The sequence below is a fragment of the Pituophis catenifer genome, unplaced genomic scaffold (genome assembly GCF_029215685.1).
Source record: "Pituophis catenifer annectens isolate HBS135680 unplaced genomic scaffold, rPitCat1.0.hap2 SCAF_1, whole genome shotgun sequence".
Taxonomy (NCBI): Eukaryota; Metazoa; Chordata; class Lepidosauria; order Squamata; family Colubridae; genus Pituophis; species Pituophis catenifer.
In genome coordinates, this window is record NW_027256881.1 from 123,653,911 (window position 1) to 123,798,089 (window position 144,179).

The window sequence follows — 144,179 nt, forward strand, 5'->3', positions numbered from 1 at the left end:
GTGGGTGTTTTAGGCTGACAAGAGAGTTTTAGGAGGCCAAGGAGGGTGAAAACAAGATGCGGGGGGCTGCACAAAGCCCATTTTAGCCGTCAGAGGCACCATGGGCTGCTCCTTTGATATTTCCAGGCCGACTCTGATTTAAGCACCCCGCGGGCTGGATTCGGCCTGCAGGCCTTGAGTTTGACACCCTTGCTCTAGAAGAAGATACAGATATAATACTTACATACAGTTGCCAGGATAAATTCATGAACTGAGTTCAACTCCTGTGAAGCCACCAAGAGTTGAACTCAGCCCTATGTTAAGAGATTATATATGATAGCAGGGGTGAAATCCAGCAGGTTCTGGAGAACCGGTAGCGGAAATTTTGAGTTCAGAGAACCGGCAAATACCGCCTCTGGCTGGCCCCAGAGTTGGTGGGAATGGAGATTTTGCAGTATCCTTCCCCTGGAGTGGGGTGGGAATGGAGATTTTGCAGTATCCTTCCCATGCCACGCCCGCCATGCCACGCCCACCAAGCCACACCCACAGAACCGGTAATAAGAAAAATTGAATTTCACCACTGTATGATAGTGACTTTACTCTGCCTGTTTGAGTGAGAATTAAAATTAAATTTTAGTACAGATGGTTCTTCACTTATCACAATTGAGCCCAAAATTTCCATTGTTAAGCAAGACTGGCATAAATACATGCCAGTTGCTAAGTATCCGAATTTTGATCAAGTATGAAAAAAACTGGTCTAAAGTCATTATGATCCCTAAAAGAATTGTCGTAAATCAGACTACCTGTGCTTTTTAATTCTATTATTTTCAGTTTCTAAAATATCTCTGCTATAAATCCCAACAGGGTTCTCCTTATCAGATAGAAGGAATAGCTACATGAGTGGTAACACTAAAATTAGTGGAACACGTGCAAGGAAAGCTACTTCAGGTCCCATTGCAAAAAGAATATTTTTTTCCCGATTTAACCGTTCGATCTAATTGCTTTATCCCTTTACATTTCAGGTTGTTCTTTTACAGCATGGTTGTTTTTCTACGTTGTCTGTAAGATTTAACTTTTTTTTTCCCCAAAAAAATTGTTTTTACATGAAAGGTAGTTGGACAGGCACTTGCTTAAAGGGCAGGAACGACATTTCTGTAATGGATCGATCGATTCTTGTTTTGAAATGATTGGCATTTTCAAAATGTTGAATCAATGAAAATAGCAAACACGACTATTAATGTCCTGACCGTCTTATTTTTTTTAATTTTATCTGGTGTCATAGCAGCTAGGAATTTATTCCAGACAGTATTTTACCTTGGGCCGGAGTGGGGCACACAAGCATTATTTCTTTGTTCCAAATTTGTCCCGAAACAGCCTAGCATTACTCACCAACCGCTCCATATTTGTTGTAAGAAAGATGTGTCAAACTTGTCTGCTCTTGAGAGCAATAGATCCTGGGCTGTCCTGTTCTAGGATGTCACCTTCAGGTAACAGTGCACAGGCATGAAATATTAAGAGCCCCAATAAAAGGTTACACCAATTCCATTTGCAGCAGCTTTCCTATTGAGATGCTTATGAGAGGCACAGCCAATGCCAAAAGGTTTTTCTAAACTGAGGCAATTTGCCAACAGCAAAGCTGAAAATATGACAGCTTTTATCATTCCACCTCTTTCCATTTCACGTTCAGTAATTCAAGCAACAAGCCTTTCTAAGAAATGGTCAGCCATCAGGAACCTTTAAAAAAAAATTATTTAAAAGGAAGGCTTTTTGTTTCACTCGGGAAGGAATAGGTGGAGAGAACCAGAAATAATAAGTGATGTTTTGGAGAACTGGACTTTAATGGGGCACTGAGGTTTAGCAGGAACAAATGCAACATGAATTTTGTGCTGCAAGAAAAGGGTTTCTGTGAAAAACTGAAATGGTAGAATTATGCTATAATCTAGACAAATGAAACAAAATTAATGCAGACATCAGGTGTTGCTGTGCATATAATACAATCAGAGTTCATGCAAGAATAGAATAGAATAGAATAGAATAGAATAGAATAGAATAGAATAGAATAGAATAGAATAGAATAGAATAGAATAGAATAGAATAGAATAGGACTTTATTGACCAATTGTGATCGGACACACAAGGAATTGGATACTAAAGAATCATGTTCTTTTACAGCACTGTTGTTTTTCTACATTAAATCTACAAGATTTAATTTAATGGTTCAACTGCCAAGTACAGCTGCATTTGGTTCCATCTGTAACCACCCAATAATCTTCAAGGACATCCCTATGTATAATAAATTTTCCTAGTCTAAATATGTGAGGTGAAAGTCAGGAGTTACTGATGCTAGAGCCCATTGCTCCAGTAAAGACTGCAGTTGTCCAGATTTTCCTGGTCAAGGCACACAATTTAGAATTTTATTTATTTATTTATATTCCGCCTTTATTATTTGTATTTATAAATAACTCAAAAAGTGATGAAGCACTGGTGGAACTAAATTGTACAGATTTAACAGCATTCAAACCCAGAGAATCAATCTGGAGCCAGTTGCCCTCAGAACAAGCACTTTCTGGGAGTCTATGCCTAGAGGCTCCAAGGAATTCAGTTCCTCATACCCTTTAGGTACTGCATCAAGACTTCTGCTGCTTGATCTGAGGAGGAGATTTACAACTGTGCAGTATCTGAATACTAACATATTCCAAACCAACTGATAACTCCTCCTAGCTCTTTCTTAAAGAGAATAAGGAAGAATGCAAGCCTTATGATAGATTCCAGGATTCGCTGTTCTTTTGCAAGGGCTCAGCCTCTTCTCTTAGACAAGCAACTGGAATAGACAAACTCAGGAAAATCTGGACATATAGTGCAAAACGGGGCCAGGACTCTAATCTTTATAGGTAGTCCAGATTACCTTACTCAAAGAAAATGAATGCTGCTGATTCAGCAGTCCTAGAAGGACCAGAATCCCTCCCATGCATCACAAGACATCCACAAGAGAATTCTGTTTCATGCCCAGGCCCGAATGCAAACCAAAAGGGATCTGAGTAATCTACTTAATTTATGGTACGTAAAGGTTGCTATCCTATACCATCTCTACAGCACACCTCCCAGAAAAGGGTTGGAAATGGGTAGAGATTTTTTAAAAATGGCTAAACTGAGGAAGTCTTAAGGCACATTATCCCATCATTCAAAAAAGCATTAATACTTCATGAGCCCTGCATCTTATCCCCTTCCAGGAAGCACAAATCAACCAGAAGTAAGAATCCTGCCATGTGTGTTGAAGCCTACCACGACTTCCACTCTGTCTTCTTCCTTGGAATCCACATTTCACATAAGTCCAAAGTGATTTTACAGGTCATCACCTCCTTTAGTTCTTATATCTGCCCAGATGGCATCTAGTTCGAAGGAGGCAAGAGCAATTTTGTCCATGGATGCCTAGCACAAAAGGTCCGAATGGCCCAAAGGTAGCTCAAATCATTATTCTGCAAGAGGAGTACTGCTGCTGGATGATAATTCCATCAACACAATAAGGGCAGATAAAACACAGCGATAGAGTGTGAACCAAGGCTGTATTTGCTCCCTTTTTTTGCCAGAATTGCTCTGGTTGTTCTTCTATTATTTAATCTCCTGGAATTATGAAGTCATGGAGAAATTGTGAATTAACAATAGATGAGGCCACTCAGAAGCAACTTCATCCAAAACGCTTTTTCCTCTTACATAATTCTATTGAGCAGTTGAAAGAATCAGAAATGCAACTGAACAGAAAGAGGGACCTCATTGAGCACCATGGCAGTTGCCTTTTGGGTGAACAACCCCAGTATCTCCTCCCCCTGAGAAATTACTTCCTATCATGTGTATTTAAGATGAAAATGTTGATAAGAGAGAAATTTGCAACCTATTTAACCAGCACTATTCCTCCCATTATAATGGACATTTCATGCTTTTATTAGACCTAGAAAACTCAGTGCTGTGGTTTTCGCTGCAATTTTTCAAAAGCGCTGCTCTATTATCTGAATTTTGGAAGCCACTCCAGTTTCCAAAAAGGTTTATGGTCCCTGCTTGGAAAAGGTTCCATACAATGAAGGTTTCAGTGCTGCAAAGGAACATTTTATATTACTATATATTGGTTTAAATCTCTCCCAATTTATTCTGCATCTGGATATAGCTGCTCAATTATGAAGTAAGTTTCAGAGTGTAGTCATTTTAAATTTTATGAATGATATTAATGAGAGGGAGGGAGGGAGGGCGAGAGGGCGAGAGAGAGAGAGAGAGGGAGGGAGGGAGTGTTACTGTAGTGATTAAGGCGCCAGGCTAGAAAGTGGGAGATGTTGAGTCCTTGTCCCGGTTTAGGCATGAAAGCCTCTGGATGCCAGGTATGCCAGATAGAAGGAATGTTGGATATGTTCACCGCTTACACCATTGTTTGTAAAAATAATAAAGGTGGGATATAAATAAATAAATAAAAATAATACCAGAAGGTATAAAATCCAGTTTAATTTAATCTAAGTTTTCCTTTTTAAATAATATTACGTTTTGAGAAGCTGTAAGAAGCTCAACACATCACCAAGCAAGATTCCCTAGGTTAAGCTTAGATCTCTAAACCAAACCTTGTAGGGATGGGATACACAGAAAGCCCGGCCCAAAAGAGACAGCATGCATTCGTCATGGAGGGTCACACCATGTCCAGAGAAATCTATTGATGGGGTTGGTAAAACCCACTGACTACAGATTATTTTGGTCTGTCTGGTTCACAGATGGCTGCTTAGAAACCTAAAGAATATTTGTAGTGATGGTGGTATCATTTTATTTTATACTCCTGTTGAGTGTTGATGCTCGGTTAAATAATTGGAACCATTAAACTCCATAAACCAAAAAAAAAAAAAAAAGTCAGTTCTTTAGATAAGCTAAAAATGATAGAAGCCCACAATTATGAAAGACATACCTGTGAAGCAGCCAGTGATTTGGAAGACAAAACTTTATAGGTTCATATTCAATTGAGAATTCACCGCTTTCAAATTCTTAAAATGCCATGAATTGTGAAGAATAGCAAATATATTGCTTTCTACAGCTTCTGAATACGTAACAAGGGCATAACCGTTTCAGCATATAGGAGCCTGCACTAATGGCAATTCATTGAAGCATTACCTGAAAAGTAATAGGATTACAATTTATACAGCAATTGAGATAATATAATTACTGTAAATGCTAGAGCATCTCATTAATGACTACAAGTCTACTGCATATATATAGCAGTAGCAAAGATTTTTAAGTTCCTGCACACACACAAAAAAAGCCCACCACCTAAGAAAGTTGTATACCTGAGAGCTTACATGTATCACAGACGCAGCTAATAAAAAAATTAATTCGATCAAGTTAATGGTGTTTCCTCCAATATAAGTGGTTACAAGATTGAACCTTAGGCGGCATTTACTACTTTCCTTCAAGGTAATTTTAATGAGATTTCATTCATTCATTCATTCACTCTTGATATGTAAAACTAATTTCATTTATTTGATTTGGTACTCTAATGTAAAGTGCCAAAACTGATCAATCTTGAAATGGGAACTTGCATCGTAAATATGTAGTCTTTTTCAGAGATGCAAAATACATTTTTAAAATGTCTGATTTTCATAATTATACCAGGTTTCCCAAATACCCTTATCCATATTAGTGGATAGCTCTATTTCTAATGTGTACCCAGTTCATTGCTGTTTCTGTTTTTTGTCTTCATGTTTCACATAGACAACTTTCTTACAAAGTTTGATAAAGCTACATAAAGCTACTCCTTTTTAATTGTACAAGCTTTATTACGTAAGTTTAACAACATGCCTTTAAAATCTTGTTTCCTTTTGTAACAGGCTTTGCCGCTTGAAATCACAGCAAGATTTTGCATTTAGGAGGAATTCATAAAGTAATCATGAATTGTTTATGATGCAATAGATCTTGCAGGAATGACCTAAACTGCATTATAAATATCTGCATTTCTCTATATTTCAAAATCAGTTCTATCAAGGAATAAGACTTGGAGTGAAAAGAGAATGAAATAGGGCAGTGCTGGCGAACCTTTTTGGCATCAAGTGCCGAAATGGGAGTGTGCACACATGTGCACATATGCCAGAAACCGGAACAGCAGCCGCCTGGTACACATACATGCACTGGGAAGATGATCTTCTGGTTTCCGGTGAGCGCATGTGCACTGGCCACCTGGTCTTCCGGTTTCTGGCGTGCATGTGCATGTGAAGACCAGCTGGCTGATGCACGTGTGCGCGCTGGAAACTGAAAGAGCAGCTGCCCGGCACACATGCATGCACCGGGAAGATGATCTTCCGGTCTCCAGCACGTGCATGCGCACCGGCCTTCTGGTCCAGAAACCAAAATTCTGGCATGCATGCGCATGCGCACAGACCACCTGGCAGGGCGCATGTGCATGCTGGAAACCAGAAGATCATCTTCCCAGCATGCACAAGCATCGGGCGGCTGCTCTTCTGGTTTCCAGCGCTCCCACGCGCATGAAGACGAGCTAGCCAGTACACTGGAACCCGGAAGAGCAACGGGCAATGGCCTGCATGCCAGGAGAGATGGCTCTGCATGCCACTTCCGGCATGTGTGCCATAGGTTCGCCATCATGGAAATCGGGCAACACTGTATGGTGGAAAGCCTACAACTCTAGCATTTGCCCATGGAAACAGAGATGCGACTTGAACTATTTTATTGCTCAATCTTCCAACTGATTTTTGTGCTTACAAGACAATGTCTGTTTTTCAAAACTTTTTATATCACAGTACTGTTCCACACTTTCTATGTAGAACACAACTCCACACATTTATAATGTCTTTATACATCATTTACACAGTACCGCTTTGCAATATAGGAAGATAACAGGAAGTAAACGGAAAAGTGATGGAATTGTTTAATCTTCAGCAAAGTAATCCTCAAGCCCCTCCAATTCCATTTCTTCTGTTGTACTTAAAGAGGAACTCGTAGGTATATCTGCCCTTGTTTGGCTGCTGGGTTTCAGTTGGGAGCTTTCAAGCTGTCTTTCATCTTTTTTTATTTCTTTGGTGCTGCCAAGTAGCTGCTGACTTTCTATAAAGTACTGATTGGGATGGCTCAGAGAAAAACCAATTTCTTTGACCTGTACAGAAAAAAAAAGGGGGGGAGGGAGGAGCATGTTCAATTATTATATTCTGGAAAGTCTTAGGATAAAATTAAATTAGCTTGAATGAAAGAATGCAATTTTCAGCATCTTCTTTTCACTGTGTCCTCCCCACATTCTTTTTTTAAAAAAAGATAGCTAGAATCTAAAAACCCACTTATATACAGGTGCTATGAAAATCTAGGTGAAATTATTTCTTCTATTATTTTTAATGGTAATTTTTGCCAAATATTGGCAAAAATTACCCGTGTTTTACTGAAAATCAGAGCAAAACTAAAGATTAAAATGGCAGACAGACATGGACTGCACTGCAAAGGCAATTCATTTCTTGCTTTTCTGTTTTTACAGATTATTTGATCAGGTATGCAAGCAGCAGCAGCAACAAAGCTAAACCACATTCCCTGGTTGTATATTCAGTTTCTTGTGACTATTATTAAGAGACTTGTTTGCTGGTTCTTAATTTACAGTCCTGTATGATTTTTTGGGGGGGGGAGGGGGGAATGCCTCCTTTCTCCCTAGATCCATTGACTACTAAACAAATTGAAGATTTTGTCAGTTCTTTTCCTGGTGTTGCTCTTGGCAACTTTGTAAATTGTTGTGTATCGACTTTTTCCCCACTTTGGGACAAACCAAATCCTTTGGATTTATAATTTCCAGCAGATTCTGAATCCAACATAACAGGCAACCCATCACATGGATGCACAATTAAATCCAAGATGCTCTCTCCGCTGCCTTAATGTCCAACTGCCAATCTTTTACTTCCAGAGAGAAACAAGCAACTAGACAGGTCTTAGTTTAGAGCCTTCAAAGTCAGAGTCTGTTACTACCAAATCCTTACTGTATTGTTCATCATAAAGAAAACCTTAGATGTTTTAATTCAAGGACATGATTTTCAAAAATAAATGTAGCTATTACATGCTTGTAAATGAGAAGTAATTTTTAAATTGAAGAGAATGAAAAAGAATTAAAAATTAGCTCTATAGGATCAGCCAAGACCCATCTTAGTTCAGAATTATGTTTTTCATAGTAGCTGACCAGATGCCTCTTGGTTATTTCTTCAGTTTTTACCTGCCTTTATTTTTGATCAATTTAAGGCAGCATATCGGTACATACCTAGTGCTCCTGCCTCTCCTTTCCCTTCTCCACTTGCTCCTTCAAGTTGAAAAAAAACTTGATGGCACATAATCAATCACTCAAACATGATTTTATATATCTTGATCATGTCTCCTCTCAATTTCTCATTTTTTAAGCGAAGAGCCCCAAAGTTCTAGCCTTTCTTTTACGAAAAGGGGTTCAGGTCTTCTGATCATTTAGATAACCTTTTCTGCATTTTTTCCAATTCTTTTTTCAAACTTGGCAACCAAAATTACAAAGGTATAGATGTACAAAAGCTTTGTATAATGGCATTGCACTTGGTTTCCTAAACCTTTTCTAATAATCCCTAGCATAGACTCTGCCTTTTTTGTGGCACCGTGGAGAGAGGTTTTTCCGCGGACTGAAGGGGGCATGGTTTCATGTGCTGCCTGCATCCCGCGGATGGGGCTTTGTTTGTTTATGCGACCCAGTTTCTGGCATGCTGCGGATCAGTGCCGGTCCATGGACCGGGGGTTGGGAACCCCTGATTTATGTGATAGGCATATGTATATGAGTTTTTAAAAATTGCATTCTAAAAATCTACATTTATAGTACATATGTCTGTGTGTGGGGGGGAATGTTGTAAAAAAATCTAACTATAATTCTTCTTTTTGGTTGAAATGGTAATTTGTGCCAAAGAAATGCCTAAAGAGTCACTTAAATAGAAATTAATCTTCTACTTCGGCCACAAAGTTCTGCTGCACAAGGAAACTAAAACCAAACTCATTTATTGTCTACACTTAAAAAACAGAAAAAGCAAAGTAACCTCTCTTCCTCAAACCTTCTAATACAGACTGACACAGCAATAAAAGGACATTAGATTAAAAGCAGCTTCCTTTATCTCGCACACTTTTTCATCTTCTAAAGCTAAATATTTTTACAGATTCTGTTCAATCTGAACTGTACCCTTCATGTAAAACTTGGCATTCTTTTGGTGTTATACCACGGGGCTTTAAAAAAAAGCTGAACCCATGATGTTGAACCTGTGTGATCTTACGGCTTTAATCAAGAAGCTGCAGAATGGCAGGTGATAATGAGGCAAGCTGTTATTACACAAAGGCCATATGGAATGATTTCTTATTTATACACTTTCTCAAGCATATTATTTGATCCACCAAGAAGTTGAGGTTTGACCACCAGAAAAACTGAAAAGCAAATCAGTCCTTCTTTATAAATCATTAGAAAGGCAACAGTTAGCACAATATCAAATGCATTATGCTTGTGAAAGCTACATTAAAACTGACAGTTTCCTTATAATCATGGATATGTGTGTTGCCAGGTTTAATGGCAACTGCTCTAATTATTACTGTTTATAACCTAATGGCTCTGACAGCTTACTAACATATTTCGACACACATTATATTTACTAAGAATATTGGCTCAGCCAAATTATTCATGATAGCGAAGTATTTAAGAGGCATTCAAGCACAAGAATCCATTAGTATGGGTGTAAATGCACAAGTTTATCAGTTAAGGCAAACAAATAATTGAGACAAGAAAGAAGTGGAAATGTATCCATATCATACATTGAGGAAAACAATTGTTTGTCTTAACTGGAACACAGTCATCAGGCATTCATTCTTCACCTTATGTTCTAGCAGTAGTCTAGAACATAAGTCTAGGGTTCCCTTCCTTGTAAAATACAACAGATGATATAAAATTCTCAAATGACTAGGAAATTCTGGAGGTTGAAATCCACACCTCCTAAAATTGCTGAAGTAAAGAAACACTGGTCTAAGAGACTGTAGAGCACAATCAGAGATCGGAGCGGAGGAACCTGTAGAAGCTGCAGAGATTAGATCTCTTTCAGATTCCAGTCTCTGAGCTTCACACATCCACAGGATCCATACACCCTTTCTCTAGAAGGAGAAAAGCAGAGAAGCTGTAATAGTTTATAATTAATATGTGTTAATTGTTACACGGAATCAAAGATATCTGCTATTTAATTATTAGCTCAGCATAACTAATAATGGGTGGCACTGGCAATGACTGTGAACAGAATAGTTTTCTGGTTTTTCTAGAGCAGTGTTTCTCAACCTTGGCCACCTGAACATGCGTGGATTTCAACACCCAGAATTCCCCAGCCAGCTCTGCTGGCTGGGGGATTCTGGGAGTTGAAGTCCACACATCTTCAGGTGGCCAAGGTTGAGAAACATTGTTCTAGAGGCTTTGGTGTGGTTCCCAAACACAACAATGAAATAAGTACTTACATCATGAGTCAGTTCGAAGTATTTTTGGCAGGCCAGCTGATAATGCATACCTTTCACCAAGTCCAAAATCTAAAAAAGAAAGTGAACTGATTAACACACACGCACACACACACACACACACTTACTCCAATTCCAGTCCGTAAAGAGAACACATCTTTAGAAAGCATGACAGAATTGACATATGTGCTTCAGTGCTCCTAAAAAAAGTTTCAAACTCAAACTCAAATCAAAATGTAGAAAAATTGTGGCTATTATATTTGGAATAATTATTTCCAGGATATCTATTTCAAAAATATTTCTATGGTTGCAAATAAATGTTTGCATTTGAGAAACGGAAACACAAATTACTCAACATGTGTCGTCACTCCTTATACATAGCTTTTTCATGCAAGGGTAGCAAAATGGGACTGTGATGCCAACTAAGAAACTGTAGTAATTTAGAAAAGAAGTAGCGGAAAGCCATGTGTTTCGCCCCTTGAAAACATCAGCCCTCAAAGTAAGTTGTTTCTAAGCAGCAGTTCCCCGAACAAGAAAAGAAATTGTCAGTTTTGAACTCCTACTAGAGTTGGTGTCGGAGGGAAGCGGAGGCCAAGGCATCCGGCGGCGGGCGGCGTTCGTGCGGCGGCGGCTTGGAAGTGCCCCCCCCTCGCTCCCTATAGCCCTCTGGATCCCTGGGGTGCCCTTTTCCGGCGTTTTCGGGGGCCCCGGTGCGCCTTGGGAGCTTGGGGTGCTTGGTTGCGAGCTGGCGACGACGGCGGCGACGGCGGCGGTGGCAGTGGCTGACATGGACCGGCCGGCCAGAGAAACAGCCTGGCAGCAGGTTGATGGAGGAGAAGCTAACAGCCTCACCCCTAAGACTACCATCTGTGATTACTGTGATGACTGTGATTACTGTGATGGGGTGTTTTTAGAACTAAGCTGTGACTGGGGGGTTGTGGAAATTGGGTTGGAGAGACAGGAGGCTGACCATGGTTTGGTTGCTTGGTCGCCTCGGGTGGCCTCTCCTCCCCCCCCCTTTCCCCCCAGGTAAGGGTGGGTGTTGACCTTAATGGCCAACCACCCCTGGATTGGGCTTTCCTGTCTCGCTACTCCTACTCTCACCTTAAGGAAGATCTTGTGCCCGTGGGTCTATTATCATCTTATTAATATCTTTATTATTACCATCGTTATTAACATCTATACTTTGGACACTTTGGACCTTTATTATGCTCCACTCACACCCTCGCTGGTTGGAGAGACTGTGCACCATTTGAGAGAGCTGAGGGATTTTCCACATCCCAACGGAGAGGATAGAACACTGCTCCCGTCAACTTTGTAACGGGACCGGCCATCGTGAGAGGATGGTTGGCCATTAACCTCTGTTGGAGAAAAAGAACATTGGACCCTCTCCCTGTCGTGAGAGGACAGTGGAGTCCAGCCCTATAAATGGACATTTTGTGACCTTTATGCTCAGTTATCCCTTGGACTATGATAGATTCCCGGACTGGCTTTTCTTCTCCCATCTTTGGCTCGGTTGATGCTCCAAAAAACCGACCTTCTTGCGCTGCGAGACTCCCCCCTCTCACAGGCCTGGCCCTCCACGTTATCGAGGGCCTATCTTGATGACGGGCTTTGGGACCCCGAGAGATGGCATGCAGCAAAGAGGGGGCTGAGGGGTTTTTTAGCTAAATTTTTAAGGAAAATTTTAAGGGGACCCGGGAGGATGGGTGGGAGTTGTAAAAGTGGACCTGGGGGGGTCCAGATAGCGACTGTGCGGGATGAGGGGTTGATTAGCTGCAGCAGAGGGGTCGTGACAGGAAATTTAACTGGGGGGCAGGGGGACGATAGAAAGGGCTGTGTAATTGAAATCATGAGTGGGAGGGGCAGGTACGACGGGCGCAGGGGGTCATATCAAGTGTCGGGGGTGCGCACGCGCTGTCTCCGAGCGATTGCGCACTCTGGCCCCCAATGCGTGACTCGTGTCCTGGGTTGTGTAGAGCCTCAGGCCCAGGGTCCGCGGCTGATGTTATGTAATGCCAGGTCGGTGGTTAATAAGGCCCCCCTCATCTGTGATCTTATTTCGGAGGGGGGTGCAGACCTGGCAGGTATTACGGAGACCTGGTTGGGCCAAGAGGGGGGGGTCCCCCTCGTAGAGATGTGCCCGCCAGGTTTCCGTGCATTTCATCAGCCAAGGGCCCAGGGGAGGGGTGGGGGAGTGGCGGTGATCATTAGGGAGAGTCTTTGTCCGAGGGAGACCACTGTTCCTCAGATAGCCGGATGTGAGTCCCTTTGTGTGAAGTGGGGCCGTGCGGTGCAGATGGGTTTGCTGACTACGTACCTGGCTCCCTGCCACGTGGCAGCGACCCTGCCCGAGCTACTCGATGTCATTGCCGGGGTGGCGGTCGATACCCCCAGACTTATTGTCATGGGGGATTTCAACCTCCCATCCGCAGGTGAGGCGTCAGAGGTGGCTCGGGAGTTCATGGCTTCCATGACGGCCTTGGACCTGACCCAGTTAGTTCAAGGCCCCACTCACATAGGGGGACACACTCTGGACCTGATTTTTATCTCTGGTCAGTGGTTGAATGATCTTGGTAGAGGGGAACTAGATATTAAACCCTTGTCATGGACAGATCATTCACTCCTTCAACTAGACTTTCCTACCGCCTGCCCCCACCGCAGGGAGACGGAACCGACCAGATGGTTCCGTCCCAGGCGCCTGATGGATCCCGAAAGGTTCCTGACGGAGCTTGGGCCGTTTCCTGAGACTCTAACACACGACTCGACTGAAGAGCTGGTGGCCGCCTGGGAAAGGGCGGCCGCCGGAGCTTTGGATCGCGTCGTGCCTTTGCGGCCTCTGACCCGATGCCGATCTCAATTAGCTCCTTGGTTCTCTGAGGAGCTGAGAGAGATGAAGCGTCGGAAAAGACGCCTAGAGAGCATTTGGAGGACTAGTCAATCCGATTCCGACCGGACACAGGTGAGGTCCTATATCAAGACCTACCTAGTGGCGATAAAAGCGGCAAAATCTAACCATTTTTCCGCTCTTATCGCATCTGCAGAGAACCGCCCAGCCGCCCTGTTTAGGGTGACCCACTCCCTTCTTCGGGGGGGAGTGCGGGAAGATCCCTTGCAGGGTCGTGCTGAGGATTTTGTGCAATTCCTGCACGGTAAAGTCGCTCGGATTCGGGATGGCTTGGACTCCGATTGGATGAGTCCACGGGAGGAGACCGGGGCAGGCCTTGAGAATGTTATCTGGGAGGAGTTTGATCCTGTGACTCCCGAGGATGTGGACAGGGTTCTGGGTAAGATTAGTGCCGCCACGTGTTTATTGGACCCGTGTCCCTCCTGGTTGGTACTGGCCTCCCGGGAGGTTACACGAGGCTGGCTCCAGGGGATTATAGGTGCTTCTTTGGGTGAGGGTGCCTTTCCTGCTGCCTTGAAAGAGGCGGTAGTGAGGCCCCTCCTCAAGAAGCCTTCCCTGGACCCGGCTGAATTAGCCAACTATCGTCCAGTCTCCAACCTTCGTTTTGTGGCGAAGGTTGTTGAGAGCGTGGTGGCACGACAACTTCCCCGGCACCTGGATGAAGCTATCTATCTAGACCCGTACCAGTCGGGCTTCAGGCAGGGGTACAGCACAGAAACGGCATTGGTCGCGTTGGTGGATGATCTCTGGAGGGCTCGGGACAGGGGTTGTTCCTCTGTCCTAGTCCTATTAGATCTCTCAGCGGCTTTTGATACCATCGACCATGGTATCATGCTGCAGCGGTTGAGGGGGTTAGGAATAGGGGGCACCGTTTTGCGGTGGTTCTCCTCCTTCCTCTCCGACCGCTCGCAGTTCGTGTTGGCAGGGGGGCAGAGGTCGACCTCGAGGCGTCTCGCATGGGGAGTGCCGCAAGGGTCGGTCCTCTCGCCCCTCCTGTTCAACATTTATGTGAAGCCGCTGGGTGAGATCATCCGTGGTTTTGGAGTGAAGTGTCATCTGTACGCTGACGATACCCAGCTGTACATCTCCACCCCAGACCACCCCAACGATGCCCTTGATGTGATGTCCCGCTGCCTGGAGGCCGTGCGGGCCTGGATGGGGAGGAACAGGCTCAGACTCAACCCCTCCAAGACCGAGTGGCTGTGGCTCCCGGCGCCCCGATATAGTCAGCAGGTGCCATCGCTGACTATTGGGGGTGAATCTTTGCCCCCCACGGAGAGGGCTCGCAATCTGGGTGTCCTCCTGGATGCACGGCTGTCTTTAGAAGAGCATATGACGGCCGTGGCCAGGGGGGCCTTTTATCAGGTTCGCCTGATTCGCCAGTTGCAGCCCTTTCTGGATCGGGACGCCCTGCGCACGGTCACTCATGCCCTTGTTACTTCCCGGTTGGACTATTGTAATGCTCTCTACATGGGGCTCCCCTTGAAGAGCACTCGGAAGCTCCAGCTGGTCCAGAATGCGGCCGCGCGGGTGGTTATGGGCGCAACCCGTTATGCCCATGTGACACCCCTCCTGCGCGAGCTGCACTGGCTCCCGGTGGTCTTCCGGGTGCGATTCAAGGTGTTGGTTACCACCTTTAAAGCGCTCCATGGCATAGGACCCGGGTACCTCCGAGACCGTCTTCTGCCACCAATAGCCTCCCACCGACCAGTTCGTTCCCACAGAGAGGGTCTCCTCAGGGTGCCGTCAGCCAAGTTATGTCGGCTGGCGACGCCCAGGGGGAGGGCCTTCTCTGTGGGAGCCCCAGCCCTGTGGAATGAACTGCCCCCGGAAATTCGTAAGATATCTGACCTCCGGGTGTTTCGCTGCGCATTGAAGACCCTGTTGTTCCGCCAGGCCGGACTATCAATGCAATAGTTTTAAATTGGGGTATTTAAATTTATTGGGGTTTTAAATTTGAGCCATTTATTTAATTATTTTAAATTTTATATCATTGTTTTGTTTGTGTTTTTAAATAGGCTGTACACCGCCCTGAGTCCTTCGGGAGAAGGGCGGTATAGAAATAAAATTATTATTATTATTATTATTATTATTTTTCTATCTCTTGTAAATACAATTTGCTTCCCAATTCTACCTTGTAATCGCTTCTGTCCAGCAAAAGCACTCATTCTTATCAGCAGAATGCAATGGCGTTTTAAAATTTAAGTTGCATGTCATTTTTTTTCCACTACTGATCTATAATTATTCTTTTTATATATGCTGCTTATCAGCCATAGAAAACTGCTGTAACTGAGAGATAGCTTCAGTAGAAGGAACATTTTTGAGGAATGCAAATTTCTAACCCTTTTTCTGAGAGGCTGACCTTTTAAAGTCAAGAGTGGCAATAAACTCCAGCACAAATCCCTGCTGTCCTCATTATGGAGACTGCCTTATAGTTATTGACAGATGTACAAATAATATTTGCTGAATATATCAAACCACACTGCTGCCAAAGAAGTGCTTACTGGGTCTGTTTTGCTGTTACAAGCAAAACTGATTAAATATCTGCCTTTGCTGTCACCGCCTGTTAAATACAATGTGAAAAACAAGTCAACCAGCCAAAAGAATCTCAAGCTTGGCACGGTCTCATTGATTTTGAATTGAAGCAGGTAGCAGTTTTGAAAATATATATATATAGTTATGCATATTGCAAATAGAGCCTCAAATTAATTTGCAATGATACCCAACCAAGAAGATATTATAATATTGTATCATAGATCTAACATATATAGGAAACTTCCTTGTCTTACAGTAAAAGATGGACAGTATTCTGACAACTTTCTGGGTAGCCTGCAGGCAGTTAAATCTGAATTACAGGACCCGGGGCATACAGAATTTCACAATCTAGTAACAGAATGTTCTGATGTTTACTAGAACACTTGATTTCTCTCCTGGAACTGTGCCTGTTGTCTCATTTTCTTCTAGAATGTGCCAATTCTGATGGTACTTTGTGTTCTAGAAATGAGCATCCTTTCAAACACAAATATTCATATTTTTCCTATGTGAATCTTAGCAGGATTTAGAGTTATCAAATGAACCATAAATCTGGTATGATGCTTATGGTGTAGACTGGGATTCATTCCAATGCCCCTGATGCTTATTTATTTTTTCACGCAAACATGGTTTCATATGATCTCTAAAATCTTACTAAAGTCTGTATAGAAAAATATGGGTACTTCTGCTTTAAAAGGTCCCATTTTGTTAAAACTGCGGTGATGAACCTGGGAGTCCTATAAAGTGTGCAGGTATTTATGCTGTTGCGTTAAATGAACTAATCCTGCAATCAATGGAAAGATTTGGCAAATGACCTGTGAAAACAACATTCCAAAAAGCACTTTCTGGATCACGCTTTTATTCAATCACTGTGTGCAGCCACTCTCATATAAAGCTGTTGCATCTCTGAGAACGAACATAGTTCCTACCTGATAGCTAAATTAAAAACTTTGCAGACTAATTTTACTTTAATCTCCATATTGGCTTGGCTTCTGGAAGAAATATAATCAGCAAGGGAAGCCAAGAACTCTAGATATCTTTAACAGCAATATAAAACAGGTTTTGTCAAATAAAAGGTGAGAAAAAATACAGGTAATCTAGTGGCCATAATTAGAACCAGCAACTCAGTTGTTAAGCAAAGTAATTGCTAGGTGGGAAATCATACGAGGCAATGGTGCTTATGATTTTACTTCAGTTTTCCTTTCTTCCCCCACTCCCCTGTATTTTGAAATACTTACCCTGGCACTGGGATAATTAATAAGGGAATTAATGTTTGCATTTGCATTCATTGGAGAGGAAAGGATTACAAGGGAGTAAGCAAGCATACAAAGGGGAATTAAAAGTACATGTAAAGTAGCAGTTCTGAGTATGAAGTGCAAGCTGCTGGTGTTTTCTCCATTGTGTGCCTGCTTACTCTCTTGTAATCCCTTTCTCTCTAATCTACAAGAGGAGAATTTTTTTAAAAAAAAATTAGTCAGGCATAGGACAATATGTACTGACACTGTGTGCATGTGTGAATACATTCAGGTGGCATTCCATAAGATATTACACATACTTCCACTTTCAGAAGCGCACCGCTACCTGTTACTGAAAATGCTCTGACCTGAAGGACTGCTTTAGCCAGGCAATGGGTGTATGAGGCAGGAACACTTATTACAGTTTATTACCCACTCTTCTCTGGATCATATCAATGAAATCAGATGATGGGCTATTCTGCTACATATAAACTTAGCACGGTTAGCTTCCTTTAGCTTTACAATCATTGATCTCTTCATTTATTCAAGGTCAGTATGGAGCATTTTTCAAATAAAATAGTTACTTTTATTCCTAAAGTCTCAATCTTTCAATAAAGGCTTGCTGCATTTTATCTACTTCTAACCTTCATTTTTATTTGAAAGGTGACTTAAAATGTGATTGAAGTGCAGCAACTGTAACATATTTAGAGACATTTTTGCAGTTCCAGGTCAGTTTCTCACTACCCCAGTGTAACTCAGCTTGTTCTTTAAGGGTTTTACAAAGACATTCATTTCTTTGCCTAGCCAAATCTGCCATCTGCTTTCTCTAGGCATTTTATTTTTAACATCCAACACTGAAAATTATAGGAATATCTCTATTTATATCATTGAGGGATTTCACTTTATTTTTAAAAATCCTAATTTTTCAGTTGGAAAGAAACCAAACAAAAACAATGCATTTCTGCCTTCACATTCTCAAGGTAATTAAAGGAAATGCCACAAAAGGTTAGAACTTCTCTTGTCCATTATCATAAAAAACTATATTATTCTATACTATAGAGAAGAAGTAACATTTGTTCAACTATTAATAAATAAATACATTCTCTCAATCTTCTTTACCATATAACACTGCAACTGAGATGTTCAAAATAAGACAATAGAAATTAACTATGTAAATGGAATTATTTAACACCATCCAGGTGGTTCTCAATTTATAGCCTTTTGTTCAGTGACCATTCAAAGTTATGGTAGTGCTGAAAAAAAGGACATACAACCCGTCCTCAAAGTTCCAGACATCACAGTATCCCTGCAGTCATGTGATCACGATCCACATACATCGGTATCCAGTTCGCTATTATAAGTTGTAGGGAGCCACAGTCACATGATTGTCATTGGCAACCTTCCCTGTTGACTTCCTCGAGTCAATGGGGAAGCCCGCAGGGAAGGTTGCAATTGGTTAAAGCAAATTACTCTCACTTTTTCTCCCACCTACAGCGGCCCCGACTGCATGCAGCCTCCCTTGATCTTCCCAGGCATACTGCGCATGCAGCCTGCACCAGTAGGTGAGAATATCAAAACAAGTTGTATGCTATGATTTAAGAGACAGTTGCATTCATTGTCCATAATTATGAAATAAAACTAAAAAGATATTTCTGATGCCTCATTACCAAAGTATCAGAAGAATAGATTCTGTACCTGACTGATTCCAGAAGAAGGTATTTTATATGACTGAAGCTTCTGCTTCAGCAGCTCTGGGTCACTGTGGCGAAATGGGCATCCTAATGAAAAGAAAAAGGGGAGTGAAAATTATTCATAAATTGGCATAGCAAAGCACCTGAGAATCTAGAAAACAGTGCTTATTTATTATCTACTAGATTATAAAATACAGAAAAATAACTACCCCCCGTGTGCAAACTTTTCAACAAGATCTGTTCAGCATGAGTATTGTGGTTCTGTAGTAATCTTGGTTTATAACCTGACACAATTCTCAACCAATATGCTGGCACTGATATTTGAAAGTAGTTCTGGCCAAACTGAAGTTGGTAAACATATCCAAGGTTGATATGATTACCACCTTCATATTCCTTTTTTTACTTTCCCCACAACCACCACGTGAGATAGATTGGGCTGAGAGAAAGCGACTAGCCCAAGGTCACCCAGCTGGCTTTCATGGCTAAGGCGGGACTAGAATTCACAGTCTCCCAGTATCTAGTCTGGTGCTTTAATTGCTGGACCAAAGTGGCTCTCCTTTCATACTTTAATATTATTGATTCCTGGTGATTGCCTGGAAAGTCCCTGCAGTTTTCTTGGCAAGATTTTTCAGAAGTGGTTTACCATTGCTTGCTTCCTAGGGCTGACAGAGAATGACTGATGCAAAATCATCCCGCTGGTTCCATATCAAATGTGGGACTAGAACGCATGGTTTCCTAATTTCTAACTTGGTACCTTAAGCACAAACTGGCTCTCTGTCTCTTTAGTCCTATAAATATATATCCTAAACAGTATCTGGACTTTTTTCCCCTTTGCTAAACCGGGCGGGGCCAGCACATGACGCATCTGGCCTGCGACTTTGACACGCCTGCTCTAGGGTTTTGGATTTAAATGACTGGGAGGAAATAAAGGACAAAGTAAACAATTCACTATAATTGGCAAGTGACTTCCCAGTGTTCAGAGGAAAAGGAGTCTCTTAAAGGAAAAACTAAACATTTAAAAGAAAACCTGATTGTATGTAATTTGTGGGAATGTTATTACAGTACTCTCCGTTTCATTCTAGAGACAATGAATTATTAGATTTACAACATCTCATAAATTCCAGAGAGTGTCTGGTTTCTGGGGGAAAAAAAATCAAATTATTTATATAGCTCTTTGACAGTTTTCTGGCAAAGAAAAGGCACTTGCTGCTTTGAACATTGGGGGGATGAAAACAAGCAAAAGAAGAAATGCAGCAAGGCTCAGCAGACCACAGACCGAACAAACCTCTTTTGTCTGACCTGGTTTAATAATAAGACAAATTGTCAGAAGACGAGCCGCACACTCGACTTGACAGTGAAGGCTGCCTTAAGCCACAAATCCAACTTCTGCCACTAATACAGCCAACCAATCCATTGGCTTCTAAAGCTGCCTGTCAGGAAGAAGCACTCACCGTGATAATCCCCTTGGCCTGGGAGATTGGACAGGATAATTTTCATGCAGCTATATGGAGTATAATCCGTTCTCTTGCCTTCTTTTCCATAGTTATGCCGGATGCTGTAAGCATATCCTTTATCAAACTGAAGAGTGAAAACAAACAATAAAAATAGCAGACGGTTTACAACTGAGAGAGGATGTACAGTGTATGCGATTTTAGTTACTGTGATGGATGAAATATTGATGCTTCGAGTCATCATAACTGTTAAAAGTTTTACAAGTAAAAAATTGGAAAGTACAACAAATTTGAATCTATGTTATCGAGCACTTCGCAGAAAGGGAGTTTCGCCTGATAATTTCTCTAGGACTTTGCTTACAAAAAAATAGAATTACAAGATATTTTTTTCCCCTCAATACTGTCTTTAAATGGAGTTATTAAAAAGAATCAAAGGAAACAGAAGGAAACCAGTTTAGTTGAAAACAGTCTTTCAAACTCTAAAAAGAAGCTCTTGTTATGAGTAACAAATGGCATATTTTTTTCAATTAGCTCATTTTATAACTGTGGTGATTAAGTTCCTACATAATATAAAAAGCTTGTATTTATTTCAAAGTATTTTCTAGTAGATATTTATTGTTATAATTATGTTTAAGGCTTCCCATTCCAAAAGATTCTGAGTCGTTTACAACAACAAAATATGCAAGTAAAAAATTACATGCCAACAAAACACAGATTAAAAAGCAACTAAAGCAATAAAAAACACAACAGAGGTTTTGCAAACACACTACCCCCATGCCTAGAAAGAGAGCCATCTAGTAAGAAACTTCTGGATGCCCCGGAGAGTAGGCATTATATTCATGGGATTAATATATTATATATTTATAATGTATCTATGCATATATACATATATACATATATACATATATACATATATACATACATACATACATACATACATACATACATACATACATATTCTTACTTCTTCGTAGGATTTATGTGTGTTTTTCCTCTAGCCAGGAGAAGGATACTGTAAAATCTCCATTCCCTCCCCACTCCAGGGGAAGGTTACTGCAAAATCTCAATTTCCTCCCAATCAGCTGGAACTTGGGAGGCAAAGAATAGATGGGGCCAGGACGAGTCAGAATTTTTACTATCAGTTCTCTGAAGTACACAAAATTTCCGCTACCGGTTCTACAGAACTGGTCAGAACCTATTTATATATATATTATATATATATAATGAAAAGCATTAATGGCAGAGAAGATATCTTGCTATTTGTTTGGAAATGCAATTTATTTGAGACGACATCGTAACGACATCGTAACCTGACACCCAGGTCTCAGCAATGGACTATTTCCAAATGGTTCTTTGCAATAGACAGACTTCTATGTGTCAATACACAAAGACTAAAAAGAAAAAGCAATGAGGTGTGGCAAGAAAAAAGTATTAGCATCTTGAATGTATCTTCCAACTTTTTTCCCAATTATTTTGGGAACTCCAAATAATTCTGAAAGGTAAAAATTCTCCATAAATGTGCAAGAGAATTCAGACAACCAGGCTACTTCAGGCTGAAAGCAGTTAACTTCTACCTCCAATCCTGGAAAGCATGATGGTCTTCAAAGCAGGGGTGAAATGCTCCCAGTTCGGATAGGATCAGGCGATCTGGTAGTGATTGTGGCAGGTAGTTCGGAGAACCGGTAGCGATGGTGGCATGAGGCTCCACCCACCCACCCGGGTGACGTTACTTCCTGGTTTTAACCAGGAAGTAATGTTTTTTTTACCCTCTGCGCATGTGCACTTCCAAACCTGTAAGGAAGGTAAGTATATTTCACCCCTGCTTCAGAGGTTCCTTGTCTCTTGTAGCACAATCCTGAGAATGTTTACTCAGAAACATACACACACACAAACACACAACTTATTTCCAACAAGTATGCTTTTAACTATACTTTTGAATACAATTCTGCGTAGTAAGTAAGTACTCTGATCTAATTCTTTCTTCATAGTGAGGAACCTAGTGGTGTAGCAATGGCCACACTGGTGAAGATCATCCTGCATTTTATGAGCCAATGTTAAATAATTCAAAGACTTTCACTAGATTTTAAACAACAATCTTCCCCCCAAAACAAAACAGGTTAACGGAATTTGTCAGAGGAGTTCCATTAGAGAAAGAGAGGAGAGCAACCAAAGAAGCTGTGAGTTCTGAGGGGTTCTGTGTTGCGCTGGGGGGCAAAAAAGATCACTACTGTTGATTATCCAGCGGAGTAAGGGCAGAAAGTCTGAATAGCGCTTCTGCATTAGCAGAGACGGAAACAGGGATAAACAAAGCAAGTGGGTCCTAGAGAGAAGCCAATCAGGTCAATCAATCAGAATAGAGCCGGAAGGGAATTGGAGTTCTTCTAGTCCAACCACCTCCCACCCCCACCCCGCTCAAGCAAGAGACTGTATACCATTTTGGATAGGTGACTGTCCAGTCTTTTCTTAAAAATCTCCAGTGATGAAGCACTCACAACTTCTGACTGCAAGCTGTTCCACTGGTTAATTGTCCTCATTGTTAGGAAGTTAAGAGAACTGAATTAGGAATGCTAATAGAACTGAAACGCCCTTAAGGGTGTCCTGCTTTCCCATCCAGCAACTCAACCATGACATCAAACTGGCTCTAAGTGCGTACAAGTACAGGATTAAATGACTAATGCTCCAAACAGTACAATTAATTATTCTATCACATTATAAAAAGGAGATCCTAAATGAAAAGGCCTATAGCATGTAATAGGATAAACACCTGTACATTCGAATTAATAGGCAAGAATTTATTAAACAACTTCTCATATTCAAAGTGGCATGTGGTGATAAGGGACAGCAAAATGTAGTTACTTCTCTGCTCTTATCTTATTCCCCAACTGTTGTTCAGCAGCCCTATTTAGGATGATTTGCTAGGGAGAGACAAGCATAGGATCATCTGCAGGGCTGCAGGAATATTTTAACCACTAGGCAGGTAGTCATTCAGATCTGCTCAGAGCTGGACAGAAGTTAATACAAACAGAAGAATCAAGTGAAGGCATTTTCCACATAGGACATAAATAAGCATGTTTCTAAGAGGTGAGGAGAATCAAAGGAAAAAGGCAGTTGTCTACCATCCCTGTAAGAAAGGGATGGGAAAAAGTGAAGAGAGATGAATAAAGGAATGAGAGTAAAGGATCAGAAGGAAAGATAAAGTCTCAGTAATTATTTTGCTACCACCTCTTATAAAACTAGAGAAAGAGAATGTTGGTACTATTTAATACAGTACAATTGGAACTATTGAATGAAGGAGCCTAGTGCTACTGATAAAACTTGAATCAACCAGTTTTTATTACAATTACCAAAATCACTAGGAATTTGAGAAAAGAACAGGCTTCAGTAGCTGTTGAGTTAGCAAACTAGAAGTGATTGAAAAGTAGCAAACAATTACTGAGGAGATTTCAGGTGCATAGATATTATATTTTGAAAGTAACTCTATTTTGCCTGCTACAATAAACTAAAAATACTCCAAAAGGTTGCATTATAAAGATTGTCACTTATCAGAAGAGTGTTTCTGTAATCTCTCTCCAAATTATAGACTTAAATCCAAATGTTATACATTTCTGGGGATTTCTTCTAGGAACAACTTTTTCTACTACTAGAGTTAGGAGATCTAATGATGTTCAAGTAGCCAAATGATAAGCTATTATCAATATCTCTGCAAATAAAATTGAAAACTCATTGCCACCTGATTTTAACTTTCAGAGAAATTGGACATTTGTTTGGCAGTTTGTAATTTAAGAGTCCTATAGAAGTAGTAGAAGAAAAGCTAGGGTGTAAATTATATTTTTTAAGATTGAAAATTGTGCCATGATTTAAATGTTTTGTAGAATTGGATATTTGTTTCTATTAAGCACTAATCAATTTAACATCTAACATATAACTCCCATCACATTTCCTAGTAATTATTCAGAAGAGATGTGCCTCTGACTTTCACAAGCTGGAAGAATTCTACATGCACATGTAATTGATTCTGATAGAAAGGCTTTCTTTTTTAAATAACAGTTTCCATATGGTACATTAGAAGACGCATTTTGATATAGCATTTATTAGCAACAGACATTACTTAGTTTCATTATTCAAGTTAAAGAAAACTGATGGGTTTTAAATTTTCATACCAGACTTTTTCTTTAACACAATTAGAATAAATTTGCACCATTATAAGCTTAAAAAACATACATTAATAAAATTTCAATGAAAATATGACTTTAGTCACTGGATAGCAATGAAACTTGGCACTATAATTTAGAATGCACACATATTTCACTTCAGGAAATTATGAATAACTTTCAACACATACAGTATATAAAGAATAGGGAAATTGTTTTCTTGTCATTAGAAACCATTTCTTTGCTACTGAGTTTTCTGGTTGAATTTTTTCAGAAGCAGTTGGTGGAAACTTGACTTATTCTAATTCAAGAAGGGTATTAAAACTTGTCAAATGTTTAAATATTTCTCAGAGTAAATAGTTAAATAATAACCTGGTGTTAAGGAAGAGTCTTAAAAAAATGGCAGAGAGTTAAATATAGTCAGCAGAAACAGACTACATAGATGGTGTCACTAAGGAGGATTTGGATCAAATGACAATGGCTTATACTTCATAAAGGACTCCTGGGAAGAGATGGGCTACATCTTATGATGATGAGGAAGTGTCAGGCAGGCGGTACCCAGTCTCAGCAGAAGAGTCTCAAAAGAGAACAAAAGGGCCAAGGTAGCAAAAACTCAGAGGGCAGCATGCAATCAAGGATTAAGTTCAGATAATTCAAACATAAGGAGAGAACCTGGAAGTCAAGAGTTTCTCAGGAAATTACAACAGAAAAGTCTGTAGGTACTGCCATTCAAAGCCTCGAATATTTCTATATAATGCACTGAGTATTGGAAATAAGCAGGGAGAATTAGAGATTCTAAGTCAGGAAGACCAATACAATTTGATGGTCATCCTTGAAATGGTAGGATAATATCTGTGATTGACTACAACTTGCAAAGCTACAAGTTGTGCAACTTGTAAGCTACAAGTTCCTTAAAGAACAGTCCCACTATAATGGTATGTGAGAATGACTTTGGAAGAATCCTACATGCAAGTTTTTGTTACGGTAACCTTACAATAATGGTAGGGTTACTACTCATGGTTTGTGTTTCTTGTGTAGACTATCTCAAAGGGCCGACATCAGCCTTCCAAGTCTGGAAGCACCTCTCCCCTCCTCTATTTTTATATTCCAGAAAATTAGAAAAGTTCCTTTCCAAGATGCTTCCCATATCCCTTTTCCCTCTGTGGGCTGAGATGCCTTTTGCATGACTGTTATCTACGCTAGAATTCTTCCTCCTGTCTCCCAAGGTCCTGGAGCCTTGGTAGGACAGTGCCTTGGTAGTACAGTGGTCTAAGGCACCCTGTTATTAAGCTGGTTATTAAGACCAGCTGCCTGCAATTACTGCAGGTTCGAATCTCGCCAAGGCTCAAGGTTGACTCAGCCTTCCATCCTTTCTAAGGTAGGTAAATTGAGGACCCAGTTGTGGGGGCAATAAGCTGACTTTGTATAAATATACAAAAGGATGAAGGCTATTGCTGAGCACATTGTAAGCTGCCCTGAGTCTCCGGAGAAGGGCGGCATATAAATCAAATTAAAAAAAAAAAAAAAGGTCATACCCACATACCATTACAGCAAGGGTGTCAAACTGGATTTCTTAGAGGGCCGGATCAGCATTGTAGTTCTCCACAGGCTGGCTGGCTGGGGGGGGGAGAGGGGGGGAGGAGATGAGAAGATGGGATGGACACCTCTTGCAGCACTTTGCAGGCCAAAACCGCCCACAGGGCCTGGACAGCCTCCTGCAACACTTTGCTGGCCAAAAGACTTTTTAATCGTTTGGGGATTTTTAAATTGATTAAATTTAGTATTGCATTGTTGTATTGTTTTTATCTTGTTAGCCGCCCCGAGTCCTATGGGAGTCCTACGGGAGAAGGGCGGCATATAAATTTTGAAAAATAAATAAATAAATAAATAAATAAATAAATAAATAAATAAATAAATAAAATGGGGCGTAGGGGAGCAGTGCCCTATTTTGGCTGGCAAAGTGTTGCTGGAGACCATCCAGGCCTAAAACAGGCTGCGTGGGGGGCTGTGCATGGCTCCCCATACCCCATTTTGGCTGCCACAGGCATCATGGGTCGGTCCTTTGCTATTTCCAGGTCAGCCACACGGGCTAGATTTAAGCACCCCATGGGTCAGATCCAGCCCGCGGGCCTTGCATTTGACACCCTGGCATTACAGCAACGGAGGATTGAAATGTTGCATGATACAAAAAGAAAAATACGTACTTGCATAGAATTCTAGGACCAAAGTAGGGAAATGCCCTTGAAATTGTATGGATAAAAATAAAAGGAAAGAAACAAAAGTGCTATCATCATGGGAGTTTATTATGGACTACCTGGGCAGGCAGAAGACACAGATGAGGCTTTTCTGTGTCAGACAACCAGTCTTTCAAAGAGACACGCAATCCTGATAATTATTTCAATTATTTTGACATCTGAAGGGAATTCAATTCTGCCAAGTTAACTTTGTTAACTCCAACAAATTCTTGTCCACTCTTGCTGTCAATTTCAGTTGTCAGAAGTTGGAAAAAAAGAACAAGTCTGCTATCTGTGCCTAATCCTCACCAACAGGGAGCATTTCAAAAAAACAAAACCGACTGGTATGGTAGAGGAAGGTGATTGTGTTATCCTTGAATTTATAATATCAATGGAGGAGAAACTGAGAAAAGTCCGATCTGCATATTGCATTTCAAAAGAGCAAATGTTGATAAACTTCAAGGGAAGATAAGCCAGATTCAATGGCTTGAAGCTCTTAAAGGAGAAACATGTCTAGGAAAACTGGAAAATCCTACAAAGTGATATAGTAAGAGCATAATTATAAACAACTTTTATGAGAAGGAAACAGGACTCCAATGCAACCAAAGTGGATACACTTGGAGCTCTCAAAGATGTCGGACAAAAAGAAAGAAAGAAAGAAAGAAAGAAAGAAAGAAAGAAAGAAAGAAAGAAAGAAAGAAAGAAAGAAAGAAAGAAAGAAAGAAAGAAAGAAAGAAAGAAAGAAAGAAAGAAAGAAAGAAAGAAAGATCTGAATAGAAAATAGAAACCTAACCCAAAAGCCGTCTCAGGAAATTATAGGAATCATATCAGAAAGGTTAAAACTCAGAAGGCAATGAAATTTCCAATAGATACCAAAAATAACAACAAAAATATTCTATGAATATCTTGGAAATGAAGGTCAAAGAGAACATAGATTCACTGCAAAAACAAAATGTTAAATTGTTAATGGGGACAGAGTTAATGTTATCCTCAAAATGGCAGAAAAAAAATAAATGAACCTGCATGAAGGGCTTTATCGGCCTAGTTAAACTAAATTGTTTTTAAGGGTAGAAAGAGTATAGAGAGGTATTGTAAACAGTATTAGTCTAAACTCTTTTAGCTATGTTAGTGTAAAACTTTTAATGTTTTCTTTTTCTCCTCTCATACTTTTACTTTGATTGGCTTACTACTTTTATGCCATTTCTGCTCTCTGTATAACAGTACTTATCCCGGCAGACAATAGCTTAGTACATGGCTTTGTAACAAAATCACAGCAGAAATCAACACAACATGCATCCCAAATTTGCATTTATTACTACCTATGTTATTAATTTACATTTTAAAATATCTATTCCTATAGACCAGGCATCCTCAAACTACGGCCTGCGGGACAGATCCGGCCCGCCAAAGCCATTAATCTGGCCCTTGCGGACCATGGGGCTGTCCTGCCCACATTGCCACACCCACCCCCGGCCCCCACCCTTCGGCCAAGTGCAGGATTTACGTTTGCGAGGGCCAGCAGAGTGCTTCTGAGGGCTGGGGGAGGCCAAAAAATGGGCAGGCGGAGGCCCCAGAAAGCATCAATGCACCGTTTTTGGCCATTAGAGTGCTTCTGGGGGGGGGGGCGGGGGAGGCCAAAAATGGGCCGCACTTTTTGCCAGCCAAGGAAAGAACTCAAAGATTTGCCAGGGACTTCAGTCCACCATCGCTCCATTGGGGGGGGGGGGAAACCAAAGGTCCCAATGGGAGAGGCTGCGCCTGCTGCGTAATTACACCACACAATGCTTTGTGGAGGCAGCTTTGCTCACGAGGAAAGCCCGCTGGAATGGCAGCGGCAGCACACATGGCTGCAAGAGAAAGAGAGGCCAGGTGAAACCCAGACGTTTTCCAGCTCACCTCATCCCAGAAGCATCAACCTCACACTCTCCCCTCTTTGCTAGCAGTTGCCCTGTTTTTCACACGAGATTGCCCAGGAGTGAGGAGGGAGAGGGCCTGTCTTTCTCTTGCAGCCACGTGTGCTGCTGCCGCCGTTCCAGATGGCTCCCTCGAGAATGAGGGAGAATTAAGAGGCCAGCCGGCAGGAAAAAGGTTCATTTGCTTGCTTTGTTTTTCCATCTCCCCTCTTGCAATGAGGAAGGGAGCCGCATGCTAAATTCTGCAGGGTTTGTGTGGGGGCTGTGCAAGGGGCATAGCAGGGAGATGCATTCCCATTCCCACTAGGGGAGATGATCTTGCTGGCATGGGGGATTCCGGAGACTTGGCTGGGGGGAGGGGGAAGGGAAGGGCTGGGAAATGCGCCTATTGTGTGGTTGCTTTGTGGTCTGTTGGTACTGTTTTGTGTGGTTGGCCGTGCAAAAGGCTGGGGCTGTCACTTGCATGCAGGTGGTGTGTGTGTATCCGGGGCGCAGGGCGTTGCAACTGGATGGTTGCTATCCCAGGGTTTTCTTGCTCTGGAGCCCGATCCGATAGGTATGGTTGTGATTTATGCAGCAGCAGCAAAGGGCAGGCCGTCATGTGGGCGGCCGGATGCATTTTGTATGCAGGCTGATTCCGAAGCACACTCCCTTATAGGACTGATTGTAGCGAACTTGTTTGCTTGCTTGCATATATGTACGCATGTATGTGCTTTCTCTTTTAAGGGGTGCTAGTTTTGGGATTTACAGGATTTCGGGTTGATCAGTTCCCCGCCACGTCTTCCTCCTCCTCTCCTTTGGGATAGTGCTGTGCTGGGGTGCAGCACAGCACTGGGGTGCTGTGTGCTCTCAGGCCTCCTGCCCATGTCTGCTTCTGTGAGGCAAAAAGAAAGTCTTTGCCCACGCTCTCCTGGAGCCCTGGTCTTGGCGCTGATTTGAGCGCGTCCTCCGTGGACCGCTAAGAGCCTGAGGGGTGTTGGCGCCAAGGCAGCCCATGTCTCCCACTGCTTTGAGCTCTGAGCTGTAAACCACATCCATTCCTAGCTGCGGTGTACTTGTGAGCACCGTTGGCCGGGACAGGCGGGGAGAAAGGTGAGGGGGCAGCACAGTTGAGGGGGCAGGAGCCAGGCGCGGGTAGGCAGATTAGAGGATGCTGGCAGATTGCTGGCTTGCTCACTCAGCTTTTCGCCACCCAGAATACGCAGGCACCTAATGAAACCTGGGTCATGGCTGCTGCTGCTGCCTTCTGCCTGTGCACATTGAGGAGGCCGAGCAGCAGCGGGGAGAGTGCGGATCGCCTGAGCCGCAGGAAGCGGCTGCCAGTGATGCCCTCATGCGAAGAGGTTGTGAGCGAGGAAGCTGTTTGTTACATTTAAAAGTAAATGTGTTACTTTTGGGGACACTGCAGGAGTGCCCCGCCTCCCCACTGGCCAGCTAGTCTTCAGTGCATGGTTCGGCAGCCTCCAGATTGTCAGATTCCCACCACCCAGCACAAGTTCAGGGGTTCTTCTCCCCTGCCCCGGGACAGAGGGAGAGAGAGGGAAAGAGAGAAAGAGATGAGAGAGGGGGGGGGGAGGGAGGGAGAGGAAGGGAGAGAAAGGAGAAAGGGGGAGAAAGGGAGGGAGGGGGAGAGAGGGAGAGAGAAAGAGAGGGAGGGAGAGAGGAAAGAGAGAAAAAGAGGGAGGAGAGAGAGAGAAAGAGGGAGGGAGAGAGGAGAGAGAAAGAGAGAAAGGGAGGGAGGGAGGAGAGAGAGAGAAAGACACAGAGAGATGTTGTTTGTACCCTCCTTGGGGCTGAGAAGAATTGCTGCAAAACTGAGTTTTCTGAAGTGGACTACTAGACTTGTAAACAATTTAAAAAATGATCTAGTAAAAAGAAAAGTCAAACAAAAGCAAATAAAACACCCCCAGAATCAAGACAAATTAAAGTTTAATTTGTGTGTATTATTTAATGGACTGCTAAATTGGCAAAACAGACTGCTAAATTGGCCATGCCCACCCACTCACATGACCACATAGCCACACCCACCCAGCCACTTTGGCCCCTCAACAGTCTGAGGGACCATGAAGTGGCCCCCTTTTCAAAAAGTTTGAGGACCCCTGATATAGACTCTAGCAACATAAAATAAAAGCGGTCCTAAAGTATAAGTCTGACCTCCTATTTAAATAACAAAAAAACAACTCTAATGGACACCTAACCATCACTGGATCAATAACTGAATGCCCTCTGAAAAAGAAGTGCTCTTTTTCAGCACTTCTTTTTCAGAATGTCAAGAGTTAAACACATTATTTCTATAACAGGTAGCTTTCTTTACAATGAAAACTGACTAGATATTTTAATAGAACTGTATTAAATATCATCTGGCAGTTTCCTCGTAGTTTATTTAAACATGAGGTTAAGTAACCATGTCGATTACTTGCAAAAAAAAAAAAATGTTTTGGGGGGAAAACCTGGTGTAATTTAACATGCATCTACATTAGCTACTGGGCTTAATTAAAAATACATCACTCTTTTAAATCCACATAATTATAGTCCTTTGACAGCCAGGTTGGTGTAGTAGTTAAGGCATCAGGCTGGAAACCTGGATAACACAAGTTTCTATAATAAAATATAATATAATATAAATCTATAATAGATTTTCTATAATAACCCTATTTAAATGCACCACCAAGTGCTAGTATATAGGGTATACTGATTAAGGTACCAGACTAGAGATTTAGGAGACCGTGAGTTCTAGTCCTGCCTTGAGGACAAAGCCAGTTGGATAACCTTGGGCCAGTCACTCTCTCTTAGCCCTAGGAAGGAGGCAAGGACAAAACACTTCTGAAAAAACCTTGCCAAGAAAACTGCAGGGACTCATTCAGGCAGTCTTCAGAAGTCAAGACTAACTGAAAGGCAAACCCCAATAAAGCATAGCCCAAAAGACATTCTTATTAATGTATTTTACTCTTTAGCTAAACCAGAAGTCTTTTAAGGTCCACAGGGTCAGCTTTCTTCAAGAACATGTATACATGCATTTATAAACAGCACTAATACGGGAAAAAATGACATGCATTAATCTCTGGCAAGAGGACTGGAAGAATATTCAAAATAATGTTTTTCAAATAGCAGTTTGGCTCATAGTTCAGTTAACAGATAAAATGTAGTTCTTTCAACAGCACATGACAGCCCTTCCTGTTAATTACTGTGTTACTGGAAGCAGAAATTTGAAGAGAAATTTGCAGAAACTAGACCAGGGGTCTGCAACCTTAAATACTCAGAGCCATTTGGATCCGTTTCCCACAGAAAACAAAACACAGGGAGGCACAAAACCTGGGTGGGTGTGGCCAACTCGATGTCACTCACTTCCACCAGTCACATGACCCCACCCCCAGCCACACCTACCCAGCCGGTCATTAAGGCAGAAAACCAGTTGTTAAAAAACACTGGGAACCACAAAATCCTTTTGACATCTCTCTCTCCCCCCCACCCCCCATATCTCTCTGTCCCTCTGCCCTGGCTGCTTCTCCATCCCCCACCGTCGCCCTTACCTTCTCAGACCAGGCAAGGAGTGACGAGGAGGGGAGGGCAAGGGCTGGGGCCAGCCAGTGGTGGGATCACTTGACAGGGAGCCACAGCAGAGGGCCCAAAGAGCCGCATGTGGCTCCGGAGCCGCAGGTTGCTGACCCCTGAACAAGACAGAGAGAAATCTCGTTTAAAGAATCTGTTGTGGGCGGGGAGATGTGTGGCATTCCCCCATTCTATGATCTGGTAAAAACAGAGTTTTCCCATATTATCCATATCTCCAGAATCCTGACCGCAGGATAATGAAAAACCTCACAGCTGGTTGAACCAAGCCTGGAATCATTTGAAACTCCTTATGTGAAATATTTTATTTTGCTCACTTGATCAATCATAACGTTCTCCAAATGTATAGTTGGGATCAATACAGGTAGTTCTCAACTTACAACCATTTGTTTAATGACTGTCTGAAGTTACAATGGCATTGAAAAAAGTGATTTATGACTTTTCACACTTATGACCATTGCAGCATCCCCATGATCACATGATCAAAATTCAGAGGCTTGGCAACGGGATGTATTTATGATAGTTGCAGAGTCCTAGGATCATGTGATTGCCTTCTGCAACCTTCTGACAAGCAAAATCAATGGGGAAACCAGATTCACTTTACAACCATGTTACTGACTTAACTGCAGTGGTTCACTTGACAACTGTAGCAAGAAAGATCGTAAAATGAGGCAAAGCTCACTTAACAATTGTCTTGCTTAGCAACAGAAATTTGGGGCTAAATTTGGTTGTAAATTGAGGATTACCTGTATTACTTTGTACAGTATTCTCAATTTTTAATTGTTTACTTAATGTTTATAACCTACACTGGATAAAGAATCCTTTTGAATAGAGGGAAGATAATACGATTCACGAATTACAGTATGTGAACCTTAAGGCACTCAGGAACTCTTTTTTGAAGAATGTATCTGGAAGACAATATGCCTTGTGTGAAATACTTATTTCAGAATAATGGTAATGCCTGAAATAGGTGCTGGGCCATGTATCGAGCAGTATTAAGTATATATTTAATCGATGGCTACTAACAGCTGAACAAACAAAACATTTTGATTAGGGTTGTACATTGCTTCACATTAAAGGACAAAATAAGGCAATGTGAATAGTCCACAACATAAAGCAATTATACCATTTCCTAGAATTATCTGATTGTCTACTCTGATTTTAATTGTTCATTATTTTATGGATATTGGTTTACAGGTATGTTTTATGTTTTGTATTTTTTTTAAAAAAAAATCCTACATTTGTATTATACCAATAGAAAGGTGAGGTATAACTTCAAGAAAATTTAAATTAATCTGGAGCTGAAAGTTTGCAAATGCTTCATGCTAACCGAGGAACTAAAAGAATACTTGAATTGAGAATGTTCTCTCTTGGTTTGCCATGTATGAAATTTCTGGCAGATGTGGCACCCTAAGGAAGACATTTCCACTAGATTTTAAATGACAATCAGAAACATCAGGGAGCAAGTACTTTGCTAGACAGCCATGACTTAAGTTAAAAAGAGCTCTGTATGTCATTACAACTGAACTTATTTGGGTAGTAAAGCAGCAGCTAGGGCACTGCTTTTGAAAAAGGTCTAGCTATTCATTATAAGATGTTCCTTTCAGCATTTTATACTCATTAGAACTTCTAAGACTGGAGATTATTTGAGTTTACTTGTGAAATGTTACCTCAAAGACTTGGTTTTTTAAAATTTCAAATCTTTTAACCACTGAACCACTTGAAATCGTAGATTACTAGAGAAGCCTGAAACTGCTAAGCTTCAAACACATTGTATTCTCCAGAACTGGCAAACAATTTTTATCTCCTGTAAAGTAGAGAACCGAAGACAATGTGTGATGATAACAATCAAATCCAATCATATTTATCTGCCAGCAGAGTGGACAACTTTACCAGGACAGATTCTCCATCCACTCTGCAGTACATCCAAGGCTGGGGTGTCAAACTCAAGGCCCCAGGGCCGGATCAGGGCCATGGGGTACTTAGATCTGCCTCACGGGGCCGCCCTGGAAATAGCAAAGGACTGGCCCGCGGTGCTTCTGCCAGCGAAAACGCCTCCCTAGCTCCTGCAACCCTCTGTCAGTGAAAATGGAGCTCGGGCGCCCATTTTTGTTGGCAGAGCGCTCAACCACCATAGGCGCCCCCGACAGGAGTGAGGTCGAGCTGGCCACACCCACCCTGGCGCCTCCACCCCAGCCCTCCAAGGTCAAACACAACTCTGATGCGACCCTCAATGAAATTGAGGGAGATTGACACCCCTAATCTAAGGTTTCTTAAAAACTGTTTTGAAAAACCATCAAATAGGATAAAATGTTATTTCTTTGTTGTAGCATTTCCAATTTTTAGGAAGAATAATTATTTCTAATTGTGTTACCAGAATGTTTGAGTCCAGATGTATATTGTTGTTTTATAATGAATAATCTCAGTTTTACTTCAAGATATATTTATTTTAACCCAAATTACAGACTTGGGGAATTTGTATGTAAGAATCCATTCATTAGTGTGGCCTATAAACGCTGCAAATAAGAGGGAGAGAGGGAGGGAGGTCAGAAAGCCAAGGTGGCACAATGGTTAGAATGCAGTACTGCAGGCTACTTCAGTGGATTGAATATCACCGGCTCAATGTTGACTCAACCTTCCATCCTTCCGAGGTGGATAAAATGAGGACCCAGATTGTTGGGGGCAATATGCTGATTCTGTAAACCGCTTAGAATGGGCTGTAAAAGCACTACGAAGCAGTATATAAGTCTAAGTGCTATTGCTATTGCTTGTTGAAGAGTCCTTCTCTGGGGGACTATCACCTACACCAGGGGTATGAAACTCATGGCCAGCAGGCCAGATGCGTCACATGCTGGCCATGCCCATGTCCAGTTTAGCGAAGGGGGAAAAAGTTGCGGTATGTCACGTGATGATGCCGTGACAACGCAAGTTTGACACCCCTGACCTACACAGATGCCAGCAAAAGAACTTCTTGGCAATGATTGTCTTTGAAACAGATGACTCCTTGATATCCAGTCATCCTCCACCTTATTTGTGGCTTATGGCTTTTAAAGGGACCTGAAAGGTTGACCCCCACAAAGAGGGGGTCAATCTATTTTCCAAAGCACCTGAGGGCAGGACAAGAAATAATTGATGGAAACTAATCAAGGAGAGAACCAACCTAGAACTAAGGTGAATTTTCTTGACGGTAAGAACAATTAACCAGTGGAGCAGCTTGCCTTCAAAAGTTGTGGATGCTCCATCACTGGAGATTTTTAAGAAGATATTGGATAGTCATTTGCCCATAATGGTATAGGACAGTGATGGCGAATCTTTTCGGCACCATGTGCCAAAAAGGTTGCGTGGAAACAACATGCACGCGCACGCATGCTCGTCGGGGCTGCGCTCCAGAAAAGCCGAACTTCCAGGTTCTAGCACGCATGCATGCCCGACGCTCAGCTGGCCGGTGTGCATGCACCGGCCAGTTTTTGGCACTGCCACGCATGCAAAGGGATCACACTCTAGAAAACTTCTGGGTTCTGGTGCACATGCACCCCCTACAATCAGCTGGCCGACACGCATGCACACAACGGTTTTTGGCACTGCCGGGCACATGAAGGACAGCTGATCGTCACGCACGCATATACACCAGAAACCCGGAAGACAAACAGGCAAGGCCGCGTGTGCAGGGCAGCATGGCTTTGTGTGCCGCTTTGGGCAAGTATGCCATAGGTTCGCCATCACGGATACATATGCATAGGGTTGGACTAAGGTCCCTTCCAACTCTGTTATTCTGTATTCTAAAGATTCAGCGGCTTAAGAAGCCATTTGAGGATATAGACATTTGGCCCTGCAACTGGCCCTGTTATGGTTTGTGGGAAGTCCATGTTTTAGATTTTTTATTTTATTTTAATACTTACTGTAGCATTCTGTAAGCCACTTAAGAGTCTCTGGATATCAAGCAGTAGAGAAGCATTAATAAATAAATAAAATAAATATTGGCATCGCTACATCGTTGCTTTTCAACATGATAAATAATTCCTATTTTCTTTTTGTAATCTTTGTAAACATAAAGTAAACTAACCATACAAACTTATAATGAGAAAAGAATCCTGATGAGATCCAACTGTGCAGAGAGGATGTGAAAGCAACTGCTGCTTTTGACTTTAGTGTTTATGTAAACTAAACAGATGTTTTAGTGTGCACGGACATTGCTTGTGGACTCTAGAAGTGTTCCGAAGAGAACTCTTAAGAACTGAGCATTGTTCTCACCAACCCATTTACCTTGTCTGCATCTACTTTTCCTCTGATGAATTCAGATTTCCAGAACTGCAGAGCTTGCTCTAGTGTTAAGCCAATGCCCTTGAGAAATAAGCCATATTGCATACGGCCTCCATGACGGAGATGATGGTTATCACGCAGAGCTTTGTGGAGCTGGCGCATGCAGAGAGGAAATGATTTAACCGAAAGCTGTAACAAGAAAACTTGGATTAATGATCTGCTGACTACATTAACTTAAAGGCTGTATTTTGATCACCAATCAGAAAGGTGAAGAGTTAGAGAAGAGAATATTTGCATACAGTAGACTACGGAGACAAGGAAAAACTCTATTTCACTATTTCAATGTACTGTCAACATCTAGTTCTAATTTTTGGGGGCAAACACAAGAATAAATGGAAAACAGATGTTAAAAGATATTAAAATTGTATTAATGACAGTAAAAAGCATAAATCAATATAAGTAATTAATCTAGAGTCTCATTCTATTTTGATAGCATCTTTACTATCCCTCCCTCTAATATATTCTAAATTAATGTCACAGATGTCAGTTATCTGGGACTATTTTTCTGTTCATTTAAAGCTGTTTACCATATTTACTTAAAAGGAAGACAAGGCTAAATTTGATTGCCTACCACTAATACTAGGAAGCACTCATAGGAAAAAAAAGATCAACACAGATAAACATTTCTGTGCATTTCTATGTCTGGCTTTCCTACTTTGTCAACTTTGATATCACCGTCAGGCAAACCAACTCCTGGCCTCCACATATATGTGCATGCAACATGCTTATATTTGTACATATATCCATTCCAAAAGAGGGCAGGGCCAACACAAAAATATACATTTTTCTTAACTGAACTAGCAACCACTAATTAAAATTAATTTCTTGTAAAATAACACCCCATCACCTGCAAATACTAACCATTTTGTCCCATAGAAATGCATGCTACAATATATACACGCACACTCCTTCTTCCTTCCAGCAAAACAAGACAATAACAAATATTGGCTGATAAGAAATATGAAGTAGTAGTTTTGAAACCAGATATAGTAAGTCCAAGAGATTTATTTTTTTTTTCAGGCAGCCAAGTTGGGCCAGGTCCTCTGACTACTGTGGAAATTGCAGGAACTTAAACTGCAGGAAATTGAACAAGGGAGTGGAAGGGATGCTTGGGTGATTGAAGAGGTAAGTGGATAACTTTGCTGGTCTATTACTATAGAGCATCAACTGAGGAAAGGTGCCCCAGTGATGATATTCTGGTTTTCTCTTATTAGCTGTTGCCAGGGATTAGGGTTCAATGCCTGAACCCCTCACAAACGGGCATGGGCTTTACTTATGCTCCTGAGTGTTACTCATATTCTCTTCTTGTTTCATGTATTTTAAACCTACTTACATTTATTTAAGCATACATTGTTCTATGAGTTATGTTTTATTCTTCAATTCTTTGTATATAGATCACTGTAATCTCTATATGAATGTTGCCATCAGTATTTTGAGATACCATGAATACACTGTGATGGATTCGCAAAATTATTCAGTTTAACTATAGTGAATTGGAGGCAATATACTTACAGCATCAATTTGTTCCAATGAAATTTTGCCTGTTGCTTTTTCAGTATTATAATCTGGACCAACATATGCATGGCTATGATGTGGAAAAGGAAGAAAATAAATAAATGTTATTTGTTGAATTAAAAAGGGCATTTTTGTTGTTACCATGAGAACAAAACACCAAGTGTTTTTGTTTACATACATTTTAAAAATATTTCAAAACTAATTTTTCAAGAAATAAATATGACTTTAAAATAATTATTTCACCTTGGAGAATTTAAGACTTTTTCTTTATATAAAACATTTCTGATTATTCAGATTAAATTCTGAATAATTTGTTTAGAAATATTTCTACAGTTAGAAGATTAGAGTTCAAGTAGAAGCAGATTATTTGAACTAATGAATCATATGAAAACAATTGTTGAATACTTCTTTTGTAAAATTCAGGTATAACCTCTCAGATGTTTCTAATTAAGGGAGCCATAAAATAATAATCTTTTCTTGAATTTTTAAATTGATTACATTACTTAGCAATGTGAGGAACTAAAACACAAAGATAAATAATATGCAGCTATAGTTCCATTATTACGTTTTTCAAAAGGTTTTGAGTAAAGGGGAACATAAACCCCCTTTTTCAAGGGCAAAATATAATTTTGCAAATGTGAGCCAACGATTACCTAAGGGAGATGTCTGAAGTGTTGACTGGAAACAGATGTTGTATGTCAACAATATTGCTAATTATCCGCCATGGCACGTTCATTATGTAAAAACACTCAAATTACTTCCTCGTTACGGATACAAGCATTGAAATAGTATCTTTGAAGATGAAGTTGCAATGAATCCATTGCCAATTTAACCATTCATAAATAAAAGCTTATTAATATCTGATTTATTTATTTTTTATTTAAAACACTTTTATTGCCTTCCCCTGTAAATTCCATGGTTTGCATAGTCTAAAGAACAGTAGAGTGCTTTTCTGTATATGAGCTCCTCACGCACCGTGTCTCCAGGATTAGATTATTCTGCAGGCAGAGCGGATGGGCCCAGTTATGGGAAGAAATAAAACAATCCCATTCTGACTTTGGGCCAGAACACAGGACCGATCGATCCATTAGGCGCAACGCCTAGACTCTACAAAAATGAATTCACATTTTTTAAATCCAAAAGAATAAAAATAAAATTCCCTCAGCTACTCAAACCAGACCTGATTTGTACAAATGAGTTAGACTGTAGGCCTTCAGAAGCAATGAGCCCCAAAAGGTCCACTAAATTGAGGTTCTACTGTGTTTTCATTACCTGAGGTGATTGAGCAGGGGTTGAAGTCTCTCGTCAGTTTGTACCATAGGCAGGGATCGTGCTGTTAGCTAAAAATGAAAAAACACAAAAAGTCACAGAGGAGCAATAATGTGTGCGTGCACGCACACACGCAGAACAGACGTGTTATCCATGAGACAGAGATCTTATTTCCTAACTCATCAACCTGATACAGAGTATCAGCTTTTCACTATGCCTTTTATCTTCACTCTCTTGTCCTGCTGATCATGTTCTCAACAAACAACAGACATTATCGCTTTTCTGTCATTGTTACCGTAACTCCCTCGTGAAAGTTGGCCTAGGACTGAAATAAATAATTTGTCCATTACATCCCATATAAGCATCTTTGTTTACCATTGATGCAAACAACAATATGCATTGTTAGTACTCAGTAATTTATGATGGACCAGACTGATGCTTAATAAATTAGTTTTGGACTACGTACTAGTACAAATCCTTACCAGTCACATTAGTAAAGACAGATATAAGAAATGCATCTGGTTGATTGGTATTCAGTAAAAGTATGTTGTGCTTTTCAGTGCTGATCGGGATCATCCGATTAATAACAAGACAAGCAAAGGATAAGCTTGACCATTAACCATTTTCTTTGATAACTGACAACATTTTATTATGCATTTAGTTCCAAAAAAGAACAAAAATGCAGTGTCCTGGAACAATATCTCTGCATTTCACACTGATCATGTCAATATAATATATACACCATGTCTGTTAAAAAGTGAGATTCACAAATCACAAGAGAGACTACATCAGCACCAAATCCTGTTAAGCAGCAATTATGATAATGAGCTATCATGTTTCAGTGTGATAATTTCTTTTTTTTGTTAAGTGCAAAGAAAAATAATACATAAAAATGCAGTTGAATTATTTGCATTCAGTTATTTCAAATCTTCCTTCACTCGGGAGATAAGAAATGCATGATGTTAATGTTGGGAGAAATATCCATCTGGTTCAGTTCCAAGCCGGGAGAAAGACACTGGAAACATGGAGGCTGATTAAAAAGATAGTTTAATGGTGAAGCAGAACTACATGGATGGTCCTGGGCAGCTGATCACATGGAGTTGAGAGTGAGGAGTATATATACCTTCTCTTGGGCTTTGTACTTGAGCTTCCTGTTCCTGTGCAAGAACATGTATTCTATTGGCTGTTGTCAGACTCCCATGGTATCATGTGGGTCATGTTTGTCTGAGTCAAGTTTGGTTGAAGTTTTCTGGGTCATGCAATGTCCTTAGGAGATTGTGCAATGTAGTGAGCTCTTCTCCTAAATAATCCTATTATGTCCTGGAGGGTCATGTCTTGATCCCATCACCCTGGAGCTGAAGGTCTTTTGTCATGTAGACTGCCCAGTCCTGTTGGGGCTATTAAGAAAGACTTGGGGGCTGCTTTCTGTCTTTAAAAACATGTTTCTCCTTTAGGAAAATATAATATTCTGGCTTTTTAATATTTCCCAAAATATTTCCTTCTTCTAGGAGAGGGGAGGGTGCTAACTTTGTACACTAGGAAATTGTGGATTTCCCCCATTCCAAAAAATATAAAGCACAGGGTTGGGGTGGGGGAAGAGAATTTTAAAGCATTTCCTCTTCTAGTTGTTCTTCCAGATTCTGTTGTTCTTGTTGTTGTTGAAGTCATTTTTATTTCTGGCATGAGAATGAGAATGGTGTCAGAAATTTACCCACAGATCCTTTTAGATGTTTCATGTCGCATATTTTCTTCTGCTTCATTCAAACTGGAGCAAAGAAGACTTTGCCAAACTCACACCCACCTACCAATCATGCTGGTTTGTAATGTTCAGCACTTTAGCCGGCACAAGTGGCTTGGGGTAATCAGAGTTGAGGTAAATCACAATTGCAAGACTCTACGCTGGAGCCAACTCATATCCAAGGATGTGCTAAGCATTCTACTCTCTCACACAAGGGTCACTTCAGCATACACCACTCTTCAGCTTTCAGTTCTTTCAAAAAAATTCCATAGTTGACTTTATCACATAGTTTCCTTAAGTCAACAATATGTGATAAACTTTCTTTCTCACATGCATATATTTTTCAATGACCTGCTGGAGAACAAATATCTGGTTTGCACATTCCCTGCCTGGCAAAACCCCACATTGTACCTAATTTTTTTTTCTTATTATTTTCACTTCTCGTGCCCTTTCAATCAAAATGCTGCCAAATATTTCCCCAGGGATATTTAACTAAGCCTCTTGTAGTTTTTGCATTCCCTTGCTACCTTTTCTTTTGTATAAAAGAATAATGGCATTTTTTCTATCATTAAGCATATACTGGTATATAGTCTTCAAATATATATTTACATATATATTATATATATATATACATATATGTTTTCTCAGGTTTTCGCGGGTGTTTGTATGTAGGTCTTTGGTTATTCGGGTCTTCTCCCACGTAAAATTGGAAGTGTCTTGGCGACGTTTCGACGAAGTCTCATTCGTCATCTTCAGGCTGGTGTTCTCGGCTTCCACACCTGATGTCACCACCACACATCCACGCAGAAAGCAGACTCAAACCCACACTGATAATGAGCCACGACCAAGGACCAGAAGCCAGACCGCAGCTGCATCATTAGCCACTTTAAACCCCTCCAATCCATACATGAAGCAGACTGACACCCACCATGAAGAGCTCGCACGGCCACAAACACGAAGCCAAACAACAACAACGCAGCTCACCAGCTCAAATCCCCCTGCAACTCAGACTAAGCTGAGCACAACCAAGCCCCCACCCAAACAGAACACAACCCCAGCCAATCAGAGCACAGCCAAGCCCCTAACCAATCAGAACACACCTCCACCCAATCAGAACACAGCCAAGTTCCCACCCAATCAGCTCACACCTCCACTAGCAGTTAAAAGGAAGAGACAGCTGCGATCTCACATTGCTCCTGGAAGCACGAAGCCGAGAACACCAGCCTGAAGATGACGAATGAGACTTCGTCGAAACGTCGCCAAGACACTTCCAATTTTACGTGGGAGAAGACCCGAATAACCAAAGAGCTACATACAAAGACCCGCGAAAACCTGAGAAAACATATATATATATATATATATATATATATATATATATATATATATATATATATATATATATATATATATATATATATATATATATTTAACAAGTCTTACAACCACCCCAGAAATATATTTAACATTTCTCTGGTTTCACCATCTATGCCTGCAGTCTTACTATTTATCTATCTTCTCACAACCTTTATGATTTCTTTTCCTGCTTGTCAAGAACAGTTTAGCCTCTGGGGTAACTTTGGACCAGTTGCTTTTTTCTATAAAGTTTGCTATTAAAATAAAATGTTAGGGCTGGGAAAAATGCAAGCCCTCTGAATTTCTGGGAAGGATGGTAATATCTCCCAATCAGAAAGCATTAAACAAAAAAGAAAAAAAAAACACAGATAAATTTAATTGTACAGAAAACCTAGAAAGTAATGCAGAATTTGTGATAGGAATGTGTTAATCAAGTCTATGTCTGTGTATGAGTATGTGAGAGAGAGAGCACATGTACACAGACACATGCATAATTTATATATGTGATTGCACTGTTGAAACTAATTTGCCTGCATGTAATGCTTGATTTAAAAATATACAATTTTCTATTGTGTTTACAAATTACATCTTCTTCACAATTCATGCTCCAGGCTTAAAATAAATTTAAAAAACCCATACAGTACTTTTGCCCAACAGTTAATATGCAATTTGAAATAGGTCACACTGAGTGATTGTTTGGCATGTAATACCAAAAAATGATTGATCAAGAAACAACTACTTTGTTAATGTTGAAGCCAAATGTCACAATGCAAATGTTATGCAACCAGGGAAATCAATATTAGACCACAGTTTTGAATGCTGGTGTGCTGCTACAACTAGATAGTTGACATTTCAATGCTGATCCATTTTTTGAATTTGATTTCAACCTTTTAATATCTTTTTGTTCTTGAGAAATACTTAAAATTAACCACTATTAAAAAAAGCTATATTTTAAGGCTGTGCATTTCTAGATATTGTTGCTCAACTTCCAACATATTAATAAAAGTAATAGTATTCCCCTTTAAAGAATTGGCTTGGGTTTTCTTAAAGGAAAACCAGAACCTTTTATTATGAAGATAAAGATAAATCGGATGGTTGAATAAGCAGCTTTAGTACAAAGTTAAGAAGTATTCAAGCTTTGGTTTCTGCTGTCAATTCACAAAAAATATCAGCTGTCTGGAGTGCATGAGTGTAATCTCAAAATCTCTCTTTAATACAGAGAGAATTTTCAGCAGTCTGGATCCCAAATCCAACTGCCTCCCATTGTGAGCATGGTGTCAGTTTGTCATTCCCTCCCAAGTCCCTTAATCTCCTGATGTGTAGCTGACTCTTCTATTAACAAAGAAAAGAAAATCAATGCATTTGAACATTCTACAAATGCAAATCAGAACAGAAACATAAGTACTGAGACAGAATTACTAATAATATTCTATACAAGATTATTACATTTACTATTTAATGATGACTGAGTATTTCAAAATAAAGGTTTAATTCCTAGTGGATTTGATATTTGAGCCTAAGTAAGTCAGAAAAAGTTCCTCCTTGTCCTGCATTAATAGATTTGGAACACAATTATTACTTCACAGACCCAATATAAACTTGCAATACCAGACCCACCCACAGAACAACCTACAGGAGAAATCTTATTATGAACAAAAATTGCATTCCATTATTATATTTCCGTGCCACTCTTTAACATGCTGCAGAACAATTTACGAATTAACATTCTGGACTATATCCATTGCTTTTCCTTCCAACCTGAAAAACACTTACAAAGCTTGCCGTTTTATAACTCTATTTAATCCTAATAAAATTATTCTTTGGGGTTTTTTATTTTAAAGTAGCTGTAAACACAAATTTTCTTAGAGCTTTAATTTCTAAAAAAAAAAAATCATTGCAAAGTCTTTTTTTTTCTTCTATAACTCGGTATATGATTATTCTTGCCCTGTTTTCATAACTGCTACTTGCTGTAGCTTACAGTTGCTAAAATTTCATTTAGCTTGTGACAAGCCACGGAGGGAGGGAGGGAGGGAGAGAAGGAGGATTGATTAGCTATATACATTTAAGATTAATTGCAATTTTCTAAAAATGGTATTAAATAAAGTAAATGTATGTAACTCACTCAGGCGCCAGATTATTTTTTTCTGATGAAGGATTTTGTAAGAAAAATTCTTAGAAATATTGTAAAAATATTTATGAACCATAAATTCACAGTTTAGCCTTGAAATTCTATTAGTACAGTCTCTGATTGTACTTGATTCATGGTTTTTCCCACACTCTCTGTGTAGCTGTCCCTTCATCCTATTAATTAATGTTAAGGCAACCTGTATTCTGAATCTGCAACACAAGCCCAAGCTTAACTACATACTAAGCACACACTTTTGGACTCATTCAGGTGTTTATATGAACACGTGGACAACTCATAAGTGGAGAGAGAAAGGTGCTCTCTATAATGATCAGCCCTTTATCTCCCACCCTCAATGTTTAGTTCAGGAGCTGACTAAGGGGAGCTGTACTTGAATTAGCTTGAACAAGTGCAGTTACCAGCAATGTAAGGTCCCTAATGAGGATGAAAATGGCAGTCCACATTCAAGCATATAGAAATATAGCTTTTCTTTTAAGACAACCTGCCTAAGAGTGTGTGTGTGTGTGTGTGTGTGTGTGTGTGTGTGTGTGTGTGAAAAATATTAAAAAATATTATAGAAGACCCAAATGGACTAGAGTAAATTCACATAAAATATCCAATAAGCAGCAGAAAAGTCTTAGATATATCTTAGATATTTTAAAAGGCAAAAAACACAAAACACACAAAAAATGTGAAAAATAGCAAAACAAACCCACCAAAAACCCAATGCCTTGAGTATCATGCAGAAAAATAAAATAGGGAGGTCACCTAGAGAAGAACTCTGAAATAAATTCCTACCGTCAGGCTATGGGAATACACATGTTACTGTCATGGCAACAATACCATTGTATCAGGGTTTGATATGCCAAAATAGTTTCTATTTAAATATCAACCCAGTCTGTACCTGCTTTGTTTTCTTGAGATCAGCTATGTGCTGTTGACGGAAACGTATATATCTAAAATTCTGCAAGGGCAATATCATTTTATTTGTTTTGTTTTTGTTTTGTTTTTTTTAAAAAAAACACCTTCAAATATTTGACAAGTAGAATTTTCAAGCCAAGAAAAAAGTTTTAAATGTTGGAGTGTTCAAAATACATTGATGCAAAACATATTTTATTTTAAGAAGCAAGGATAAATGGGAAGATACTTGCTAAGGAAGATCACAAGTTGTCATTTCAAAGAAAGTAAATGGTTATTAATGCATATTGTCTTATTTTGAAATGTAACAATTGTATCTGGTTGTTTCTAGCCAAGTACCAAAACAAATGATTATTTTAAGCATGACAGAATACATATTTTTCCTCTTCATATGTAGTAAATGTAAGTAGGTTTAGAAAACTAAACAATCATTAGATCCATATTCAGTATGTTCTATTCCACAAATGTCTTGACCGTAGTCTTTTTTTTTTTTAAGCTTCCATCTAGAGAGATGGAAACGGCAAGTATAATAATTAAAATAGGTTCAGGAATTTCTTGTATGCGGTTTGTCACAACGAACACATTTTGTTCTGAAACTGCCTGTGTGATGGACAGTGAAGTAACACAATTTGCATTTAATAGATTTAAATAAGGCTGAATAAATCTTCACCTTTATGTGACAAGCAGTCAAGACTGACAAGTAATAGTAGGCAGGTAAAAGTAAATGAATAGAAATTTGAATTGCCCTTGCCACTTATCTTGGTCTTGTATGTCATGAATCCAGCTCAGGAGGGAGGCATCCTGAATTTCACTATTCAGCCATTAAATGAAACTGTCTCCCTCAAAATGATAGTTCCACTACAGCAGTGATACGTATCCTCATTTTAATTAACCTAATGGTCTATTCACCCACAATACTTGGAGGTCTTTTTCATTACCCTGAATTAACATTTTCTTTCCATTAAATATCAGATAAAAGATACCAATTGCATGCCTGGTTTACAATTCATTTAATCAGCACCATTTTTTAAAACTCAGCAATAGCAACATACTTAAAGAATTCAAAGACCGGAATATGTAATGGCCAGATTACTAATAAACCAAAATGAACACAAAAGAAAAGAGACAGGCACTGTATCTTATTACAGAATACTTTTTCATTAACCACGCTATAATTCTAAATCCGTTGTCATTCTAAAAGTATACAATGGTGGTGTTATTTTAGTAAATAAACTATTATTGCAGTTGATGTGACGTTCAAAAAAAACTCTTAGTTTTTGAATACTTTTAATCATTTTTCCCTCAAAGGATACAGAATGAGGGTTTAGATTTTTCAAGTTATGATGTCAATCTCAGATTCATTATTATCTAAAAACAATAATGTGTTTTTCATCTTTACCTCGCTTGAGTTGTCATCCTGCTTTTCAACATTCCTTGCCATTATTTGCACCATACTTTAAATATAAAGTAATATTTAACAATATACTTTAAATTTGGGCTCATATGATTCAGAAGAATCAAGACGGTGCATTGAAAAATACATTAGATACACAATATCTATCTTTTCCCTAACAGCAACTAATGCTCTCGTCCCAGAACTGATAGGTTCCCATCCAACAGTGTTTTCCAACCTGGGCAGATACCAGATCTATTAACTTGAAGTCCCAGAATTCCAAAGCCAGCACAGCCATTTGCTGAGAAGGGTGGGAATTGCTCAGTTTAGGAAACATTGCTATGAAAATTTTCATTAGAGATGTGATTGATACGTATCAGACACATTTCTCTTACTGTTTTTAGATAGTTCAGACTTCCCAGGGATCCATCATCATTTGCATAGCTGATTATGGTCAAGGAAAGACACCAAACTTGTGAGTATCTTCATATTCACATTATTGTGCACATTATTATAAAAGTTTCTTGAGAAGCATAAAGGATAAGGATTATGCAAAAAAAAACCCAATTAAGTTTTCTTTGCTGGAATACTCTGGTTCTGAGGAACCAAAAGGACCATTCAGGCTGGCAATCGGCACAAAGATGAAAGCGTTGCTTCAAATTTTCGAAAAGCTAGTTGAATTCCTTACTCAGGAACTTCAGTGAAATAATGCTATAGCTACAAATTAAGGAGACATGTACTTGGAAATCAGAGATGTAATTCTGTCTTTCTCTGCAACTTATGAGGCTGGCTAAAGTGGTAACTCACTTGATATAGTTCAAGAAATAATTATTATGAGCCAGCAAGCAATTTGTCTCATGTGCAAGGATACATTAAGGCCATTTCTCTCGTCAAAAAAGCAAGAGTGGTAGTCCAGCCAAGATAGGAATTGCCTCTTAATTTCATTGCTTCAGTACAGATATTTTAAATTAAACTTCAAAAGAGTGATAATTTAAAATAGATATCAAAGTAATATAGTGTGACAAATATTAATACATTTTTGTTTGTTTCGCAATTTTTATACCATTGGTGCAAAAATTAAGTCATTCATCATAACATTCATTGATATGCTGTGCATCTCAGGGCCGCAGAATACAGGAGAGGAGGGTTACTGGGCGGGGGGGGGGGGGCAGGATGGACTAGATAGGCTTTGGAGACTGCATCCAGTAGCATTCACCAGTGGTCCCCTGGAATGCAAGAATGAAATTCTTGCAACTTACTGTACTTTAAACTGAAAATAATATTTAACAATATACTTGTTTTCCAGTTCCAGGGATAGGGTTGGAGGATAGTCTGGATGCCAAAGTGATGTGCTTGTATATATGTGTTCGAGAAATTTCCAGTAATTAGTTTATATATATAAAGCCCTTGGTCTGATCCAGCCTATTGTCTTTATGTTCTGGTGTTATTGCAGATGAAGGGGAATGCTGCATAAATAAAGTTTTTATTGAAAATCCATGACAATCTATTATTTCTTGTTCGTTCAAGTTCTCCAGCATATTCTTACACATATTTATTCAGAAAGAAACTATTATACACAATGGCATGTTCTAGACAGGTTCATAAAGCTGCGGGTTTAAATATATATTTTATATCCTTGAGCGCTGCTTCATCCACTCCATTTGTCCCAGTGAGTTTTTAATACCTCGAGATATTAAAACTTAAGGTAATAACCACAAGTTTCATTTATTTTTATGATAGGTTCAATAACCTGACTCGCAAAAGATGTTCTGTCACAGAGCAACGTTTCCAAACTGTGCTGTGGTGCTCCAGGGTGCTGCAGCAAGCTCACTGGGGCACTGTGGGATATTTTACATTTTTGAAGGAAACGCAGCAATACCCAACATCTGTCGGACTATCCACGAAGTATTTGCTTGAGGGGGTTCACAGTTTTAGCCTAAGGGCCCTACGAAAAAAATTACTGAGACACTACGTGTGCTATAAACCGAGAAGATTTGCCATAGAGCATAATTTGGAAACCATAATAGCTGAATTCACACATCAAGCTAAATCAAAATTAAACAAATCACTTTATATGCAAATGAAGTCACTAGCAATAATAATTAAATGCTATAAACACAATTTTGATTAATTTTTTTTTTTTTGATAAAACAGTTAAAATCACATCAACTAAATGAAACTGAAAAGGTCCAGCTCCAGAGGGATATGATTGACACTCAGCCATGCAAATAGGAGTGAGCTGTACCCATGTTGAGGAGTGTCTGAGCAGTGAGGAGGAAAAAAGTCTGGTTCAAAAGCAGGTTTTAAATCCTTTCCTAAAAACAGAAAGGTCACTCATTCCATATTTTCCATAAAAGGCTCTCTCCTGTGTGCTGGACAAATAGAACTTGGAAAGTGAGTGCATTTTTAAGAGGATTTAATATCCAGACAAGCTCGTATTGAAATACACTCTGCCTAACATAATTAAATATCAGCTGCTTTTGCTTTTAAGGTCAAAAACAGAAACTTAAATTGTGCCAGGAAAATAAGTGACATCCGTGTTAGACAGTTCCAACTTTCTAACATGCATGTAATACATTACAATATTTGTACCAATCAGCAAAAAAACACTTCTATTAGCTGAAGCTTGCAGCCCCTCCTAAAAAGATACCCCTCACAATTTTGCAGTCAGGAATATAAGTCAGGCATGGGTGACTCTGGTGAATACTATCCAGTTTAGGAATGATATCAGCTAATAATTATAATTATGCAAAGCAAGCTGAACTCCAAACCAAGAACCTAGTTTCCTACTGAGCAACGTTAGCTAGATTTTAATGATGGTTTGTTCAAGTTCATCTAACTAAAATTATGCTAGCTATTCCATGTGTAAGTAAATTCCAACATTAAGTGTGAAACATTTATTTTGGTTAATAAAGACCTTTGCCTTCAAGTGTAACTGTCATGACAGGATAAAGCCCACCATGTGAAGACCTCCTCTCTTAGAAGCCTTTTGGTTTACATTTCCTGCTTTGCCTTCCTGTCTTGGTATAGGTAGTCCTTGATTTACAATCATTCATTTATTCCTTGATTTACAATCATTCATTCATTTGAAGTTACAGCAGCACTGAAAAAAGTGATTTATAACTGTTTCTCACATTTACAATCATTGCATCCTCTCCATGGTCATGTAATCAAAATTCAGGTGCTTGGCAACTGGCTCATATTGATGACGGTTGCAGTGTCCTGGGGTCATGTGATCTTCTGACAATGGAAATGTCAAATTCAGGTAACAGTTATATTACTAATTTAATTGCAGTGATCCACTTAACAGCTGTGACAAGAAAGGTTGAAAAATGGGGCACAACTCACTTAACAAATGTCCTCCTTAGCAACAGAAATTTTGGGCTCAATTGTGATCATAAATTGAGGACTACCTGTATAGCCACTTGGTACTTAGTATAATCATCTATGTTCCAGGAGAATATCTTTTATCGGGAGCCCTCCCTGCTAACCCCAGCATGTGAGAGGATAGGAATCCCACAACCTGTGTGCTTTACTGACAAGAAAAAAATAAGGAGGGATTAAAAAATGGAATTAAAATTTACAGGGCCAACTTCTAGTTCTTGTAGTTTATGTGCACATAACTAGATAAATCAGCCCCTTTCCTTTTAAGGGGTGGGAGATAGAGTTAGACCAGAATTACAAATTTAAAATAAACTATTAAGAAAAAGAAAATGTGAGAATTCTTTATAGCAGGAATGTCAAACTCACGGCCCGCGGGCCAGGTGCATCACACACTGGCCATGCCCACCCCTGGTTTAGCGAAGGGGGGGGAGAAAGTTGCGATATGTCACGTGACAATGTGTCGTCGCGAATTTGACACCCCTGCTTTATAGCTTCAGGTAATCACATATAAAAACCAATGCTAAACAAAATAAAAACACAATACACTAAAATCAGGAGTAGCACTTTAAAGGAGTCTCACCAAAAAGTCATGAAGCTTGAGAGGGATCATAAGGGTATCTGTTGCTCAAAGATCCCAAGAGGCATTAACTGATACATGGATACAATCATTGAGCTTACATAGTCAAGACCACGGAGAAATAGAAAATGTATTTCATAATATAGCCAGCTAGATGATTTTAGGTATTAGGTACTTCAAGCGCTTTGAGTGTTGTTGATCATCCATTTGAATAAATTCTGTATGCCAGAAGCACATTACTAACTGAACCTAAGAAACATAAATCAAAAGATTAAGGAAATAGTAAGGGGAGGCCTGTTTTGTATATTTTAATCAGCACACATGCTGCATAAACTCAATTAGTAATCATTATAACAGTGAGAAAATGGAAATTAAATCAGCACATACTACAGATTAAACAAAGACTGTAAATTAAACGGGAAAAGGGAGCATCACTAACACATCAGTATCAATCTTTAATATCAATTGATATTGAAACAACTGTATAAATCTGGGATGAAATATTCTAATAAACTCTTACAATGATCATCATCTCTAAAAAAATTATTAGGTGCCAGATATTGTAAGTTCAAACAAAATGAAATCCTTCAATAACGCTCTTTTTTGCAAAATATTTATACAATGATTTGGAGTAAGCTTCTCTGACTTCAATTACTCAGAGCAATTGAAAAATGGAAACAGAAAATTATTTATACCATACAAGTGGACTTCTGCTTAGCCAATAAAATTTCCCATCATCTCTGTCAAAATCTCCAGATCCTGCCCTGGAGCATATCCCAACTTCCAAAATTGAATTGGGTGGAAGTGACACCGTTGGATGCAATCCTTAGATCTCAAAATTCAGATAATTATTTCTAAGTGAAATACTACTAAAAAGCAAAGAATCAAGATGATGGTGATGTTATCCATTCAGTCATGATGTCCAACTTTTGGTGATTCTATGGACTGGCTCTCTCCATATCTTCCAATCTTACACTAAAAGAATCAAGATCACAATATGAAAGGGCTGAGCAAAAATATTTGATATTAAGCTTGTCATACAGGTCTTGTTTATTTATTTGTCAATTATTTTTGCAAGACTATATATCTTGTTGATTTGAGGTTCCCAATGACTTCTTAGTATGCACCATGTATTTTTAATTACAAAACAAAATCTAAACCATGGTGTAAAAATATCTAAACAATGAGTTATTCTTTTCATGTTTATCAGGTAAAAACACGCAAACCAAATGTGGGTTGGCTTTGTTTTTTGTTTTGTTTTGTAAACAAGATTCTCAACTCTTTATAAACATATTACTACACCAGCACATTAACTCTGTGTACTATTTTTAGCTTGATTATCTTTCTTAAATTGGTTTCACAGAATTTCCAAATCGTATTTAAATAATATCAAAATGAAGATTCTTCAGAAATATTCTAAAATAGTATTTATTTTATTTTCATTTGCCTTGGTATGGGAAAGAGCCAAGTAATCTCTATAATTCCTTGAGTTAAAGAAGTTTTGAAGTCTCTAGTTTATTAGAATTGCTGTTGCATCATGATCAACCAGCCTACAGACTACAACATGCTAGACTCATTTTCAGTGATTTTACTTCAGAAAGTCATTAGAAGCTTAATGTTAAGCTCAGTTTTTGAAATGGAACCAATGTAATATTATAGCTAAATCAATGATAGCCCTTCTAAAAAGAATTGTGTGGTAAATCTAAGCACTTTGTTCTTTAACAGCTTGCCATCTGTGAACATTTCCACCAGTTAAAAATAGATGGTTGACTGAAATGAAACCATTAGAATTACTATAGATTGTAAGTGACAGATGGCTTGTTTATGTAACAGTTCCAAGGAACATATTTGTTAACAACTTCTTTTAAGTTGCCGCTGTTATCTGCAGCCTAACAAAATATCTAAACCACCCTATCATATTTATTTCTCCTTTAACTATAAATGAGGGGAATACATAGGCAATAAGAATCTTTGACAAAGCTTGAGAAACTCGAATATATAGGTAGTCCTCGACTTATGACTATCGCTGAGCCCAAAATTTCTGCTGTTAAGCGAGACATTTGTTAAGTGAGTTTTGCCCCATTTTATGACTTTTCTTGCCGCAATTGTTAAGTGAATCATTGCAGTTAAGTTAGTAACAAGGTTAAGTGAACATGGCTTCCTCATTTGCTTGTCAGAAGGTTGCAAAAGGTGATCACATGATTTCAGGACACTGCAATTGTCATAAATACATGTCAGTTAATAATTTTGATCATGTGACCATGGGGATGCTGCAACAGTCATCAGTGTGAAAAATGGTTCTAAGTCACTTTGTTCAGTGCCATTATAACTTTGAATGTCACTAAGCAAACTGTTTGTTGTATGTTGAGGATTCCCTGCATCTTATGTGATACATTAAAAAATCCACTTTTAGAATTACAGAATCCATTTAACATCTTTGCATTCTGGAAAAATAGACGAACAGGAAGCTAATTCTACCTTGTTACCATCCAGCTTGCATTTGTTAAACATGAGAATTTACTAGCAACTCCAGAAGTAAGCAAACTTGAGTTGCCATCAAGCAATTCAAATAGTTCAGTGTTGGCAATTCCCTAATGCCAGTTATCAAAAAAGGTATTTCACTTGCTTAATCAGAAAGATACTCTTCCACATCAGAACACGCATGATAGCTTCCATCCTAATGTTACAGTGTTTATGCCACAATGGATTATCCTCAAAGAGAAAAGCTTAAATCAAATTCATATCAGGGTGGATAAAAATTGATGATTTTTTTAAAAATTTAAATTGGACTTTTTTTTAATTTAAATCAGATTTTTTAAAATCTTATTTATTTTAATAAAATGCTTTTGGAGTAAAAATCTATCCAAAGATAGTTTTCCATTTAAGATACATTAATAATTTTGTTTATTCAGCATAGAATGGAGTTTAGTTATGTAGCATGAGACTATATATTCTGCAATATTAGGACTGTTGGTGAGTCAACAGCAGGTCAGAGGAGGAGCCGCTGCAGGACAGAGATAACAGTTGCTCCTTAAAAATTATGATTTAAATCAAGCCTTTTTACTAGTGATTTAAATCATGATTTAAATCGTGATTTAAATTGACTTGATTTAAATCAAATCCACCCTGATTCATATACCCTTATCAGATTGATAATGCACTCAATTCTCAAATAGCTACCTTACAATTGTATACACAATCATAAAGGGCGGCCGCTGGAGCTTTGGACCGCGTCGTGCCTTTGCGGCCTCTGACCCGATGCCAATCTCAATTGGCTCCTTGGTTCTCTGAGGAGCTGAGAGAGATGAAGCGTCGGAAAAGACGCCTAGAGAGCATTTGGAGGACTAGTCAATCCGATTCCGACCGGACACAGGTGAGGTCTTATATCAAAACCTACCTAGTGGCGATAAAAGCGGCAAAATCTAATCATTTTTCCGCTCTCATCGCATCTGCAGAGAACCGCCCAGCCGCCCTGTTTAGGGTGACCCACTCCCTTCTTCGGGGGGGAGTGCGGGAAGATCCCTTGCAGGATCGTGCTGAGGATTTTGTGCAATTCCTGCACGATAAAGTCGCTCGGATTTGGGATGGCTTGGACTCCGATTGGATGAGTCCACGGGAGGAGACGAGGGCAGGTCTTGAGAATGTTATCTGGGAGGAGTTTGATCCTGTGGCTCCCAAGGATGTGGACAGGGTTCTGGGTAAGATTAGTGCCGCCACGTGTTTATTGGACCCGTGTCCCTCCTGGTTGGTACTGGCCTCCCGGGAGGTTACACGAGGCTGGCTCCAGGGGATTATAACTGCTTCTTTGAGCGAGGGTGCCTTTCCTGCCGCCTTGAAAGAGGCGGTAGTGAGGCCCCTCCTCAAGAAGCCTTCCCTGGACCTGGCTGAATTAGCCAACTATCGTCCGGTCTCCAACCTTCGTTTTGTGGCGAAGGTTGTTGAGAGCGTGGTGGCACGACAGCTTCCCCGACACCTGGATGAAGCTATCTATCTGGACCCGTGCCAGTTGGGCTTCAGGCAGGGGCACAGCACAGAAACGGCATTGGTCGCGTTGGTGGATGATCTCTGGAGGGCTCGGGACAGGGGTTGTTCCTCTGTCCTAGTCCTATTAGATCTCTCAGCGGCTTTTGATACCATCGACCATGGTATCATGCTGCGGTGGTTGAGGGGGTTAGGAATAGGGGGCACCATTCTGCGGTGGTTCTCCTCCTTCCTCTCCGACCGCTCGCAGTTTGTGTTGGCAGGGGGACAGAGGTCAACCTCGAGGCATCTCGCATGGGGAGTGCCGCAAGGGTCGGTCCTCTCGCCCCTCCTGTTCAACATTTATGTGAAGCCGCTGGGTGAGATCATCCGTGGTTTTGGGGTGAAGTGTTACCTGTATGCTGACGACACTCAGCTGTACATCTCCACCCCAGACCACCCCAACGATGCCCTTGATGTGATGTCTCGCTGCCTGGAGGCCGTGCGGGTCTGGATGGGCAGGAACAGGCTCAGACTCAACCCTTCCAAGACCGAGTGGTTGTGGCTTCCGGCGTCCCGATATAGTCAGCAGGTGCCATCGCTAACTATTGGGGGTGAATCTTTGCCCCCCACAGAGAGGGCTCGCAATCTGGGTGTCCTCCTGGACGCACGGATGTCTTTAGAAGAACATATGACGGCCGTGGCCAGGGGGGCCTTTTATCAGGTTCGCCTGATTCGCCAGTTGCAGCCCTTTCTGGATCGGGACGCCCTGTGCACAGTCACTCACGCCCTTGTTACCTCCCGGTTGGACTATTGCAATGCTCTCTACATGGGGCTCCCCTTGAAGAGCACTTGGAGGCTCCAACTGGTCCAGAATGCGGCCGCGCGGGTGGTTATGGGTGCAACCCGTTGCGCCCACGTGACACCCCTCCTGCGCGAGCTGCACTGGCTCCCAGTGGTCTTCCAGGTGCGATTCAAGGTGTTGGTCACCACCTTTAAAGCGCTCCATGGCATAGGACCCGGGTACCTTCGAGACCGTCTTCTGCCACCAATAGCCTCCCACAGGCCAGTTCGCTCCCAGAGAGGGTCTCCTCAGGGTGCCATCGGCCAAGTCATGTCGGCTGGCGACACCCAGGGAGAGGGCCTTCTCTGTGGGAGCCCCAGCCCTGTGGAATGAACTGCCCCCGGAAATTCGTAAGATTTCTGACCTCCGGGTATTTCGCTGCGCACTCAAGACCCTATTGTTCTGCCAGGCTGGGTTAGCAACATAATTTTTAATTGGATGTTTTAAATTTTTGGGGTTTTTAAATTAAGCCAAATTTATTTAATACTTTTAAATTATTTTAAATGGATGTTTATTCTGTTTTTAAATAGGCTGTACACCGCCCTGAGTCCTTCGGGAGAAGGGCGGTATAGAAATAAAATTATTATTATTATTATTATTATTATTATTATTATTATTATTATTATTATTATTATTATTGTTATTATTATTGTTATTATTATTATTATTATATTATTATTATTATTATTATTTAGTATTTTCACAAAGAATATTTATATTTCTGAATACCATATACAGCTATACCTGCTGCTACAATTTCTGTTCCTAAAATTTAAAACTGTCTCACTCAAAATTCTTACTGAGCATCCAGACAAAATAGTTTGCTAACTAAGCATATGTAAGAAGTTTTCCACCGTCTTCACCTGGGTTACTTTATTGATTTCAGAATGTCACCTACAAGCCTTATTTTATTTTTATTTTATTTTTTTATTTTTTTTATATATGCCGCCCTTCTCCAGAGACTCAGGGCGGCTTACAATGTGTTAAGCAATAGCCTTCATACTTTTGTATATTTTATACAAAGTCAGCTTATTGCCCCCACAAACCAGGTCCTCATTTTACCCACCTTAGAAAGGATGGAAGGCTGAGTCGACCTTGAGCCTGGGGAGAATTGAACTTGCAGTAATTGCAGGCAGCTGGATGTTAAATGCTGCCTTAGTAGGAGGCATTATCCTCCTACGCCACTCAGGCTTAAATTTCCTGGTGATCTTCTATCCAACTATTCAAGTCCAGTGCTGCTTAGTTCTTTATTTTAAATTTCTAAACCAGAAATTTAGTCTGCTACTGACTAGAGACTACCTGAAGTAATTTGAATAATAACACTTTACACTTAATTCAGAATCAACACGGAACTCCAAATCATCAGAGGCACCAATCAGTTCCAATTCTGTCAAAATGTACTGTAAATATCCTACCTCAACCATTCTGCATGTATAGGAGAAAGCTAGGAAAAGGAAGGAAGATATCCACAAAGCAAGATCTTAATCTGAAACCTAGCTGATACTTGGCAAAGGACTCCAAACTGAAAGGAAAGTCTTTAGGGAAGTAGAAATTACCAGTACTCTATTCCTCATGTATAGTTCATTTCAATTGCCTGCTCAATGGCTCCCTTGTATCTAGTTTGACTTGGTTTTAGTATGGGCACTTAGCGCATTGTATCTCATACAATGGCCTTGGAAGGAATAATATTGATGTACTTCATTGTACAGTGACTGAAATTGTTTAGAAATTTTAAAAAGGACTGCAAGTACCTTGAACTTCCACCATGGCCTAACAAATTCTAATTGCTGTTCACTACCAGAAATGGAGAGAAAAATAATAATAAATGGCACACAATAGGAAGACATTAAATGAAATTATACTAAAATGAAAGCACTTCTCTATCGCACTTCAATATGAAGCATCCAGAGGACAAAGTCATTTTAATCATGTTTTATACTGCAGTGTCAAAATTATTACCTTATAACCTTGTATATGCATATTATAAAAATCATCCATTTATGTTACAGCGAATTACTTTGGGTTAACACTCAGAATTCAGTACCTGAAACAAATCTCAAGTGACAAGACCCTCATTAATCATAATTTTCAGATATTAAAGCCAAAACACAAAGCCTTCTTCTTCACAGTTTGAAACTTCAGGTGATCAAATATTATTGAACACCATCTGCACAAAATTGCATACCCCTACTCTCAATTCCAAATAGAATTTACTGGCAAAAGCTACAATGATAGATGGTGTTTACAGGGCTAAATAGTGGGGGGGGGGGGGAGGAGTGCAAATCCTTGACAAAAAACATGAAACTATTATTCCATGAGGAAAAAAATATTAAGCCTTTCAACTTCGAAGCTCTAAGACCAGAGACTCTGAAACTGTTTTGTCTGAGATTTTTGAAATGAAATGGAATGTGTATATTTCCTAATAGCCATTTATCTTCCCTACCCCTCTCTAAGATCACCACAAAAAAAATCTTCTTCAAGTTGTGTTTGAAAATACCTTGTGGTTCTCAGCACAAGAAGCATTCTCTAAATGAGAGATAATGGGCAAATACAAATAGTTAACGTATCACGAGATGCTAGAATTTGGTCAACGTGTATACAAAATACAATCAAGAGTATTTTGTTGGTGATGGAGGGATATGGCTGCCAATGGCTTTCTTATTTACTGTTATCAAAAAGTTTTCAAGTAGACAAAAGGGTTTTTGTAAAGTAGACAAAGGACAGATTTTGAAACAGAATTGTGTACAAATGATGAACGTGTGATTGCCAAACGATATAAACTTTTATTGAAATTTGAAACAGAAGAAAAACAAGTAAAAGATAAACATGTTGGTTATAATACACAGTTAGTACATAGAAAAATATATGATTGAAAAAATTAAAAATTATACTATGTTATAATCTTAAAGAGAACTTTTATAATGTTGGTATATGACACAAGAGTAATTGTTTAGAATGCATAAAGGCCCTTCACATTTCTGTTGGAACTATGAACAAGAAGAGTTGTGATCCACAGCTTTTTTGAACATCCAGCAAGCATCATATAGATGTTATGATGCTTGCTGGATGTTCAAAAAAGTGGATGTGGATATGCAAAAAATCTGCAAAATGTGCAAAAAAAGATACAAATTGTCTACTTTTTATGATGCTTGGTGGATATGCAAAAAAGATTTGGATTTAAATCCATATACTGATTCAGAGGTTTTAAAGATTAATATACAATTGACACTAGAATTCTTCTGCTTCGGACTTATGGACAAATAATTGGAAAAAAGACATGGAACTTAGTTGTTGTATATAACCGGAGTGACATTACTGAGCGCACAAAGATGGAAAGATTTGTCAATACCTTCAATGGAGGAATGCTTAAAAATGATAGAACTTGCTAACATGACCCAATTGACTTGTGTCTGATTAGAGAAAAACCAAAATCTGTGTTTATTGCTGACTGAAAACCCCTAAACTTTTTGCATAAAACAAAAAAATGAACTTATGATTTATGATTTTAATAGTTAGATAGGATAGATTATAAAAGAAAAAGAGTCACAATGTGATTTTAAAGAAAAAGGTAAATTTATATTTGTACTTAAAACTACTAGAGAATATTGGAAGCCACATCTTTTTATCTTTTTCTTTCTTGCTCTTTCTCCTCAATTTCTTTTCCGTTTTTTCCTATCTTATTCAAGTTTGTATGACCTTTTATCTTTGTTTTTAAGACTTTCAATAAAATTATATTTTGAAAAAACCTCTTCCTCCTGGAACTTTCCCTCACATGGAGGAAGAAAGCAAAGAAGGAAGATCATATTTAAAGTTTCTAGAAAATGATAACTTTTTTCAGTTGGCTTAAGAAAAATACACTTTAAGACAGGGGTGTCAACTCAAGGCCCTTGAGCTGAATCTGGTGCATGGGGTGCTTGGATCTGGCCTGCGGGACCACCCTGGAAACAGTGAAGGACTAGCCCGTGGGGCTTCTGCCAGCAAAAACAGAGCTCGGGAGGGCCTCACGAGGCCCTCCTGAGCTTCATTTTCATTGGCAGAGCGCTTGGGCCACCACAGGTGCCCCCGACACGAGTGATGCCAAGCTGGCCACGCCCACCCTGGCCCCCCAAGATCAAACACAACCCTGATGTGGCCCTCAATGAAATCAAGCTTGATACCCCTGCTTTAAGGTAAAGTTACTGAAATTCACTGCAATAATAAAGATACCAATCAGAAGAGCTACTAAATCATTTTCTGAAATATTAGGGTATGCTGCTGATGCAAAGCTGCTATTACATATATATTTCAGCACATAAAATCTATGAATAACAAATCTTGAAGTTGCTGATAGCAAACAATGTCTCTTTAGCAAAATTATGATAGCATATTTGTATTCCATTCATTAGCAACTTGCTTGGAGTCTGACATATATTGAAGTATTAAAAAGTAAAGTGATCTTGACTGCTGTATGGATTAGTAAACATAATAATGGATACAGATATACACTACCAGATAATAATAAGACATTAGAAACAGATCTAGTTCCTCTAGTAGATATCTGGATTATTTACAATAGATTAATTCAATTTCCAAGTATTTGACAACAGCAGCAATAAAATGACCGACTTCCTGCTAAGCAACCCCAAATGATACTGTTGAAATATAGAAATCAGTTTTGATAAGCAGTCAATTTCTGACTGAGAAGACTCTGAGAGCTGTTCAGTCAGAACAAATCCCAAGCTTTAGAATCTCTTAATTCTAACTGTATATTTTGTACACATGGATCTTAGGATTTGTTGGAATACTAGCACACCAACCCCACTCCGATTTTAAGGTATTATATCTAATGTTGCAAGATTTTTCCTTGCAACATTTATTTGCTGCATGTGTGTGGTTTTTTTAAAATAATGTTTTCTGATGTGTGCAATGTCTGCTCTTCCTTGGGTCTGCCCTGGTTTTTTGGAAGGGAGTAGCAACATACATATTTCTTTTGGCTTTCCTCCAAAAGGTCAAGATGATGGCAAAGACGATTTGACAACATGGTGTCCTACCAAAGGCTGGGCTATCTTTTTTATAACCTACTGGTGTAGAGCAGAAGGTTAATGATTGCTTTAGTTCAAAAACACCTATAAAGGTCTAGATAATACATTATTATGAGGTCAAGCAATGGGATTAATATTTCTCTTGCCCTGCTATGTCTTTTGGCAAGGTAGGGAAAGAAATAGCTTCTTACTTTTAAAACTTTTCTTTCTATTTGAGAGGTAAAAAAACATATTCGTCCTCAATCCTACAGCTTCCCAATAAATGTTTGACCATTGTCCTATATATTTGTGGCCCCGATTTATTCTTTCTCTATTATCTCTCTAATGCATGGGTGTCAAACTCACCGCGTCACGTTGCTGTTACATGACGTATCATGACATTTTTCCCCTTTGAGGAGTTGGTGTAGGCATAGCCTACGCGTAACGCATTCGGCCCACGGGCCACCAGTTTGACACTCCTGCTCTAATGTATCATCTTCAACATGATACAATTGCAGACTGGATAATCAGAACACAAACTTTGCCCTGGCCCCACTCTTGAAAAAAAAGGTCTATGAATTTAGCTGCCTTTAATAAAATTCAACTTCAGATCCATTTTTCAAAGTATGTAAAATTGTATTTTATACTTTAGCAACTATAGATTGCAAGAGATATACCATACTAAATGCTTTTTGCATTTGGACACCATATTAAAAAAAATTTTGAAGTGAAAATGTGTGAAAGTTTTCTACAGTTTTCAAGTACAAAGTTGATGAATCAAACTGCCAAAGGTTTTGCAAGAACCCAAGAAACTATTTCAATGTTCTTATGTTTCCTAGCAACATATATCTTCTCCATCAGAACAAGACAATTTTGTATACAATCTGTTCGTATTTGGGGGCAACTGTATGTCAAGCAAAGCAACGTGGACAACGTGACTTTCTGAACAGAAATACTAGACATGTGAAAAATGTTTCAACCTCAATATTCTAACCTCATAAAAGACATGTTGAGTTTTCTGAGCATGGAATAAAGTGTTGTGATTTAAAACATCAAACAAAGTTTCACTATTTTGAAGGGTGCTGTTTTAAGTGCTCCAAGTGTTCCGAGCACAGCAGTTTGACTATAGTTTTGTAACAAGTAAATGGACTTTAATTTTCTAGACCTTTTCCAGCCTAGCAGGAAAGCCTAGCTTAGTCCTGACTTTGCTGCTATTAATTTAGGCTGGATGCGTAATGGGGGTGGGGAATGTTAAGAGGAAAGCAGCTTAGACGGACAGTAGATGGCTCACAATTGTACAACTGCTAGCCTATCAGGTAAGTTACTGTTTTGTTTAAAACAAAACAAAGCCTCTGTTAAGTCAAAGTTAAGAGTTTTAAAAGTAGGTGACTTCTAGCAGCTTGTTCCGCTCTTCATTCTGCAGATAAGCAATGTGAAGGCCATGTATGAATGTGCACCCATAGGTGTGAGTAATTTTGCATAAGTAATATACCTCTTCTTAAACTTTTGCTTTGTTTCATTTTACTGGGCATGTCCACCCCTAAGCTTGATCTCAGCTCTTCTTCTACTGTTAATGCTATTCATGCAATCCAGAACCGGTAGCTTCCTTTTCACTCCCCCCCACCACCCCATTTCTGCTTGTAGACAAAGCCACTCCAATCTGCAAGGAAAAACACCAGCAAGAATGATATAGATGCTCTTATGCTTGGCAGGCAAACTTTACAAAATAGCAGAGCCTATATGAAACTAGCCAGGGGCATTTTTTAAAAAATCAGAACAATCAGGAAGCTGCACTGAGATGATGTACTAACTGAAAATAAAATTCAGAAGAACGTTCATTGAATATTCTCTTTTGTTATCCAGAGAATATTCTGCAGTGATCCAGAAGGTTTATATTAAGAAACTGTTTTTTCTATTATGGTAGACAGGGCTGGGTTGTTGTTTTTTCATTACAGATGCTAATAATCTAAATCAGGCCTATCAAATTGGCGGCCCGCGGGCCAGATGCATTATGTGCAAGCCACACCCACCCAGCTCCGCAAAGGCAAAAAATGTAGTGATACGTAACGATACATCACATGACATTAGAGTTTGACACCCTTGATCTAAATTATCTAAAATAATGTCAAAATATTTTTGGGTGAGGGATTTCCCATTGTTTCCTATGGAGATTTATTTTAATGTTTGTTTGTTTTTAAATGTTTTCTAAGCCATATCCTTAGGTGAATTTTTGTAATTTATGAACAAATACCATTTGGTGTATGCCACAACCTCACCTATTCTTACAGCCCTGTGATGATAAACAGGGGGCAGTGTTAAATGGTCATAATTCAAGGACTACTTGTAATAAGTTGAATGCAGTAGGAAGGAGCTTTTTAAGCAGCACTTATGTTAAAACAAGGTGGGAAAGAGTCAGGAATTAATAGGTGCTAAATAAATGTGGATTGAATAGAAAAGCAAGTGGCCAATATGAAAGGATTACATTGAAGTGATTTGTTCATATAGCCAGAAGGAATAAGGATAAAATTATAAAACAAATATATGAAAGACAACTAAATGGGCTGAAAGGGGGGGGGGAGATTTTTTGCTCATGCCTATTTCACAGGAACCTTCCCAGACTGGCAATTTGTACCTGGGCCAGCCTAAATAAGGTTCAATGGTATTCAAGGGGAGGGGGAGTTGAACCTTGTCCTCTCGTGCCTACATAACAATTCAAGACTAATTTCCCCACTTGACTCCTCCTTCTGGCTCAGTCAGTCCCCCTGAAATGATCTTTTCTTCTTTTACCGAGATAAACTAAGAAATTAGAACATAGCATAAGATCCGAATTCTTGTACTTGTAGTTGTAGATTATTTCTGTGATTCAATGACATCAAGTCTAATCTATTTTAGTATTATGCAACTTAGAATAAAATTAAAAACAAAAACTTTAATTCATAATTTTTGAATCCCATACAAAATGTCATTTGTTTCCTGAATAAATGGCACAATATTAAATTGTTTAATTTATTTAAGTGTGGAAATCAGGGTCTTATTTGATTTCTTTCCCTTTTCCAGAATCTCGTTAGTGAGAAAATATGCAGCTTGTAAAATTCATACCTTACAGGCACCAAAGATCTGTATCAGTTAAGAGACAAAGCCTCCCTAAAAAAATTAACTTTAGCTAACAGTTTTTCCTATTTATATGTATGTTATAATTGGGCATTATCAGAGATGGCATAACTGAATTTCTGCTTTGTGGGGGGGAAAACCTTCTGCCATTTCTGGTTCCATCTGTTTAATAAAATCCTTAACACTTAGCAAACATCTAGTCTTTAAGTGGTTCTTGACTATATTCACATTTGAATCACATAAGCTTCACAGAAACATGAATTGTATTGGCATTCATATGACACACTAATTTTAGAATATCAAATGGCATCAGGAAATAATCTAGCCAAAAAAAATTCCTATGTGCAAAGAAAAAGAAAGTATATCTCAACTGGATTAATAGAAAACTAATCAGCACTAAATTAAATTGAGACATGCAACACACTTAATATACAGATGTTAGGGGGGAAATGTATATTTTTTCTCAGGAATAGGAGATGAATCCAAGAAAGTTACCTACTCTGACAAGGATTAAAATGCAGCCTTTTCTACGTTTTTCAATAAACGGCTTAGAAGATCTGTTAATTAAAATCATAACCCCTTTTGAGTCAGAGCCAGTTTGGTGTAGTGGTTAAGGTGCTGGTCTAGAAATCCGAACACAATGAATTCTACTAGTCCTCCTTTAGGCAAGAAAGCTGCTTTTGTGTGACTTTGGACCACTTACTCTCTCACAACCCAAGCCACTTCCCAGGGTGGTTGTTGTACGGGAAATAGGGAGCATTATGTATGCTGCCTGGAACTAACAAATAAAGACAAGATAAAATAATAATAATTCTCACCAAAGGAATGGTACTTCCTCTCCCAGAAGTCCTGTACACATCATGGATCTATCTCTGGAATCTATCTCTAGATGTGTAGATCTATCTACACATCCTGGATCTATCTCATATCCTAATGAGGCATCTTGGTAATTCTCTGTCGTACCACCCATTTTCTAGAAAATCTCCTGGACTTGTAACCTAGAATGTGATTAGGGGTTTCAGGGGTTTCTCTCCCAGTAGGGGACAAATAAATCTGGCAAGAGGTAAAAATCAATTTAAAAAAAAAAAAAAAAAGGAACTGAAGTAATATAATATAGGAAGCCCAATTTACAAAAATCAATACAATGCTCCCAGTAGGCCATAAGACACTGTTCATCCACTATAATTAATGACCATGGGAGAACGATGGCTTTCATCTTAAATATCAGCTCCCAAGAAATTAAAAAGCAGAAAAATAAACCTTGAACTTAATCTAAAATTACATATAATGCCCTACTTGTACAGAGAAGAAAGAATAAGGCTTCTAAAGTATAAAGACAAAAGATATTAAAGCAACACAATCTCTTAACTAGAGTAGTTATCTCTTCCTTAGAAGTTACTTCAATATAGTACTATAACTAAGTTTTCTGGGTTCTTTTTTTTTGTTTGTTTGCTTTTTTTTTTTTTTTTTTTTGCCATGGACCTTTCATGGCTTTGTGGTATACAGTAATCTCAGCCACTTACGAGAACAATTGGGCTGAAGATATTCTCCACTTTCTTTCTTTACTCGGCACAAAAACCTCTTGCTCCATACCTCCTTCTGCCTCTAGTTTTAAAAGAACACAGCTTTGTCCCGTTCAGAAAATGGAACAGTGGGGGAATATCCTGAATATATGCCATAAACCCCATGACCGAGAAAAGATGCAACCTGATACGGCCTGGCATTTAACTGACAGAATTGTAGAATTGTGCATGATAAGTGTCCTATTCACATCATTCTTCATCTCATTAATAATACAAGTTTAACGAACTTGCTCCCGCATTCCATAATTCTGGCCACCTAAAGCTTATTATAGTAAAAAGATGTTAATTAAGAGTTTAGGAAGGATAGGTCACTTCCCAATGACAAAGATTTATTCCATCAGCAAGAATAATAGGGTGCTTCATAATAATACTTCAGGTTCAAGATACCACCATCGTTTTTATACTTTCATTTCAAAGTTTTACAAAGTTACCTGGAACAAAAACGAACCGGTTGGCATTAAAAGTTGTCATAAAAAATGACCATGAATATTAAGGCTACTATTCACAGAAGGGCTGTTATAATTATATATAATTATACAGTGTACAGTAAAATGGAAGTAGGCTATAACAAGAATAAAGAGTTTATTATAAGCGTGCACAAAAATTAGTTTTGCCCTATTTTACAACCTGTTTTAGCACAGTCGTTAAGTGAATCACTGCAGTTGTTAAGTTAGTCACTCGGTTGTTAAATGAATTTGACTTTCTCGTTGACTTTGCTTGTCAGAAGGTCACAAAAGGGGATCACATGACCCCAGGACACTGTAACCATCATAAATATGAGTCAGTTGCTAAATGTCTGAATTTTGATCACATGACCATGGGGATGCTGCAATGGTCGTAAGTGTGAAAAATGGTCATAAATCACTTTTTTCAATGCTGTTGAACACACAGACAGACTTAACCTTAATTTCAACTGGGAAACTGTGAGCATCCTAGACCCAGCTAAATCCAAAAATACTAAAGAACCCTGACAAATCAGCCATCAACAGGTACACAGAGATAAGCAACATCTGCCTACCATTCAAAAGAGACAATCAAAAAGCTAAAAAGAAAACAAAAAGACCAAAACTGTTCTTTGCCAGCAATTGATACCCAGATAAGCACAGATTATTACAGAATTAACAACAGACAAACAATCAAACAGTGAACAACAGCCTAATCAAAGAACTACCAAGAATACTCCCTCCAATGTGGACAGAGAAAGCCATTAGTATATAAACAGAGAGCAAACCCCACCCGCTTCTAGCACCAATGATGTTACTAGTTGGATAATAAAACACCTACAAGAAAATAAACCAGTTCAGAGAGCATTAAGGATCCCACAATACAGTAAAACTTTTTCACATGACTATAATTTCTAAGCTTAAAATACTTTAATGCTGTAAGCTAAATCTACCCAACCAAAACCAGTCTTTTCCTGACTGGATACAAAGCTGATACCTGTGAACAAAAAACAAGTCAGAGAACACAGCAAATTAGGGGAAAAAAATACATACTGCCAGAGCTTTTGATAGTTTGGTTCTGTAACTGTTGAGGACAATGGTAACAAAATCATGTTGAGGAACATAGGCACATCCACCAAGCATGTAAACTTTTCTTACACGAACTAAATCCGCTGCATCATAGAAAGGGACCTGTTTAAAAAAAAAGTATGATCTATAAAAGAATAGATTACAATTTTATTTCAATTAATTATACAAAATGCTATTTAAAACTACAATAAATTGCTTTTATCCAGCCTAGTTTTGGATAATCACCTAACACCAGCCAGCCAGTATGTCATTTGACTTTTTTTTGGTATGAGTGATGGGTCCTGCAGTCCAAAACATCTGGAGATTTAAAACAAATCAATTTTAAAAACCCAGGAAAGAAAATTTTGATTTCAAGCCATGTGATGTAAAACCACAGTCTAGTTTCCACTGGATATGTTGGAACTAAATTTATCAGTCAGGCTGGCTAGAAATTCTAGGCACACCAGTACTGATATGCCCTGGGTTAGGGAAAACTAAATTAAGAACATCTAGATGTCACAAGGTACGCATTATACAACTGCATGAATTTCTATGTAAATTGATTTGATTGCAAACTGCTGATCAGATACTTTCATTTCACAAAAGATATATAGTTAAAACTAAATGTGGGTTAACATGCAAATGCATCAAAATGGACCGCATTGTTCTAATACCCATTACTTCTGACAGTCTCTCCTGAGACAAATAGAGACCAATGAAGATGGCTACATTACTCTGGTTGGGAGATTACACACAATGTCTAGGAGGGCAGGATCATATCACAAGAGCACATTATCAGTAAATCTATATATGGGAGCCGAAGTATAACCAAGGAAAGGTTTCTGTTACTTTCAGATATTAAAATTATTTCTAAATTATTTCTAAAACTCAGAGCAATCAAGAGTGCTTCCTGAAGTAGGTGACATGGCCTTGTTGAATATATTAATTAGCTCTGTGAAGCAGATCTGAAGTAGTACTTATAAGTTCAAGTTTCAGCAAATGCTTCTTCAGACAAACTGCAGCTCTTTCTTAAATGTACAGTCAGGTCCAGAAATATTGGAACATCGACACAATTCTAACATCTTTGGCTCTATACACCACCACAATGGAGTTGGAATGAAACAAACACAATGTGCGTTAACTTCAGACTGTCAGCTTTAATTTGAGGGTATGTACATCCAACTCAGGTGAACAGTGTAGGACAGTGATGGCTAACCTTTTTGCTGTCGCGTGCCAAAAGCGGGGGGAGAGCAGGGGGATCGTGCGCATGTGTGCCCACACCCATAATTCAATGCCCACCCGTGTCCCGCCCTCCCGCACACATGCGTGTGCTCTCCCTGCGCTCCCCCCACTTTTGGCACAGATGGCAAGGTGGGCCCGTTTTTCACTCTCCCCAGCTTCCAGAGGCTTTCTAGGAGCCTGGAGAGGGCAAAAACGGCCTTCCTCAACCACCCCCTGGAGGCCCTCCGGAGGCTGGAAACAGCCCATTTCCTGACTTCCGGTGGGCCCAGAAGGCCCAAAAATCAGCTGGCCAGTGGGCACATGTGTGCTGGAGCTGAGCTAAGGCAACGCTCGTGTGCCCTCAGATATGGCTCCACGTGCCACCTGTGGCACCTGTGCCATAGGTTCGCCATCACAGGTGTAGGACTTACAGCAGTTTGTATATGTGCCTCCCACTTGTTAAGGGACCAAAAGTAATGGGACAATTGGCTTCTCAGCTGTTCCATGGCCAGGTGTGTGATATTCCCTCATTACCCCAATTACAATGTGCAGATGAAAGGCCCAGAGTTCATTTCAAGTGTGCTATTTGCATTTGGAATCTGTTGCTGTCAACTCTCAAGATGAGATCCAAAGAGCTGTCACTGTCAGTGACGCAAGCCATTATTAGGCTGAAGAAACAAAACAAACCCATCAGAGAGATAGCAAGAACATTAGGCGTGGCCAAAACAACTGTTTGAAACATTATCAAAAAGAAGGAATGCACCGGTGAGCTCAGCAACACCAAAAGACCCGGGAGACCACAGAAAACAAGTGTGGTGGATGACCGAAGAATTCTTTCCCTGGTGAAGAAAACACCCCTCACAACAGTTGGCCAGATCAAGAACACTCTCCAGGACGTAGGTGTATGTGTGTCAAAGTCAACAATCAAGAGAAGACTTCACCAGAGTGAATACAGAGGGTTCACCACAAGATGTAAACCATTGGTGACCCTCAAAAACAGGAAGGCCAGATTAGTTTGCCAAACAACATCTAACAAAGCCTTCACAGTTCTGGAACAAGATCCTATGGACAGATGAGACCAAGATCAACTTGTACCAGAGTGATGGGAAGAGAAGAGTATGGAGAAGGAAAGGAACTGCTCATGATCCTAAGCATACCACCTCATCAGTGAAGCATGGTGGTGGTAGTGTCATGGCGTGGGCATGTATGGCTGCCAATGGAACTGGTTCTCTTGTATTTATTGATGATGTGACTGCTGACAAAAGCAGCAGGATGAATTCTGAAGTGTTTCGGACAATATTATCTGCTCACATTCAGCCAAATGCTGCAGAACTCATTGGACAGCGCTTCACAGTGCAGATGGACAATGACCCAAAGCATACTGCAAAAGCAACCAAAGAGTTTTTGAACGGACAGAAGTGGAATGTTATGCAATGGCCAAGTCAATCACCTGACCTGAATCCCATTGAGCATGCATTTCACTTGCTGAAGACAAAACTGAAGGGAAAATGCCCCAAGAACAAGCAGGAACTGAAGACAGTTGCAGTAGAGGCCTGGCAGAGCATCACCAGGGATGAAACCCAGCGTCTGGTGATGTCTATGCGTTCCAGACTTCAGGCTGTGATTGACTGCAAAGGATTTGCAACCAAGTATTAAGAAGGGAAAGTTTGATTTATGATTATTATTCTGTCCCATTACTTTTGGTTCCTTAACAAGTGGGAGGCACATATGCAAACTGCTGTAAGTCCTACACCGTTCACCTGAGTTGGATGTACATACCCTTAAATTAAAGCTGACAGTCTGCAGTTAAAGCACATTGTGTTTCTTTCATTCCAACTCCATTGTGGTGGTGTATAGAGCCAAAGATGTTAGAATTGTGTCGATGTCCCAATATTTCTGGACCTGACTGTAAGTTACATTCCAATAGCCTGACATTGTACTTTCACCCTGGAAAATTATCCATCCACTTATTTGCATAGATATTGGTAGTGTACTGTAGTATTAGGATATAAATCGAAACAGGTAGTCCTTGACTTATGACCACTTATGTAGAAGAGAAGGTTGGAGGGCTGAGTTAAATGTGTCATTACTTTGGAATTGTTACATTCCCACAAAGAATTCAAGCAAGTGGGCTGGGTTCTTGGCTAATGACTGGTGGAATTTGGTTAATGACAGCAACAAAGACTGCAGGGATTGCTATCACTAAGAAATACGATCTAATGATGTTGAGCTTTTCAACATCCTTGCTTAGCCATGGAAATTCCAGTCCCATTTGCTGTTATAACTCGAGGACTACCTGTAAATCAATCACCCATATTTTACAAAAAAAGAAAGAACTGGTATATGAAATAATAACACTGCTCTTTTGAATAGAAAAACAGTAAAACCAGGAAGAGAATGATGGAGAATTGTAAGTTATCATCACAGCTACCATCTGCTCGCTTACCTTATAGAAGACATTATTTTTCAGTTCGTTGATACCAATTGCAGGAGTTGCATTGATAAGCTTGTCTTCCATGTTCAGCTTTTCAGTTTCTGGAAGCTAAAACAATTGTTGTATTTTTAATATTCATTGACAATTCTTTTAAGGCAACTGTACCTGAATAAGTAACTCCAGATTAACTCTATAGAAGTGTGAATTATATGATTAAAAAAGATATTAAGGGTTAAAAAGGAAGACATGCATAAAAATGATAAAAAGTAGCACACAGTTTAATATAATTGAGTGGCAGCAAGCTTCATGTATACACTTTCACTTACTGAGGCTTTTATTTAGTTATACTTATCGCAGCACCATCTTGTGTCATGCTGAACAATGAATGGCAATTATTTAGATCAAATAAACTAACCAAAACAAAATCTGAAGGGACCCCAGAATGATCATTTGGATCAAGCAGAACGATGAAATGTGTCACTCTGTGTCTCTTCCACCTCCTCGTGACCTGGATGTCACCCCATCTTCACCCCATTCTCCCTTCCTTCCCTCCATCCCATCAACCACCGCTACCATTGGCTTGTGCAACCATTTCTTACACTGGTCTCAGCAGTAAGGAAGAGGCTTCCAACATGACATTTCCAACAGGCCTTCTACTCAAAACATTTTGGTCATATTCAGAACAAATAACCCAATTTCACTCTGTATATGGACCGAAACATCTAAAACAATATTTCAGTCTAAATATTGACCATCCCAAAACCAGTGTTAAGTACAGACCTTTTCATACGTGGAAATGTTGCAGTCATTATTTCTTTGGATGTAGAGTATTTTAAAGCCATAAAATATTCACCTCGTAACTTCTCCAAATATCAGAATGATGTATACAATAAATGGTATAAAACTTCAGAATGAAGATCCAAACTATAAAATTCATCCCATCAACTGTACAGTATCATAAGAACACGTGTAGAAGTACGTTTTGTAATAGTGTAATCCACACACAAAGGCAGGAGTTTATAAAGGGAGAACACGATGTTGTAATAAACCCTTTTGAACATCTTTAAAATGTCTAATTTCTGAATTGCTTAGTTACTGAAGAGGTGGTTGTCTCACTGTTCCAGCTCATGCAACAAATCTGATGAAAGGTTAAGTGCAATGATTTAGAAAATCCCAAGTGGTATCAGATTAGAAAACAGAATGTCAATTCTAACAACTGGCATCCACATATGCACATATTAACCATGCATTCAGCAATGAAGTTCTCATATTCTCCAGTTTTGTTACAGTGAAGCAATTTTTTGAGTTCCAAAGTGATTAGTATGATTGCTACCTTTCAATCCACTAACTACAGCGCATAGCTCAAAACATGTAGAAGGTATTGAACTGCATGAGAAAAGAGTTGTTCCTTTCCACAGCAAAACTAAAATGAGCCTACATTATTACAGCTATTTTATTTTTTGTATTAGTCTGATTTTTCCAGGGTTCTCTATGTTAGCATTGTGAACATAAAAATAAACAAAACGATTTATTTTATTCAGACAGCAATTTGCCAAGCATTTCATTTAAAGGCTATATTATTACAACAGCAGACGACATTTGGCATAATATACAAATAAGCCGAATTCTATAGACTTCTGCACCAATGTTTTCAGCTTCATTCAGAACCAACTGTATCTGGCTGAACATTATAAACAGAGGTCTGCAGAAATTTTAGCATTTATACTTAAAAGCTTTATATAGTTCAATCCTTCTTGCTTTTTTACTCCTCTAAGCATACTGTGCATTTGTGTTGTTGTTTTTAGTCTTTAAACTTGTATTTAAAACTTCTTTACTAAGGATTGAAGGAAACTCACCTGTTGCTGTCAAACTTGCTGATCCAATAGCTCTTCCTAATAGCTAAAAAGCACTTGACATTTATTAGTCTATTATTAATCTATTGTGGGACCCCAGAAAAAAGACCTTCCTGTTGGTAGCTTCTTCTCTATGGTGAATATCATTTCACCAAAAGTATAACTGGCCACACTACCTTGTTGCTTTTCTAAAAGATGTAGTTTTGTCAGCGGACCCCGGGGACCTCAAATGGGAATAGAGCTGATCAAGTGGGTTGGTTTAATTGTGTTGCTGCTACCATGGAGGGAGGGGAGAGATGGCGTGGATTTTTAATGCTGTAAACCAGCTGGAGTAACTTGTATATAAGCTGGGTGGCCATATACATTTTTAATAAATACATAAATAATACACAAGCAGTTTCCTAAAGTAATCAGAAAAGGAAATGTGCAAAGTTAGTGTCTTTTCAAAGGTGCAACTGCAGGTTGAGCGAGATGGCTATTCTTTCATCTCTGAGAGCTCTCAACGCACAAGAGACCATTGTCTTGCCGACTCCTCACAAGGAACAACTGTCTGGAGCACTTGTGGACAATCTCAAGTCCTCTCCTTGTCCAGGAAGGAATTATTAAGGAGCAGGTCTATTCACCACCTCTTTATTCTGCTGCGTTCAACGGCTCCACTTTGCATGGAGCCATCATCCATCTGCCATTTCTTCCCTGGAAGCCAGCATACCATGTATTTGTGTCACGTGAATCTTCCATTATGAACCCAATTTTATCAAGTAGCCTATTCAAATTATTTTAAAAAAATATTTTTTAAAATGTATATTTGTAAAAAACGTGTCTTTGCATTTAAGATTGAATGTGCATAGTTAAGTTTTGGTTCACTCTGAACTATTTTTACAATTTACAACTCTGACTATAAAAGCACTCTTAGGAGGATCTATTTAGATATCTCTTGAAAATCAGCATCTGTTTCTCATCAAACACAGAAAATTAACAAATTGAAACTCTTAATGAGCATGGTGTTTTTTCACCCTAAGTTGCTTCCATTATGTTTATGGAAGTAAGAGGAGGCAGCTGTCCAGTTAGGCTTCAAACACATTTTGCTTTTACCAAAACTGTTGAAACTATACCATATGCCTATAACAAGCCCAGCCAAAGACAATATTCTCAGAGCCCACTTCATTAAACTTCTCCATTGTCAACACAGATATCTCTGAACATTACAGAACTAAGATAATAAAAAGCCTAGGCATGAGGATTACATGCAAAATGTGTAGAGAAGACCTACCGCTACATGTTGGAATAGCAGATACATAGAATTAGGAACAAAGCAACTTTGCTGGCACTATGTTTTGAGAGGTGGAAAAGGGGATGGTATTCTTTTCAGTCTTTTTTCTTTCTTCTCCAGCTTTTCTATGCATTTTTTCCCTTTCCCTTCCACCTAACCAAGGCAACTCGCACTTTTCATCAGCCACAAGGAAACCCTGGCCTGCCACTGTCTCTGGTTTTCCCAACCATGGTTCCCTCTTTCCTGCCATACTATCCATTCCTCTTTCTTATTTTTGTCAACTGCAATTTCCCAAACTTAGTGCATCTATGCCACCACACCTCCCACTGATGTTTCCTACCCAACTTTGCTTTGATTAATCAAAGTCTCCCATACTGACTTTTCTAGCACTTGCCTGGTCTTCCATGACATTGCCAACAATTTGCTTGCTTTCAGATGCTATATATAGCTGCAATTAGCAATTCCCAGCTGTTTCTCCCTACTCCACCTTTCCTGGGTTGCAGGACACACTTCACATTAAAGGCTTGCCTTGTAGAAACCTACCAGTTTCCCTCATTAATGCATCTCTGGGGCACAGCATGCAAATTTAAGTGTAAAAAGCTAAACAAAGGCCAAGACCTTGGCTCCAAGCATTTGAGGTTACTGCCAAGGTAACTGCTTCTTCTATCTTTTTCCTTTTTGTAGAAATGAGAAAGAAATCTAGGGACAAGCTGGCAGCATGGTGGTATAGGTGCCAAAAGTTGGAACAGAAGATATGCTTGAAAAATAACATCTAACAGAAAGACAAGAACTGTGTTTTAATAAAAGCAAGCCAGCCAGTGACACATTCCCTGGAAGTAATAGATATTCTATCTAAACCGTTTGGTTATTAAACAAGATTTATATAGAAAATAAAGCCACGTGCCTTCTGCTTTCTGTCTTCCTACATCTGGCCTTTCCAACACTATGATTCTGTAACTGGGTAAATTTTAGTGTATTTCTAAAATTTATATCGTGTTGCAATGCAAAGATTATAGGCAATGTACCAAAAATGCTCCACAATGTAATAACAACAATAACAAAATGGAAAAGAATTCAGAATAAAACCATAACACAAAACCAAGATCACATCTCACAACAATATCAAGCAACATCTTCACATTTGGCATGGATTTTACTTCAGTCTCTTTAACCTCCAGGTCTAGCAAATCTCCGGATGGCCATGAAAGCAAGGCCATTCTTGCCTAGGTTGTTCTAAAAGAGGAGAACTAACACTCAGAATGCCTGCCTCTGTGCACCCTTTGTTGGACCTCCTGAGAGGAAGGGACTTTCAGGAGGCAATCTTTATTTTTATCCAAGTTACACAGGCAGAATTTGCAATTGTCTCCATGATACATAAACCCCAAGCAATACAGAGCTTTGTAAGCAATAACCAGCCGCTTCAATTGCATTCAGAAATAAAATGACTAACCCATATATTCCAATAACAATGTTTCTATATGATGATATTGTGATTAGCCAGTCAGCGAAAGTTTCTGGGTGGTCTTCAAAGCAGTCCCACATAGCAAATAGCAGTAAAAGGTACAGTAGAACCGACAGAAAAGAACGCCAACTAATAGTCAGAAGTCACGGTCAATACAGGTAGTCCTTAGGTTACGACACAATTGAGCGCAAAAATTTTCACTGCTAAATGAGACAGTTAAGTGAGCTTTGCCCCATTTTATGGCCTTTCTTGCTACAGTTGTTAAATGAATCATAGCAATTGTTAATAACACAGCTATTATGTGAATCTGGCTTCCCCACTGACTTTGCTTGTCAGAAGGTTGCAAGAGGTGATCACATGACCCTGAGACACTGCAACACTCACAAATACTGGTCAGCAGCCAAGTGGCCAAGTTTTGATCACATGACCATTGGGATGCTGCAACAATTGTAGAAGTGTGAAAAACAGTCATAAGTCATTTTTATGCAGTGCTGTTGTAACTTCAAATGGTCACTATTTGAATGGTTGTTAAATCGAAGATTACCTGTAATTCAAACACCAGGTATTGGTTTGAACATCTTCAGTGTGTCCCATTCAAGAAAAGACCAAAACTGAGCAATCTCTCTTGACCATTATTTCCACCTGTTCTTCCAGCAAGAGATGTGAGTCCAGAAGGACTCCCAGACTGAGAACTGATATAAAAGCTTGGTGTAAATCATAGTTGGCACCGTGGATTTTGCAAAGTCATCTGGGATTCAATCAAGCTTGTGAACCTCTTTAAATATGATGGTGCCAGCTGCAGGGTAAGTTGATTATTCCAGTTTATTTAATTTATGAAATTTATTAGCCACCCATCTTACCACAGGGTAACTCTGGGTGGCTTACAATAGTTGGTAGTGATGGGTGAGGAATGGTGATAAATAATTATGGAATGCTACAAGGCTTGGATGAGGTCCAGTAGCCCTATGTTATTTATTTTCTACAGTATATGAAACCATTGGAAGAAGTCATCCATCAGTTTGGGATGATGGGGTCTATACATCTCCATTCCTGGCTGAACTGAAATCTTCATAACAATTTTTAGACTCTTTGGGATAATGGAATAAGACAAAAGACAAATCTAATACTGAATCTGATTGATGTGAAGGTATTGTTCATACTGAAATCATCTGGGTTTGAATAGGGCCACATTATTTCTGCTCTTCTAGGTAACTGCTCCTGCTTGATCAACATCTGGAATCATAACAGTCATAGCCCTTTCTAGGAAAGGGGCACTTCAACAATGACACAACCAAGTTGCAAGTACTGCATTGGTTGCTTATGTGTTTTTGGGTACAACTCAAAGTTCTAATGTTAACATACATGGCTTGCTCTTTCTCCCCCTTTTCCTGTTTTCTCAAAACAAAATAAACTTCTCCTCTGTTCAGTGTCAAAAGGGATGCCTTTGGTCCTTCCACCAGAAAATGAGCAGATGAAAGCCCAGAGTCAGGTGATTGTCCATCATCATGGAACAGCTTGTCTACATAGATCCAGATGGCTCCTTCAATTTTAGGAAGACAGGGAATATTGTCTCATTTCACAGGCTTAAATAACTGGACATAAACAATTGTTTATTGGGCTGCCTACTTTGGATCTTTAGACTAGGTCATCATTTCAGAAATATTTCTTTACCTGAACAGAGAAACCAAATGACCACTAGTAGGTTAAAAAAAACGCATTGGGAAAGGAAGTAACGTCTGCTATCATCCCTACTGAATGTACTTGCGGGAAGTTGGCAGGAAGCATCAGAAACCTTCTTTCCCTCCAACTTTCTTTTTTCATCACTCCCTCCTTTCTACCATTCCTCCCTTTCTTTTCCTCTCCTTCCTTCCATCCTTTTCCTCCCCCTTCCTTCCTACTTACCTTCCTACAAAACTCAGACTTAACCTATAAACATTTTATGGTCGTGAAATGAAGCTCATAATTCACCACCTAACCCAATTTCAATTTCTGCAGGCCTGCAACTTTAAAGCAAAATCCTTTATAGATCTGCTCAAAAATGCTACCAAGTTCAAAGAGGCTATCTACCAGAAGAGTACAGCACATAGAATTACAGACAAAATCAACTGATTTACAGAAGCCACAAAAACATGAATGTAGTATTTTTTAAAAAAGCCTTCATTCCACAGATCTGTTAGTTGGAGGTATTCAAAATCTAGAACTTCCAATATTGCTTAAACTACCCAGAATTAAGAGTATTTTTCTATTCTCTATTCACTGTGCCAGTTCTGGGACTTGATGTACAGTGATTACCCCTGATGAGCTTAGTTAATGGACAGCTGATACCATTATTTTTCAGCACTGCTCTTGCTTTTAATTGGCATCTGTCTTCCCCTCATCCAAAATCGACAGCAGACTAAACAACATTCATGGAGGAAATATTCCAAAAAGACAGGAGATGGGCAGTGATTACATTTGGTAAGTTTCATTAAATGGAAGACTGCCAAAAAAAACTAGGCACCAAATTGCCTATGTAGGATTGTAGCAGATTAGAGTGCTATGGCGACAACATAAGCACAATTCAAGTCCTTACTTATAGATATAATTGTTGAGAAGCTTGCCTGAAATGAGATGCATTCATAACGGTGAGGGCCTCAGGCAACTACACGTCCCTGATGAGAAATAAAAAATACAATGATCTATAATTAATCTAATAGCCCTTACTTAGAATCACATTAGACCCAGGGATAATAGTGTTTAACAAGATTCAGAAGTTAATTTCTGAAATACAACACTCTATTTATTTAGCCATTCATCTCACACATACGTGATCTGGGCAGCACACATCCTTAAAAACCGTACACAATAAATAGTCCCAAATTAACAACTAAAATTAAAACCATTAAAAACCAATGAAAATAGTTAAAAAAATTTGTTTGCAGGGAAGTATCATCCATACAATAACTAACAATATAACCCAGCTAACAGCTCCAAACCACCCCCGGATCACCAGGCCCGATGACAAAACCATGTCTTAAGAGCCTTCCAAAGCGCCAGTAAATCAAGGTCAGTTTAATCTCAGGATGGTTGCTGGTGCAGAAAATGTTCTTCTCCTGGGTCTATCAGATGACATTCCCTGGTTCTGATGGGACCCATAAAGCGCCTCTCCTGCCAGCTCTGATGAGACAAGTAGATGTAACCAGGGAAAGAATGTCCCTCAATTTGGCTTCATGCTATGTAGGGCTTTATAGGTCATTGCCAGCATCTTGAATTAAACCTAGAAGCAAACTGGCAATCGATGTAGTTTATGGAGCAGCGGTGTAATATGCACTGATCATGGAGCACACAACATAACTGTCCACACTATTGCATTTTGTATGAACTGCAGCTTCCAGGTACTCTTCAGGGCAGCCCCATGTACAGCATGTTACAGTAATCCATTCTGGAAGTGACCAGGACTTGAGTGACTAAGAGTAGAGCTTCCCAATCCAAGAATGCTTAAATATATTTGAGTGTTTCTCTGTCTTTGAAAACCTTTCATTAGAAATATATAGGGACAAAGTGTGATTGTTCAGTGATAGCAGATGCATTAACATAACACATTAAGCTATGGTTTGTACTGGTTATTTATTTATTTTTTAAAAAATAAATCAGAAGCAAGCCAGTCAGATACCACAGGAAACAAAAACTGAAAATAATACAGGAAAAGATTTGTTTTTTCAGCAAAGAAACTGTCTTCAGAGTTTTGAACTAACTAACTAATTTTTGGTAGGACAGTTTCCAAAAGAAGATTTTTCTAGGCTAATTTTTGCATTATTGATGGATCAGTAACTATTAGCAGCTGCCTTTTTTTGTTGTTATTACTTTCATATGCTGCTTGGGAATTTCTCACTAGGGGAATATTGATGGATTAGACATCCTGAGCCTGATTCAGCCTTAAGTTGTCTAATTATTTGCAGATAATAATCACCTGAATCCAAAATGAGCAATGCAATGTTGATTGATTTCACATGGTTAGGAAATTATATTGCAAAAGTCCAAAACAAAGTAGATTATCAAGCACTTCAAGGCTTTAAATTAACTATTGTCAGAAACTCCTTATCAAGCTGGAATTTGCAAAGCCTCTTGTCTGGCTGGAACTTGCAAAAGAAAATTCAAAACTATCAACAAATTGAGAAACTGAAGTACCAGCATTCATGTACACTGCTCTACTATTTGTCAATTAAAATAGATATAAAATTAAGGGAAAGAGGCCAGAGCGATTCATTGATGAACAGCAAACTGCAGAAATGCCATTTACATTGCCTAACCAAGCTCTCCCAAAAAGTTTCTTTAAAAAACTGACAGCAACAAAATCAAAGAGCAGCTACCTGGAGAAAAATCAAATTTCACTAACGTCTGCATTTCCCCTCCACCCTGTTTATTCTTCTTCCTTCCTTAGCCACTTTGTCAGTAACGGAAACACAGAGCATTAGCTCCTCCAACTGGCTATTCAGGACATTGTCTTCTACCTTCGATATAACTAAGGTACTCTGAACAGCATTAGAGGCATCTGAATGCGTCCCGAACCCTATGTCTGTATGTACTGAAAAATTTGTATACAAATCTGAAAAACTAAGATGCCAGTACAGTTTAAAGAAGAGCCAACCTGAAGAAAAAAACTAAATACACTTCAGGAAAGATAAGTAGCAATATCACACAATTCACCTTTATTTTTGCTTATATTGTACCTTATCCTTTAATTTGCTGCAAACATGAGGGGGGACATTTTAAAAAATTGTTCAATTTAAATTATTTTTTAAAAAAGAACTTGTTTCTTCCCTCTAGTTAAATACAGAGTAATTTACCCCTCTCTCTCTCTCTCTCTCTCTCTCTCTCTCTCTCTCTCTCTCTCTCTCACACACACACACACATACACACACACACACACACACACTGTATGTGTGTGTGTAAATTATAATTGTTCAATACAATAAATATAAAACAGAAAAAAGAAAGAAGGGAATGAAAACATATAGTTATGCCTTCTACTCTGTTTCTATAAATAATTATCTTATTCTTTTCTTCATCCTCCTTGTCAATTTTAATCCCTAAATCCTGAAATAATCAATTCAATTTTTCTTCTTTCAACAAAAAGTCCAGATAAGGTTTCCAGTCTTTTTTTTTTAATTGTCATGTTTTTCTCTGACTAGACTAGTCAGCTTCTCCATTTCTGAAAATTCAGTTTATTTTATAATTCGATCTTCCACTGCAGGAATATCATTGCTTTTCCAACTTTTTGCACACAACAATCTTGCCACAGTTATACAACATTAATTTCCCATATTTATTTTCTAATTCTTGTTCCATAATACCCAATAAGAATAGTGCTGATGGTAACTCACAATTATTCTCAAAAATAACAGAACAGAAATCACTGAATCTATATGCCATATTATGGAAGTGGTGAAATCCAATTTTTTTAACTACCGGTTCTGTGGGCGTGGCTTGGTGGGCGTGGGAGAAGGATACTGCAAAATCCCCATTCCCTCCCCACTCCTGGGGGAAAGATATTGCAAAATCTCCATTCCCACCCTACTCTGAGGCCAGCCAGAGGTAGCATTTGCTGGTTCTCCAAATTACTCAAAATTTCCGCTACCGGTTCTCCAGAACCTGTCAGAACCTGCTGGATTTCACCCCTGTATTATGGCCTATAATCTATAATACACACTTCCATCACAATTCAACACTCAGGGAAGATGACAATACATTTATGTCTAGGTCAATCAGAATCTCAGTTTCACTACGTCAGTAAATATGATTACAGATAGTCCTCAATTTACAACTGTTTGTTTAGTGACTATTCAAAGTTACAGCATTGATAAAAGTGACTTATGACCATTTTTGATACATACAACTGTTGCAGCATCCCCATTGTAAGTGATCAAAATTCAGATGCTTGGCAACTGGTTCATACTTACGATATTTTTTTCAGAAGTGGTTTTCCATTGCGTTCCTTTATAGGGCTGAAAGAGAGCGACTGGGAAACAGAAAAGGAATACAGTCTAATAATAATTGCAGCATGTATGATGCAGCAAACTCCCAACTGATAAAATAAAAAAGCAGCAGATCAAAATGAACAGGAGCCCAACACCAGCAATTATTTTTGCACCCTCATATATACTTTTTTAAGAGTTTTGAAACTAAAACCAATTATAGAGTTATTCAAATATACAGTACTTACAGTATCATATCTCAAGTTAGCATACTGAAGAAACTTTTCAACTAACAGTTGAGATAGCTGATTAAATCTATAACGGAAGAGGTCCATTTCTTGTTGGATAAACCATCTCTTAAGTTCCTCCCTATAATCAAACAATGAATGCATAATGAAATGCAGTTGATTTAGACACATACAATAAATCAGTTTCTCTAGAACCTTAATTTCAATGAGATAGAAAAAAAGTTTATTCACTATATTTAACTTTCTATCTTTACAGCTAATTGGAACAAAGTATAGTTTATAAGTCCTATAAGACAATAGTGAGCTGGAGACTGATATTTTATGAATACAGTATATAATTTTAAAATGATTATTTTGTTCAACCATGCAAGAAATTGTACAAAAGCAGAATATACTTAGAAAAGCAGAATTCAAACGTTTATTTATACTGTTTGGGCCTGATGCCCTTGCATTCTTTAAAAGACCATTGGGTATTAAGCCTTCTACTATGAAAATGGCAATCTACTATTACCATTTTTTTAAAAATCCAAAATAAATTTGGATAACACCCAAGAAATTTGAATTACAGAATCGAAATATCCTATATTACCCAAACAATATCTTCTGGCTTTATGGAATATTAGATATGTGTCTTATGATCAAAAATAGAGTAGGAAATATTAATATTTTGTTAAATTATATGCCTCAGATCTCGAATCTTTTTGAATTATGAAAACCTCTGAATATATTATAGTTGGATAATTGATCCATGTTATCATGTATTCATAGAAGTTCGGCTGTACAGTATCCCAGTCTGTAAAGACCACCCTTTGTATGAACTCTGTACTTTCAGACAAGCAAGACTGGACCATATGCTTCTATATAATCTATGTTCAAATTTTTGTTTAAAATAAAGTCACAATATAGAAAAATTGAATAAAATTATGTAATCTCTAATTTGTGTGTGCATATAATATTATCTATATTCTTTATGCTTGTAGAGCAGCATTTATATATTATACTATGGCTTGATTTATATTATCTATATAAATAAACTGGAAAATTGATGTATCACTATATAAATATATTTCTATCTATACAGAAATAAATATAATGTAGGCATTTAAGGTGTTTCGTTTTATTAAATTGATTTCTAGTTTAATTTAGAAGTATTCGTTTTTTCCTATTTCCTTGCGTTATTTTTCCTCTTTCCATTGTTTTTTCAGATAATTTAATTTTTTCTCCATCTTGATAACTCAAGATTTCTTTTTTAAAGTAGTTTATATAATACCAATATAGATACATCATATTAAACATAATTGTAATATTTTTACATTCAATAAAAATGTGTGAAATAACACATAGAAAAAAACTTTTTAGTATAGCAGCATTTTAAATATATAGTCAGCAATAGTGTTCTATTTTGTTCATAGACAAAAAAATTAAGAACAAATAATTGTGATAGCAAAGTACAACATCAAATAGTTATGAATAAAAACAGTGACAATGAAAGTTTTGCCTCATGGTGGCACTGCTGAACTACTAAAATTTCTAACAGACCACACTATCACATATATTGTAAAATTATGCCTGTTTCGACTTGTTGTGAACCAAATTAAAATTAGGACACCACATGATACAAAAAGGTTATTTGAAGAATTAAGCATTTATTATAAGCATCTGACACTAAAGCCTAACGGCAACAACATAATCCTTATTAAAATGTTGCCGAAACTCCTGATGGAAAACCCAGGATTCTTCTGATAACTTGTTTGTAGAACTATAACGATTTTCTCAATTTGAGCTATCTAAATTTTAAGCCATAACTTTCCCCAATATAGGCAGATTCTACCTACTGCTTCCCAGAGAAAGAGAGAGAAAAAAAGTCGTAAAATAGTGCTTATTTGCCTGTGAAAATTGTTTTAAGATGTTCATTGAAGTGTGCATGCATATACAGGTAGTTCTCAACATACAACTATTTGTTTAGTGATCATTCAAAGTTACAACAGCACTGAATAGTGACTTATAACCTTTTTTCACACTTACAACCGCTGCAGCATCCCCATGGTCACATGATCAAAATTTGGACTCTTGACAACTGGCTCATATTTATGATGGTTGCAATGTCCCTGGGTCACACAACTGTGTTACTAACAACTGCAGTGATTCATTTAACAACTGTGGCAAGAAAAGTCATAAAACGGGACAAAGCTCACTTAACAACTGTCTTACTTAATGCAAAATTTGGGCTCAATTGTAGTCATAAATCGAGGACTATGTGTATTTAAAAGAGCATGTGGGATTATCTCTTGGGAAATTAAATATTACTTATAGGGTTTTGTCAATCTTTTGACAAAGAAAAACAACTTTCCCTTCACAACAATAAATGATTTAATTTTTTTTCTGAAATTATGCATTGTAACAGCATCAACCTAAGAGGTATTATATTTAAGGAAGACAACATCTATAGCCAAAGTGCTGGCTGTTACTTATAAAGCTGTATATAACATAAAGCAGGGATGTCAAACTCAAGGCCTGCAGGCCGGATCCAGTCCGCAGGGTCCTTAGATCCTTAGGGCCGGCCCACAGTGCCTCTGCCAGCAAAAATGGGGCTCGGGGGGGGGGGCTGGCTGCAGGAGGCTGTCGCAGCCAAAAATGGGACACATTCACTGGCAGAGGGCTATCAAAACAAACTAAAAACAAAACAAAAGGAGAAATGTTTTCCCCTTTGCATTTGAATATACAAGAAGGGACAGGAAAGGAGAAAGGGAAAGAGGAAAGAGAAAGAAAAAGGGAAGATGGGGAGAGAGCAAGGAAGGAAAAATAGGAAAGAGGGGAAGGAAGTAGAAAGGAGAATGAAGAGGGAAGGAAAAAGAAAAGGAAGGAAAGAGGGAGGGAGGGAGGAAGGAAGATTATAATGAGTGAGGGAGGACTTCTCAGGGAAGTGCTGCCTTAGCACTTGGCCACCACAGGTGCCCCGACACGAGTGACGTCAGCCTGGCCATGCCCACCATGGCCACACCCATGCCTGGACACAACACCACCCCCAGCGCTCTGATGTTCAACACAACCCTGATGCGGCCCTCAATGAAATTGAGTTTGATACCCCTGGCATAGGGCTTTATTATTTGAGACTCTATCATCTGTAACTCCTGCTGGAAAGGTATTAAAATCTGGCTTTGTTGGTTGGCCTGGGTCCCAAAGGGACGCTCATCACTGAAGGTGGCTAACAGGGTAAGACGACCTCATCCCTATCCTGTCCATCTCGCATCTCTTAGTTTCCAGTTTAGTAGTTTTTAATAATTTAATCTCAGTAGTTTTAATATTTTAATTATTTTTTAGTTGTTTTACAACTTGTAAGGCACCTGGTGTCACCTTCTAGGGAAGATGGGTACATAAAAATGTAATAAATAAATAATAAAAATTTTGGGTGATCTTAAAGACCTGGCTTTTCACCCAGACTTTGAGGTAGGTAGGTGAAGTTCCTTCTGAATAGTGTATATCTTTATTTCTGCCCAATTTTGGCACATTTCTTTGTCTTACTGATATGTTTTTTTCCTGTGTTTTTAATTTGTGAATCACCCAGAATTGCTGGGATTCAGGCCATGCAACACAGTGTTTTAATAATATTATCTGCAAATAAAATACTTACTTTCTTCTTCCTGCCATATCCACTTTCAGAGATTTTTCTAGCCATTTTGGAAACCACAAAATATATACAATATTAAATATATCTGAAAATCATAATACACTATAGGTTTTAACAACTGGATCTTATAATAACTAGACAAATAATACCTACGATTGGCAATAGGCAAGGCGCAGTATAAAATGAGAAATATGGTCTTTCCTTCTTGCATCATAATCATCTTCAATCAAAGCCTAGTTAGAAAAGAAAAGAAAACCTGCATCACATCCAGCATAGCATACTATATATTAGTGAATGGTAACATCACCATGTAAACAGAAGGTGATCTCAGATAATTATAGTTTTTCTCTTCCCTCCCATATTTCCAATCTCCTGCAACTTCCTCCCTTCATAGCATTCTTTAGAGAATCAAGGTACAAGACAGTTCAAGTTGTATTTTATTAATTGCAACTGGGGGAAAAACTTTTATAAGACATTTTTGTCTAATTTGGGCCAATTACACCAACCACCGTATTGTAGACACATCACAGAGAGATTGTCCTGTTTGTCTAGCATCTGAACTCTCTGGAAAAATATTTTGGGTAGTTTAGGAGTCTACAGGTACCAGGCAAGGATGGATGAAGGGAAAAGGAAGGCATAATCCTAATTTACCTTTTCTTTTCTACAATTTTGTATTCTACTGACCTTAACATTTTGCTACATGGAATGATAAAAAGCCAGTCAATAATAGGGCTAACTGCAGGGTTTATTACAATAATCCTTTGGAAGTACAGGAGGAAATGCCAAATTCAAAGGTGAAAATCACATTACATCCAAGACCCATTTAAATTGGATCTCTCGTCAAATGGTATTTTATTTTATTCTGGATGCCACACATCAAGGGCATATTATTCACTTCTACTTACATAATATGGAAATTTAAGGTGTCGAAGTTCCGACTGTAGCTTTTCTTGGTAAGGGACACTACCTTTCACATAACTCACACCCAAGTTTTCAACTGCTTTGAGTACTGCAAAAACCAAACAAGAGTTTTGAAATATGACAATGGAGAAGTAATTAAAAACATACAGTATCTGAAAATATTACGTTCATGCAATCAATATATTCTAGCACTAAGAACCAGATTATAGTAATCACATGTATTGTGAATGCTATCGTATCAAACAGAATTCAAAATGTATTAGTTCTGTAACTATGAAAAAGATGAAGAAATATGCAATCCCACCAAAATATTTATTTATTTATTATTTATTTATTATTTATATTTATATACCGCCCTCCTCCCGAAGGACTCAGGGCGGTGAACAGCCATGATCAAATACATAAATATAAAAATTAAAAACAATTTAAAACCAGATTAAATACTTTGGCCCACAATTAAAAACATCCCATTAAAATTCAATTTAAAATTTAAAATCGTTAAAATTAGGTTAGCCCGGCTTGCAGGAATAACAAAGTCTTCAGGACACAGCGGAAGGTGCGCAAGTCCGGGATCCTCCGTGTCTCCGGGGGCAGCTTGTTCTAGAGGGCAGGAGCCCCCACAGAGAAGGCTCTCCCGTCGACATTGTCTGACTGACGGCTCCCTGAGGAGCCCTGCCCTGTGGGAGTGTACTGGCCTGTGGGAGGCTCTCGGTAGCAGAAGGCGGTCCCATAAGTACCCAGCGCCGCTCCGCTCCCATAATCACCCGCGCGGCCGCATTATGGACCAGCTGGAACCTCCGGATGCTCTTCAAGGGGAGCCCCATGTAGAGAGCATTGCAGTAGTCCAGTCAGGAAGTGACGAGGGCATGAGTGACCGTGCGCAGGGAGTCCCGATCCAGAAAGGGACATAACTGGCGGATCAGGCGAACCTGATAAAAAGCCCCCCCTGGCCACGGCCGTCATATGCTCTTCTAATGACAGCCGCACGTCCAGGAGGACACCCAAGTTGCGAGCCCTCTCCGTGGGGGCCAATGACCCTCCCCCAATACCCTGCGATGGCACCAGCTGGCTATATCGGGACGCCGGAAGCCACAGCCACTCAGTCTTGGAGGGGTTGAGTCGGAGTCTGTTTCTCCCCATCTAGACCCGCACGGCCTCCAGGCACCGGGACATCACTTCAAGGGCATCATTGGGGTGGAGATTTACAGCTGAGTGTCATCAGCATACTGATGGAACTGCACCCCAAAACCACGGATTTATTTATTTATTTATTTGTTTAAATTTCTATGATCTCACCCAGCGGCTTCACATAAATGTTGAACAGAAGGGGCGAGAGTACCGACCCTTGCGGCACCCCATACATAAGGCGCCTCGAGGACCATCTCTGCCCCCTGCCAACACAAACTGCGACCAGTCAGAGAGAAAGGAGGAGAACCACCATAATACGGTGCCCCCAACCCCCAGCCCCTCCAGCCGGCGCAGTATGATACCATGGTTGATGGTATCAAAAGCCGCTGAGAGATCTAATAGGACCAGGACAGAGGAACAACCCTGTCCCGAGCCCTCCAGAGATTATCAACCAATGCAACCTGGGTACAGCCGTTTCCGTGCTGTACCCAGGCCTGAAACCGGACTGGAACAGGTCTAGATAGACAGCGTCATCCAGGTGCTGGATGACATTGAACTTGGATCCTTCTGAAAAACTACATATAATTTTAAAAAACTATTCTGTGTTATATACTCTATATACTCACATTTTAATCTATCAACTGCAAAACCTTCGAACTCCATCAGAGAAATAGTTTCAGTAGGGGGCTGCAGATAGAACTGGACACTAAGAGGATATGACTCTTGTTTATCCCCCAATTTCAAAGCTCCCCGTTTGACATTTGAAGAAAACTGCATTTTTTCCACATAAACCTATAAAGAATATTGCAAAACTTTAATAAAATATGGAATGAACAATCAAGACAGAAAAATATAAACATGCGTCAGAATATTCATTACATACATTATAAAAGAGTACAAGTTTTAGTCTGGGATCAAGTTGCTTCTAGGCTTGGTTACATGTATTTGGTGTTATGATTTTCTCCCCAACCACAGCTACCTAATTTTAAAAGCAATTAAAATTTTACATTTTGTAAAAATCAGGACACTGGCAAGGAAATGGCATGAGACAGTCACCAGGAATTGAACTCAACTTGAGGACATCTTTATTGTAGAGTAAAATGAACAGGATCCATTCAAAATCTCTTTGCTGCCCTCACAGGGAAAATATACCATGTTTTCCCCAAAATAAGACCCTTTCTTATATTTTTTTGAACCCTGAAATAAGCGTGTGGCCTTATTGCCATGTGCTCAAAAGCCCGATTGGGCTTATTATCAGGGGATGTCTTATTTTGGGGGAAACAGGGTAGACAAGAGTAGTTAGATTCCTGCTCACAAATACTTTAATAAAAGTTCCTCCTATATTGTTACAGCAAAAATCCTACATTCCTTTTATTCCTTGGCTAGCAACTAAACCGTCAGTATAAAAGAAGCAACAAGAATGAAGCCTGTAAACCACATCTGATCCTAAATGCCTAGAGATTTATGACTAAAAGAAATATGATTTGCTAAATTAATACAGTCACCTGTATTACCGTATTATCTGTATTGGCCAAACATGTCCAGACATGGATAAATAATACATAGCTTCGCACTTAATCCAACCAAGTGATTCCACACAATATATTGAACTGTAAATTAATCCACAATAGATGAATTCAGCTCAGCTAATAGAGTACAAATTTTGCAGATGCCTTTTAGTAGAGCATTGTGTGAATACTCCTTGCCTCATTTCAGGAGGAAGGATCACATTGTGGAACTTAGTACTTTTTGTATCTGTTGGAAGAAGCTCTTCTCTCTGAAATTATGGTCCCCACACATCTGAAGTGAGGCAGATAGCCAATAGAGGACAATACAGGTACTCCTCAAATTACGACCACAATTGAGCCCAAAATTTTTGTTGCTAAGCGAGACATTTGTTAAGTGAGATTTGCCCCATTTTATAACCTTTCTTGCCACAGTTGTTAAGTGAATCACTGCAGTTGTTAAGTTAGTAACCTAACTTAAGTGTTAGGTTACTTACACTTGAGTTGTTAAGTGAATCTGGCTTCCCCACTGACTTTGCTTGTCAGTAGGTGGCAAAAGGCGATCACATGACCCCAGGACACTGCAACCGTCATAAATATGAGTCAGTTTCCACCTGAATATTGGTCATGTGACCATGGGGGTGGTAAGTGTGAAAAACGGTCATAAGTCACTTTTTTCAGAGCCATTTTAACTTTGGTCACTAAATGAACTGTGGCAAGTCAAGGACCACCTGTATTAATTTGTAGCTCACGTTTGACCTGTGGGGGTCCCTGGTGCTCTCGGAGCTTGGTGGTTTCTTCGCAGACGTTTCATTACCAAACATCAATTGTGTAATGTTGCCTAGTTGGGTAATGAAACGCCTGCAAGAAAACCACCAAACTCCCAGAGCACCAGGGACCCCAGAGGCAGATTAAAGAGGCAGAAATGGACCACCGCATGTTTTGGGTGCTCTACTTCTATAAAAGAAAACAATCGAGAACTCAGTCAAACTAACTAATAAATAAAGCGCGTGTAGGATCACAAACGTTGTGACGTCATCATCTAAACAAGAGCGGAATCCATTCAAAAAAAAAAAACCTACTCACCGACCAGCCACGGTCCGTGTACTAAAGCCGACTAAATCTCCCGCGCGAAATCAGGACAAGCCGGGTCCTCCTCGTGACGTCATCTCCTCTCCTCCGTTAAAACGTCCACCCGATTGGCTCTTCCGCCTGCTTCTAGGGAGTTGCCATGACAATGCCCTCGCCTTCTTCCACATCTGTCATTTCAAAGGGGCGGGAAGGCGGGGTGCCGGGGGGGAAGGAAAGGGCTGCAAATCGAAGGAACTGCGCGTGACAGGTGAGATGTAGCCGGAAGTAAAGTGCCTCCAGTGAGGGGGGCGGGGGAGAGGGCTCCCTGTGTTTTTAAGAGGAGTCTCTCGTTTTCGAGCCATCAGTTTGAGGCGCTTGTAAATACCATAGAGATAAATATGTGAGCGTCATACGCAGCCTGCACTTCCGGTTTCTAATTTTAAAGCGGGTATCGGAGGACTAAGGGAGGAAATTATGCGTTGAAATCAGAGGTCTTCAAATTTGGCAGCTTGTAAGACTTGTGGGCTTCAACAGAATTCTGGGAGTTGAAGTCCACAAGTCTTAAAACTGCCAAGTTTGGGGACCCTGGCTGAAATCAAACAATCCCCACCCACCCACTCCCAAATAATTCTGAAAATTGTGGAAAGCGATCAGAGGCTCTGGATGTTGCAATTTTCGTCCCTTTTGGTTCACGTTTTGGAATAGATAACAAGGTCTTTCTTGGTTACGCCTTAGCACAATCATAATCCTCAGCAGTTGAAAGGAACCCTGGAGGTCTTCTAGTCCAACCCTCTGCTCATGCAGGAGACCCTATGCCATTTCAAACAAATGGATGCTCAGTCTTTTTTAAAAGCCTCCAGTGATGGAGCACCCACAACCCATGGAGGCATGCTGTTCTACTGGTTTGATACGTGTTTGTTGTGGTTCAGATAATTCTAACTCTTACTTGCAACTACTGTTACAAAAGTAGATGGAGGCCAGTGTTGCCCACACACCATTTCACCAGGATTTTACAACAATTCATTAATTGTTTCCTTGAGTCAGTGTAAACTTACATATGTTATTGTGGGTTGTATGAACCCAGTTTTGTTGGTTGGCAACCTTTTCTTGGTTGCCTTCTTCCAGGCATCAAGGATGTCTCCAGTGAGGTTTGTCTAGCCGCTGTGTGTCCAAAATATCAAAAATATTAGCCTCGTATTTAGTGCTTATGGGGAGCTGCCTGACCTTGTTTTATCTAATTTTATCTGTCCCAAAGGAGGTCTCCTGCTTGAGCTCGTTAGACTTCCAAGGTCCCTTCAAACTTATTTTGCGAGCCAAGGCATCTCTCAACATAATTTAAAGACATTAATTCTGTCATCCCTTCTAATGGTCCAGCTTTCACTGCTATCTGTTGCAGCTGGGAAACTTGTAGTTCTACCTATGTGGTCAATGCATTTTAATATTTTGCTAGATCTGTCAGTCCTCCCAAGTTGCAGATACAAACACTTTCTCTGTGAATGTTTGAGTCAATGTAGATAAAATGCTGTTACTTCTTTTCAATTTATTTACACTGAGTTGGTATTGTCTATTGACATTATATTATGGTTTTTAAAAATTTATTTAAATAGCAAATCACCCTCTGTATTTTCTTCTTTCAGTTTCAACAAGCAATGGGCTTTTCCTCACTTCCAGCCATCTAAGGATACAACAGGGTAAAGTTATATGGAAAGAAAATAGTTTCTTTTTAATCATGAGTTCTGGAGACCTTGGGATAAAGAACATGAGATATATTTTACTATTTGAATTCTTTATGAATATTCAGGCACTACATAAGAATTAGAACAAACCAAGGAGCATAACTGCCCCCACACACATACACATTAGAAGTACCTAATTACCCATTCCAATCTAAGAATCATCTAAATTCCTACAAATATGTACAATAAATGTTTTAGAGTTGTCATTAATCCGTGTGGCATTAAACTTAGGTGCTGTAAGATCTAACAATGAGGAAATGAAATGGATCCATTCAAAAGTAAGATAATACAGTATTGTAACAATCTGCTGTGTGCTTGAGCCTTCCTTTGGTTGTGATTAAACAAACCATTATGATGTTTAAACTGTGATGAAATGATTTCCAACTACTGCAATTATAAATATAAGAAACTAAGCATGTTGTCTGATGTTTTATTTGGGATTAATCTGCTGTTATCATCTTGGTTTTGTTGATTCTCTTGCATGTTTATTTAAACTCCCAGTTCAGTTTCAGTGGGATATCTCAAGTACATGTGTATAAGATCATATAGAAAATTGTGTGTAGGCTTTATCAGATTGAAAGCAAATTCCTCCTGAATTCAGTGGCTCATGATGACCAACAATTGAATAGCATTATCTATGTTCCTTTCCTGTTATTTGTCATGTCCTCTTAAGCAACTGGAGATTCAAGCTAATTAAAGCAAAACTTATGAGCTTTTTTTCTTTTTGAACAATCTGTATCTAGTAACATAGAAAAATTGGCTGAAGATTATGATGTTAATGATAATTTATTAAATTTGTATATTAAATTTATGATCATAATTGAGCCTGGCAATTATCCTCATAAATTGTGATCACGATATGAAACCAATGTCCCCTATTGGGCATAGCTGATTTCTGGAGAAAAAATTGTTGCCGATTGCAGTCACGCAACCATAGGTGCTGCAAACAGCTGCAAATGCAGATTGGTTGGAGAGTATCCAGTGGTGGGTTCCTCCCGGTTCGGGCCGGTTCCACCGAGCCGGTAGGGGTGACGATATGACGTCACCGAATCAGTTCTGCCCCCCCGTTCCCCGCCCCCCCACATTATTCTTACCTTTTATTTGGCCCCACCCCCAATCTATTGCTGCCTCCTAAGTCTCAGCTGATGAGCTATAAGGAAAAAAACTGTTTAAACTCTTGCCGCGGGGCTTCAAAGGGCCGCCCTACAGCTGATCAGTGGTAAAAGGCAGATTGGTGGTAGACCGGTGCCTCCAAAAACAAATGAGTAAAATAAATGGGTAGAACAGTGCCTGCAAAAATAAATGGGTAGACCAGTGCCTGCAAAAATACATGAGTAGATCAGTGCCTGCAAAAATAAATGGATAGACCAATGCCTGCAAAAATAAATGAGTAGACTGGTACAGCTCTGCAAGCAGTTAAAAGCCTGGTAGACCAGTACCTCTGCTAAATCCTAAAGAATTGTCACATGACCATCAAGCCATGCCCACAAAATAAGCCACGCCCACAGAACCAGTAGTAAAAAAAATTAGAACCCACCCCTGAGTATCCAAAATGCAACCATGTAACTGTGGTGTGGTGTGATGTGTGTGTGTGTGGGGGGGGCAGGTACCATAACTTTGGAACTGGAAGTAGCTTTTGCAGATCTGATTGTAAATTGAAGATTACCTGTATGCCACCAAACTCCCAATGACTTTGGGCAGCTCACAACAATTAAACAAAGAAACTAAAAATGAAATAAATAAAAGAAAAAAGATGGCAAATACAATGAAGGGAGGGCTCTCCCTCACCAAAGGTCTGGGTGAAGAGGCTCTTCTGAACCAATGGTGGTGATCGGGAGGCATCCAGATCTTAGGGGATACTAAGGGCTGCTCCAGAGAGTGGACTTTTTGAGAGTCCTGAGAATAGCATTATCTAATAGAAGAAAACCAGAGTGGTGCCTAACTGGTCAGACAGATCTTGTTGGAGACAGGCATACGAAAAACAAAATTATCTTTAGTTTTGCTTTCCAATTTCCCAAGGTCATTGCTGAGGAAACAAATTCAAGGATGAAGTACAGAGTGCTGCCTCACATGTGTCTTTGTGGTTTCCAAATTATTTTTCAGCTGAATTGTTTACATAAACTACAGTCTGAAGCTATACCAAAAGTTTCCTCTGATACAGGGAGTATTCATTTATTTATGATACATTCCTATCTTATGGGGATATATGTACATTCATTCAGATTTATTTCTATCATAGCTACATGCGTGTATATATTGATATGTATATATATATAATGATATGTATGCATATATGTATACCTACAGTAGTGGCCAAAATTGTGGAAATCTTTTGGGAAAAGTGTTTTTTCTAAAACTAGCTAATAACACCACTTTTTTTGGAGTAGTATCATAAAATTATATATCAATGGAAAGATAATTTAATCAAGAATGTAACGCATTAACTTTTATGAAGGATTTGCTATTAGAATAGCAGTTACAGAATAAAGAAGAAAAGTAAAACACGTAGAAAAAATGAGATATACAAAAATGATCACATCAGTCAATACTTAGTTGGGTAACCTTTAGCTTGAATTATGGCCTTACAACGTCTTCTCATGGAGTGAACCAAGTCTTTTAGTTCTGCAGCTGTTATAATGTTAAACCAAGATTGAATGATTGCTTCTATTAACTGGATCTATTCCCAGGCCATTCCAGCAGTGGAATATGATTATCTTGAAACTCCAAAAAAAAAAAAGTGGTTATTAGCCATCAAACTCAAAAATACACTTTGCCCAAAAGGTTTCCACAATTTTGGCCACTACTGTATATGTATATGTATATGTATACGTATACGTATACGTATACGTATATGTATATGTATATATACATATATATACATAAACATACAGGTAGTCCTTGACTCACGACAGTTCATTTAATGACTGAAGTTACAACAGCACTGAAAAAAGTTACCTATGACCATTTTTCACACTTACGACCTCTGAATCATCCCCATGGTCACATGATCAAAATTCAGATGCTTAGCAACTGACTAATATTTATGACGGTTGCAGAGTCATGTGATCGATCCCCTTTTGCAACCTTCTGACAAGTAATATGGAAGCCAGATTCACTTTACAACTGTATTACTACCTTAACTGCAGCGACTCACTTAACAACAGTGGCAAGAAAAGTTGTAAGATGGGACCAAACTCACTTAACAATGGTCTCGCTTAGCAAGAAAAATTTTGGGCTCAATTGTGGCTGTAAGTCAAGGACTAGGTGTATATACATCAAGATATATACACACACATATACATACATATATATAAATATGTATCTGTATACATATACATATACATATATATATATACATATATACATGTATACATATACATGTGTATGCAAGTTTTGGTGTATTCGGGTCTTTTTCCATGTAAGTTACATGGGAAAAGTATGTATATGCATATACATGTGTATATGCATATACATACATATGTATATGCATATACATGTGTATATGCATATACATACATATGTATGCATGTGTATTACACACACACACACATGAAGCCAACCATATTTGCTGTATGAGGAGATTCCCTTGATTAACATCACAAGTAGCTTCGAGCCATTAAGTATCCAGAGAGGTTCCCCAAAATGACCATCAGTTTTGTTTGCTAAACTACTCGGGGCTTCTGAGCTCGTCAACTCGCAAGTCTACCAAAATCAGGGAACTTCACTCCCCGCCAAGCGCTTTCAGAAGGTAGCTCGGAGTTTACATCGAGGACCGACAAGGCATCTCAAGGGCTCCCTTTGCTTTTACCTTCGGGAGGTTCAGCCGCTTCGTGCCACCGCAAGGAAGGCAAAGCCGGCGAGATCCTGCAGGCCTTCCAAAGCGGGAAGCTCTTCCTCCGTCCTCCACCTCCTCCTCCTCCTCCTCCCCCAGACTTCTAACCCGGCCAGGGAGGCTGGTCCCGCCCCCGCTGAGGCGAGGCGGCGGAGGCGGAGGGCGGCAGGCGAGGCTGGCTGGAGAAGCGTCTGTCCCCATTCGGGAAAACAGACGCGGCGGAGAAGGGCGCTTTCCCGAGCGAGTCCCGCCGCGGCCCTGACGGCGTTTCCGGCCGTGTGAGTGTCCCGCGGGAAGAGCGGGCGATGCGCGTCCGGGTTGGGCTGGCGGGACCGGCGGGCTTCTCCTAACCCTGTGGGGGGGGACGCTCATTCTTTTTCCGCGCGCCGATTTCGTGGGGAGCCGGCCGGAGACCGCCCCGGGTTCGTGGGCGCTGCGTCTGGGATCGGGCGCGCGGGGAGGATCCTCGGGCTGGGGGATGGCAGGACGTGCAGGGATCGGCCTGGGCGGACGAGCTGGGCTACGTGGTGCTGCACACACACAACACACACACACACACAAACACATAAGGGTTTCTGTGTGGTGCTAGGGTGGAGGCGGCGAAGATGCTGCGCCCCTCGGATTGGGTTGTGGAATCTCTGGTTGGGAACTGGGTTCCCCGGACTTCTCCACGCCCGCGCTCCCTTTTGCGCGATCACAGCAGCAAGATTTCTCTCTGGCTTTGATCCCTAACAGAGGAGTTCCTCTGGCTTGCCCGATCTACGAACTCCTATTTGGAGATCGTTACATTTAGCATAGAGAGGCTGCGGACATTAGTTGCTGCGTTTCTTAGATTTGCATCCCGCCCTTTCCGACGGGGGATACCCAGAGGGAACTCCTGTCCTTTTCCCCCACAGAAGAAGAAAACTCTGGGCTGAGACTGGTCCAAAATCCCCCGCCCAGATTCTGAGACTGGGGGCTGGGCTTGTTTATTCTTCTTCTTCTGTCTACTTTTTGTGATCTTCTTTCTGGTTGTTCACCAAAATTCCCGTGCTGTGTTTTTAATTAATTTTGATTTTCTGCATTGCTGAAATTTTGGGGAGGGAATGCTTGATTTGCGGGTGGGGGTGGGGAATCATTTAGTAGATGTGTAAGTTTACAATTTTTATAGTAAAGGATCTGAACCTTTCCCTGTTTTGTGGCTTTCAAATGTGCTGGGAAAGGTTGCCCATATGATGAGACGCATGTATATCTTTGTTGTGATAGGGATTGTTTTCTCTTATCTTGAGAGGTATGATTTACTACACACATAGCAGCATGTAAGGGTTTATGCGGAGATTTAGAGGCAAACTGAAATGTACAGAATGGTTCACCATTTATTTTCTGTGATTGCAAGTGGTGAAATAATTGCTTTTTTTCTATAGTTCTGTACCACAAATGTTATGTAATAATTGCTACAATAAAGGTATTTCTTGGAGGAGGATGTCATGGTCTACCCATTTATATTGTACACCATGTATTCTACTACACGGTTACCAAGATAGAACTAATTGGCCCAGTGTTTCTCAGGTACTAATTCAGTGCAAATAAAACATAAGTTTAAGTTTAAAACATAAGTTTAAAACATAAGTTTATTAAGACTCTTTGGAAATCTGCTGAAACTTGAAATATTTTGCAACGGCAGTCCTCAGTTACCGTTATTAAGTGTGGAGTGCATAGATTGTAAAGGGAGGAGTTCATGTAATTGCAACTTCTGAATTCTTGCCAGTTTCCCCATTGACTTTGCTTGTTGGAGGCCAGCAGGGAAGGCTTCAAATCACAATCACGATTGTGGGATGCTGCTATGGTCAGAACTTGAAGGACAGTTGTAACTATCACTAGTTCAAGTGCTGAAGCTGAATAATTGGTCAGTAAGCAAGGACCATCCGTATACCAATCTTTGAAATTTTTGGTATAATGGAAAACTTTCTATATGGAAGAGGTTAAAAACATTTTGGTTGGATTCACCTACTAATGTTGCCAGGTGTCCACTATTTGAGCGGACAGTCTGCTTTTTTCACATTATGTTCACTATTTTTTTTCACAAAATAGTAGACATTTTTTTATTCAAAAGCTTTATGATGAAATTAAAATGTAATTTAATATTTTACATATTATTATATTTGATGTTTTAAATTTTAAGTAAAGTTTTGAAGTGATTATTTTAATACATGTTAAAATGTTTGTAAGAAAATATATCATTTAATTGTATTTTTTTTTTATTTTTTTACTACTTAACACCCCCCCCCCCGCTTGTCCGCTATTTTTTGGAAGCAGACCTGGCAACCCTATCACCTACTCAATAAATATAAAGGGGAAATGCTGTTGAAGATTTATGAGCAAGATTTACTAAGTCAAACCTTTAATACGGCTTTCTTAATGAGTAGGAGGAAGAAATACTGTAGCATAAAAGAATCTTTTCCAGAACAGAAAAAAAGGGTTATATGAGAAGGAGCTATTTTCCAGTTGCTGCAATGATACAGAAGCGCACACTTGATTCATGGGATTAAAGGTGAAGAATGCTGCAAAGGGCAGGGAAGGAAAAAAGACTACAAATCATAATGAATGGAATGAGGATAAATCCATAGAGAGAAGGCGGTTAGTGTGGACAGACATCTGAAGTAATCCTAGATGTATTTTAAGAAAAAAAAAACCACTATTATAGAACTTGGGAGTGCCTGGAAAATGTTTAAACTTTGGCAGGCACTGTTCTCATTTGTAAAATGTAAGCATGAAATGCAAAACACTTATCAAAATGATACGGGTAGTCCTTGATTTACAGCCATTTGTTTAGTGATTGTCCGAAATTATAATGGCAGTGAAAAAAGTGACTCATGACCGGTACTTACACTTATGACCCTTGCAGTTTCCCCATGGTCACATGATCAGAATTAGAGCACCTGGCAACTGGCATGTACTTATGACAGTTACAGTTGGAGTGCCCTGGGCTCATGTGATCACTATTTGCAAACTCCTAGCTGACTTCTGACCAACAAAGGCAATGGGGGAGCCAGATCCACTTAATAACTCCATGATTCACTTAATAACTGTGACAAAAAGGTCATAAAATGAGATGCAACTCACCTAACTGCCTTAGCAACAGAAATTTTGGACTCAGTTGTGGTCATTAAATCCAGGACTACCTATAACTGTAACCCTTGTTTTAAATTGTGGAGACTTGCTGAGTCCATTAAAATTTTATTTTGCTTCAGTTCTTTAACTCATTTTTTTCTGCAGTACTGTTACACAGTATAGAAGAAAACACATACATAGATAGATCTACCTATCCATAAGGTGGAGGACCCAACATTTATGTAATAATGCTTGTTGTAAAGCTGTCCAAAACAAAGTTTCTTGCAATTTAAATTTTTGTTGTTACCATTTATATTGGAATTGTAATGGTGGGAAGGTCATTTTGATGCTGACAGTAGTGAGTTATCGTGCCCTTATGCCTGTTAAAATTGGTCCTGGTTATTTCAGCATATCAGTACGGCATATCCAGTATATGCTCCTCCTCATTGGCAATAGTCAATTTCGGATACTCAGTATAGACTGTTGATATATCTCTCTTTCCTCAATTCAGGAAAATATAGATAGTTTTGACTCTGTGGTAACCTTGGTGCTTTCTGAGCTTGATTGTTTTCTTGCAGACATTTCATTACCAAATTAGGGAACAATATCAGTGCTGTTTGACTCTTTTCATATCTGCAAATGCCTGCTTCATATTCTGCCATTGTATCCCCAGTCCATACTTAGAAACCATAGATCTTGCCCCTAAAATATATATGAGTGTATGTGTGTGTATGTACACACACACACACGCACACACACACACACACACACGCACACACACACATATAAGGCAGTCTGTCTATTTTACCAGAACTAATCCTACAACTTTTATTTTAAAAGAACACTTTAAAGCTAGGCTGGTTTACAAAATACTTGCTGTAAACATCTTAGTAATATAAAAATAAATTAATTTCTCGTAAGATGGTGACATGTATTTGTGAGCCTCATCTAATAATTTTAAATTAATACTATCTTTGTTTCTCTGTGATATATCTAAGTTTGTCTAAGTTATTGCATAATATATGCTAATAGCAAAGAATTGAGACGAATGTATATACTACATTAACACTGTTGTGCAATACATTCTATATATGAAGATCCTGGGGGGAAAAGTCTTACTAAAGTTAAAGTGTGGATCCATACAGATAGGAATGTGTTGTAATGTGATACAAAGTATAGTATGCAAAGGTGGTATATATATGTGAATGTTGGTAGTAAATTCTTTGGATTTATACAAATCCAAAATTATACATAATTATTATAGATATAGCGGTTAACATGGACAAAGTTGATAATAGTTATAATGGGCATAAGATTAATAGAACAGACAAGAGAAGACAGTGAAGCATTAGCATGCAATATAATCCTTGTTTATTCAATAGCAACACCCATTGGCTTCAACTGAGCTTATAATGAATATATATACACAACTGTTTCTTTGGGTTGCTCTTTTCATTCTCCTAACCGTGGCATGAACGTGATCTGGTAACTTTTTATGAAATATCCTCATGACTTACTCCCCATCCACCACAGAGATAATTTAATTGGTTTAGATGTTTCAGTTTAATATTGAAGCTCCACAGACTTATTGTAAACCCATGAGAGAATTAGAAGTCAAAATTGTATTTTTACTTTTGTAATGAAAGAAACTATTATTATTCTCTTCCCTTTTTTTCAGGTAGAGAATTCAGAGATCTTTACTAGATTGAGAAACAAATTACAACTTTCTGACTGGGCAAAATGCTGGAAGAAGATTTGGAGGTGGCCATCAAGGTGGTTGTGGTTGGAAATGGAGCTGTTGGGAAATCTAGTATGATCCAGAGATATTGCAAAGGAATTTTTACAAAAGACTATAAAAAAACAATTGGAGTCGATTTCTTGGAAAGAGAAATGCAGTACGTATCTAGCAGATGGGAGCATTATTATTTACTCAATTTTAGAACTGAATTCGGTATATTTATAAGTGCTTTTCGGAAAAAGCCTTTTGCATAAATGAGAACATGAGGTATCTATATTAACTGTATTTTGCAGTCTGTCTGCAGAAGTTCCAGAATTACTAATCTGAATAATAAATCCAACATTGCTTATAGTCTGTTAGAAGGAAAAAAAGCTATTTTACCAGTAGTGGCAAGATGGAGTTGCAATATTATAAATGTGACAGAGTTATAAACATTTATAACACTGAATGACAGTGATTTGTATAGAACATAAAGAGTCCAATATAAATAAATGGAATTTTTTTTTAAAATGTCTAATTTATTTCAGTTCACAGCGTAGTTTTATTTTCTCTCAAAGCAGAGAGAAAGAAAAGGACATGGTCTACTTAGATACAGTTAAACAAGTTTCAGTTTTGGAGTTAGGTTCCAAGTAATTTGCCTCCAAACCCACTCCTACTACCGTAGTATATTTAGTCCTCCTAATTCTTTGCCAGTTGTTTCTCAATTAATGCAGTCTTTTGTGTCATACCCTTCAGAAACAGTATGTCTGTAGCTAAAAGAATTGGAAAAATGAGATACTCTGGCATGCATGAGTCCATATCAGTGGAAATTTAAGTCTGCTTGAAAAACAATGGGATTACTGAAAGCCATTTTGCTAAGTACTTTTTTTAGGTTACAAGTTGCTTGTTCTTTTAATATGCTTATTGATAAGAATATATTATATTTTTAGAGTCAATGATGAAGATGTCCGGTTAATGCTATGGGATACAGCGGGTCAAGAAGAATTTGATGCAATTACTAAAGCTTATTATAGAGGTAAGAATAAAACCCTGTTAATGTAAAGACTCTGGTTTGTGGTAAATTTAAATCCTAGTAACATGATTTTTAAATAATACCCTGTTTTCCCCAAAATAAGACATCCCCTGATAATAAGCCCAATTGGGCTTTTGAGCGCATGGCAATAAGGCCAAGCGCTTATTTCAGGGTTCAAAAAAATATAAGACAGTGTCTTATTTTCGGGAAAACATGGTAATAATCATAACAAGCCCCAGCAATTTCATTTCTAGTTCTTTAACCAGAGACCTGGATGACTCTTCCACCAGCAGGAGGCTCTAATCTGAGGGATGCTTCTTCCATCCACTAAATCCAACAAGTCCCAAGTCTCTTCTAGTAATAAATAGACAAAAAACACTCTTCCTTTCCTGAGTTCAGAGCCAAAAACTGGCCAAAACTGTGTTTTGCCATTTGCATGAAAGAGTAACCATATATATCTACACACAGTCAAGAATAACTTTACATGACAGTAACTATTGAACTCACTAGGAATGAGATCGCTCAGCTTCTCTATGTCTCAAGTAACATGCTTGATTCACAAGTAACATTTTGAAATGTTTTTGAAGCAGTTTGAACTTTTTCCTCTGAAATATAGGATGATTGTAAACTTTACTAGCCTATGGTCTCCTTTTAAATCTCTGCCTCTTTTTTATTTCTTCATGTTGCTTCCCACGTTCTTTTCTTTGTCCTAAACATTTTTTTCACATTTCCTCTCTATCGGTTAGACCTTGTTTACATCAAACTAAATCTGCATGTCTGTGCTTGCACTCACAACTTCTTATACACTTTTCTAAACTGAGATTCATTTTTTTTCACAACTCTATTGAGATTTCTTCATACGCTCTCTGCTGTCTGATAAAAACCTCATCATCCCATCCCATCCCATCCCATCCCATCTCATCCCTTCATCCTCTTCTGTTCTGCCTCTGGCTAATTTCAACTCCTGGCACTTATATTCCTAGTCCTCAAGTTATTTCTGTATTTCCCACAGCAAGCTTGTACCAGATTCCAGTAGCTTTAACTTATTTACCACTTTCACTGCAACCCTCCTTGAGTCATTCATACAAATCTTTCGCTTTTCTTCAATATCTAGCGTCAGTCCCACATGTGATGACTACCAAAATCATATGTTTGATATTGGTTCCAAATCTTGCCACAGTCCAAATATAACTTTATTTATTAATTTATCAAATTTAAAAACTGCCCATCTCCCTCGCATAGGGACTCTGAGCGGTGATTCATAAACAGTATAGTGATTCCATTTTAGGGATATTGAAAGTTAGGTTTTTTTGTTACCTCTTGAAAATAGATTTAGGATACAGTCTTACATCTACTTATCTGAGAGATATAACGGAACTTACTTCTGAGTGGTTATATGTAGGATTGCACTGATAAATTATTAGCTAATATAGATTAATCTCAATTTTTCAAATCATTATTTTGATGAAAATCAGTTTGAACTTTTCCCTCTGAAATGTAGGATGATTATGAACTGCTAAATAATCCAAAGACTCAGAAGTGTAACTTGATACTCTTTACATGTAAAGGAGCATTTCTTAGTACTGGCCATGTATCCTGGGGTTACTGGGAATCAGCAATGTCTGGAATGCCACAGATGGCCTATCCTTGTGTAATACATAACCTAGCTACCTTTTTATAGACATTAAACGTTTCCATTACTGTTATAATGTCTTTCTTCTCAGATTTAAATAAATTCTTATGCTTTTAAAATAGAATTCCTTAATCAAATTAAGCTTTATTTTACAAAGTCAATTCAAAGCTATTTTAATAATTGCCCTTCCAACTAAATTAGAGATCAGGAATATATTAGCATACCCTTCAAGTGTGATTTTGCAGAAGGGATTCTAACTCTGCAAAGAGTCTGAATTAAGGTGTAGGAAATTGGGCGATATTAAGTACACAGGTTTCTTACTGATCACAGTACAAGAGAAGCTGCTCAGAATACAATTAGAATCCTTCAGAATATCAGGTTACCTTTCATTCTGTTGGGCAGCTGGATCAAATGTAATGGAGGGCCAACTCATATAATACTAAGCACTAAGGTTTTATTGTTAATCTTGAAGTATCTATCTCCTAGAAGGGGTTCCTTACATGGAAGTGGTAGTATAAACAAATTAAGGATTGATCCTAAGAACCAGGATTGATTGATTGATTGATTGATTGATTGATTGATTGATTGATATTTCATGTTTGTAGACTCATCTCCCTCAGCACAGGGAGTTTTATAAGGCGAGTGGCCTTTCTCTATTTATTAGTTCGTCTATTTGTAAAACTAATTTTTAAAATGCTCTTTTTATTGCTTAATAAGTAAGAGCAAACTTTTAGTGGCTGGAGGTCCCATTCAAAGCAATTAAATTTATTGGCCACAATGATTGGGATACTAATAGAAACAAAATTGGGACATGTCACATGATTTCCATACCTGCCCCCATTTTTTGGGGACACCAGTTTTCCTTTTCCATTTCTTTCTTTTTTACTTAACTATGAGTTATTTTGTTATGGCTATTTTACATTTGTGGATTTACTGCCTTAAGATAGTCAGCAACTACACTGCAGCTGTAGTCACAGAGGATTTGCAAAAGAAGGGGGAGCAGTCAACCTTATATAAATGTGTCTTAAATTGTATAATAATTTGCCCACCTCACACACTCCAATAGAGTGGGCCTGCTCCAGGTTCTCTCTTTAATCTTTGCCATCCCAAGGGACTTAGGAAGCGTGCCTTTTCAGAGGCTGCCCTTGTATTCTTGAAAGATTTCCCTCCACTCAACAAGATATGACAGCCCCCAACTCTGCTAGGCTTTAGAAAGACCTGGCTTTTTTCCAAGGCATCCCCCAGGCACTCAGGTCCAGTTGAGGGGAGCCCCCTCTTGGTTAATGTTGTTATTGTGTTTAATTGATATTTTGTATTTCAAATTTACCAGTATATGTTACGTTTTAAGGTTATGTTGTTCTTTTGGTTATTTTTCTGTTGTATACTGATCACTGGACACTTTTTTGAGTCATAATGCCTTATCAGTTCCATAAATCAATGCATTTATCCAGCATATTTATCTGGTTATTTATTATTTATCCATTTTTTGGGAAACTTTCACTGAGCATTAAATTTCTTTCTCTTATTATTGTTTTAGGAGCCCAGGCTTGTGTGCTTGTGTTTTCAACCGTTGATAGGGAATCTTTTGAAGCAATTCCTACCTGGAGAGAGAAAGTTGTATCTGAAGTCGGAGAAATTCCCACAGTTCTTGTTCAGAATAAGATTGACCTCCTGGATTATTCTTGTATAAAAAAGTAGGTGCTTTCATTAAATTCTAATAAACAAATCTTTTACGCATACTTGATAAATTTAAAAAGACATTCACCTTGATACTTGTATGAACAAACTACATACTAGATAACAGGCGTGTTTTATTGCTATGCTGCAAATAATGTTTTAAGATAAATCTGGGTAAAGATAAAAGTTCATATTAAGAAGAGACATATACCATATTTTTCGGAGTATACGACACACCTTTCCCCCCCCCCAAAAAAGAGGGTGAAAATCTGGGTGCATCTTATACTCCAAATGTACCCCTTGTAGCCCATGCTTCATGTGAGTCTGATCTATCCCTACAAGCATCTAAATGAACACCTTGCTTTATTTTAATTGCTATATACAGTAGAACCTGAGAGTAAGAGATAACTCAGATTCCCATAGGAAGATTTTTCTATAGGATCAAAAGTGGGGCAGCTGATAGGCAAAGAAAGTAGAGACTTTTTTAAAAAACCAAGCTTCTAGGAAGGGAATCATATTTGGGTGGAAGAAAACTGGAGGAGGTATGCAAGTTGGTGGGTGATGATGTAGATAAGGTTTGAGTTATTGAAGAGTGATTGTTCTTCTAAAGAGTAGCATTGGCTGATTTACCTCAGATGGACTGGAGAAAAATGCACTGTGGAAGAGTTGCTGATTCAAGAAGGGCTTGCCTAGGTAAGATTTGTGAGTGAAAGGATCTGAGGACCCAGCAAGGACCCAACATGGAGAAGGTCTGAGGACCACTGTGGAACAAAACTACCTACTGCAGAGCCCAAAGAGAAACAGAAGAAAACCCCATTCTACCAGACAAAACGTAGAGCAGCCAACCTGAGGGAGAGAAGGCCAGCCATATTTTTGACCCTTTTCTTAGACACTTTTGTCAACTCTAAATGGAGGTACCGTATTTTTCAGAGTATAAGACACACGTTTCCCCCCTCTAAAAGAGGGTGAAAATTTGGATGTGTCTTATACACCGAATGTAGCGCTGGCCCCCACCCTTTTGGAGCTTTTGGAGGCTCCAAATGCAGCCTCTCAAACGGAGAGCCTCTCAAGCAGATTTTTTTTTCCTGATTTTCTTCCTCCCAAAATAAGGTGCGTCTTATACTCCAGAGTGTCTTATACTCTAAAAAATACGATAATTAGAATCTTTAAGGTTAGAGACATGTACATACTGTACATGTTAAACCATTATTACAGAATACCTATATATGCAGGTAGACAATTCTTAATCTGTATGCTATTCAGTAGCAACTCTCCCCACCCTTTCCAAGACATTTAAAAAGTCAAGTTACCGTAAGTTAACAGCCAAACAAAACAGGTGATCTACTTGTAAATATAATTCTTGCCAAGAAATACTGCAAGAACCAAAAGTAAACACTATGGGAGGTCTTAATGAAAGAATACAAAGGAAAGACATCAAAAGGCATCCTGCATCAAATCATATGAGCTCACAAAAGCCCTCCCTGCACTTTTCTGCACTATTGATTTTTCACGATATGAACAAAACTGATTGGCATATCTTGAGCGTGGATCTGGCACTCCAGGAAATAGTTTGGCTCTAATGTTGCAAAAATCAAAGAATTTAGTTTCAAATGCAGTATTTTAAGAACAGTGCAATAGGAGGATGTCGTAGGACTTGCTTTTTGCAAAAGCAAGATATATGACTTTATTGTAAGTCCAATTTTTCTTAAGTCCTTGTGTTTTCTCACAAGTGCAGAATCAGTTTTTTTTATCAACACTCATTCATTGGTGTAGTCAGGAATTGATATATATTTGAATATCAATGGATGCTTTATTTTTATGTAATTCATATTTATTTATTTACCACATACTTTCACTGCCCAATGAGCAAGTTTTGATCGGTTCACCAATTTAAAATTATGAAAAACTAATATTTACAGCAAATACTGTGGGTTTTTTTCTTTATAACTTTCAGCAGGCAACATTTTAAATCAATGTTAATATTTTCTCTCATCTTTTTACTAAAAGAATCTTTTAACTGCCCTTTTAAATCTACTCTAATGAAGATTATCAACTCAGTTCAGTTTGCATTAATGCATTCTATTTTACTGAAAAATAATTGATGTCTAAAACAAGGCTTTCCTTTCCAATAAACAGTGAAGAAGCAGAGGCACTTGCAAAAAAACTAAAATTAAGATTTTACCGGGCATCTGTAAAGGAAGACTTAAATGTAACAGAAGGTAAGATAGACTTTTTAATGTTTTGGTTAGGTTAAGTTTTTTTTTTCAAGCGCTACGGTAGCATAATTCCAGGTTCTCATTGAAGCAACAAGTCTCTTTCAGTACTTGCCTCTAGAATCCGATTTTCTAAGTTCAGAGAACCTCTTTTAAATGGACGAACTTTGAGGTAGTTTAGTTTTTGTTGATAGTCTGAAGTGCTGCAATCTTGAGATACATTATTATTATTTGTTAATTGCAGATCAGCCAGATGTTTAGACTGTGTATGATTTTTTTCATCCACCTGTTGCTTACTTCTCAAGGACTCTGGATAGGCATTGTTGTTGTGGTTGTTGTTATTATTATTATTATTATATTTTTATCCCACTTATTTATATATGTATTTATGTATGTCAATCAGCTCAAAGCTGTGAACATACCTAATACTCCTATGTTCTATTTTTCCCACAACAACCCTGTGAGGTAGGTTGGGCTAAGAAAATGACTGGCTCAAAATTTGGTTTAAAAAATAAAAAATATATAGTTCTATGACAACTAGATTTCATCTGGAACTCTTTATGGTGTCTGTGCAATTGCATATGGAGGGTAGGATTTGTGTTTATAATCCAATTCAAGTTTTATATGTTCCTTGACTGTATACTTTGTGTAGGTACAAAAGTTTGTGTATTTGGGTGCCTTCAAGTCAGTCTTGACTTCTGGCAAGTACCTGGACAAGTCCCTGCAGTTTTCTTGGTAGCATTTTTGGAAGTGATTTGCCATTGCCTTCTTCATGGAACTGAGCGAAGGTGACTGGCCCAAAGTCAGCTGCTGGCTTTGGGCCTAAAGCGGAACTAGAACTCACAGTCTCTGGTTTCTAGCCTGGTGCTTTAACTACTACACCAAACTTGCTCTTAGCCACAGAACAAAATGAAAAATTATGTTATTTGAAAATGTAAAATATTCTACTTTCCATTAAAGAATGCCCTTCTGGGGGTGGATTGGCAGTTCCAAATTCTTGACCTGGAAATGCTGTCTCAAACCACCTCCAAATCATGTAATTTGCTTTCAGAAACTACCCAGTTGCTCCCGGAATGGTATGTTTTAGAGAGGGAACAAAATGTCCTTGAATCATCAACTTTGTACTTCCATAGATAAAAAATTTTGAGATTGAATTACAGATGAACAATTTGTTTATGACAAGCTGAATTTAAACTCCAAAGCTGAAGAAAAAGCTAGAAAAAGCTTAATTCCTGGAGAGCTATTTTCAGTTTTTCTCGACTGGGTAAGACTGGCAGGGGCTGAGAGTGATTGCTCCAAAATATTTGGAGAACTGAAGTTTGCAACCTGGAAATAAGATAATTATAATGAATGAAACAAAGTTCTATTCAAAATGCAGGTTTTGCCGCTGTATAATTAATATTCTATGAACAATATAATTACTAACAGTATTCATCACAGAGATTTTTCTGTCTTGAACTTAACAGCTTGTGTGCGTTTAACAACCTGTGTATGTGTGTGTGTGTGTGTGTGTGTTTATTCATTACTAGCCTATATAAGGAAGACTGTTGTTGCCACTTTTAACATATTAAATAACTTTCAGTTTATAAGGAAACTGTAGGCTTTACTAATAAAAAATACATATTTTCCAAAGGCCTTGATATTTTGTATGCTACAGTTTTTAGATATTTGGCTGAGAAGTACCTTCAAAAACTTAAGCAACGAATAATGGAAGATCCAGAAGTTGTACACACAAGCAGTAACAGAATTGGTATGTATACAGTTGCGTGCTGCAAGCAGACAGCTATTTTACTTTTGTAAAACTAGTTTTTGGCCACAGTATCAAAGCCACCTAATAACTTATAAATTAAAGCTAACCATTTTCAGTTCGGTTTAGTTCACTTTCCATTGATATTATCAGAATTTTAGAATGATGTAATTTCCACTAACTAATGGCAAAAATACTGATGAAGAGGTTAAAAGCAGCTTGCTATTTCTTTGATAGGCACCTGATAAAAATAGTGTTATGAACTGTCTCTTCTACAGATATATTGAACTTGCGTATGGTAGTCTCACCATAAAGCATTTCTTACTTTGATTTTTAAAATAGGCTTATTGAGGCTTTCAGCTCTGCTTTAATTGTACAGTTACAGATCTGATACAGTTAAAAGATTGCCAGTTGCCATACGTACAACTCTCTTTTGTGCTTTAATTTTATACAGGTGTTTTCAATACGGCAGGTGGAAGTCATTCTGGACAGAATTCCAACTTGCTTAACGGAGGTGACGTCATCAACCTTAGGCCAAACAAACAAAGGACCAAGAAAAGCCGAAGCCCTTTCAGCAGCTGCAGCATACCCTAGAACTGCAAATAATGGTCTGACCGAGTTGTTTAACTGAAGTCCTTAAGGAACACAACTGGCTGTAGAGGTGTTTTTATCAGTGCTTTAGCAGAGTTAAACACAATGGACCTACACCAATAGGGAATACTGCTGTTTAAATGAATGACTCGTAATGGCAAATAGTGAGATCCCAAGTGGGTCAGAAATAATACCATTGACCATGCATTCATTTGACATTCAGTAAGACAACTTTCTAGTTGAAAGGAATGATGAATTAATATATACAGTAGGTTTCATTTTAAACAACATTTGAGCTGAAATGCTTAAATATCTCGTTCATAAAATAGTTTTTCTACTTGTTAGATCCTGTGGCTCAGAGGCAGAGCCTTAATACCCTGTTTCCCCCAAAATAAAACATCTCCTGATAAGCCCAATTGGGCTTTTGAGCGCATGGCAATAAGGCCAAGCGCTTATTTCAGGGTTCAAAAAAATATAAGACAGGGTCTTATTTTCGGGGAAACATGGTAATGAAGCAAAAATTAACAGTTTTTTAAACAGTCCAGTATAAATTTTGGCGATGTTGGTGGTGCAATATTTGTATGACTTATGAAACTTAACTGCAGTGTGTATCTGCAGAAACATCTTCAAAGATTCAGGTAGCTAAACACAAATTAGGTCTAAGTCGAAGGTTCTGGCAACAAAACAAGTTGTTTGACAACTTCAAACATTTTCTTTTCTAATGGTACTGGCACATTTCAATTTTCTCTATACTGTGGGCCTTAACTTTTTTTATTGTGTTGTGCCAAAAAGTAATGTTTATGCTGCTATACATCTTTATTTTTGTCAATTATTGTCAGACACACAGTATGTTCTAAATTATAACAGGACAAGTAAATGAGAAATGGTACAACCAAACAGAACATAGCAAGTTCCTTTTTAAAAAAAATCCTCTATTCATTTACATCCTTCGTACATTCTTAATGAAAAATACGAAGGGGTTTGTTATCAAAAGATTAAAGTGCATCTTATATCTAATGTGCATTTCTATTTAAGGCCCTTTTTCTTTTTCTGGTATTAAATGATGTGCCTGTTTTGATGACATTGTGTGAATGTAAAGTTCCTGTCTTAATCTCTGTTTACCTAATACTGAATTCCACCAGATGAATGGGACTTGCTCCACGTACACATGCACAGATCTCGCTGCTGTTCCACTGATGCTAATGTACCTCCATTTAATATATTTAGGTTCAGGGTATTTTAAAAAATGAAATCTTATGTTACAATATTATTCAGAAATCTTTAATCTTATTTTTCCCTGATGAAGTATGCCTCTACAATGTTGTTTTCTGTTTACAAACTATTCCTACAGTATTTCTGTAACAAAACTTCTGCCAGCAGCCAATTACTCTTTCTAAGAAATGTTGAAATATTAATAGTTCAGGAATATAATTACCGTATATTCAAGACCAGAGCTGGAACTCTGCCAGCCTGATTACAACATTCTTTTCCTATATGAATATTAATTTACATTTTATGTCTGTATACACTAAAACATTATACTTAAAAGATTTTACTTGTTCAAAAATTTGTATCTTGTATTTTGAAACAGGGTTCTTATGTCCTGTTAATTTAATTATAATCTAAAAATAATTACATTTTTTCCAATGATTACTTGGCCTCTGTTTCGTACTGAACAATGTACCATTCCTCGTGCTTAAGTAACTATTTTCATTGTTGGCAATGAGGTGGGATATGAACAATAACCCTTTTCATTTTGAAAAATCGGACCAGATTTCTTCCTTTAAACAAGTCTAGCTAGTCACTAGGTGACTCTATATATATACGGGTCCAGATTATATTGTGTTGCATTATGGGACAAGAACACAGACATATTCAAAGTTGTTCATTGATAGTAAAAAAAAATCTTGGTTTAAATAACTAGGTTCTGCATGCATGCTATTTTTATATTGAAATTTTTACATTAAATGATAGCCTTACACGTTTATATTTGTGAATAAGACTCTGATTTTACTTTTTTGGGTTGTTAATAATAGCAAAATCAAAGTTTGTAATACATGATTGCCATCTTGACTATGCCCAAGTATATATGCAGCCTCAAACCATGGGTGAAGATGGAATGTAGACCTTACCCATTCATGTTCCAATGATCCAACTTAAATAGACTTTGCCTTTCCCCTGATAATTCACCGCGGCCAACTCGCCTCGTCCACGGGACAACTCGCCCATGGCCACCTTGCTGCAGGATAACTTGCTACGGGACAAGAGTTACACTAATATCAAAGATATGGTGGAATGGAATCATTAAAGAAAGGATGCAAAAGGAGGGACAGAATGAAATGCAAATGACAAAAATTAAATATTTTTTTAATTTATTTTAAATAATTAAACTGAATTGTTAAATTGTCTCGCATAAAATTGTCTGTAGCAAGTTGTTCCGCAGCAAGTTGACTGCGGCAAGTTGTCCCATTCCGCTCTCGGCAAAGCGAAAGCAAACCCTAAATGTTTTTTTCTCCTTCAGAATATAGTTTGTCATTAAGAGGTGGGGTGGGACGAACTCAAATACAGGTAGTCTTCAACTTATGACCACAATTGAGCCCGAAATGAATGTTGCTAAACAAGACAGTTAAGTGAGTTTTGCTCCATTTTACGACCTTTCTTGCCACAGTTGTTAACTGAATCACTGGGTTAAGTTATGGTTAAGTGACTCTGGCTTCCCCAATGATTTTCCTTGTCAGAAGGTTGCAGAAGGTAATCACATGACCCCAGGACAGTGCAACCATAATAAATATAAACCAGTTGTCAAGTGTCTGAATTTTGATCATGTGACCATGGAGATGCTGCAACGGTCATCACTTTTTTTCAGTGCCGTTGTAACTTTGAATGTCACTAAATGAATGGCTCTAAATCGAGGACTACCTGTAGAGGTTGGGATGGGGCTCATTGGATGGTTGGGATACATTGGGCAACTACTTTTGGCTTATGGAATGGGAGGCTCTCCATTGCATAGTGACAGAAACAAGTAAATTACCATATATTTTCTTAAAATAATAGCAATAGCACTTAGACTTATATACCACTTCATAGTGCTTTTACAACCCTCTCTAAGCAGTTTACAGAGTCAGCATATTGCTCCCAACATTCTGGGTCCTCATTTTACCCACCTCAAAAGGATGGAAGGCTGAGTCAATCTTGAGCCAGTGAGATTTGAACTGCTAAACTGCAGCTAGCAGTCAGCTGAAGTAGTCTGCAGTACTGCACTCTAACCATTGCGCCACCTCGATAATATCTTGCTAATATCAATCTGTGGTATTACATGATGCTCATTAGCACCCATTTAGACATTAAAATGCTTTTATAGTTAAGGGAGTTGTATAAATCCATACAGGTATCAAAACATTCTGCATTTATCAGATCACAATGTACTAAATAATATGTGAGTGCCAAAAACGTGATTCTAAAAAACTGAAGTGATGCAGAAAAGATGTTAAAACTATTCAATCTTTAGAACTTGATCTGGTACCAAACAAACATCATCCATGTTTAGTACCTTTTAATCCTTTTGAAGATATATAATGAAAACATTGTAGCACTTAAGGCCATGATGGTGAACCTATGGCACGCGATCCAGAGGTGGCACACAGAGCCCTCTCTGTGGGCGCGCACACTGTTGCCAGCTGCTTTTCCGGGTTCCGTCACATGCATGCACACAGGCCAGCTGCTCTCTTCTGGGTTCCGGCGCACGTATGGGCGTACCGGAACCTGAAAGAGAGCAGTTGTCCAGCGCTCATGCGTGCCAGACCAGCTGTCTGGCATGCATGCACACAACAGAACCTGAAAGAGCAGCTAGCCACCGAGTGCATGCACACCGGCTGGCTGATCTCTTCCGGGTTCTGGCGCTCTGGCATGTGCACACTCCGGTTTCAGCACTCGGTGCCGAAAAAGTTAACTATCACTGGCTTAAGCCGGGTTGGCTTAAGAAGAAATTTTTAAAATTTTTAAATTCTTTTAATTAGTCTGCGATTCTTAATTTTTGGGCCAAATTTTATATATATTTTTAAATGTTTTAATATTTGTATTCTATGTTTTTTATCTTGGCTGTACACCGCCCTGAGTCCTCAGGGAGAAGGGCGGTATATAAATTCGAAATTAAATTAAATTAAAATTAAATTAAGGTGTCAAGCTAGAAACTGGGAGACCATGAATTCTAATCCTAGCTTGAATTCAAAGCCAGCAAGGTTAGTTTTGGGCCGACCATTTTTTCTCAGCCCTAGGAGACAATGGCAAACCACATCTTGAAGAACCTTGACAAGAAAACTGCAGGAATTTATACAAAGCAGTCTGAGAGAACTAGATGCTATTGAACAGAAGAAAAAAAATGAAGACCTTTATCAAACCGATTTCTGAGGCAAGACTTAATTTGCTAGACACCCTATTATCAAAGGAGCGAATAAACTGTTCCAATTGTTACTTATACGTATGATACTGAAAATCCAGAATCATTTAACCACCTTGTATCCCAATTAATAGCCACATATATCTTTTAGATACTCAAATATTGCTTAACTGTGATAGATTGTTTTTGAAAAATTAATTTAGGAAAATTATTCCTTTTATTAATAGTTAAACCTTATGACTAGTTGCTCCAAATATTTCACGAATTAGCCAGATACTTTAAAATAAATACATTATAGCAAATGAACAAACTCGGGTTGAATTTATTCAGAAATTTGATAAATTAATTAAAAAATTTCTCAGTGTGTTTTGCCTTGTTCCTTTAAAGAGCCATTAAAGCTTTCAAATCTGTATCTTGATCAGTGCAAAACCCAAATGAAATAACTGTTATTGGCTCCATTACTGAACTCTACTGGTAAAGCAGAGTTAAGGTCTTACCACTGATCACAAGTTGTCCCCAATGTTAATAAGGTTTTGCTTTTTGCTTTAAGTTTAAAGCATTATTCTAAACCTTGTATTGTCAGACAGCCTTTTAAGGGACTTAAAAAATGTTACCCCATATTAATTTTTTCTTGGTTATTTCTAATTTCCTCATTCTCTCTTCATAGGGTGCTTTTTATGTATGATTGCTTCAAATTTCCTTAAAAGTTAAAGTAGAGATCATCACACAATTCTCTTGAAGCACAACTGTTTGTTATACCTGAGGCAGCAGATGCAAATCTAAAAGTAGGTAAAGATACGACCCTTCTCTACAGAGTTACAGGTAGTCCTTATTTACAACAGTTGATACCAGGAACTTAATTGTTAAACTTGCAATTACTGCAAGTTCAAATCACACCAGGCTCAAGGTTGACTTAGCCTTCCATCCTTTCAAAGGTAGTAAAATGAGGACCCAGATTGTGGGGGCAATAAGCTGACTTTGTATAAATATACAAAAGTATGAAGGCTATTGCTTAACGCATTGTAAGCCACCCTGAGTCTCCGGAGAAGGGCGGCATATAAATTAAAGCAAAAAAAAAAAAAAAAAACCCAAAGTGGTCTATTAAATGAGACTGTATGTCAACTCACAAAGCTCTCGAGTTGCCATAGGCAAGGGGGTTGGGAAAACGGCAAAGCAGCACAGCAGCCAAAAACAAAAGCACATTCCAGACATCTCTCTCAAGGCTGTCTCCCAGGGTTACCCACAGCAGCCGGAGGAGATTGATCTCTACAACCCACAAAATTGCTCTGTTGGCGAATTTGACTGATGACACACCCTGGGGGGAAGGGGGGAAACAGGGTCAAGTCTGGGCCGTAAATTATGTGAGGTCAAAGCTTTTGAAGCTTGGCTTGAGGCTCATGATTTAATTAGGGCATCTGTCAGAACTTTGACATTGTGCTTATCTTCAGCTTTCTTTTGCTTTACAGACCTGCAGGGGTCATAAATGTAAGGATTAGTGGTAAAATTTCATCAATTGTACCAGTCTAAATGAGGACTACCTCTATGTAAATTAGGATAGATAGCTCATTGGAAATTAGGATACATAACTCACTACTGCAAGATAATTGACAGAACATGATTGGATTTAACAGTTTACCATATTTAGCGAGATTAGTGGTGGAGTGGATTAATTTTTTATTGAAAAGGCAAAACTACACTAATTTTCAAACATAGCTGTCTTTGAAAGTTACATTTATTAGTGTTATCTCATCCTGGCTTGGCACCCAGAGCCTATGCTCACTTCTCAGCTTTATCAATATTCCTTGGCCTTCTAAAGGTGTTATGGCTCAGGTGGCTTTATTTATTGATTTTTAAACCCCTGGGAAGGGCAGGGGGGAACATTTTGTTTGTTTCACATGCCCTCACACCACTCGGTTTCCAGTCCTCTAATTAGAAACCTATAACAAAATTACCAACTTATCTCTTGGAGTGTGTATTACTAAATAATGCAAAATTACAAATCAACATATCCCAATACATTATTTTACAAAATCTCCAACTATATTTTGAAAGATTTCAATTTGTATTTTAAATCTTTGGAAATACAGGTAGTCCTCGATTTACAACAGCTTGCTTAGTGACTGTTCCAAGTTACAATGGCACTGAAAAAAGTTATTTATGACCATTTTTCACACAGCATCCCCATGGTCATGTGATTTACATTCGGATGCTTGACAACTGACTCACATTTATGATGGTTGCAGTGTCCAGGGGTCATATGATCAACTGTGGCAACCTTCTGATAAGTAAAGTCAATGGAGAAACCAGATTCACTTAATAACCGTGTTACTAATTTAACAACTGCAGTAATTCACTTAACAAATGTAGCAACAAAAATGTAAAATGGGGAAAAACTCAACAAATGTGTCACTTTGCAACGTAAATTTTGGGCTCAATTGTGTCTGTATTATTAGATTTATCGTGCAACAGCACAACTGGGTCTGTAAACTATTTAAAATCCAAAGCAATGCAGAGTCCTAGCTAATAGTCAACATGCACAATATCTAAGATTTGTATGGACAATTTGGCCGAGTGATTGAACATTTTCCTATACCATGCTTTTCTGGCAATACTGTACTGCTCTTTTTCTTGCTTATACATTATGACACATGTGGAATGAAATTATATATTCCAAGCTTTAACTATTAAGTAACATCTTTCACAGATGTAAAATCTGAGCAATTTTCACTTATTGTTCCTGTACAACTTTTTCAAGATTTGAGATACTGTGAGAAGTTGAAAGAGGAAATGTAATAGATATAGACATTTGTATGAAATGTTAAATAAACTATGTTTTTGAGCAGATAAGGTAATAGGAGCACACTTTAAACATAGCTAAGGCATTCTCATATTGAACAGGATTTAGAGATCGATGTATATGTAAGTTGCATACTCAAAATATACTAAAATTTAATGCATGGAGCATGATTTATTTTATTTCTTAATATTCAGCAACAAGGAAGTACATATAAATTTTGTTTGCATTTACTATAGCATTTTTTCCACCTTATCATCTTTCTTAAACAGATTTATTCACTAAAGCGGAATACAATCTAATTGAATTGTCTATGATAGATTAATTGTTCCAAGAACAAAACAGATATTGCTAAATTATCTCTAGGGATTAACTGGATACTAAGGCCTAAAATCAATATGGTACTAAAAGGAATGAATGGGATACCATTTACGAAAAGAGTTATCCTTTGGATATGAAATGCCTACATTCTCTCAAATAAGGCATTAGTTACTTATTTCACTGTACCAAGCCCTTTAAAGATGTATTCTGTGAACAGGAAGGCATGGAAGGCTAGCCAGCCTGTTGAAAGGAACAAAAGCATAAGATAAAAAGTACAGAACCTTCATGTGTTTATGTGCTTCTACAGTGCCTAACATTTGTAGTTGCCACAGGATGTGCTTTATGCAGACGCTTTAGAGTTCGTTGGTTTGTGGGTTTTTTTTTTTTTAATGGAAACAGACATATTTTCCCCTCAGAGGAATGTAAGGGTTTTTTTTCCCAGAACTATCTTCTTCCATCTGTTTCTGAATGCCTCAGGATTTGTACAAGAGGTATATAAACTCCCTTCAGTTTCTGGGCATGTAATCTGTATTAACAAGACCATGCATGATATATTTTAAAATGGCAGCATTTCTTTGCTTTTGTATATTTTAAGAAAACATTTACTTTTTCATAATGGGAATCAAAAGCTTTTAATCTTTTCCATTGTTGCATGGTTCCCTTGAAGTTGTTCTTTGGTTTTCTAGAAGCATGATGGACTTTTCAGAGTTGTCTATATTTCTAAGCAAAGTCTCTACCCGTCTCTTAATTTTCTTCTGATCTTCTATGGCACATCCAATTACAACAGACTGAAATTTTTGATCAACAGGTCCTGATGGTGTCTCAGATGTACAAGCGCCGTAAAGTGATATTAACCGGCTCTTTGAGTCTTCCAAATCATCCAAGAGCTTATTGACTATTTCATCAATCATCTTGGTAGCCCGCAACAGGGATTCCTGCTGCTGAGGATTTCGTATGGTTTCTACCGAAACCTCAACTGTGATGGTTCGGCCCATAAGGCGCTTGACAGTCAGATTAAGTTCTTCTCTTTCACCTATATTTTGAAATTAAAAATGCTGGTTTTAAAGTTTTACATAACACCAATTAACCGGCAAGGTCAGAAGAGTCAAGGTAAATTAAGAATTACTGTCTCATATTTTTGCTACAATCCATGGAAGGATGGAATACAACGATTGTAATGGGGTTGATAATACTTAACAGAGATTTTGAGTTGATCAGTATTAGCAGCTTACCATAGAAAAAACACTGGCTAGATTAACAGAGCACACTAAAATAGCATGGTTTGATTTGTTTCAGCTTATTGTCGTCATTGAATCCAGTCAGTTGTAATATATTAGGAAATTATCACTTAGTACAAGAAGCCCTCGACTTACAACCATTCATTTAGTGACTATTTGAAGTTACAATGAAAAAGTGACTTATAACCAATTTTCACGCTTACAACTGTTGCAGCAGCTACATGGTGATGTGATCAAAATTTGGGCACTTGGCAACTGACATGTATTTATGACAATTGCCCTGTCCTGGGATCATGTGATCACCATTTTTAACCTTCCCAGTTGGCTTCCGACAAGCAAAGTCAATGGGGGAAGCCATATTCAGTTAACAACCACATGACTCATTAAGCAATTGCATTTATTTGCTTAAAATCTAAGGAAAAAAGGTCATAAAATGGGGCACAACTCACTTAAATGTTTTGCTTAACAATGGAAATTTTGGGCTCCATTATCGTCGTAAGTCGAAGACTACCCATATAAGTCTATCTACTATAAAGACACTAAAAAAATCCCCTTATGTGTATTCATCAGACACTCCAAATATGCATATATATATATATATCTACGCATTCACAAAGCAGTTTGGGGTATTACCTTCACTAATATTCCTCATATCCTGGCTGTTCTGTATATTATGGATCATTTCCAGAAGAGTTTCTTTTTCTTGTTCCATTGAAGCTGCTGCATCACGCAAAGCTTCAACTCTGGGAAGAGAAAAAAATTACCAATTTAAAAGAGAGTTTACAAATATCCTTATACCTATGTCATGTTTCCCAACCCGCCTTCATCTATTACTTATTTATAAAATTAAATTAACATACTATATTCTTGCTACAATGAAGAGTTTCTATATAGCAAGTCAATATTTCCTATTCGCCAAAATGAGAAGGCGGATATTAAAATTCTGGCTTGGTCTTATGTGCAAGAACTGCAAAATATCTTTTTTCTTATCTCTTGTCCCAACTGTATTTGCACAACGGCAGGAAAGGACAGGGAATTCCAGCATTATTAAAAGAAAAAAAAACAAGTATCAAGAAAAGTCTATTTCTCACATATCATTTCAAATAAATCTAAAAAGTTTAGTTTTCACATATGCCCTTCTGCAATCAGCCCTTCTCGATTTAACAAGGAAAAGAAAAACAGTAAACTAAGGAGCATCAATAGACAGCAGTCTAAACTTGTTCCATATCCCTTGAAATAATGATGTATCTCAAGAATTTTTACCTGGCTCAGCAATATTGGATGACTGTTACCCAGAATAATTAGCTGATCCAGAATGCAGACATTTAGATAATGTTAGGAAGTTTTCCAAAAGCTATACTGGTTACCTTTCAGGTAAGGAATGTTTATTTTATTTATTTATTTTATTAATCATATTTCTATGCCGCCCACTCTCCGAGGACTCTGGGCGGCTTACAACAATCGACAGTATACTAAATAGCATATTGCCCCCAACAATCTGGGTCCTCATTTTACCCACCTCAGAAGGATGGAAGGCTGAGTCAACCTTGAGCTGGTGAGATATGATCTGCTGATCTAGCAGTCAGCTGAAGTAGCTGCAGTACAGCACTCTAACTACTGCGCCACCTCGGCTCTCCCATATGCAGGTTGGGCTGCATATGAGTCCCTTCTCTTATGAAAGGCCATCCACAATTATTGGGATGAACCTTCTTGGTCGCTGTTTCCCCCCTCCCTTTAGCATTCCTCTTGAAATTAGGCTATCTTATTGTCTTGAATTTGGTGATAAACTTGACCTTCCATTTACAGATTTGGGATTTGTGACTATTCATTCAAGTTCTGCTGCTTTGCTATTGTTCAGCTTGTAAATTGTTTAAATAAGTGAGTGGATGGGTAGATGGATGAATAGATAGAGATATAGATAGATGGATGGATTTCCTTTGATAAATAGCATTGAGCTTTGTTGAGCTGAGTGGCATATAAACTCAAGTAAATAACAGATTCTGGTCCTATTACAGTGAAGGAAGAGTGTCACTTTACATTGTTGGAGTTTTATATCTGAAACAACCTATAAATAATTTCATTTTGTTTTTTAAAGAAAGCAGCTTTTTCCAACTTTGTGTCCACCAAGCATGCTAAAATTAGATATTCTAGAAATAGCAGTTACATGTTCAAATAACTGAGTGTATGAAAAAGATGCTGAGCTTCTTTAATACCCAGCTGTGTGTACAGAATGTACATAACTAGATAGCAGGCAGACTCACAATATTGGATGATCTTTCATACAGAAGTGTCTGTATGCAGAAAATTGCCATGTCAGAGATAAAACTAGTTTTCTTTGACATTCTGGAATATATCTGCAATCAGAATCCTATAGCCTTGCCATCAATTTATTATCTCACCTGACTAATGATTTCTGTCAATTTGCAGAATTGTTACAGCCAGGTTATCCTAATCATACAAAATGCAAACCTCAATTTGAATGCTAAGACATATGGATTGTGTGATTCAAGCCCTAGGATGGGGAAGAACCGATAGAATTCCTAAACTCTACTTTGTAGTCCACTGAGCTGAAGTTCTACACAGATCTAGCAGAGTAAATCTCAGTAAAATTAAAATTAAATCTCACTAAACCTAAAAAGTAAATACAATCTTGCCAACAAAAAAGGTGGCCAAATCTCATATGCTTTCTGGAATGACAGCTGGGCCTTCCGAATCCTTCCTCGTTTGTAACTATATATAGGTCTCTTCTATCATAGCACCTGTTATACTTCACTCACAAAGCTGGACCACTTTCCTGAACAAAATTTTTTCTTCATTCTTGAACAAATGCAGAAAAATTAAGGTGATGTATTATCACTGTAGCTATGGTAGGGCACATTAAACACTTGTTCAATAGTCAATAATTTACTTGTGTGAAATTGCCATTCCAAAATAAACATGACAGAAGATTTTCAATTCATTTGACATAGTTTAAAATATGTTTTACTAGAGAGGCAGAAATTATAGAGTGATGCATATATATATAAAATTCGTAACACAGCAATGCTAGGAGAGAATTTTTTTTTTTTTAGAATTTGAGAACCTAACCATAAAAAATGTGATATATTCATTTAGAAAATGTATTATTTAATTCTGCAAATAATAGCCTTCTGGATAATCTTAGCTATGTATAGCATTATAGCCTAAAAGTAAACCCCATTGTTCTGGTTTGCATATATTGAGGTATGAAGGCTTAGCATGATATACAGGATATATCAGTCCATAATTGTGACTCCAGCTATGTAGTTAGCGGATCTCACTTCTGAGTAGTCATGTACTATTCAACTAAAATAAAAAATGAATCAATAACTTCTTTAAATGTAATTTAATTAAGCCACAAAGTACATGATGTACTACCAGTACATAATTAATGCAGAAAATATAGGGAAAAAAATGTAAAATACAGAATATTTAACACTAAATGAGCACCTTATATTCAAGTTTCAGTTGTTAAAAATTAGTATGAAACTTTTGATGAAATTATTTAAACAATTTTTATTCACTTTCCCCCCCCCGAAAAGTGTGTGAATTGCAGTAATAAATTAATTTTCCTGTGAAAATTAATTCATACCATCACAAGCACACCAAAACATCTTTGTGGTGTTCATTAAAAAATCTGAAATCTGAAAATATGACAAAACATATATGTTTATAAATTAGTATATTAATATGTTAATATGTATAAAAGATAATGGAACCACATGTATAGATATATAGAGGTAAGGGGGGAAATGGATATATAGTGGATGTATACTGATGCAGAAATGTTCAAAGAGGAAAACTGTTAAAAACTTTTAAAAACTGTTTAATAAAATTTTTTTTTAAAAAAAATCTGAAATGCTTTTGTTAGATTAAGAAATGCAATATGTCTAAAACTTCTTATCTGTGCCTCAACTATCATATTCAGGAAAGGTAGTGTTCCAAATTATAGTTATTTGATTCCTTTACATATGTCTTTTGGCAAAGAGTGAATTTTTCAGAATATCTATCTTGTTTTAACACTAAGCAAATATCTATGGCAAGTGTAAAGAAGTAATTAAATGCTAAACAATGGGAATTTAGTCATTTAAGTAACGAGTCTGTTGAAATTATGAAAAAGAGCCTGAAATTAAAAATTTGGGGCAATATCATGCTATGTAATGTGGTTTGTAATGTGGTTTGGTTTTAGATGTTGTGTACAACTAGCCTTACTGATTAGTGAACCATGGTTTGTAGCCCAATGTTATAAATATGCAAACTCAGCCAATCACTGTTGGATTGGCTTTATTTTTGATGGGATCTGGATCTCCCCTACCTGAGATTAGTTTACAATAGAAAGTACTGTGCTCCAACCTTGTCTCCCAACATTATAGGAAACTGGCATGCTAGTTTGCTAATCCATACACCTACAGTGGAATGCACCAGAATGAGCATCAGTGACTACAGATCCCTGAAAGCTACACTGGGAAGCCAGTATATGAAATGTTTTATGTTCTGATCTAATTCAGAGACCCGAATATGCATAAAAACATAAGAACACACAGAAACATTTGGAAGTAGTAAATAGAAATTCTTATCTAATGTTAATTCCGTCTGCAGGAGGGAGGGCGTAGGATTAAACCTGCCATTTCTAATCTCAACTCCCATATGTTCTACCAGCTCTTAAGCAGGAGAACTTTGTTTTTTTTTCCTTCTTCTTCAACTGAACAGATCCAAAACTCTCCTCATCCATTCAGAATAATGTATATAAATGATAGAAAAGCAATTCTCTTGAGGCAATTCGTCCCACCTCCCTATTTGGAAAGGCTACAGCCTTCCAAAGGAGGAAGGATTTCTACATGGCTAAAGTCCAAAGAGGCTGAGAAACCATCACCACTCGTCCCATTTCAAAAGCACCCGGAAGATTAATACTATATTTAGGACCATTAACATTTTCCCCGAGCTCAAAAACCTCGCGTCATCCTGAACCCAGGCCTGACAAGTACAACTAAAAGCAAGAAAAGGCACGTCGGGGCTTCTCCTCCTCCTCCTCCATTTATCAAACGGGAAAAAAAATCCTCTCCAAAATGGTCCAGAGCCCAGACGGAGATGCGGAGCATCGAAGCAATCCAATTAATAGAGGCGCATTTTTAAAGGCTTTTTAAAGGGTTTTTTTTTCCCCCCGCGAGGAAGCAGTTTGCAAAACCGCCACAGCAAATCGCCCCGAGGAAGGAGGGAGGGAGGGCGAGGAAGGGGAGGTGAGAGACGAACGCTGCGGTTTTCTCACACAGACGCTCTTGCGATGAGCCGAGGGCGCTGCCCCTCGGCCGGCCCGTCCAGCCTTACCTCCGCTCCAGCTGGTCCAGACACTCAAGCAAGCGGCTGGAGCGGTCCGCCATGGAGGTGGAGCGGAAGAAGCGACCTCGGGACTGCTGACCCGCGCCTGCTTGCTGGGTTGCCTCGCCTCCGCCTCCTCCTCCTCCGGTGTTTTTGGCGTTGCCGACCTTGGCCTGGGCCATAGCAAGCCGTGCAGCCGTCGTCGCCTGGCGCGTCTGCCCGCTGCACGGCGCTTGCCCGGTCAGCAGCTGCAGTGACGAGAGCGGGCGCCCCAAGCTGGACGCCGAAGAGCCGCTCCCGACCCGGAGTCGCCCCTCCCCTCGCGCACTTGCAAGAGCAGGTGACGGTCAAAGAGGGTCCGGAGCACAAATGACTGAACGTCCGCCTCGTCCTCCGGCTTACGTGAAACGGGCAAGGGCTTTTCCCGCGCCGCTTGCGTGTTCCTGGGCTCTTCTTGTCCCTGGGCGCATCGTTCCAGCCAAAGCACGAACGCCCCGGTCTATTTCACGCGCGACCCCGGCTGACCTGGAGCTGAAGGCTTAAACGCGGGGTTGGGGGGGCGGGGAGAGATGTTGGGCTTGCCGGGGTTTTGTATCGCGTTGCAGTTTTGGTTATTTCCAGCCAACTCGAAACAGGAGCCGCGTGGGATTCTTACGGACGCGCTTGTTCCCACCAGCCCACCATTTTTCCTCCACAGGACAAGGAAGGGGCATGATGGTGGCTCCCTCGTGTAACCCTCCTGCCCCCTTGGCGCCCCACATAAAGCAGGAAAAAAAGGTTTGGGCTTGGGAGAGTTAACCCGAAAGAACAAGCAGGGAAGGGGTATTTCCCCGCCCCTCTTCCCCCCACCCCGCATTATGAGAAGTTTATTTTTATTTATTTTTTATTTATTAGATTTTTATACCGCCCCCTCTCCCGAAGGACTCGGGGCGGTGAACAGCCAAAATTAAAAAACATACAATATAAACATTAAAATACGTTTAAAACAGAATTAAATCCAAAATGGCTCCCCAATTTAAAACGCCTTACCCATGCCCCTATAAATAAGACGAATTTAAAATTTAAAAATTTAAAATTTCCACATTTAAAGTTCTATATCCAATACTCTTTCCATCTTCCCTTAAAACATTAATAGAATCTGATAGATGTGATAGTTCTGAGAATCGGTGTCTCCACTAGATAATTGACAGTCAAGCTGAAACTTAATCAACTAAAATTAATAATCTTCCTCAAATAAGTTCCCCCCTAGAATCGGCATATACGCACTTCACCCCGGACAGGCTCCCTCTTATAAAAATCTGCTGTTGTGCCAGGGGTGAAATCGAGCAGGGTCTGACAGGTTCTGGAGAATCAGTAGCGGAAATTTTGAGCAGTTCGGAGAACCGGCAAATACCACCTCTGGCTGGGCCCAGAGTGGGGTGGGAATGGAGATTTTGCAATATCCTTCCCCCAGGAGTGGGGAGGGAATGGGGATTTTGCAGTATCCTTCCCCTGCCACGCCCACCAAGCTACACAACACCCACCAAGCCACGCCCACATTACATTGGCATCCTTCAGTCTCAAGAGACTATGGTAACATGCTCTGGGAAGAGGTCCTAAAACAGCATCTAGTGTGACTAAAAAGGCCAATTCTAGAGTGGCAATCCCTTCCACACTGAGGGCAGATACATTCTGTCCCCTGCCCAGCCCCCAGATTTCGCTGGTTCCGGAACGGCCTCTTTGCCTCAGCCTGCCAAACAAGTGTCTCTTTGAATTGGAGAAGGCCATACTGCATCTTTAGCCTCCAAGCCGAACGATCGGAGGTCCCAGTTGTTAATGTTCATTCCCAGGGTCTTTAGGTCCCTCTTGCAGATATCCTTATATCACAGCTGTGGTCTCCTTCTGAAGCACTTTCCCTGCGCTAATTCTCCATACAGGAGATCTTTCGGAATCTGACCATCAGCCATTCTCACAACATGCCAGCGTAAACGTCACTGTTTCAATAGTGTATACATGCTAGAAATTCTAGCACGTTCCAAGATTGCGCTGTTTGGAACTTTGTCCTGCCAGGTGATGCCAAGAATACGTCGGAGACAGCGCATATGAACCGGTAGTATAAAAAAATTTGAATTTCACCACTGTGTTGTACCCCATTTCTTTGCAGCCTTCCCCTAAAAGCAAACTGTTTTGCTTTTAGGAATAAATATTTCTTCTATCCTCACAGCTTGTCTGGATCTCATTTTTATATATTCTTGCACGGTCCCAGCTATGGTTACCTCTGCATTTCCAGGGGGGAGGAGAGCTGAGTGGAAAGGGGGCTCCTCTGAAGTCCTCCCCGCAAATGATACTGTGCATTTTTTAGCAGTTTAATCTTCTCGGCTCTCTACAAAAAGTGGGACATTGGCTGCGTTATGACACAATTTAAGTATTTAAACTTAAATACCATTTTGTAACTTCATATGTGGCTAATATGTGATTTGATGAGTCGTATAAACAGAAAATGGGATTAAATTCTGGTTGAATTAAAGACACGTTGGGGGAGTTGCTACATAGTTTAAATTCAGTTCACTCATAGCTTGATCTTTTGATCATACAATATCCGTTGTGGCTTCAAAATAGGTTCACTTTTTCTTGTGCTTTTCTTTGCTCTTATGGCACATATTGTTTTATGTGTTCTTGGTGTAATATGTTTGCTCTTTCTGAGTAAAATCATTTTATATGCATTCTTGGTGTAATATGTGAGCTCTTTTCCAATAAAATCATTTAAAGTTATTGTCTTTCTTCTATCTCCAGATAACACTAGCATGCTGAGAGTTAGGAAAAAGCTGAGAAACTACTGCAGTGCAGGTAAGTAACAAAAGAAAGCCTTTGTGAGTTAACATTGGCAGACACTCAAGACACTCCACTAGACTTATCATAACTGCAGTAAAAAAAAATCCACAGGACTCCTAAATTCAAATCACTGCAGATGCTGTAAGACAAAAGGGATTTGCAGAAATTGAAGTTTTAAAATATGTGTAATTTTATTAAAATTTTGTAATAGTAAAATCTAATGCGAACTAAAAGAAAATAGGAAGTTAAAAAACCAAAAAAGACAAAGGACAACTAGTTTTTGACTTAGGACCACAACTGAGCCTGGAATTCTGGAATTCATCGTTGTGGTTGTTAAGAGAGCCACCCACATGGATGCCTTGCTGAGCAATCACCATCCCAGTTTTCCTTGTCGTGGTTGTAGTACAAAGGGAGGTGGTGAGTACAATAATTGAGAGAATTGTCTGAACTAAAGCTTGGCAATTGACCAGAAGGGAGGCAACATGATCCCACCTCCCAACATTTGGGATTTGGAATCTCTAATTACATGAAGAACAGGACCTTATCTTCAGGATAATGAGTAACCTGAAGCATTTCTGGGAAATGTTGATGATTACAATTGATGATTACTTTAGGCAGTATTGATTATGGGAAAAGATAATAGTGTTATACCGGTATGACCAAGGGAAATCATAACCATAAGTTTATTTGTTAAGCATATATAAGATAATAGGTAAAAGTATAAACATAATTTGAATACACGAAAAGAGTAAGTAAAAAGGAATATTAGGACAGGGATGGTAGGCACGCTGGTGCACTTATGCATGCCACTTACTGACCTCTTAGGAATGGGGTGAGGTCAACAATAGATAGCTTAAGGTTAAAGTTTTGGGGGTTTGGGGAAGAAACTAGAGTCAGGTAGTGCATTCCAGGCATTGACCACTCTGTTACTGAAGTCATATTTTCTGCAATCGAGTTTGGAATGGTTTACCTTGCGTTTGTATCTCTTATTTGCTCGTGTATTGTTGTGGTTGAAGCTGAAGTAGTCATTGACAGGAAGGACATTGTGGCACATAATTTTATGTACTATGCTTAGTACATAAAGCATAGTCGCGTAGTTCTAGAGCCCTGGTAGTGCAGCAGACTAAAGCACTGTTATTAACATCAGCTGCCTGCAATTACTGCAAGTTCAAATCTCACCAGGCTCAAGGTTGACTCAGCCTTCCATCCTTTCTAAGGTAGGTAAAATGAGGACCCAGATTGTGGGGGCAATAAGCTGACTGTATATAAAATATACAAAAGTATGAAGGCTATTGCTTAACGCATTGTAAGCCGCCTGAGTCTCTGGAGAAGGGCGGCATATAAATCAAATTAAAAAAAAAAGTTGTCTAAACCCAAAATTTGGAGTCTGGTGGCATAAGGTATTTTATTGCGGTTAGAGAAATGGAGGACTCTTCCCATAAAATATCTCTGGACTCTCTCGATTGTATTTATGTCCATTATGCAGTGCGGGTTCCAGACAGATGAGCTGTATTCCAGAATTGGTCTAGCAAATGTTTTGTATGCTCTAGTTAGTAGTACAACATTACCAGAGAAGAAGCTACGCAAAATTAGGTTAACAACTCTTAATGCCTTTTTGGCAATGTTGTTACAGTGGGCTCGGGCACTTAGATCTTTAGAAATAAGTACTCCAAGATCCTTGACAGAGTGAGGGTCATCTACAAGGTCATGTCCATCTAATTCGTATTTTATGTTTTGATTTTTTTTGCCAATGTGCAAGACAGAGCATTTGTTGGTTGAAATATTGGGCTTGTCAGGATAATGGTTTAAGGAGCTGAATTAGAAATTGAGAGACTCAATTTTAGCCCTTCCTTTGCGCTGATTGAACTGGGAATTTGCATTTTGGTAAGCAAAAAAAAATCCTTTGGAAAAGTAAAAATGTCTCAAATTCAGGGATCAAGTTCTTATCAGATCCATGCCAAACTGGAGTTCCCAAGTTTCAATACTACAAGTTAGGATTCTGTTACAACATAAGTGGGAAACCTGTTTATGGGGGCATCTGGTCCATACAATGCATGGAAATCACTTCCTCAATTCCACCATTAGTTCAGCTCTTTGCTCTTATCATCTTGCACAGAAAAAAACCCCTCTGGGTTAGCAGCAAAGGAAGGGAGCAATTATGTGTCCTCCCCCCAACAGCTGTTTTTATTCATGTAGAAGAAAGCATGGAATATTGAGATTTCTGAGATTGCAAATTGGTCTTTAGCTGATTAGATTCCTGTTCTTGTGTTATGGATTGAAATGATCTGCATTCTATAACTATGGCCTTTTATTTAGGTAATTTGTATCTCTTTTAGTGTTATTTTTACAAAAACTCAAGATGGTGAACACATCCAGTACATCTTCCTCCTCCTATTTTCCACCCAACAGCCCTGTGAGGGGAGTTGGGCTGAGAGTGATTGGCCCAAGGTCACCCAGCTGATTTTATGCCCGAAGTGGGACTAGAACTCATAGTCTTCCACTTTCTAACCTGGTGCCTTAACCACTAGAGTAAACTGGCTTTTATTTTAAAAAATGTTTATCCTTTAATCTAGGAGTATATAATTTGAATTGCATTTTTTACTGTAACAGATGAAAATGCTTAAATGTGATTATTAATCATACTTATTATACGCAATCTAATTAAACTGCATTTTCTTAATTCCACTTCCTTTTGGAGCAAAGTCTATCACACTGAAATGCCATGTTCCTGACTTGAAAGTGTTATATAATGTATATAAAAGCATAAATATGTTGATATAAACATATGCTGTCTTCACACATGTAGTTAACACTAATTTTTAATCAGTAATTCCCCAGTTTATGTATTTTTACAAACTTGTGAGAATGTATACAATTTAGCACCAGAATTACAGAACAACATATCTAATTGCATATTTTTCAAAATTGAGGAATGAAAAATTATATATAGAAAACTTCTGAAAGTTTTATAGCAGCTGCTGGATGCCTTAATTTTAAAGAAAATGTATCTCAAGCTCATGGTTTTAAAAATGTAACCTTAATTGGAAAAAGCAGAACCACCACTATGTGCTTGTGTCAGGACATACTATAAACTCTCAAAGACTGATTCTTATTTATCCCTCTTTTTCCTTCCAATGATTAATGCTATTCATGTATGCCATTAACCGTTCAACTGTATTCAAATCTTATCTTTTTCTTAGACTAACACATTTTTAGCTTGAGAATCTTTGATACTAGAACTACTTGCTAAATCCTTTAAAACTAAAAAAATCTATTAGTTTTTATGATGCTGGTTATCATAAATGTGTGACACCCCCCACCCCCACCCCCGTTTTGGGCCTAGCAGGCCTCCCTGAAGCCTCTGGAGGCCAGAAATTGCCTGTTTCCAGACTTCCGATAGGCCGTTTTCGCCTTCCCCAGGCTCATGAGGCTTTCCTGGAGCCTCCAGGAGGGCGGAAACGACCCCCCAGCCCTCCAGAGGCCGGAAATGGCCTGTTTCTGGACTTCCGGTAGGCCCATTTTTCGCCCTCCCAGAGCCTCCGCACGAGTCCTGTACTTTACCTGACATCCAAAACGGGCCATATGGAGACTCCTGGGAGGGGAGGGACAGCATGGGTTTGTGCGCACATCTCCTGCATGCACTGCAGAGACCCAAAAATCAGCTGGCCGGTGGGAGGCATGCGCGCATGTGCGGTGGAGCTGACATAGGGCGACGGCTCGCGTGCCTGCAGAAATGGCTCCACATGCCACCTGTGGCACGCATGCCATAGATTCGCCATCACGACTCTATACCATTTTAGACAAAATGGTTGTCCAATCTCTTCTTAAAAACTTCATGTATATGGGTCCACCATGCCAAAAGTCTGATGCAGCTGCATTGGAAACAATGGCCCTTTCACTCAATGGATTGAAGACCTAATTGCACTTGCCACCTGATACCTTGCCAGCTGTGTATAAATAAAATTAACATTTTTTAACTTACAATATTTATATAAAATTATAATTTGTAGACCTATAGAATTGTAATTTGTAGCTACATATAGAATGGTAACTGTTTACTGTAATGAAATACTTTTAAACCTGTTTTTAAAGTTTTTTAATGTATTTTTTGTGTTTTGTACTTTTTTCTTTTATTTTAAAAGCAATAAAAAGTAATGCATAGGATTGTAATTATTTTGTCATGACATGCTGGCTTTTTGTCATATATTTTTCACTTTTTTGTTAAATTACTCTTTGTGGTTTTATTCCTTTTTTATATGTCAATATCACTATTTTTGCTTTGTTCTTTTTTTCTTACTAAAAGGAATAATTTTTAAAAAACTCTTAACATTTGTCTAAAGTTTGCATTACCCGGGGGTATAATCCTTTTCACTCAGTGACTTATTTCTGATTAAATACTTATAGGAGATATATATCAGTTTCAAAAGATACCCAGAGGTCATACGTAACACATCAGGAATGAAGACACTGTGGAGTTCAAAATGATGGTGCTTCCAAATTTCAGAATTCCTGGCTGGGGATAATGGACCTAGAATCCAACAGCTGGAGAGCTGCAAGTTCTACTTCTCAAATCCTAGCCCAGAAATATTTGAGATGAAGTAACCTTCATCAGATGAACCTTTGAGCCCAGTTCCACAGTAGTAACAACCTTCAGAATACCAATCAGTATCAGACCTACTTTTTTATTCCACTTTTTATTTTACAGCATTTATAACATCTTGAGATAATAATCCACGGCACCCATGGAAAAAGAGCAGATCCTGCACTTTTGGGGACTTAAAGGTCCTCCTTTTCCTGGACCATCTTTGTTGGATAGTAGCAATATCCCTTCCTGATTGAAATCCACCCATTTATAGTTCCTCTGTAATATTCACTTCGTCCTCGCATGAGGGCCAGATAACCAATCAATGTTTGCTTAAAATAATATAAAAATATAGAGGTTTTCTTGAGAGATAGTATTTTAGGATTTCATGAAATAATTTGCACCTTCAGTTTCTCCCAAGAATCAAGTATTTCAGAGACAGAAAATTAGTATATTGGGATAAATTTTTTAAATGTAGCATTTGTATTAATCACATTGGCAAATGCCTGAGCTATTGTAAATGTGGTTTTATTTTCAGAGGTTAATAGTATATACTTGGGACAATGTCATCTTAACAGGATTTATTCTTAACAGTTTTAACAAGATTTCTAAGACATTCTTTGCAATGATATTCTTGTGGCTAAAAACAAAACCATCTGGATATTGTTACAGCAAAAAGATGAACAGATAAGAGTATGTAATATGTGTACAGTTGTTGACACAAACATAGCAAGCTGAAGAAAGAATTTGGAAAGAACGACTTGAAAAAGAATTACTGGAAAAATAGAACAAAAAAGGCATATACACTATTTACAGAAAGTGCTACATTACATGAGTATAGCAAACATGAGTTTGAAATCTTATGGCTTTGTCCAGAAAACTGCTTGTGCGTTTGCATATGAGAAAGAAAACACACAGTGTTTCTTATAACACTGAGTTAGAGAACTTGATATACAATAAGGCAGCAATTCTGCAGCTGAAATACTTGACTCCAATGAAATGTAGTACTGTCTAGAAAACACTCATTTGAGTGTTTGAGATTATTTATAAATGACAAACATTTTAATCATATATGAGGTTTTTATAAGAGATAGCATTAACTCTCTTGTATTATTTCCTTAAGTAACCATTGTATGGTAACCATGCATTACTATTACTGACTTCATGCCACTGGCCAGGTGTCTGCAGCAAAGGCTTCCCCTTTCCTCTCCTCTTAATAGTAGGGAGAATGGAGGAAGGCAAGTAATTACCACGAGAAGTTCTTAGGCTCCTGGTAAAATATTAAATGATTACCAACTAGAATCAGTAGAGGCACAAGTTTCAACAAAGGACATAGAAGGGTTAGGAGAACAGCATGTACATAATGTTCTTATTAGAGCAAACCATTACAATCTGTCCTCCAAGCCACCAAGTCTTAATATATTAATCTAGTTAATATATGCCCACTTCAGAGAGGTTATTTTGCTGTTACACAAAGTAAGTCCAATTGTTTCATTCCAAAACAATTTTTAAGTAAGCCTGCAGTACGATCACATTAGCACAATCTTTCTGTATTCTATTTATCTGTAAACACTTTTATTTAGACAAACTAAACCAAATGCAATTTATGAACCTATAAAAAATGAAAATGAAAGCTTTCAAATAGTACTTGACTGATATGAGAAGCAACAAAACAACAGATGATATTTTAATTATGCTGAACTATATATGCTCTGAGAAAAGCAAATAAGTTAAAAACAAAATCAAAGAAAGGCTTCAGCTTTCTGAAGTTACATTTAAATGTCAAAAACAAACAGGAAAATACTTTGATGCAGTATTAATAACAGGAAACAAAATATACAAACACTCAAAAGTCTATTTGGCATTATATTCATTCACTTTAAACATATACATAAGAATGAGGAGATAGCTAACAATAACTAGTTCTTGGACCTCAAATTTAAGTGAATTTCAACAGATCCCTTGCAAGTTTGCCTATGGACTGTAATCTTCAGGATAGTGTCTAAACTTCACCTCAGAAACTGATGAAGAAAGAAAAGGCACTCTAGACATTCTGGATTAATACCTGTATCTACTGCAATTCTTACACTATAAAATAAAGTCAACAGAACAGTAGAAGTAAAACATTAAAGTCCAGAAAAGAACAGTTTAAAAAAACAAGCAACATAAATCATAACATTGAGTTTTCAGGTCAGACAGTAGGAAAAAAACAGTTAATGGATCTTGTGACTCAGCAGAATTGCCACGTTCTTGTATTTTTAAAGTAAACTTGGCCTTATCACATTTTAAACCTGTTTACTGCTTAAGCCATGGGAAGGGATGACTGAAATCCCATTAGTTACATTTCACAACAGGTTCTCAACTCTGCTAGTGCTTGATGATAGAGCTTAGTTTTTCACAGTGCCACTGAAACACTGAAATAACAATCAGTACATTTTTAATGTTTTTATAAAATGGTGAACAAATTTCAATTTCTTTGAAGTTGGGTAGATGTTTTGGTACGCCCATCTTGGACATCTTCATTTTTCCTCAAGACTTCGCCTAATTGCCTCTTGAAATTCATCATCATCATATGTATCTGCATAAAAATATCAGAATGTGAAACTGTCCCTAAGTAACAATAGCACAATTTGGATGGTAATTTGGAAGAATCAATAAAGTGTACCTAATTAGTGCTCTATTCCACACAACTGAAAAACCATACATTGCCAGATGAACATTACTCTCGCTATCCATAATAGGAAGAAATCTTGAGGATACATGCCTGCAGAGTTAATCAAGCCATCAACTTATTATCTAAATCCAGAATGATCTCCCAACTCCACATCCCTGATTTTATATAACAGCAGAATCCAGCAAAAGGATGGATCCTCCCAGACCAAAGGATGTCTCAAAGGAAAGGGCACCTCTCATCTCATAGGGACCTCATTCCTTCTAGAGACTTTAAACTGGTTACCTCCTACATACCTAAATGCTCAAAGCTGCATGTGGTAGAAAGGTAAGCTGTTCATTTCCACCTTCAAGCTCCCCGCCAAACAATCCCAAACTCCTGCTTATTCTGCTAATTGGCCACCCCCACACCCCACCCCGGATTTCAAGGGGAAATGGAAGTGGGAATTTCTGAAAAGGTAAATTTATGTTATGCCCCCCCCCCCAAAAAAACGGCATAAAATCTGTCCCCAAAACAGCAATTCATGGCAGGAGGGGAGAGTTGGAGCTTTCCAAGGATAGAGAAAGAAGCAATTTGCCTTTTGGAGGCTTCGTATTCCTTCCCCCCCCACCCCCACCCGCCCTTAAAAAAAAAATGTGCAAGGTTTTCTGTACATAAAACAGGTAATTTCTGTGGTCCATGTCTAGATAAACACATTCACATGAGTCTGGAACAAACAGCATCTGGACAGACACACAATGGGGAGTAAGAAAAGGCCAAGGATAGCAGCAATAGGTAGTAAAAATAAGAGAAAATACATTGCAGAAGAACAGGAGAAGCAGTCTAATTGGATAATCATTGCTACTGCAATGCACTTGTGTTTTTACTTCCAGGACCGGACATCCCATACCAGCACTCATGGCCCCCAATCTTCACAGGGACTTCTATTTTTGCTTTTACCCATCAATGTCCTTGATGTCTAGTGCAGCATAAGAGCAGATTGGGAAAGAAAGCCACTGAAATTCTTGGGTTAGGGAACATCTAGCAGAAAAAGCTGGAGATCAGGGCAAGGCACTAGCCTTACTCTGCTTGCTTCAAAAGTCCCCCTGAATTTTGTCTTGGGATGCTTAAAATATCCTCAGCTTCTCAGGAAGAAACTAAGGTAAACTTAGGACAGGCCACATTTTCATTCATGCTGTGAACTAAAGTATATTCATGCTGGTTCACATATAGATAGTCCTCGACCTATGACCATAATTGAGCCCAAAATTTATGTGGCTAAGTGAGATATTTGTTAAGTGAGTTTTGCCCCATTTTATGACTTTCCTTGCCACAGTTTTTAAGTGAATCATTCTTAAGTTAATAACCCAGTTGTTAAGTGAATCTGGCTTCCCCATTGACTTTGCTTGTCAGAAGGTCGCAAAAGGTGTTCACATGATCCGGGGAAACTGCAACCATCATAAATATGAACCAGTTGCCAAGCATCCAAATCTTGATCATGTGACCATGAAGATGCCGCATTGTATTTAAGTGTGAAAAATGGTCATGTCACTTTTTTCAGTGACGTTGTGACTTTGAATGGTCACTAAATGCATTGTTGGAAGTCGAAGACTACCTATATAATTTCTATATAATAGTTACTGAAGCTTCTAAATAATATATCAAATATAAACCTTCCTTGTAGAATGTACATATCCAATTAATGATATCTGCAGCTTTAAAACAGAACTGCTACAACAAAGCAACTGAGATAACACAACTAGATGTAACTATCATTATTGGCATGCAATTGATTATGATTCTACCATCAGAAGTGTTCATATTGATATGCAAATATCTCCAGCATTATTAATTAGTACTCCAAGATCTCAAAAAATAGAAGAAGTCAATAATACTCTTCTTTTTGGCAAAATGCACTTTTAATTAAAAAAGCGATCTAATACTATATTCCAACATACTATTTTTCTATATTCCTATACTCCTACATTCCAACATACTATTTATTTTTATTTTGTATTTATTTGTTAATTAAGTATATAAGTTGTCCGTCTCACCATCAAGATTTTGGTCCTTAATAATATCTGATGTACTGTGGAAATTAAAACATACCATTCTGGCCATTCATTTCTTGCAAAATCTGTTTCGTTTTCATTTGATTGTCGATGTCTTCGTTTTCTGTAATCAGACACAAATATTTTAATCCTGCTACATTTCAATTCTAATAACTGGCTTTCTTTGTCAGATTTCTGTTGATTGGCAAGAATTGCCTGGCTTTATTTTTTGCAATTGAAAAACAGACATGAAAACTAATTCAATCTCTTTGCTGACAGGCTGTGTGGTCTTTCTGAAAGAGCAAGTTTGCAATTATTAAATTCTAGAACTTCCCTGTGATGGCAGCGAAAGAAGCAATTTTATCTAATACATTCAGTGTAACATCTGTGCTTCTTAAGACTGTCCAGCATGACAACAATAAATAATTTTTTGATTATATTGCATTTGGAACACCACAATGTATTCTAAAAGCAATATAGCATGATATGTATATCAAGGACAGAAAAAAGAGTAAGTAAACAAAATTAAAAACACAACGCAAGAAAAAGAGAAGGAAATAGAACTATATTTAATGTACATCAACATCTTTTACTCTACTTGTGTATCTTTTCATATTTGTAATCATCTTTCATTGTATCATATGTATAAAGCACTTCATGTTTTCCTTTTGTCCTGTAGTCTTACTTTTCCAATATTGTAAACTGCACATGTCAACCATTGTTTTCTGAGTCTAATTTAAAACCTTTGTCTATTCTAAGCATGCAAGGCATAGATGACCTGGCCCAGGAGCCTTACAGCCCATTGATACCCCTTTTGTTGTCTCTGCAGTCATCCAATGTAAAATGCGTAAGGACCAACTTCACTCCCTAAAACTCCTGGAATTCCCACTTCACCTACTGGGCCCTTGAAGTTCTATGATGAGACCTTCACGATAGAAGCTGAGCAGCCCTGATTTATCTTTTAGTGCCTTAAATGGTTTAGGCAGCTTTTCCTAAAATGGTTCCCTCCAGACACATTGGACATCAATTCCTACTGTAGCTACTTCCAACTTTAATGGCTAGGAATTTTGGAAACTGAATGGTTCACAGATTTGGAAGGCACCTGGTGGAAAAACTAGATGCCTTGGGGACGGGGGGGAGGAGATGAGGGAACCTATCCTATTAGGAATCTTCCTACATGTTACAATCCGTTTGCTCTTTCTAAAAACATCTTGTGCACAGCCTCATTTGTTAAGCCCTTTCCCGATACTTCAAAACAATAATAGATTTTATTATATTGTTGTTTCAATTTTACAATAGTTTATTCGTTTCTAGTTATTTTGTTCCGAGCAGAATTTTCTCTAGTGAAATTTAATAGCAGGCATTTGTTGTGTTGTTATTAATGATGAAATGATGTAAAGGAGTAGAGTTCAACAGCCTCTCCCAGACCCCACTCCTTGCTTTCCACCATCTAGACACAGCATAGGGTGAATGTCAGAAAAGGATTAGCTATAGGGAGTTATCTGCCCTTCTCTTGCAGAACTCCTGACAACAGTCACTCTTTCTAAGCCCAACCCACTTCATGGGGTTTATGTTTATGGAGATTCTCAATCATCCAGGTCATGGTTGTCCCAAAGATGCTTTTTCCAAAAGGCAACTGGACTTTCTTGGGGTTTTTTTGTGGGGGGAAGGGAAGGTTCACTTCTCATCCAAGAACCAAAGAAACATTTTCAAAGAAAAAAACAAAGATGGAAAAAGCATGGGACTTCACAGGGTTATTGGGGGGGGGGGGGGAAAGGAGGAGGAAGGAATATTAGGTATAGTCACTGCTTGGAGTTATTTGTTAAAATAATAAAGGAGAGATAAAAATCTAATAAACAAGCAAGCAAGCAAAGTGCCTGGGGACTAGGAAGCAAAAATCAGTGTCATTCTTTGGTCAAGGCCCAAGAAAAAATACTAGTAAGGAATAATCAGCCTAGCCCAGTGACAACTGTTAGCAAATAATTTCATTCTGGCCTCAAGGAATCCCTCTTTCCTCCTGCCTTTGTGAATGATGCTTTAATCTTGCCCCACAATAAGGGAAAAAGAGTAAGTTAATGAAACTCTATCAGGAATGACAAGGCTACCCTTCAATAGGATGACTGTAAAATGGCTCAGTCAGTATTATTTTGTTGCATTTGTTTCTTTTAATAGACAATGCACTAAATGAAAACAAACCTCTGACTGTATCCGAAATGCTGTTTAATATAGTATACATCATGTCAGTATCAATCTTATGAGGATCTAGAATGCGGATTGTCCGCTGAGTCATCTTAAGTTGATCTTCCAATTCTAGAAAGCTTTTGTCTCCAGAAAGTATGCTGAAAGGAATATGTTTTGGCAGATGTTCATCTAGGCGGCCCACCTGTCAAAAAATGTGAAACTAGAACCATACATAGCTTAAAATCTCTTAGCAAGATATATTATACACTGTAATTAGGAAGTGACTTCCAAGCATGACAAAATGATTCTCAGTCTTTAATTACTGACGGATGATAACTCCATGGATTTACAGAGAGGAATAGACTAAGCTATGTCCCAGCCTACATATCCCCAAAAGGCAACTCCTTCCCCAGGAACTGTTGCATCCATAATTCTTTCCTTGCACCCTCTCTTGCCTTAAATTATGGTTCTCTACACAGTATTAGCTAGTTCATGAGAGAAAATCAATTCTGCTTAAAATGAAAACCAAAACCTTAAGGTGAATCTCTTATGGCAGAGGTGTCAAACTCAAGGCCTGGGGGCCAGAAACCACTCCGCGGGGCCACCCTGGAAACAGCAAGGACCAACCTGTGGTGCCTCTGCCAGCGTAAACAGAGCTCAGGAGGATTGCCCGCAGCCCTCCTGGGCTCTGTTTTCGCTGGCAGAAGGTTGCAGGAGGCTGTTGCAGCCAAAAACGGAGCTCGGGAACCCATTTTTGCTGGCAGAGGGCTCAGGCCACCACAGGCGCCCCTGACATGAGTGACGTTGAGCTGGTCACACACCCCCTGGCCCCCCCAAAGTCAAACACAACCTTGATGTGGCCCTCAATGAAATCAAGTTTGACACCCCTTATGGCCTCAAGAAATACACACCAATATTTCCTAACTTACATGTTCTTTGTGGAAAAAAAATGGGTAAGCAAAAACTGATGCATGATGTTATGGATCATTACATACTACAAAAAAGAATACAGTTAATCAACTAGCTTGAAATACATGTTCGTGCTAGTATGATGAATTCCTGAATTTTAAGGCTTTTTAAAGGTATTTGTTTATTTGATATTAAAGTGACACTTATATGTCAATATAATTTTAAAGCAATCTTTGTGTAAGTATCCACATGTAAAGTAAAAGCAGTTACTTTTATGTTATAAAAAGAAAGTTAGAAAGTAATTTGAATTAATACTAATACTAATGATTTAATAGTAAAGGATAATGGAAATAATAAGCACTTTCATAATTGCAAAAAAGTAACTAAAAGAATGAAATATTATACTAATTATATACATATAGTATATAATACATTTCACCATAACAATATGTTAAAATTAAATTAACTAGCTCTAAATTAGGGTTTCCTTAACTACCTTGCAAAAATGTCAATGACCACTAGAGGGAAAAATATTTTTATATATTATGTGCCATCAAGTTGCTTTCAACTCTTAGTAACTACATGGATAGATAGGGGTAAAATAAAGAGATACAGAAAGTTCTAACTCTCCTCCTTATGGTCATTTTCTAGTTCTACAGCCTCATTGTGGAGCCTTAGTTATTTGATCAGTACAAAACCTGAAAACTTACATGTACACAGATTGCAAAATCAGCAGCCTCTCTCCTTCTACCACAGCGTGGATGAAGAAAGAAACACCCAATCTTGTTAAGATAATTAAAGGCCTTGCAGTTCACAGGGGGTTTCCAATGGCTATGTCCACCTAAGTAATGAAAGAGGAATGGAGTAATCATTAGAAACTATCTAGACTGCCAGGTAAAAGAAATTTTAAAAAAGTTTCAGAGGTGACATCACTAAAAAACTGTTAAATTTTTCTAATTGTTAATCTATGCTGCATACATTTGGTATGCACTGGATTCCGAATGCTAACAGTCTTACTGGAGGATTATATACAGATTGTATCATTCTTGACCACAATCAACTAGTGGCCAGTTAGTTAATGTAATGAAACCAGACTGATATAGAGACATAATTTGGCCTAGTGGTTAAGGATCCAGACTAGAAATGAGTGGTCTTTGGTGCTCTCTGAGCTTGGTTGTTTTCTTCCAGACATTTCATTGCCCAAACTAGATAACATCATCAGAATTAGGACTAACACTAATGATGTTACCTAGTCTGGGTAACAAAACGTCTGCAAGAAAACAACCAAGCTCAGAGAGCACCAAGGACCCCTGATTTCAACCCTGAGCTACAAATATTCTCCTTTACTGAGTCTAGAAATTGGATGACAGTGAGTTCTAGTTCTCTCTTTGTCTTTGAGTGACCTTGGGCCAGTCATTCACTCTCAGCCCTATGAAGGCCAATGTAAAACACTTTCAAAATCTTGCCAAGAAAACTGCAGGGACTTGTCCAAGGCAGTTGCTGGGAGTCAACAGTGACTTATCAACTGCCCACTTGGTAGGTGATTCTTACCAAGCTTTATATTGTGAGACTTCTACTGTGCCTGAACTGTTAATCCCTTTCCTTACCTTGAAAGCCCCAAACAAAAGTTCCTTGATTGAGGGTTGCAGGCAGTTGATCAAAAAAGCTTCCCCAGTTATCTAAATCCATCATTACAACGTGAGTCATGGTGCATAAATAATCAAGATCAGGAAGGTTGTCTTCATCTATATGTAAGAAAGAGGGAGAAAAGAATACCCAAAATGTTTATGCATTTCTTCAATTGTAGAAATATGTTTCATACAGCTTTTAAAATGTTAATTGTTCTCAAGAACTCAATATAAATTTAAGCTATAAAAACACAGTATATTTTTGTAGGAAAATTATAAGCACAAAAATATTGTCACCATGAGGCTCCATAATATGCAAGGTGAAAATGCTTATGTTTACAATAAATCACTATATCAAAGGAGGTTCTACAGCTGGTGTGACTGTCAATTCTCAGACACAGAATCTGCTGTTTTATTGCTGTTTATTTCCTTCCTCAAAATAATCCACACTTCCAGTGCCAAGCCCTAGCATCTCTTAATTTTTATTTTCTAGTAAAGGCAAAAGATTTCAATATGTTATTACTGGCGCTTGCCGAAGATTGCATTTCTATTAATGAGTCAATAACCGAAATAAAGTTTTTGTCTGTGGATCACTATATAAACAAAGTTTGCATTATTTAATAATTTGGCTTATCAGTTTTATCAAATACTTTGCACTGGCCCTTCATCAGCTTCATTAGCTGTGCATAATTTGAATTCCACATACCTTGTTCAATCACTTCAGGAAGCTTCCTAGCTTGTTCTTTCTTTGCATCTTCCAGTTTCAACCTTTTTACATCTGAAGAACTTGTTGAATTTACATCCTTCTCTGAACAGGGCCTCACAGCAGAGAAATGGAAGACATTATTTTCTGCTTGTGGCCCAAAAGATATTTGAGGCTTTTGTAAAAAGCAGTGTTTATCATGGAAGTGCTGATGAGCAATAGCAATACTATTAAAATGTTTATTACATGAACCACACCTGACTACATAGAAATCTTGAGCAGTTTCTTTGCTTGGGTGGCTTGAGATATGAGCCCTCATTTCTGAATAGGTTTGTGTTGTAGAAGAGCATGACGTGCAACGAAACCACATGTTTCCTTTTTCCAACATGGCTTCTTGACATTTCTTGTGGTCCACTTTCCTGTTCTTTTTGCAAACATATTTCTCACGACAACCACAATTTAGAAGGCTACCTTCTTCTACTATTTCGTCGTTTTTGATTGAGGTTTCTGCTGTCTCAGACACACACACGTAATCCATGCTATGTACGCACTTGAAGTGAAGTAAAAATTCCTCCTCAACATCAAAGAAGAGGTCACCACAAAATCCACAGAAGTATTTAATCTGTACAACATTGTTATGTTTTCCCTGGCAGTGTCGCTGCAGTGTTTCCATTTTCCGAAAAGTCATTTTGCACAAGCCACACCTGTACTTGTGAAAATGATGACTCTCTAGTGATTTGCAATGTTGTTTCACGCTGTTCTCTGAGTTAAATATTTCCTCACATATCTTACATTGCCATTGGGAAGGACTCTCATCAACCTCCATCTGGTCTGGAGAAAGTTCGATAAGGCTTGAAGTTAGGCCTTCTTGTTTAATCCAAGTGTCGTACTGTGAATCTGAAGGTATTGTTAGCTCATCTTCAGCAGTGTCCTTCTCAAAATAAAAGTTATGTCCATCATGAAGTCCTGTTACATGGATAAGGACATCTTCTTCTTTCTTAAGGGCTACTTGGCAAATTTGGCATGAGAAGATGAAGTTAGTCAAATGTGCTCCTCCGTGGAAACGGCTCATGTGCAAGCGGATAATGCTCGAATTTTCTGCAAGTTTCCCACATACTCCACACTTGTAGCAGATTCTGTTTTCAGAAAAAATGTGTTTTTCTGCCAACTCTTCAGAAAGAAATGCCAAATCACACTGGCATACCCAGCTTTTGACAGTAGGAGCTCCGTGAACGGTTTCGCTGTTGTCTTGCAAATCCTTTTTCCATTTTGAAACAGTTTCATTCTTATTGCCATTCAATTCCAAATGTCTCTTCAGGGAAGATTTCAAAAGGCTTGTGTTATTTTGCAGGTGAGGGGCACTTTTATTCCGTTCATTGATGTGACAAAATAATAAAATGGATTCTTCCATAGTGGTGAAACGTTTAATCTTGGCAACATTTCTGCAACTATGGTGAGTAATTTGGTCATCATTGACAAACAACGTGTCACAACCTTGACAGAAACCTTTGGCTTTCAGTATTTCTGCAATTTTGGAGATGCACTTCTTCGATACAGCCACGGGGCCAGCATTACGACATTGGATTCTAAAATGGAAAGGTACAGAAACATATTTGAAGCCATCTATCTAAAAATTGTCCAAGATCATCTAAAAAAATCCCATGTTCTCAACATTTCAAAATATTCAAATACATGCCATTTGTTGAGTAAAGGCTAGTTTAGCAAATAAAACATTAGAAGTAATTGTCGCAAGCACTAATAAACATTGCCCTTTGTATTTTTTTAACGTTTTAAATGTAGGAATCCATGAATACATAAAAGACCTATGTTGGAAATTCATGCATGAAATAAACAGCACTGAATTCTGTCTTCACTGATGGGAAGAACATCTAGGAAAGGCAGTGAAGACAGAATGCAGCACTTTTAATACATGTGTGGAATTTTCTACTTTTCATCATTTGACAAACTCCACTTGTTTGTTAATCTCCACTTTTAAAATAAAAGGAGTAAGCCAATTACACAAACTGCAAAATATAATTGGACCTGACATCCAACAGGTAATTTGAAGGGAGAAAAACTGGTCTGTGATTGCATTTTATAAATGGGAAATTTTTCACAAACCTGAAGTGTGCTGTAAGCTCTATGTGGGACTGCAAAACCTGATGACAGGTTGTGCATTGCACTTGGAAGGGAACTTCTTTGCATAAAGAGATTAGGAGATTCTTTGCGTAGGCTGGCAAAGGCAACGGAAGTGGGCTCCCTGGTTTATCTGCAATAAGTCAACAAGAAGGCAGGGTTACTTTTGCTTCAAGAAAACCTTATCCCGACTGGACTGTCCCTATCTTATTTCGCACCTTTATCTAAAACATTTAATACCTTCTTTTCAGGGAGCATTTTAATTAGTAATTTCAGCCCATTTTGAACAAAAAAAAAAAAGGAACATTAGAGACAAAAGAGCTATTTCGTTTACATTTCCAGATTGGAACATTTCCTTAAGACACATGGAAAATAAATTTTTGAACGTACTGCAGCTTTGCAACCATAGATTAAAATATAAGCCAACAATATATGCTTTACCCACTTACATCAGAGAGAAAAATATGTGTGTATTAAACATACCACTCAATTTAAAAGCCTGAGAAAAATGTTTTTTTCCAGACATATGCTGCAGACATTCATCTCTTATGCTAAAGAGGAGGAAACAGCAAGGACACGCAAAGCACTGAATAAGCTGAGGAGGGTAATTTTTCTCATGGCCATCATTTTCACCAACCTGAATGGAGGGAAGAACAAAACAAGCAAGACAAAGTTTTGAATAAGAAACAGATTTCAGAGAAAGAATGTTTTCAGTAAAACTGATTTATTTGTATGCTACCTTTATTGTTTTTACAAATAACTCAAGGCAGCAAACATATCCAATACACCTTCCTGTACATATTTTCCATACAACGATCTTGTGAGATGAGTTAAGCTGAGAGAAACTGACTAGCCCAAGGTTTATATTAAAAAGATCATAGTTTAATTTGATATTTGTGTTGTTTCTACTTAACACTTCAAAATTTAAAAGTCTATTGTGATAAGTCTGAAACTGAGCCTTACAAATCAAAAATATTTATTTTTAGCAAAAGTTCTCCTTTAAGGGTTGCCAACCTTAAGGAACACATAAAAATGTCATGTTTCATTCAGATCTACTATAAAGAATCTAAAGAACACTGGGAAGAGAGTTTAGAATAGGCCCATCAATTTAAAACTTCAACTACAGTATTCTCCATCTCCATCTTTTGCTCTTTCGTCTTTCTTCTTTTTAGGAGAGCAAAGAAGCCAATTATCAAGGGAAACCAAGTGCCCTCAGTCCCTCTCTCTCTGCAGAATAAAACCTTAATTAGCTTTCCTGACCACTTTTCCCTGCCGAAAGCTAACAGGCAGGGGGAATTAACAGTGAAACTCCCAAATTAGTGAAACCCTTCATTTATAATATTCAGAATAAAGTCCCATTGAAAGACTAGTTAAGAATAAAAGCCAAGAAAAGTTTATTTCCTGCCTAAATCTAGATGCCATTTTCCCCCAGAAAACTAGCACTTCTTTAAAACATAGGAGAAACCTACTTTCTGGATGAAGATAGAAAATTAACTCCCAGTACAGGAGAGTTCAATTAGCAAAGGAATAGAATTTGCAGTTTCAGAGATTATTTCCATCGTGATTTCCCTTCATAAAAATAAATTTTGGTCACAGAAACTCCATATAGCTTTATTAAAATGATTAATGTAAGCGGAAAAGAACTTGCTACTTTTATCAATATATCCTTAAGGTCTTACCTTAGACAAAAGGTGTTCACTATATTGCTGATTACTTGCAAATCTCTTGC

General features: G+C 38.6%; 4 protein-coding genes across 6 annotated transcripts in view; 1 reads left to right on the forward strand and 3 right to left on the reverse strand.

The window, feature by feature from the left end:
• Positions 1–6,868: 6,868 nt before the first annotated feature.
• Positions 6,869–87,648, reverse strand: PRIM2 (DNA primase subunit 2). Its single transcript, XM_070954735.1, has 13 exons — positions 87,498–87,648; positions 85,728–85,831; positions 84,976–85,055; positions 81,195–81,315; positions 70,420–70,515; positions 66,738–66,875; positions 39,259–39,326; positions 37,984–38,056; positions 36,415–36,600; positions 20,287–20,413; positions 18,840–18,922; positions 10,473–10,541; positions 6,869–7,107 (listed from the first exon to the last, which is right to left on the reverse strand). Exons 1-13 carry the CDS (start codon positions 87,646–87,648, stop codon positions 6,883–6,885), a joined length of 1,521 nt encoding a protein of 506 aa, XP_070810836.1. The 3' UTR covers positions 6,869–6,882.
• Positions 87,649–95,226: 7,578 nt separating this feature from the next.
• Positions 95,227–110,701, forward strand: RAB23 (RAB23, member RAS oncogene family). 2 transcript variants are annotated; one of them, XM_070932924.1, is made up of 7 exons: positions 95,227–95,293; positions 99,784–100,000; positions 100,773–100,858; positions 104,026–104,182; positions 106,302–106,384; positions 108,036–108,128; positions 108,580–110,701. In XM_070932924.1, the coding sequence occupies exons 2-7, from the start codon at positions 99,846–99,848 to the stop codon at positions 108,717–108,719; spliced, it is 714 nt and encodes a 237-aa protein (XP_070789025.1). In that variant the 5' UTR covers positions 95,227–95,293; positions 99,784–99,845; the 3' UTR covers positions 108,720–110,701. The 2 variants fall into 2 exon arrangements, with proteins under 2 accessions (XP_070789025.1, XP_070789026.1); XM_070932925.1 differs by having other exon boundaries at positions 95,232–95,293; positions 99,788–100,000.
• Positions 110,702–116,060: 5,359 nt separating this feature from the next.
• Positions 116,061–123,166, reverse strand: BAG2 (BAG cochaperone 2). The gene is made up of 3 exons (XM_070932926.1): positions 122,809–123,166; positions 118,099–118,208; positions 116,061–117,260 (listed from the first exon to the last, which is right to left on the reverse strand). The coding sequence occupies exons 1-3, from the start codon at positions 122,979–122,981 to the stop codon at positions 116,860–116,862; spliced, it is 684 nt and encodes a 227-aa protein (XP_070789027.1). The 5' UTR covers positions 122,982–123,166; the 3' UTR covers positions 116,061–116,859.
• Positions 123,167–130,276: 7,110 nt separating this feature from the next.
• Positions 130,277–144,179, reverse strand: part of ZNF451 (zinc finger protein 451) — a 35,932-nt gene continuing 22,029 nt past the window's right edge. For both annotated transcript variants that reach the window (XM_070932928.1, XM_070932927.1), the window contains exons 8-16: positions 144,130–144,179; positions 142,934–143,087; positions 142,436–142,583; positions 140,318–141,900; positions 139,591–139,728; positions 138,694–138,824; positions 137,090–137,276; positions 134,952–135,017; positions 130,277–132,770 (exon numbers count right to left, since the gene is read on the reverse strand). The exon at positions 144,130–144,179 is cut by the window's right edge and continues 77 nt beyond it. In XM_070932928.1, coding sequence (XP_070789029.1) covers positions 132,712–132,770; positions 134,952–135,017; positions 137,090–137,276; positions 138,694–138,824; positions 139,591–139,728; positions 140,318–141,900; positions 142,436–142,583; positions 142,934–143,087; positions 144,130–144,179 — 2,516 coding nt within the window. In that variant the 3' untranslated portion in view covers positions 130,277–132,711. The remainder of the gene's footprint in view (positions 132,771–134,951; positions 135,018–137,089; positions 137,277–138,693; positions 138,825–139,590; positions 139,729–140,317; positions 141,901–142,435; positions 142,584–142,933; positions 143,088–144,129) is intronic.

Coding starts and splice junctions, on each gene's coding strand:
- BAG2 (XM_070932926.1), bottom strand. CDS start 122,981: ATGGCCCAGGCCAAGGTCGGCAACGCCAAAAACACCGGAGGAGGAGGA. Junction 118,209..122,808: donor CTGGACCAGCTGGAGCGGAG/GTAAGGCTGGAC, acceptor TTCTCTTCCCAG/AGTTGAAGCTTTGCGTGATG. Junction 117,261..118,098: donor TATGAGGAATATTAGTGAAG/GTAATACCCCAA, acceptor TTCAAAATATAG/GTGAAAGAGAAGAACTTAAT.
- RAB23 (XM_070932924.1), top strand. CDS start 99,846: ATGCTGGAAGAAGATTTGGAGGTGGCCATCAAGGTGGTTGTGGTTGGA. Junction 106,385..108,035: donor AGACTTAAATGTAACAGAAG/GTAAGATAGACT, acceptor TGTATGCTACAG/TTTTTAGATATTTGGCTGAG. Junction 108,129..108,579: donor CACAAGCAGTAACAGAATTG/GTATGTATACAG, acceptor AATTTTATACAG/GTGTTTTCAATACGGCAGGT.
- PRIM2 (XM_070954735.1), bottom strand. CDS start 87,648: ATGCAGTTTTCTTCAAATGTCAAACGGGGAGCTTTGAAATTGGGGGAT. Junction 85,056..85,727: donor ACCTTAAATTTCCATATTAT/GTAAGTAGAAGT, acceptor TTTTCTAACTAG/GCTTTGATTGAAGATGATTA. Junction 7,108..10,472: donor ACTTCGAACTGACTCATGAT/GTAAGTACTTAT, acceptor TTTTCTGTACAG/GTCAAAGAAATTGGTTTTTC.